The sequence below is a fragment of the Nuphar pumila genome, chromosome 3 (assembly GCF_984573655.1).
Source record: "Nuphar pumila chromosome 3, dmNupPumi1.hap1.1, whole genome shotgun sequence".
In the NCBI taxonomy this organism is placed as follows: Eukaryota; Viridiplantae; Streptophyta; class Magnoliopsida; order Nymphaeales; family Nymphaeaceae; genus Nuphar; species Nuphar pumila.
The window spans coordinates 37,313,758-37,457,936 of record NC_143251.1 but is presented as its reverse complement, the minus strand read 5'-3'; the positions used below and the strand labels follow the sequence as shown (position 1 = coordinate 37,457,936).

Here is a 144,179-nt window from a genome sequence, read left to right as displayed (position 1 = left end):
ACTTACGTCCGCTGAAAGTCATACATCATTGGATTTCAAGATGCACTACCATGCTGGAGTAACGATGATCACTGCGGAGACTTTTGGTCAAGTGAAAAGGTAAGTGAACAAACCTCTTGTCCAAGGTTTATGCCTAACATTCCTAACACGATTTGTCTATCAATTTCTAAGATATTGTATTGATTCACAGATATTGATTCCTACACTCTGGCAAATTGTTGAGCATTGGGTCTTATACGTGATGGATTTACAGAAAAAATAATTATGGTGCTACAACTCATTGGACTTTCACACTGGTGTACAACGTGACATTATGTATTTGGTAAGAGTTTGTCTATAAGTGTATTGTATCTTTCATGGTGGCCTGAATTTTACTTTATTCTGCATTAACCATAGGAGAAATTCCTAAAAGACGTTTTGGGTATCGACATTGGCGAGTGAAGCTTGCTTTGTACAGACCATGCTCCTTTACAAAATAATGACGTCGATTGTGACGTATTTGTAATAAAGTATATTGAAGCAATATACAATGGACGAGAACCTGATTTCGATGTTGTATGATCTTTATTATCCTCTGTTATTGGGGACTCGATTTATATATTGGTTTTACATTACATTTTTGTTGCGGGATGATATACCTGGATTCCACACAGAACTATGCCAAAAATTGACTGAGTTTCAAGTTACAGAAGAGAAAAAAACTCAACCGGAAAGAGTACTTACAAGGCAACAAATGACATGACCCCCCCCAGGATTAATATGATACACAGAGACTTCTAACAAATTTTGTATACAAATTTTGTAAGACTGTATACAAATTATGTAAATCCCTTTGGGTTGAAATAAAAATTCAATTTTACAAAACACACGAATAAGTTGGACTCTTATTTGTCACCTCTATAGAAGACTACTCTCTGTACATGTATCTTTACTTATAATTTGAAAAATCTGAAGTCTTTCAGGCCATTAGTGTGGTTTCTAAAAGAAGAAGGCATTATGCCTCAGTATACCATGCGTAGGTTGGCTCCGACATAGATGTCATTTTTTAAATAGTATTTGTCCTATCGCGATTTGCTTTTTGTGAAGTTTGTCTATATGAACAAATCGTTGTAATGTTCTCCTTTTGTAAATGAAAATCGCAAAAGAGATTAGTGATGTGCATGGTGAACAAATCGGTGCAATGTTCGTCATTCGTTAATGAAAATTGTAACAACGATTACCATTGTGTATTGTTAAGAAATCGTTGTAATGCTCACCCTTCGTAAATAAAAATCGTAAAGTGATTACCGTTGTTTACAGTGAACAAAGTCTTTTAATGTTCGCCTTCATAAATGAAAATCCTATAAGCGATTAGCGTTGTGTATAGTGGAAATGAGTTGTTTTTGTTAACATGACATTCTATAAGTGTAGCACACAAATGTCACTGAACAAATCATTGTAATGATCGGCCTTCATAAATTTAAATCGAACAAGCATTTATATAAGTCTGGAAAGATTTGCCTAAATAATCATAAATGGCTGAAATGATTTGCACAAACATTGATCGTGCACTTTTACAGCGTTTTATACTCATGCAAAAACATTCATAAGCAGTTTAGGGTTTAGGGTTTAGCTTTAGGGTTTAGGTTTTAGGATTTAGGGTTTAGGTAGTAGGGTTTAGGGTTTAGAGTTAGGGTGCAGGGTTTAGGGTTTAGGGTTTAGGGTTTAGGGTTTAGGGTTTTACGATTTAATAAGCTACCACGACAATGATATATCTTTGATTGTCTTTGTGAACGATAGCGATATATAATATCACGATTGACGAGCTTTGTGTTTTAGGTTTATGGGTTTTTGGTTTAGGGATTTGGGTTTAGGGTTTAGGGTGATGAGCTTTGTCTATGTGAACGATATATCCTATTACAATTACAACTTCATGTCGATTTAAGTCATAGTTGCAAATCGATTTTGCTGCAATGATTTGTCCTATAACAATTTGTTTTGACAAGCTTTGTCTAAGTTAACAATTTTTCTATCGCGATTTACACAATGACATATAAAAGATGAAAAAGAGGTTGAAAAACAAATCCATACGATGCGTGCTATCGTGATTTGATTGATATGTTCTATCGCGTTGATTAGTTTTGTAAAAGGTAGATGAAATGACATTTTTTAATTTAATTAATACGCAATGTAATTTATTTGCTTGCGCTTTTTGAAAACTGGCATTATTTTTTTGAAAATCGGTGATCTGTAAAATGACATTTCCTTTATATATGAATAACACATCGCACAAGTTTTGGATGGTGTGGCTTCACTTTGCTTCGTGAACAAGGAACAAACAAACCGACGGTTCTTTTATAAATGACGTGTTCATGAATCGAACATATATCCTGCTTCATCGCAAAGGGGGTATCGATATCGAGGAAAGAGAAAACGACAACTACACAACCAACGATGGCGAATCAAGTGTATATTGTCTAAACATCATGTCGATTTTCAACAAAATTTATCTCTTTTATGGCGTTTATGCAATTGTGTTGTGTACTGTTTAACAAAATTTGAATATTGTTTCTTAAATATTCTGCTAATGTTCGTGGAACATCCACAAAAGGTGATGCCCAAAAACTCAAGAAATCGCTCTAAGATAACAACAAACGGATGCAAAATGAATATGCAGAAGGAAACACTATCAGTAATTTTGTACGTATGAAACCACTATCAGTTATATATTTACGTATGCCAGGATTATGTATAATCACAAGTTCATATTTGTTGCAAACAAACTATATCCGATTTTGTCAAGTATATTCAAAGCAATGCAATAACCAATACTAGACGCATCACCATCCCTTATTTCATGGTATATCGGTTCTCTTTTATATTTATTTTGTTTTTTGATTTACTCTTGTTGTTTCGTGTTTTAACATTACTATTATCATTGTTTCGTTCAACAGAGTATCGTCCGTCGATTATCATACTCCATTGGATTTCAAGATGGACTACCATACTGGGGTAACAATGATCATTGCAGAGACTTTTGGTCATGTGAAAAGGTAAGTGAACAAACCTCTTGTGCAAGGTTTAGGCATAACAGTCCTAACACGATTTGTACTAGCGATTTACAAATATTGATTCCTACACTCTGGCAAACTAAAAAGCATTGTGTCTTATACGTGATGGATTTACATGAAAAACAACTATGGTGCTACAATTCATTGGACTTACACAATGGTGTACATCATGACATTTTGCATTTCGTAAGTTTCCATCTATAAGGGTATCATATCATGTATGGTGGCCAAGAATTTACTTTCTTCTGTATTAACCACAGGTGGTATTCGTCAAAGATGTTTTGGATGTCGACATTGGCGAGTGGATCTTTCGCTCAGCACACGATGCTCCTTTATAAAATAATGGCATCGATTATGGCATATTTGTAAGGAAGTATATCAAAGCAATATACAATGGATGAAAACCTGATTTTGATATTGTATGCTCTTTATTACCCTCTATTATTGGGGACTCAATGTATATATTGGTGTCACATTACATTTTTTTTGCCGGTTGATATGTCTGGATTCTGCACAGAACTATGCAAAAAATTGACGGAGTTTCTAATTGTGGAAGAGAAAAAAACTCAATCAACAAGAATACCTAGAAGGCAACGAACGACGCGACCCCCCAGGAGTAATATGATGTACAACGACTTCTAACAGATTTTATAGATTATACAACCAAATATTGTATAAAAATTGTGTAAGACTATGTATACAAATTATGTAAATATCGCTAGGTTGAAATAAATAAAATTTCAATTTCACTAAACACGCCAATAAGTTGGATTGTTATATAGTAAAAGCAAATTGTTGTTATGTTCGCCCTTCGTAATTGAAAATCGTAAAAGCGATTAACGTTGTGTAAAGTGGAAACGAGTTGTTTTCATTAACATGTCTTTTTATAAGTGTATAAATCTATTTTAATCAGTGTAGCACAGAAATGTCACTGAATAAATAGTTGTAATGATTGGTCTTCATAAGTTAAAATCGAACAAGTGTTTATATAACGCTGAAACGATTTGCATAAACATTCATAAACGGTGATCACGATTTGCACAAGCATTGACAATGCACTTTTACCACGATTTGTACTCATATAAAGAGCGATTTTCATCCAGTTGTGATCGACATAGATGTCATTGTGTAAATCGTTATACCTTCGCGATTTACACAATGACGTCTGTCTTTTAGCCAATGAGCTTTGTCTAAGTGAACGATACATACCATCGCGATTTACACAATGACGTATGAAGGCTACGTGCTATCACAATTTGCTTTTACAGACAATGTCTATGTCAACGATATTTCCTAATAGCTTTTACGGGGGATTGGGGTTGAAGGTTTAAGGATTTTGGGTTTTACTTCAATGATACAAAACGAGTTAAATTCTTAAATATAAATCAATTTTGTTCGCAAATACAAACAAAGACATATCATTCTCGCCGTAACTTCATAACTATAAATCCACATGATTTACATGATTTACAACCATATTCATATAGAAAAAATATTGGTATTTAGTTACAATATCTATGGGAGGACATTTCCGTCGAACACATATCTATCTTTTAGAGATTCCCATTTTTACAGAAGAGATCATCAAAACATATGTATTGTTCATCGTCGTGTCCTTCTATGCTGCAAAGCGATTCTATGTGCAGTTAAGGATACATCATCTCCAAAAAAATGAGCTCAATAGTAATGGTAGCCCACTGCACCATTTTCCTCAGGCTGAGGTCGATTCTTAGAGACTCTAGCATTGGTGCACTCTTGACAATAAGCTTCACAACTTAAGGTTAGAGATCGTCCCCTTGAAAGAGCCGAGGGGCTACATGATAAATCGCGAAGTATATCGAAGATTAGGCAGATATTTTTTCAACTGTGAAGTATGGTTTGCGAACAATAAAGGGTCCAGCAGTAGAAATAGATCAAATAGATGGACATCTGCATCACTCTGCCTGTCTATCATGCAGATAACCACCATAATCATCATCGAAGATTATACAAATATTTTTTTACGGTGTGAAACAACTACGTTATCAGTATTAAACCTCATCTATCAAGCATAGGTAGAAGGAACACAGAAGAACAAAGAAGAAAGAAAAATACAAGGAAGAAGAAGAAAGAGAAGAAGAAGAAGAAGAAGGCGAAAGAAAAGAAGAAGAAGAAGAAGAAGTTGCGCTGCCGCAGAAAAGAAAGAGGAAGAGAGGTTAAATAGATTAAGGTTTTAGACCTAGACAACGGGTCAGGTAGGGTAGAGTTTTATATCTAGATCTATATTAAGGTTTTACATTTTGTAGGGTTTTACACCCGTGTACAATAATTGACACGATGTTTAGACTTAGTAAAGTACAAATCCAATTAAGTAACAGTTGCAAAACGTTATGAGTAAATTGCTATATTATATATTGATATCGTTCACATAGACAAACAAAGACATCAATTTTTTTGATATAATTAGACATCCTGTTAATTACCTACTGGTGATGATATATGTTATTTTGATGATGATGGTCATGTATTTTATCTAAGCCAAACCATTGTGGTCAAGTAAAAAAGACTAGGTTTTTTTCGTAAATGATTGTGGTTGTAAATCACATCGATTTGTACTTTAGAAGTTACCGCGATAATAATATGTCTTTGTTAGTCTTTGTGAACGAAATCGATTTGTATTTATGAAGTTACCGCAATAACGATATGTCTTTATTAGTCTTTGTGAACGAAATCGATTTGCATTTATAAAGTTACATCGATTTGTATCGTTGAATTATTTTTGATTTGTTCTTTACTAAGTTTGTATATCATGTGGCTTTGTTTGTGAATGAATTATTCTCGGACAATACCGGATGTTGTAGAGGCCCTCCCATACAATATGGACGATATAGTTTATATATAACTATTTGTATATGTGAAGGCTAGATGAGACAATGATTTCTACTAATTGTATAAGCACTGAGTTCACATACAATACCCGATTTTCATACCCAATTTTCACGATTTTCACTAACTACGATTTATACATGTGAATGATACATATTACAAGGATTTATACATGTGAAAGATACATTATTAAACAGAGTTCACATGTGATTCCTTTGTTCCATAGCTTTTTGGATGAAGCCATTTTCATGAACGGTGATCCACAAAAATATTAACAATTCTATTTTTGTGGCTCACGATTCATGAAAATGGCTTCATCCAAAAACTCTTTCTTAATAAGACCATCCAATGTATAAGCATATTCACCTCATATTTTGTTAAACTCTTAACAAATCCAACAATATGGAATTTAGGTCATGCAAAGAGGCATAACAACTAACTTTATGGTAAGACTTAAACAGAATTCACATGTGATTCTTGTGTTTCATAGCTCGCTTTCGAATTGATCTGAGTCTGTCATGAAACAAAACAATATAAGACACTACATTAAGTTTCACAAGAAATGCAAACATCCTTCCAACATTGATTACCTACCAAAAGACTTGTAAAACTAAAGCTATCGTTCCAAGAAAACTGGTCGGGAGGATCGAAGGTTACAATGTTAAAAATTACGTCTGTAGGGTATTGTTGCATATTGAAAAATACACAAGTTAGATATTGATAAGTTTCACGTAATGCAATTTACATGGGAAGCAATATAATGTCTTACATACCTGTTTATGCAAAGGGTTTGGTTGTTTTTGCTTAGAGGTTGGTTGTTTCTTAGACATTTTCTTGCCAACCAATTCTAGTGCACCCTTTATCCTCCGACACCTACGATCAGAGACAGGTTTTCTTTTGATACCCTTCGCTTGGTGAATTTTTTCATCATAATCTACAATGTTAACTCCTGACTTGTTGAAGATGATGTTTACGCTTCGACGCAACTTCTCATGAGTGTCAAGAGAAGCATGATTTTCACCTCTGTTGTTCGCTCTCATTTTCTTGGACTGGACTTTATGAGCTGTAACGGACCGATGGTGAATTAATTGCACGTTTTCAAGTAACTCCCTTGACGTTTTTCTCATGCATACATAGGTTTCTTCACTTTTCGATGTCAAATCTGCAACATGCATAAATGACCTACACAGTTGTTGGTAACGAAAGGCTATGTGGCACTTCTCGTCAACACCAGATTGACTGACATTATATGTATCCAGCAGTTCAATCTTTGCTTGTCTCCTCCATCTTCGCATTAAATATGACTCAGGTATTGCTTGTATATTTTCTTGATTAAGTGCCTTTAATGCATGACGACATAAAATATATTTAAATTCATACATTTTGCACATACATTCAATTGTTCTTTTGTCAATATTGTACGTGACATGTGCTTCTTGCCTTTTCTGATGCCCTTCGCCCTCCCATAAAATATGGTATTTGTATATATTCTTGGTTTGCATGTGTCCTTCTATGTTGCAATTCATGACCTGTATAACCTCTTTCTTAATTCATTCAAATACAGTTAGTGTATACAAATTTGCAAGTCGCATCAATATTTTCATGCCCAAAGTTGTGGGGCATGTATTGAAGCATTTCACATCTTGTTCAAGCTCATTCTGTCTAAGATCGTTTACAAATAATTTATATTGTTTCATGAAGCGAAACAATGTTAAACATGAATACAAGGTTTTCTTTAGTGTGGCATGCATAGATTCAGCTCTTTGTGTGCTTATCATACATGCACAAAAGTATTGTCTTTCATATGTCAATGCCCACTTCTCTTTTTTCTACATATAAATTTTGTAACCACAGACAGTCTTCAATGTCGTATATCTGAATCATTTCCTCCCAATCAGACATAAAACTAACCTCGTCTACGCTCTCAAGTACACACCTTGTAAACTTTTTGTCAAACTCTGTCTTCTGATTAAATATGTGTCATATGTTCTTTGCTGCATTTTGAAAGATATGCTACAAACATAGGCGATGATTTACATCTGGCCACACATGAGACACTGCAGCCGAAATTGCGTGATCACCATCTGTAAGTACATCTTTAGGTTGCTTCTCATTCATTGTCTGTGTAAATACTCTGAACAACCACTCAAAACTTTCCTTGGTTTAGTCATACAAAAAAGTGTCGCCTAATATACAACTCTGTGAGTGATGGTTCACTCCGACAAACTGCGCAAATGGCTACTGTTCAGTATTAATCTTCATTGTCGTATAAAAAACAAGCATATCATTGAAGCATTCATAATCTACTATTGGCTTTGAATCTGCCCAAAACATATTCACAGCATATCCATATTCATCGAGTTGCATTGCACTAAAGAAATCAGGGTCAATGCTTGATTTCTTCTGTAAGTAATCAACCAAAGAACATATTTCTCCATTCTTTATGTTATCTGTCATCTTCCTTCTCAAGTGGTTTCTTAGATCTATAGGTATTCTCGCGATCACCATCTATGTGTGTGAACAAATTGTATATCTTCCTTGGTGCAATGTCGGTGCTATTAGCTATTTCAGCAACTACAATATGCGCTTCAGTTACTTTACGATGTGACCTTAACATAGGAGTCATAAATGAAACAGATAAATCATGGTTATGATCACTGATTAAAGTATGAACTACATATTTCTCATTCGGAAGTCTTCTTAACACCATTCTCGCTGGACATCCACATCTTGATTCTAGTATAATCCTTGTTGGATTTGCACTTGACTTCTTCCAACCTTCCTTAGAACAAATATGTCTTTCTTACCACGACACCCTGTGCATTTTTTGACCAAGGATATCGTCTAACACTGAAGCCAAATTTTAAGGCATAATCATTGTAACATTTATATGCAACATCCTCATTATTAAATTGCATTCCTTCTACGAGAACAAAGTCAGGTGTACTATCACGTACATTCTCAGTGCCTGCACCTTTATCAAGTGTACTGTCATGATCGTCTACCTCATTATCGAATTGCATTTTTTTTGCTGGAACATTCAAGTCAAGAGTGAATCCAATGCTTGCACCCTTGTTATCATGTGCACCATTAGTGCACATGTTCACTTCTTCAGGTGCGTCATTAGTACAGATATTCACTTCTCCATATCTTACAAATGATTGAGATAGATCATCTTCATTATAACCAGATGATAAGTTCACCATTGTTATAAGCAAGATATCAGTTTATGTTAGCAAGCGCATACATTTACTATGATTTATTCAAGATGCATATAACAACGGATACCAATAAGGTTAAATAAGTCAAAAAAATGATTGAATGAATCACAATATAAAAGTAACAACGATTTGTTATTTGTTTATACTATGCATCGAGTTGTTACCATGCCAATAAAAAGAATAACTTGTCGTATATGTGTGTTGACGATAGCGATTTAATTATAACTACGATGCTGTGAAGCGATTTTAATAGAAATCGCTAAATGAGCAGCGATTTGAATACGAAAATCGCCACCGCAAGCACGTAACAATGTATTTCTGCACGCACACATTTTAAAAGTCTTTCTACAAATATCTTACAAATCGATACTAGAAAACACATAATATCTTACAAATCGATATACATATCGCATAATATATTACAAATCGATACGACAATTCAGCATAATAGTTTACAAATCAACACTACAAAACACATAATATCTTACAAATCGATATACATATCGCAAAATATATTATAAATCGATACAAAAATTTAGCATAATAGCTTACAAATTGATATTAACAAACAAAACAATATCTCATAAATGGATAGTATGTTACTACAACCGCGATTTGCGATGCATTGCATATACTGAGTGAATGGAAGATACCAGATGGGGTAGAGGCCCTTCCTTGCATCTATAAACAAACATTCTTGTCAACAGGTCTCATCGTTTTACAAATATCATTAAGATTCCAACCATCGAAAGGACAAGATCCACCTGCAATAATAAAACAACATTTTAATGGCACTCACGATGACATACGTTTTTCAACGATAGAATGATGACATGGAAAGGTACTCACGAGGCCTTAATGGCACTTGTTGGAATGTTTGTGTGTCATTGTTTTTTTTTATAATGCCTAACGATAACGAAAAAAAAGAGAAGACTGTAAAAAGAGATGGCTAACAAATGCCCCTATGACGCCCACCAATGATTGAACCAGTCGATCGCGAACCCGAGAATATTTTTTAACACAAGACAGGAATGAGAAGGCGGCAATATGTTATAACACAAGCTAAAAACCAAGGCGGAAACCTCCACTCGAGACGACAACAAAGGCTGCTACTCCGGTGGCAACAGGCGATGGCAAAGTTTGCATCGTCAAAGGGAGGTCCTGTTACAGCAGATGGTGCAAAAGTTTACTGCTTAGGGCAAAAATGGAATGTTTGGACTTTGAAGAGTTATCATCATACTCGACTTTCTGGATGGAGGATATTTTTGTCCTTTCCTCAAACCGTTGTTTCTCTTTTTTTGAATGGAGGACATTTTTGTCATTTTCTCAAACCATCGTTTTATGGCGAGAATAACAAGAAAGGATACTTAAGTCTTTGCAACTGCACCGGACTCCGATGTTAAGTGATGTTGATAGACACAGGAATATGATCCCCACGTGCTTATATATGTGGCGCTCATTCGGACCCCCAAACATGCACTGTAGCAAACATTGCAGCTTCGGAGGAGAACACACAACACCCTCCCTGTGGAGCCTACATGAACTAATAATTTCAAAAATGTCAGACATGAAATCTGAGCCCGAATACCACCGTTGTGGGGTCACCCGTGTAGCCAATTGGTTATGAGGGTGCTAAGATGAAGGCACCAAATCAAACCCTGTTAGCGCACGGGTGTGTTCATAACTTTTAAAGGTGGGCCAAGTAAGGCAGGTTGGTTGTGGGTGCCACCCGGGGTTTTCTTCGCTTCTGGAAGGGTTCGTCGTCATAAAAAAAATCTAGGTCTGATTCTTTGCCTTTCTCAGAAGCACTTTATGTTTTGCTTGCTTTTTTTGTTGGTAAGAAATGAAAGGAAAAGAGATCCTATCAGTCTCATCTCCACTTGAGTTCTGGATTCTTCTACCATTTTTTTATCTCTTGCGTTTATTCTGAGCGTTTATAAGCTTGTAAAATTTGAAGGTCTGTTGTGGTATTCTATTATTATTATTTTATTTTTTCTAAAGCCAAGTTTAGAAGCGAGAAAATGGTGGAAAAAATGACAACTTTTCCAACTGTTCTAAATGAGAAAATCTTTGAAAGAAATTTTTTTCTAAAAAGTTTGATTTTTTATATGAAAAATTTCTCTACCTAAGAGTGAAGGAATTTTCCTATAAAAAATTGGATGAGCTTCTTCCATCTTTATCTTTCTCTTGCCCACCACCATTTTCAGATCTCTCTCTCTCTCTCTCTCTCTCTCTCTCTCTCTCTCTCTCTCTCTCTCTCTCTCTCTCTCTCTCTCTCTCTCTGAGTTTCATTCATGTCACCATCTTATACGAAGATTTCAAGGTGCTCTTCAGTGAATATTGTTGTCAGGTCTTCGTTGCTCAACCCAGCCCTAGCAGAAGATTTTCATACAAAATTGCAAATGAGTGAATGACACCTCATCATCTCTCTCTCTCTCTCAAATATCCTGTGATTTCTTCCTAATTTTGGTTTGGAAGCTCCTTTCGGTTTGCCATGGATTTGTAGAAGGTCATGCATGTTGTCTGATACGGTGGTTACGGCGGTGGTGCTTCCGCACTAAAGGTTTTCTATGGTCTGGGTGTCAACTCAAGGGTAAGCGTCACTTGATTGGTTGGCGTTCGGTGGTCTTACCTCGGCGTATGGCTGGTTTAGGCATTCCTGCGCCCAGACTAAGAAGCATTGTTCTTGTCGCCAAGCAATGTTGGTTGGCCCACCAATCGGATAACCCTTGTGCTAGTTTGTTTCTTGCTAAATATGGGGCTCCTACTCTTATCTCGGTTCGTCTGGGAACCCGGGGTTTGGCGCTCTCGCACTTGCATAAATCATGGTTGAGGGCTTTAGCCTGCTTTAGAAACCATTGTGAGGACTCCGAAAATCTTGGTCAGTGGTTGCAGTGGGCGCTGGCACCAAGCAGAGAGTACCTCACAAAAAAAGTCTATAGATCGTTGCTCCCCCCGGGGGCTGATTGGTTGCCCGAGGATGTGCTTTGGGTGAAGGGTCCTTCTCCCCGTTCTCGAATCCTAGCTTGGTTAATTTTGCATGATAGGATTCCGACCCACAGTAATTTAAAGAAGTGGGGCATCCAGCTCCCGAGTTGGTGTGTGCTTTGTCAAGCTGCAGAAGAATCTATGTTTCACTTGTTCTGGTCTTGCCCAATATTTGTGGATCTCTTTAGCAGGACCTGGAGGCATCCGGAAGTGTTTGTTAAGGAGGAGTCCTTTGCGCTAGATCTGATCTTGGGGCTGGCTTGTATTAGGCGCAACAAGAGGTAGATGTTCATCTGGCGGACGTGGTTGCTTACTTCTTGGTGGTTTGTTTGGATGGCGTGAAACGATGCTCATTTTCGTCAAATTCCGGTTAACATTCAAAACCTGGTGCATAAAATCTTGGTAGATGTTTATGCAATCTTGCGTATGCATCTTAGTGATCTTCCGCTCCCTCCTGCTGACGCTATCTCTCTTTTGCTGCAATCTGGGCAAGCGGCTCCGGCGTGAGCCCGTTTTATTTGTCTGGTGTTCTTTTCTCTTCTGCTTTCTTTATTTGTTTTGGCTTTTGCTCTTGTTCAGTTCATGGGTTCAATATTTTGTTGCTCTTCATGAGTGGTAATGTTGAATTACTTTCGGCTCTCTCTCTCTCTCTATGGGAGGAGGCTGATCGACTCTCTCTCTCTCTCTCTCTCTCTCTCTCTGAGAGGGGGCTGATCGACTCTCTCTCCCTCTCAGTTCAAACCACCTCTCTAAGAGCTGCCCAACACCATTTTCAGATCTCTCTCTCTCTCTCTCTCTCTCTCTCTCTCTCTGAGAGGGGTCTGGTCGACTCTCTCTCTCCCTGTGTGTGTTCGAACCACCTCTCTCTAAGAGATGCCCAACACCATTTTCAGATCTCTCTCTTTTTGTGGTTGAACCATTTCTCTCTGAGAGGGGGCTGATCGACCCTCTCTCTCCCTCTCATTTTTTAACATTTTTCCACTCTCTCATTCTACACAAACAAGTGAAAACTTTCTTGCTTCAAAACTTTTACGAGTCTAATGTTAAACCTCATATGTTTACCTGGAACATGTCACACCAATTAATAAAGTATTTGCAACAGAGTTGTTAATTGTATCTTTATGAAAATGGCAGGCGATTGGAGAAATTTCTAATTATTAACCAATGAATTAATATTAATATTAGATCATTTGATACTGTTGTTAAAATCAACTCAATCTTTGAATCAAATAAATTTTCTGAAAAAGATCCTTAATGGGTCTGAATCTAATCGAGTCCAAACAGTTTGAATCAGTTTTCTACTCTCATAGGTAAGGAACCCCTAGCAAAAAAGTTCGAATTTTTTTTTTCAGTTGTTTTTGCACATTGGACCCTTTATATATGACCTACATATTCAGTAGAAACTAGCATTTGGATCATGTTTTTCTGATGTATATATTAGATTTTTTGAGGGTTGAAAAATCAACAACTTACAATGTACAAAATTTTCAAACCTAAAGAAGACATATTCTTATGTAGAAAAACTATGATCCTAGGGTCGATTCCTACAATTTTGACCATATTGAACACATCCATGAAGTCATATTTGGTAAAAAAAAACTCCCCTTATGAGTTTCAACTAGGGGTTCTTTATTTATAAGGGTAGTAAATGCTATCATATATATAATGATAGGGTGCTCCTGGAGCACCTACTCCTACCTAATAGAAGCTTTAGATTTTCAAATTTCTTGAACTTTTTTTGTTGATCAGACCATATATATATATATATATATATATATATATATATATATATATATATATATATATATATATATATATATATATATATATATATATATATATAAGCATTATTTAGTAGAAATTCGACTCCCACTGAAGAATTTGAAAGTATTTGCTAAGTTGAGCCAGTTATATACATTGTTACGTGTGACAGATCTATCACCTACTGGATAATAACTTCAAAATGCTTGGCATGAGTAAGCATGATATCTGATAGCCATCAAACAAAACTCATTTCAGCATACACAAGAGTGCATAGAGATTTATAAGGGTGTTTGGTTATCTAAAATTCAGACTTGAGGTGATATTAGATTCCATGACCTAAGATCCACGATCTCAATGTAATGAAACAAGAGAAAATATAACAATGAAGCTTCTAAGGGCATACGAGTGAAAAAAAGTGCACAAACACAAGTCTAAGGGACAATAAAAAAGCCAATCAATGGCAAATGCAAAAGCACAAAGTGCATAAAAAAACCACAAAAGGGCTATCACAAGAAAGTACAAGATAAAAAAATATATAATATTTATTCATGACAATATGCTTAAGAAAAAACATTATACAAGAGGGGATAGGTGAAAAGATCAGGTGCAATGTGATTGCATAAATATTTGTGCATTAAGCACCTGATCACCCTCCATCTTGGGGACAGTGTGGGGGGCCAAGACCTGGTGATCGGGTGCTTAATGCACATTTTTTGTGCAATCATATTTCTCTCACAAATAATGTCAATTCATCTTTGTATGCTTGGTTAGTTCATGAAATGTTTAATGGTTAGCAATATAAATAATGCTTTTATTGTCACAACACATCTTTAAAGGACCAGAGATAATGACACCCATATCCTTAAGAATACTCCTCAGGTAGATAATCTCTGTCATGACTCGATATTCAACTTTCATTGATGATAAAGAGATATTTTATTGCTTCTTATACCTCAAAGATATAAGAGTCTCCTAGAAATACAAAAAAAAATAACGGTTGAGACTCTATCATTATGATTATCTTCTCAATCTTTATTAGTATAAGCAATTAATTTTAAAGAATATAAGAAAAGCCCTTTATATATAATATTTTTTATATATCTAACAATTATCAAAATGTCACTCATATGCATTGTATTTGGTGCATGCTGAAACTGATCAACTGAATGCATAACATGAGCAATATTTGGTCTTGTAATGAACAAGTCAGGGATCCAATCAGTTGCTAGTATAGAGTTGGATCTTCATAAAGGGTCCCATCTTCCAATCTTAGTTTTGTATTGACAACCTCCAGTGTATCAACTTTCTTGTTATCAGAGATTCTTGATTTGGCAATGGTATCTGCAACCAACTTCATTTGGGATAAAATATATCTTTTGGGTGAGTAAGCCACTTCTATACCTAAAAAATATCTTAAAAAACTAAGACATAATAAAAAATATTTTAATTTCATCAACTTCAGTTTTGTTACTTCTGATAATAATCATATAGTTTACATGTAACAAAAGAATAACAATGTTAACACATGTATCTTTGACAAAAAGAGTGATGTCAATATAGCAAGATTTATAACCTAAATTTAACATAGCACTGTTAAATCTATCGCACCAAGCTTTTGTGGCTTGCTTAATGTCATACAAAGTTTTTTTTTAAATGAAGAACTTTTTGTCTTTCGATCTCAAGACCGAAAGGGGATCCATGTACACTTCCTGATTTAGGTCATCATTCAAGAATGCATTTTTTACATCAAGTTAGTACATAAGAAACTTTCTAACGGATGTTAGGGTAATAAAAGTCTTCACACTAGTCATATAAGCTACGAGAGTGAGAGTATCTTCATAATCAATTACATATTCTTGAGAATAACCTTTGACCATAATCATTTTTTTGTCGCAACCACAAACTTTGGTGAAGCTCTTCACGATCCCAAGAGCCTATGACTCTGATACCATGTAATAAAGCAAGATAATACAATAATGAAGCCTCTAAGTCCATACATGAGTGAAAAACAAGTGCACAAACACAAGTCCACCAAAGAACAATACAAATTTCAATCAATGGCAAATACTAGCATAAAAAAAGCTACAAAGGGCTTTCGCAAGTGCAAGATAAAAAAATATAATATTTATTCACCACAATATTGCTTAAGAAAAAGCATTATACAAGAGGTGACTTCAACCCCTTTATATAGGCAATATGAGGTTCAATATAGTTGTTGGGATTGATGTTATATGCATTGTACTTTATTGTATGATACATATTGTTACTATGAGAAATATCATTAATACGAGAGTGTATCGTATCTGGATCATATGTATCGTATGATATAACATTAATGCACTATAAAAATGATTGAAACCTGTTTTTTATTTTTGAAAATTTTTCAAATAACCCCCAAACGTTTCAACCTAATTCATCTGCCCACCAACGTTTTAGACTTTGCAAGTGCCCACCAAAGTTTTTACTTAGGTTAATCAAATGACCCCAATTATAAACTAACGTTAGATTGTTCTTGGGTTAACTTAACCCATGCTATGAAGTTACTAATTTACCCATGTAACTAGGGAAATAAAATGTGTAGGACTTTCAACTAAATGTATTTATTAAAAAAATTATTGCCTACAATGATACTTAAACCATTGACCTCCTTAACATAAACCACACCACTAGCCACTACACCATGAAGCTTGTTGTTGATTATTTTTCAAAAAATAATTATATATTTAGATTGTAATAAGCCAATCAACCCAACAATTACTTGACCCACTATAATGCAATTCGATCTGTTTGGTTCCTCAATAGTTGATCTGATACACATCTGAACACAAACTAAATGCATTTTCATTTGACTCAAAAGCCGATATGGTTATATATAATTGACAAAAGTTTGACTAATTCAAGAATCAAGATCATTTACCTATTGTTAACTATGTTAGTTTTAAGGTTTTCATTTAGATATGACAACTTAATCCACTTAATTTTGAGCCTATATAGATTTGGGAAAAGTGGTAGCTGCCTAACACTTTTTTAGCCTATCGTGAGCCTATCACCTAAATAAGGGGTTTCAAGTTGTTTTTTGCAAACCTGACCTTGCAGAAGTGTTAGACATGGTTGATTTGCTAGAAAATGACACTTGGATTATGTTTTTTGATAAAAAAAATATGTTTTTTAAGCATTGCTTTTTTTTTTAAATTGTAGAAGATTGATTTTTAAATCTTATAAAAACATAACTACATGTCATAATCGAAAGATTCAAGAGTCTATTCCTATAAAATTATGCATGTAGATCACGTATGCATGATCAAATTTTAGTGGGCTGGGTAATTGTTTGGTTGATTGGCTTATTACAATCTAAATATATAATTTTTTTTTGAAAAATAATCAACTAGTTTTATTGTGTAGTGGTTAGAGTTGTGGTTTATGTTAAGGAGGTCAATGGTTTAAGTATCATTGTAGGCAATAAATTTTTTGATAAATACATTTAGTTAACAGCCTTACACATTTTATTTTCCTAGTTACAGGGGTAAATTAGTAACTTCACAGCATGGGTTAGGTTAACCCAAGAAAAACCCAACGTTAGTTTATGATTGGGGTCATTTGATTTAACCCAAGTAAAAGCTTTGGTAGACATTTGCAAAATCTAAAACTTTTGGTGTGCGGATGAATTAGGTCAAAACGTTTGGGGGTATTTGAAAATTTTTTCTTTATTTTTTAGGTTTTAAAGACCTCTTGTGGGCCAACTTCCTCATTTGTGTAGAGTCCATTAAAGGGGTATCCATTTTTTTAGAATTTTTGCAAACTTTTTCTATTTTTTCATGTTTTTCTAGAATTTTTGAGAAATTTGTATTAAAAACTTTTGTTTTTTTACGATACGATACATGTCTTATTTTGGGCCTGACCAATACGGGTAACGATATGATACTTACAACCATGGTTGGAATGCTCCCAACCCAGACTTTGGGGAGGTCCCAACTACTATATTGGTATTTGACTAATATGCCCTTATACAAGAATGAAAAGACAAAAAATAAAAAAATATATAAACAAAAACTAATTTGTCCCTAATGGGCAGTACCTATTACATATATGTAAAAACACAAAAATGTCCCCAAAACCTGCTATAATAAAAAAAAGTCAAATATATATAGGTATCCACGTATATATACCAATACATCTAAAAACTCAAATCTAATGATTTCAAATTGGATTTAGAATCTAGTGTTTGATGAGAGAAAGAAAGAGACAATTTCAAATTGGATCTCTGGCATGAACCCCCCCCCCCCCCCCCCCTTCGAGCTAGAGATAACATGAATTTGAGGATACTTTTGAATCTCAAATCCGAAGATATGAGATCCAATGTTCGCAAAGCATATGGATTAGGCATGCCCCATGAAAACAAGGATCTGAAATTAGTGGCACTCAAGTGCACCCTGATATTTCTGCTCTGAAATCAGAAATGAGCGGTGGCCTGGCAAACTCAACATCAATGTATACGTTGTCCCGTGCTTCAATTTCTTGACCCAATTGATCCCAAACAAACCCACTCATGTGAACACTAAGAACTGCTAAAATTCTAACGGAGATGCAAAATGGAGAGGTTCAATTGAGAATCTAATAAAAGCAAGTCTTCAAAGCCCAATGGTTCAGAATTGCTTTATGGAGTTGATTTGAGAGAGAACCTTTAATCAAAAGGGTGGGAATAGGATTAAAAGAACATCCGCATGATGGGAATGGGATTAAAAGAACATCCGCATGAACCTTGTAATCTGCAAAAGAACTTGGAGTTTCAAACTATGGTTGGGTAATGAACAGATCACACATGGCATACCCTTCTTTGGTTCCACTTATGTCCCACTGAACAACAAATTCATTGCAGCTCCAATATTAGCAATTACATGATATTATGCTAAAGATGATACTTTAAAAGTGAATACAGGTTTTGTTAAAAAATGGATAATATTTAGACAAGAAAAGTAAAACCAGAAAACTGCACCACTGGACTAAAGCAGGTTGCTTTTGGATCAAGCACCTTATATTTATGAGATAAATTAAAAAGATCCCATTGCAAGAATTAGTAAATTTAAAAGATCCTGTTGCAAGAAATAGCCACTTGAAACAAATGCACGCAGGTTTCTCCAAAGGACAAGGCACAGGGATGGCAATGAGAATCATCCAAACTTACCACAAAACAATGAGGTATACTATCAGAATTCTGCATTTCACTACACCAAAATAAGGGGGATACTGGAGTTGCATTTATTGTTATTCTCTACATACACCTTAAACTAGCTTTGTGTAATCAAGAAACTGCACACCTATTCTCTACTTATATTTCTTATTCTACAAATAAAGTAATGGTCATATTTCATGCCTTCTATTCCATTTCCCAGTGAATGCAGTATAGTGGGAAGTCCCATTTTCCTTCATAAGAAGAAACGGGTGGCCCCATTTCTCTTGTTGTGGTTGGCCAATAATGGGTCGATGATGCTCCTCCATCTGTTGTAGTCAATGGGTGAGCTAGAGTCAGACACCGGAAATCCATTGATAAAGAAGTAGGGTGTTCCTGTCACTGCCCTAGAACATCCATACTGCACCAACCATGAACCAGGACATATAACAGAATCTGAGTTGCCATCTAAGCATCTTAAGGAATCAAGATAAATAAAGCTCACCTTGAAGGAAACTCGTGTTGCTATGTCCGTTTTTATGTCATGGAAGCCAGTTTCAAGTGCAGACAGCGAGGAATGGCCCAATATCTTTGCTGTAAAGTTTGTCATTTTTTCAACAATTGAAGCTCTAGACATCTTAAAGGTCTGCTGGTTATAGAATTTCTCCTGTTCATATTCATCATCATCAGAGTAGACAGTGATGCTGCCAATAGCTAGGATAGCAGATGCTAAAATTTCAGGAAAATTCAATATAGTCCATCCTATGGAGAATTCACTCATACAAATCACATATTCAATTTCCAGAAAAGAACAATTGGAATTAAGTATATCAGTAGTTTGACTTGCTAGCCTAATGGAGACTGATAATTTTCTGCCACCTACTCTCACAAATTAAAGATCAATGCTCCTATCATGCTCATGCATTTCACCACAGATCTTCTAGACCATCATTAGATAACATTACAGGAATTGTCTTTTGCACTTGATAATACTGAGCAGTTCACCTTTCAAGAGCCAAGGTCACGTTCATTGACACTCGACATAAATCAACTGCTGGAAAGAGTCACCCATCAAATGTTGCCACTTTTAGAAGCTTGCTTTATTTTCGAACTTTGGCTTCATGCTATTGTAATTTAGAGGTACAATAAGCATCACTTACTATAAAAAATTTAAATATAACCTGGAACATCCTAAGGATCCTTGCTAACTTGACACCATTTATGCCAGATTGTTTCAACACCATTGATCATAGATATAGGAGTAACCAGTAATTCTCAAGATGTTTGTCTATGACTGCCTAAATGTGACCTGATTAAGATAACAGTGGTTCACTCTCACAGATCTTCAACTCATGCACGAACAGCACCAATAGTAGCAACAGAACAGGGCAATACTCTCTCTGGTACCTTTACAGTTTTCACAGAACTGATTAAAACTTTCTAGGCAACAAAGATAAAAAGGAAATAATTAAACTGACAAGTATACAGTAAGTTTCCGAAGGAAGTTAGACAATTTATCCCATATAAAAGATTTTCAATTTGTAGTGAATAGGATCATAAAAAAGGAAACCGATTTAGAAGACAACGCTTTTATAGCTTGCATGTTTCTTTTAAGAGCCAGCTGAACTGTAGAAGATAGAAATCGATGCATTATGAGTCCAACCGCTTTGGAATAACACATAGTATAACAGAAAGCATGTATAGTTGTATTCAAGAACTTTCTTTTCATTTTACTTCGTTTGTATGTACAATATATTGTATGATTATGGCACTTCCAAATATCATCAAGCCTATTCTGAAACATCATAGAATCTCACAATCCCAGGATATTCCATGAATTTACAAAGAGAAAATCCTTGTTTAGAAGGCTAAGAAAGCTTCTAATCTGAGGGGGTAGGCGTGCACAACATTGCCAGATCCAGATCATCTGCCCTGCTGCAGATTGTATGAAGAATTACCATTGGAAAATTTCTAAATCCAGGACATCAATACTAAGGGTCTTTCTCAAGGTGCCAGCAAAGGAAGGGCCATGGACTTGACAATAGATTGCCTTCAACCACAATTATGTGCTCAAGCTCTACTTAGTGGATAAGATAAATCTTTCTGCCATAAACACATTATGTATACTACAACAGAAAGAGAAAATCCCCTCCTTGTTCTTGGCTACAGCTCATCCTGACATAACAGTTTCCAGGTGATAAGACATAATAGGATATATCGGGCTAATGAAACCCTACTCTAAGCAGCATTTAAAAACTGGCTTATATCCAAGCCAATTCACTGTCATTTCTAATGTGAGGCATCTTTCCAAGACCACCTAAAGGCCAAAAGGACCTAAAGTTTTCAGTTGTGACAATGAAACAGACTAATTTCAGATGCTTCAGCCTGCAACACAAGGTGATGCCACCTAGGTGGCTCAAGGATGTGGCTGAAGATAAAGGCTCAAATTTGGGGATACACGGACTAAGCTTGGAAGGATTTTTCAAGGTTTATGCAAGAAAAGAGGTCAGTTTCAGAAGATTTCAATGCTCGAAAAAGCTACAGAAGGGGCACAGTTGAAATTATGTGTTTCAAATTAGTTTTGGTAATTGGTCATATAAAATGATTGTTCAAGTAATGTATATTTTAGATAGAACTTTGAAATTACTCAAAAAGGTACAGTTCTCTGGGATTATCTTTTGATAGATGTTTTTCAATCGATTTTGAAGAGATTTGAATAGCACATGCAGAGAAATTGGATGGTTGAATTAAATTTTCTGCAGTAGTTGATAAAGTGGTTTGGGTCTTTGAGATGTCAATGGATTGCAAATTTCTTATGCCTCTACGCAGTAGTTATTTGCTTGAATCCGGATCCAGTATTGGTTAAGAAGGTGATAGTGGGTATTGTCACATGGGAATCCATGGTGGAGTTGTAAAGTGGCTAACGTAGTCCCAAGGGAATGAGGATAAGATGCTCGGACTTGCGAACTTGCAAAGTAGTTAACATGGTCCCTAGGAATGAGGATAAGATGCTAGGATTTGTGGACTTGCAAAGTAGTTAACATGGTCCCTAAGGTTGAGGATAAGATGCTAGTACTTGGAGTCATTTAAGTACCATTCAAGGATTTCAAGTTTTCCAAAGTTGATAGGGATGGCTGTGGATCTTCAATTTACGTATCACAGAAACCCTTCTTTTGTTTTTAACCAGTCTTAGTTTCACATTGGGAGTGTTAGTTTCCAGCAAAGTAAAATGAAAATCGATAAAAGTAAAAATAAATAAATTTACCTGATGATTGAAAAAGTGCTCCAAAAGAGGGTAAGTTGCAGAAGTGTTCAACATATTTGTAATATGCAGTGCTCGGCAAGCCACAAATGAGTTGTCATGGTAACTGTGATTCAGAAATCACATTATCATCAAATTGAAGGGCAAGTAAAGTTGGAAACTTTGAACTGGCCATCAAGCAGTTCCTCAATTCCAAGGAAGAACAAAGAAAGAAGACACAGTACAAGATACCAATTTTTTCAATTCTTCATGGTAGAAAAAAAAATAGCAGAAAAAGGAATCGATACGTACATTTATGCATGCATATACATTTAGTATACGCAGGCATACATTTCAGCAACATCTAAACACAAAACTATAAGTTAATTGGATAAAAAAGTTAAAATATGAATAAAGATTACATTGCATTATCTGCAAGTGTTTCTATCAGGCAGTCAACATGATAGAATGTGAACAAGATTGTTGATGAATAAGGTCTCATGACCTTATAATATTCTAGAATATGGAAGTTCACTCCAATCACTGTTCATAAAGCCAGTAACCTACTCAATTCTTTTGTTTGAAGAGAATTTTAGCTGCACGTCTCAATTCATGACCTACAGTAGGTCTATGATTAGATCCCAGAGAGGGAGGAGCATCCTCTCAAACCAAAGGAATTCAAGAGAGAATTCCGTCAGCATCAAGCCTTATCCCAACCACAAGGGGTCGGCTTTATGAGTCATGTTTCTTCATTCCTTCATTCTCTAAGGAGCCATAGGACGTCACAAGAATTTCATGGTCGTTTACCACTGATGCCAACCCTCCTCATTTATCCAGTCTTGGGACTGGCACTATAGGGTCAAAAGCACCCTAATGGAAGAGTTTCAACATAGCGTTCTGCATCAACCAAATACGAAAGCAGTGTACTCTGTGAAACAAAAGAATGACAAATTTCAATAAAGAATTCTACATGATTCCGGGTCTAGAAAAGCCTCAACTTAAACCTTGCACTAAACAATGTGGAACTACACGTTCTCAGAATCTCAGGGAAGCCAACATATTGACAGCGTGCAATTCAGAAGATAAGGCCTATACTGTAATTGCTTATCTGATTTAAATATCTTGCTCGGTGATAAGGGGCCAAGAGGAAGAGGGCTCTTGAATTCTCGTAAATGTAGAGAATTATATGCCTATGTCATAATCAATAATCCATAATACTGTACCATATCCAGATATATTCTCAATAGAAAATTTAAAAAAACTAGCCTCTTCCATCCTATAGCATATCTCTGTGGCATATCTACTACTTTTGATATGATTTTAGCTTAGTCTGCTTCTACGTATAATGAGAATGAGACTTAACTTGAGGATTTGAATAAATTTTCAAAGTTTAATAAAGTGATCTCAGAGTGCTGACAGAACTTACCAACACAACCTCTGATTCTTCGATACAAGTTGCTCAATAACACATGATCTAGAGATGTACCAAATCACCCCAACTTGCTAAGAGGAAAGATGACCCAAAAAAAACACGAAAAAAATTATAAATCATGAAAAAAGATGTGGGTTCACTTTGAAGTACGGTTAAATGCTTAGATGAATTACTTAACAGACGCTGCTAATCTTTTTACAATGTTTCCTTAACATGGTATGACCATTCTCTCAATTTCCGGTGAGAAGAAAACTACACACGGTGTTTCTGATAATGGATATATAATTGAACGAAGGGTGTATGCATTTCCTTGTAAAAAAATCAATATTTTACGCATTCATATCAACCAACCATGAAAAAGATTATTAAAAAACCAACATGGTGCTCAAAATTTTCCACTAAGATGATTAAAAAAGCAGCATGGTGCTCATAATTTTCCACTAAATCGATCGATTGTCCATCAAAAGATGACGAGAGAGAGAGAGAGACTCACGGCAAGGCAAAGGGATGGACGATGAGAGAGACGCGATGGGGGGTGTAGTGATGGAGTGCCTCCTTCAGAGGAGGCCACGAGTCTCTGCTGTCAGGGCAAAGCGGGTCGAAGAAGGCCTCTATGAGTACGTTATCGGGGCTGATGCGGTGGCCCCTGTACATGAAACCATCGTACTTTGGAGGGATGATGAGCTGACAATTCACAGGCCACACCATAGTGAAAGAGAAGAAGAAGACGAAGAACAGAAGACGAGAATGCTCCTCTCTTTCCCTACCCATCCTCTCTCTCTCTCTCTCTCTCTCTCTCTCTCTCTCTCACACACACACACACACAGAGGAACCAACGACCAACGATGCCAGCCATCGTTTCGTTGATATATATAGGAAAAATCGTATGTTCGAAGGGGTTTTCCTTCGAACTCGGTCGAACGTGCGGCGTAATGCCTAGCTTTCTTTTTATTTTCGAGAAATTGAGAATTACCGGAGGTTTAATTCTCAATGTTTTCGCCCACTCATCAGCGCGGAGAGGGTGGTGTATGTTCGCCCCAGATGATTCACTGAATCCCACATCTGTGTTTGGGGCTTTGAATGACCACATGGGGCTCGTATTCCTGTGTATGTTGACATAACTTTGCATCGGACTCTGGTGTTGTTGCAAAGACTTAAGTACCCTTTCTTGATATTCTTCTCATAAAGTGATGGTTTGAGAAAATGACAAAAATGTCTTTCATTCAAAAAAGAAAAAACAAACAGTTCAAAAAAAGGACAAACATGTCCTCCATCCAGAAAGTCGAGGATAATGTTGACTCTTCAAAGTCTTCTTCTTTTTCTGTTCAAAAAAAGGACAAACATGTCTTCTTTTTCTTTCTCCGTAAAACACTGTAAAACCTTCTCTCTCTAGAGAAGAAATCAAGGGAAACAAAGAGTTCTTCCTGGAGAAGGTCATGAACATCAACCCTTTCACTCTCTCTCCCTTCTCTCTCTACTTCTGTGCACATCCAACAGACGATTCTACATTGCTCCATCGTCTTCTTCTTCTTCTTCTTCTTCATCCTTCTTCGTAAAACACTGTAAAACCCTCTCTCTCTCTCTAGAGAAGAAATCAAGGGAGGTAAAGGGTTCCTCCTAGAGAAGGCCATGAACACCAACCCTCTCACTCTCTCTCCATTCTCTCTCTACTTATGTGCCTGATTTAGAGTTTTTGCCCTTACAGGAGGGGAGTCCGAGAGTTCATCCCAGCGTGGGTAGCATCATTCAACTAAATGAGTTGTAGATCCTGATTCAGAGTTTTTACCCTTATAGGAGAGGGGTCTAGGGGCTCCTCCCAACATGGGTAACATCATTCAACTTGAAGAGTTGTGGAGTCTGATTCAAAGTTTTTACCCTTACAGAAAAGGGGGGTCTAAGGGCTCCTCCCAGCGTGGGTAGCATCATTCAACTTGATGAGTTGTGAAGTCTGATTCAAAGTTTTTACCCATTCATATTTTAAGGCATTACATCTCATGTTTGAACATCCACGCATGTGCAGTTTGCTTTCATCATGTTCAGTTGCTTTCTAGATTATACTTTGAATTCTGGTGCATTTTAGATCTATTGATTTGTATGTAACCAGAGCTCATTTTAATCTGAATTTTTTACTGCAACTTTATGCATATGTCTTCATGCTCTCCATCAAAAATCAGATCATTCTGAGTTTGTTTGACTCACTTTAAAAATCGAGATTCAAAACCTGTTATTTTGCACCGTCAGGATTTTAGCAGAATCAGGACCAACTTGCGAGAGTGATTTCTCCCTAACCAGAGATGATCTTTCCAATCCGTAAAAAGGGTTGTTTTCTAAATTGAATCTAGTTTGTTCATACTAAATTTCAATGATTTATATGGTGTTTTCATACCAGTTTCGGGTCAACAACCATAACCCTGTCACCCTGTGTTATTTTAACAGCTCAGATTTTGATCTATTTTGTTTGAATTTTATTTTCCTAATGGAAGATCATTTTTCAATTCCGTAAAATGGGTTCTTTTCTTTTATGTGTCTAGTTCATTCCTGTAAATTTTCAAAAATTTTCATGGTCAATTACTATTTTATTTTGATTAAATACCAGAACCTTGTATCCAGATTTTATAAATGTTCTGATTTTAGCCCCCATATCATGACTGTTGTAGCACTTCTTCAACAAATCGTTATTTGATTGACAATATTCTTCAGCAAATTATTGTTATGATTTTTTTGAGTCTCTAATGAGTCCCTACTATGAGTTGTAGTATTTTTTGGTCTCCAACGAGCCTCACAATGATTTACAGTGTTGTCTGATCTTTTAACTATGATTTATAGTGTTTTGGGATCTCCAACGAGCCCCACAACGATTTGTAGTGTTTTTCGGTCTTTTAACTATGATTTATAGTCTTTTCGGGTCTCTAACGAGACCTACAGCGATTTATAGTGTTGCTAGACCTCGCTATAGCGATTTGTAGTGTTTCTCGCTAAACACTACAGCGATTTGTGATACAAATCGCTATCCGAATCAGGACCAACTTGTCAGGGTCATATCTCCCTAACCAAAGATCGGATTTCAAATCCGTAAAAAGTGGTGTCTTTGTTATGAAGTCTAGTTTATTTTTGTAAATTTTCAGCAATTTCTATGGTCATTTGATACCCCATTTGGATCTAAAACCAGACCCCTATCAGTCTGCCTTATTTGAGTGACAGGTTTTTATTTCATTTTGTAAGAGTCATATCTCCCCAACGGAAGATCATTTTTCAAATCCGTAAAAAGGGTTTTCTTCCTCTATGTGTCTAGTTTATATATGAAAAGTTTTATAACTTTTTATACTCATTTGATATTTCAAACCTGTTAAAAACTGAGACATGTTATAAAATGTTATAAAACTTAAAAAGTTTGAAACTTCCTCTATGTGATTCAAAACCTGTTATTTTGCACCGTCAGGATTTTAGCAGAATCAGAACCAACTTGCGAGAGTGATTTCTCCCTAACCAAGGATAATCTTTCCAATCCGTAAAAAGGGTTGTTTTCTAAATTGAATCTAGTTTGTTCATACCAAATTTCAGTGATTTCTATGGTGTTTTCATACCAGTTTCGGGTCAAAAACCATAACCCTGTCACCCTGTGTCATTTTAACGGCTCAGATTTTGATCCATTTTGTTTGAATTTTATTTTCCTAATGGGATATCATTTTTTAATTCTGTAAAACGGGTTCTCTTCGTTTATGTGTTTAGTTCATCCCTGTAAATTTTTAGAATTTTTCATGGTCAATTACTATTTGATTTTGATTAAATACCAAAACTGGTATGAAAACACCATAGAAATCGCTGAAATTTGGTATGAACAAACTAGATTCAATTTAGAAAACAACCCTTTTTACGGATCGGAAAGATCATCTCTGGTTAGGGAGAAATCACTTAGGCAAGTTGGTCCTGATTCTGCTAAAATCCTGACGGTGCAAAATAACAGGTTTTGAATCTTGATTTTTAAAGTGGGTCAAACAAACTCAGAATGATCTGATTTTTGGTGGAGAGCATGAAGACATATGCATGAAGTTGCAGTAAAAAATTCAGATTAAAATGAGCTCTGGTTACATACAAATCGATAGATCTAAAATGCACAAGAATTCAAAGTATAATCTAGAAAGCAACTGAACATGATGAAAGCAAACTGCACATGCGTGGATGTTCAAAAATGAGATCTAATGCCTTAAAATATGAATGGATAAAAACTTTGAATCAGACTCCACAACTCTTCAAGTTGAATGATGTTACCCACGCTAGGAGGAGCCCCCAAACCCCCCTCCTGTAAGGGCAAAAACTCTAAGTGAGGCTCCACAACTCATCAAGTTGAACGATGCTACAGTTAGTGTGCAGGTCAGTCGGTGTTTGATGGAGAAATGTTGGATCGTTTGTTGGATGTGCACAGAAGTAGAGAGAGAAGGGAGAGAGAGTGAGATGAGGTTTTACCCCTCTCTTGTAAGGGTAAAAACTCTGAATCAGGATCTACAACTCATTTAGTTGAATGATGATACCCACGCTGGGAGGAGCCCCCAAACCCTCCTCCTGTAAGGGTAAAAACTCTGAATCAGGCTTCACAACAGTCAATGTACAGGTCAGTCGGTGCTTGATGGAGCAATGTATGATCTTCTAATGGATGTGCACAGAAGCAGAAATAGAAAGGAGAGAGAGAGTGAGAGGGTTGATGTTCATGGCTTCCTCCAGGGGAGATTTCTTTCTCGGATAATCCTGCAGTGTAGAGACTGAGTCTTAAATAATCATCTTTGGGGCACTTAAGTCTTTACAATCACTCCTTTTCAAGAACCGTCATTTTTTTTTGCACCAATTGAGGAGAGGGTACTTAAGTCTTTGCAATCTTATCAAACTCCAACGCTAATTAATGCTGACAAACATGGGGATATGAGACGCACATGCTTACATACGTGGTGCTCTTTGGGACCCCCGATCATGAGATGTAGCTAACTGCCCTGTTCGGGGGGGGAACATATAACCTGCTTTGATCAGCGCGCGATCAAGAACGACGCTTCGTCGGACGTCGCTCTCTCTCTCTCTCTCTCTCTCTCTCTCTCTCTATATATATATATATATATATATATATATATATATATATATATATATAATGAGTGGTAGGTGCTCAATCCGAACTCAAGCGATGATCGTCAGCACACAAAAAACATACAAAAACCCTTTACTATGCTTTTAAAGTGCCTAAAAGCAAAAACTAAAATGTCATGCATGTCCCTGTTGGGTTTTAGCAGCGTTTTGAAGCATTGCTAAAGGTCCCAGCTAAACTCGGATCTTCAGTGGTGCTTTGAAAACACACTAAAAGGTGTTTTTCGCAAAAAAAAAATACATTTTTGCACTTTTTTTGCATGTTTTTGTGCCCTGACCATCCATCACGTGCACGCGATGAACGATCAACACGATTGAGTGGGGGTTGAGCACCTATGGATTGAGCAGCTACTAATTTTTTTTCTCTCTATATATATAGGGTCACTAAAATATGTTTACCAACCAAATATGTTTACTCGTATGAATCAAGATTTCCATAGGTCATTTTTTTTTAAAATTTTACGGTACGAATGTGATCTAGACACTTGGTTTTATAAAAAGAGACTCTTGGATCATCCAATTATGATGTATAAGAAAGATCTTTTAAGGATTGAAAATCAATGGCTTTAAATTTTTATAAATATTCGAGCATAAAAAATTGCTTTTCTTGATCCAATTACAATGATCAAATAGTCGATTATTAGCAAATGGACAATGCCAAATGCATTTGCAAGGTTAGATTTGCAAAAAAACCTATGAAAATATGTTTTCATACCAACAATATTTGGTTGGTAAACATATTCTAGTTTCCCGATATATATAAGAGACCATCCTATTAAAGGAAAGTGATGATAATCGACAGTGTTCCTTTTCTAAAGATCAAGTTTTTCATTCATCGTATTTTACATATTGGTTTTTTATCATTCATTTAGTGAGCAACGTTTTTTGAATTATAAATTTTTAATGTTTAGATGTGTTTTTTAAAGCACTAAATATCAACGGCCCATAATACTTTATATTGTAAAGTTTTAAATGCATTGTGAGCCATCGATTTTTTACATTTCAAAAAATATGCTTATATGGTGTAAAATCTTTGTGTAAAGCATATTTTTTATTAAATAAATTATAAAAAGCAAATACATGAGGTCCGATTGATGCAATGCTCAAGCATTGAAGAAGGGGACGTCGTCGGTTATAAATTTTAGACCTTTTGGTTGGATGGTCTCTCTCTCTCTCTCTCTCTCTCTCTATATATATATATATATATATATATATATATATATATATACACACACACAAGATGGGTGTATCGTCAAACACCCCTCTCGTCCGACGCAATTCGGACACCTTTTGTGCGTGCAAAATAATGTGTGTCTTTTATGGTTTTTAGCAGGGGTCTTGACCGCCTGTAAAGACTTGGGCAGAAACTTAAGCCTTTAGCAGCAGTCAAGAACCATTTCTAAAACTCATTGTTTGAATTTTTTTTAACGCGTGGTGCTTGGTGGCGCCTTCTACAATACACTCTCTCATATGTGTGTGTATATATATATATATACATATATATATATATATATATATATATATATATATATATATATATATATATATATATATATATATATATATATATATATATATATATGTGTGGGTTTATATTTCCAAGTTCAAACAGGACATGGCTCTGGTAGGAAATTTCATGAACCATACTTAGTCCTTATGCTAACCAGACCCTATAGGTCCGATCTGAATTATTTAATCAGACGTCCGTCTTTATTACCAAACCTAAATCCTGTCAGATCTAATACGGATCAAGTTCAGGTCATACCCAATATGTTGGCAATCTTAGTTACAGTTGACCCCAACAAGATCTTTTTTACTATTTTGAAACCATCTTTATCTCGGTGAATTATGAGCCATTTTTACCAATAAAAAACCAAATCTTATGGTATATTAGACCTGATAAAAGCCCTTAACATAGTAAACAAACATGTTAAACACATATGCATAGTTAGATTTAACATTTTGGAGCCACCATATACTTATACCAAATTGCAAGAATTATGCACAAGACGTGCATGTTGAGCTCTATGCTTGGTGCTTGATTCAAAATGCAAGAGAAGAAGTCATAAAGTTTATTTTCTATTTATTTTTTGTTCTTGGCATATATAGATGCATGGAAGAAGATCTTGAGGTGAGAAAAGGGAGAAAAATGGCAGCTGAAATTTATTTCCCTAGAAGTTTTGCTCTGCATTTCAAAAGTAGTGCACTTTTGGCTTATCACAAGACTCGCTGGTCTTGGCGACTCCCTGGTCTTGGCGACTCCCTGGGGTCGAGGGGTAAGCCCTTGGAGTTTTACGCTGACATGAACAGAGACCGTAGTGCATCGGGCTGAGCCAGCGCGACTAGGTCTCTGCGCTTGGGGCTGTTTCTCCGAGTAAATCTCAAAAAAAAAAAGTTGCTGATCTTCTTAACAAAATCAGACAACGAAATCAGACAAGGGTGTTTTTCTCCTTTCAAGTGAACTGGAGGACAAAATGTCCTTGGACTTAAAAATGTGGTACTCTTGGGACATTTTCTCTTGTTAATTGAAAAATGTTGACTAAGAAAAGTCAATTAGAACTACCAATGTCATACTATTCCCTTAGTAGCATAGCCGAGACAGCAGATTCAATAATCGGACCGAATACTTAACAAAGTATTTGGTACTAAAATAGCTGCGTGAGACCAATGGGGCGGGGGCTCCGCTTGTCTGGTAGGAGCAGCTAGTGCATGTCACCTTGTGTTGGGACGTTGCAGGTTCAAAACCTAATGATATGCTTGTATAATTGGTAGGGGTCTGCCTAACCCCAGCTTACCTTTCAAAAAAAGGAAAAAAGAAAATAGCTGCGTGAGACAGTGAAAGCACAAAGCATGCATGCTGAAAGACAGGCTCATTAAGTGACCTGTGAAGGTTTCTTGTCATTCAGGGCACGTTTGACTTGCAGTACAAACCCATGCCAGGACAAAGCAGTCCCCACATGGGTTGCTATACTGTGTTTGAAACGCTGGACAAAACGATCCCGGCAGGTACTGCTTTGTCCCCGCTGATGTCTTTTATGTGTGGCAGCAGTATATGCCAGCCGCACACGTCCTAAACAAACGCCGCACGTTCTGTCCAGACTCCATACAGCATTTGTCCTGCACATTAAATGCGTCCTTAGAGAGACAAAAATAGGAAGAGTGAAAACAGTTAATTTTTTGTGTTGGGCATCACCCCCTGTACCCCCTTAGTAAGCCAAAGCTTGGCGACTTTCTGGGGTCAAGGGGTAAGCGCTCAAAGTTTTACGCTAACATGGACAGAGACCGTAGTAGGGTAGGCTGAGCCAGTGCTGCTAGGTCTCTATGCTCGGCGCGGTTTCTCCGAATAAAAATTAAAAAAAAATTTACTTTGTTAAATCTCAATTTGATCATTGGATCTGCTCAAACCCAAAAAATGACCACACTAGACTTTATGGTGGATGGTAATGAAAGGCTTAAAGAGTGTCTGCTGGTCCATGTACCTTCCATTATCAGCTCACACTGTTATATTGGCCTATAGCCCCGTAAACTTTCTTGGGTAATTTTCACTTTGGCATCTAAATTTTGAACATAATTGAAAGATACCCCTATCTTTCTGAAATCTTAAAAAAGGCACCTAAAATTAGTGAGGGTTAACCAAGAAAACCCCATGGGCAGCTTTGGCGTTAAATTTATAGAGTGACCTTTAAAAATTATTTTACAACTTTTTCTATTTTTTTTTACGAGGTGAAAAGATCTTTTGTGGCATATGGACGAAGATGATCTAAATATCAATATATTTTTAGGATGATTAGAAAACAATGAAACCAAAAACTTAGTGAGAAAATACCAAATCAAAGCCTCCATATTCATAAGCCTCATAACCCAGAATGGCATGGCATAGAAGACCATAAACATATTCTAATCGTTGGAGGATAAAATTGAAGTACTTTTTTTTACTAACCCAAGATAGGGTACTAGTAGCTATAGTTAATTTTAAAAAAAGACTGTTCTTATCTATATCAACAAAACTTTGTCGTCTTTTCAAAATTTTCAAAGCATTAGGTGAACTTGTGAATTAGGCCAAAAGTTAAGTGCTTTTATGAAAGTTTCTCCTTTGTTTTTGTTTTAAAGGCAATCTTGGAGTTAGGCAGACACCCACCAATTATTATTGGGTTTTGAACCTGCAACGTCCCACCCTAAGGAGAAGTGCACTGACAGCTCCTACCAACCACGCAGATCCCCTTTGTTTTATTAGAATACACAGGATCGATTCTCTTTGGAATCATAAGAGTTGTTTGCCTAGTGGCTGCCCCTTGCGGGTAAAAGCACTCACCCGGGGTTGGGGGTTGAGGATCAGGTGCAATGTGATTGTACACTTTTAGTGTGCTGCTGCACTTCAATCACCCACCAATCTTTGGAATATAGCTTGTCAAAATGTGTGGGGGCACAACAGACCAACTGTTTGGTAGGAGCAATTAGTCACCACTGCTATGGGGTGGTTGTTATAACTGCTTCGTTGTATAGCAACCAGTAGGGCTGGCCTTAATCTCTCAAGTTGATGACATAAAAAAAAAAAAGACTGTGGAGCCCCACTGCAGATGGTGGGTGATCAAGTAAAGCAGCACACTAAAAGTATGCAATCACATTGCACCTGATCCCGATTCCCAAGGTTTACTATCTAGAAGGGAACCCCTTAAGTGACCCATGTTCTTAGATAAGTTCTTTTTCTTTTTCTTTTTCTTTTTATGAGAAGCTACCCTCATCGAGAACCAGATCCCTTAATGGGCCCGCTCCGCTGCAAGGTAAACCCCGGGTGGAGACATGACCACCTTGGCTTAGGCGGGTTGTTAATAATTAAGGGAAAAACAAAAACAAAAAGTGCTAAAAGGGTGAAAGTTAAAATTCTTTTGTCTGGTGCCCACTTTTAGAAGCTTTAGAGGAGGGAAGGGGTGATGGTCCCATGTGAGAGGTGACATCACATGTTGTTCCATTCCATTAAGTGGAGTGCATATTCATGTGAATTAAGAGGTCAGTTGAACAAGTGGGATGCTGTTGAAGCAAGATGATGTATCACGTGTTGTTTGTGATACAACTTTCGGTGAGGGTAGTCCAGCAAGCAAGAAGAGTCAATTTGCTTCTTGGTAGCAAGAATTGTGAGTAATGTGGAGGACAGATCAGGTGATATGTGAAAAACACAAAATTTTTATGTTTTGAAATTACCACTGTCCATGGCCTTCATCACTGCCATTGATTGTATGAACAGTGGGGCCGTTGATGTCATGCTTACAGAAAGATCAAAGACTATAGAAGGTGGTGATTTCAAAATAGAAAACAATTGTGTCTTGACATATCACCTGATGTGACCTATGCAGTGCTTGCACATATGCATGCATGTGCACGTTGTTGCATATGTGTGCTCGAGGATGGATTGTATGCAAGTGTGCTTAAATGTATGCATGTGGATGTGAATGTGCATCACGTGCGCATCATGCTTGCTGCACGTGTGAAGAGAGAGAAAAAGGTGTTATTGAACTTTTGGACAGATCAGGTGATATGTGAAAACACAAAACTTTTGTGTTTTGAAATCACCATTGTCCATGACCTTCATCATTGCCATTGATTTTACTTACACAAAGATTAAGACCATGGAAAGTGCTGATGTCATGCTTACACAAAGATTAAGACCAGTGATGATTTCAAAACAGAAAAATTGTGTTTTGACATATCACCTGATTTGAACTCTGCAGTGCTTGCACATATGCATGTATGTGCACGTGAACATGAGTCATGTGCACGTGGTATGCACATCCTACATGTTGCATGTGTGTGTGCAAGAGCAGATCTAGGGAGGCAAGGAGAGGCTCGAGCCTCTCCTAAATTTTGAAAATTTTCATCTGAAGTGGGAAAATTTTCAATACAGCATAAATCTATGATTTCTTTTATGATTGAGGGTATTGATTTAAATATTTTTTCAGATTTCATGAACATTTAATTAGGGTTTTAAGGTTTTTTGTGCTATTTTTCTTTTCAGTTAGCATTAAGCACCCCTCCTAAAGTTTTGAAAATTTTAAGCTGAAGTGAAAAAAATTTCAATTAGCTAGATCTATGGTTTTTTGTATGATTGAGGTATTGATTTAGATTTTTTTCCTGATTTCATGAACATTTAATTAGGGTTTTAAGGTTTTGGTGCTATTTTTATTTTCAATTAATATTAAGCATGATTATATTAATGACTGTTTTATAATAAATAATTTTTTAAAATATATTGTTAGTATAATTTATTAGTAATTATTTTTAAAATTTTTACTATGCATTTTGTGCCCACCCTAGTTTACATTCTTGGCTCGACCACTGTGAGCGCACATATGGAGAGAGAGAGAGAGAGAGAGAGGTGTGCAAGTGTGCTTAAACATATGCATGCATGTAAATGTGAATGTGTATCACGTACCCATCTGCAAGAGAGAGAGAGAGAGAGAGAGAGGTGTTATTAAAGTTTTGGACAATTGTAACTACCTAAGATCTTGATAGGGTTGTTTGAAGTAGATCAGTTCTTGGTCTTTGGTAAGTTCAAATTAGGAAGGCAACACCAAAAGAATACTTTGACATGGTTGAGGCTAAGAAAACTCTAGGCTTTAAGGTTCCATCTTGAGCACGGGTAACCATATGATGAGTTGCACTTAAGACTTAAAAGAATGTGATCTAGGGCTATTACCAAATTAACTCTAATTGTCTTCAGAGATGCAAAATCTATAAACTCATAAGGGGACACATTGTTCCGAGACATTGGTTCTGCAGAGTAGAAGGTTCTACTTGAACAGGTGAAATATAAGGAAATGATATTGGAATGGTAAAGATTTGGGAGACATGTCAACTAGTCTAGACATTCTTCTGATTATCACGGATAGGGTAAAAAAAATCATCAAAGGTAACATCCCTTGACACAATGGTTTTGTTGATGGCAGGACCATGATGATTATTATTGTAACCCATAAACACATAATTTGGACCTAAAATTCAGTTTGTGGGAATGATACAGTCTAAGGTTAAGATAGCAAGCGCATCAAAAAAAATCTTAGAAGCTTGAAATCAGGTTGTTTCCTAAAAAGAATAGCCATAGGACACTTATGCTTTAGGTTAGGTGTAGAAAGCCAGGTTATCACATAAACAGCAAAAGAGAAGTTCAAAGGTTCAAAATATTTTAGGAATCCCAACATGAGCCATGAGAGTCAGATCCATATTAAACACAAAGAAAGGGAGATATAGGGCTCACAAAACCGACATCATGTAATGAAATATAAACATTTATGATGATGATGATGATGATGATGATTAGGACATCTGTCTAGTTCTAGTGACATTATGTCACTGCAGATCGCACAAGGTCATGCTTTTAGGACATTGTTTGTGGGTTTGTGTTATTAGTGAGAGGATCTGTGTCCCTGATTCAGATCCAGTCGGAGAACCTCATACACGTCAAGAAGTAAACATAGAGAGAAGAGAAAACTGTAGAAGATAAGAAGATTGGGTTTCCTCCTCCTAAGAAGCCTCACAAGGAAGGACTCTATGTTGAAGAGGAAACCAAGGGTGGCTGTAATTCAAGAGGAGATCCAATGGATCTCCTAACCTCTAAGTCTCCTTGTTGATAAAGTTACCAAGTTTAGGAGATAATTTAACAAGTCATGTCAATCTCCTAAACTACCTTGCCCTCTCTTGTATTTCTATAAATAGTGGAAGGCTCCACCACCTGAAATTGTTGAGAGGAGTTATCGCGGACGTAGGTGATCATTACACTGATCTAACTTAAAATCGTGTCCATGTGTGTGCATCATTTGTATCAAAGCAAACCGTTTTGGGTGTGAGAGAGATCCGGTGTACCATGACTTCATCCTTCAGTGATACCTTTGTCAAATTTTCCTACTCGTTTAACCTAAAGGTTATCAACTTTGTCATGATCAAGCTCAACCACTCCAATTTTCTCTTGTGGAAGACTCAACTTCTTGGCTTGATTGAAAGTCAAGACATGAGCTGGTACATTGATGGAGAGACTCTAACACCACCTCAAACTGTCAATTGAAACCAATCAAATCCTGATTTTATCTCCTAGAGGAAGTCATGTCGACTGTTGAGAGGGTAGATCACAGGTATGTACTGGGTTGTTGGCCTACAGACGTCTTCTAAGGTTTGGAATACCCTACTCAAGTCTTTTGATCATGTGTCCAAGGAACGTGAGTTCCTTCTAACGCAGAAACTTCAATCCTTTCAAAAAAGAAATCTTTCTGTTACTAAATATGTTCAAGGGTTCAAAAGGATCGAACTTGCTGTGATTAGCAAACCTGTTGAGGACCAAACTATGGTCTGTTGGACATTATGGGTTACGGGTCCAACCCACAGTGTGACCCAGTTTGACACCCTCTTAGTGGGTCACGTAAGTGGCTGAATAATGGAGATAGTGGGTGGGAGTTACGTGAATGTAGAGAGACCACATTCACGTAACTGCCAAATTTCTCCATTATATAAAGGGCTTAGGGGTTACGAAGATGATGAGAATTCGTAACATTTCTCTGCCAAAATACGGTTCCGCATTCAGATTTAGCGGAAAGGGTCCTGCTCACTGTCGACATAAGGCCTGGGCTCATTGTGGGCGTCGACCGGCTGAGGAGAACGCCGAACTACCTACACGGACAATGGCGAATCCAGGTACACTCCCTGTCATGTTGTTTTTACTAGGTTTCGCCCAACATTGGGTTATGGGCCCGCATACCACGCATTTCCGCTGCGCGTGGCCGTGTAGGCTATATCAGCGATTTGGGTGTCGGTAGAGTCGCCGTGGGGCGACAACCACCGATAACCAGCAGATGAAAACCCCGGATCGCCTGTGGCCATTGGGCTGCAGAGGGATTTATCCTCTGCCGGTGAGCCCTCGCCTGAAAATATGACCGACAGATGTCGAAAGGGGTTTAAAAACCCCCTTTCTCTCTGTTTTCCATTTCCGTCATCGGGCGAGGGGCTTTTGCCGAAAAACAGTAGAACTGTCAGTGGCAGTCTTGCCGGCGCCCAGGTTTTCCCACCCCATCGTCGTAGTTCCCAGTAAACCGGTGGCGACTATATAAAAAAAAATATTTAAACCCTTAACTGTCACCGGAGGGGTGGGTTCGTCGGGGTTCACCGTGGGGCGTCTTGCCGGCAAGGGCAGCCATTGGTCGGCGGCATCCTTGCTAATGTCGTCGGGACTGCCGCCGGACTGGCAGGCGCTGCCGTGCCCTTCAGCCATCGGACGGTGCAGCCACCATCGTCGTCGTGGGGCGACGTCGTCTGACGGGGAGGCTGGCGCCGGACCGGCATCACCGTGTGGTGACGCAGGTCGCCGGCCATCGGGCACGGTCGCCGTGATGGCGACGTGGGTCACCGTGGAACCGAAAAGGGCGGAAACCCTTTTCGGTTTCCCTGAAAATTCAAACAGAAACCCATCAGGTTTCTGTTTAATTTCTAACAGGGAACCAGATCGGGTCCCGAGTGAAGACCCGATATCAGGGCCCGATCCAAACCCTAAATGGATCGGGCCTGCTATTATTTTTGGATCTGACCTGGACCCATAATGGGACCGGGTATGAGTCTGATCTGAAAAGGATCGGGTCTCCATTTAGATCAGGTCCGATCCAGATCTATTTTGGAACGGGTCCGATCCGGACCCATTAAGAGCCGGGTCGAACCCGGGGTCCGTTTCGGACCGGGTCGAACCCGGGTCCATGAAGGACCGGGTCGTACCTGGGTCCGGTTTGGACCGGGTCGTACCCAGTCCGGTTTGGACCGGGTCGAACCCGATATCCGGTTTGGACCGGGTCATACCCGGATCCATGAGGGACCGAGTTCGACTCAGGTCTATTTTGGACCAGGTCCGACCCGGGCCTGTTTCGGACCGGGACTAACCCGGGTTTTAGTTCGGGTCAGGTCCGACCCATATTAAGTATGGGTCGGGTCAGACTCGGATCCCATTTAAAACTGGGTTGGATCCATAAAAGCAGGATCCAAACACTATTGAGACTGAATCGGATCAGGAACCTAATCCGACCCCTTCCGGAACCGGTTCGAAGCCATTTTTGACCGGTTCTTTCCAGTTTTTCGCCGGTTCCGAGATGCTGAGACCCTGTTTTCATAAATATGAAGAAATACAGGGATTTTGGCATACGGTTATAGGGTTTTATGAACTTTTGTTCATATTAAGTATCGGTTTATAAGGTTCTGAAGCGGTTTGGACCCTTAGATGACCGGTTCGGGGTGGTTTCAAACCGGTTTAGAGTGTTTTTAAACCGGTTCCTACTTAAGGACCTTGAGTTTTACCCATATGAGCATGCTTTTGTTATTTTTCATGCTTTATAAAGTATTTATTTTGAATAATGCATGACTTATGCATGTTAATTCATGTATTTAGTGTTGGTTAAGTTGTGCATGATAATTTTAAGCATGAATTGTAACTAAATTCATGAAAATTAGTTTATGCATATTTGTTGAAGTATGAATTGATATTAAGTCATGAATATACATGCATTAAAATGTGTGCATGGGCGTGCTCCATAATATGAATAGGTTTTTCGGTAAAAGATTTTGATTGATCGATTCATGTAATCACCAAAGTGATCTGAATCGTGTTAATTAAGGATTTTTTGGACCATATTAAGATTTGTAATTATGATTGTGTGTGAATTTATGAAACATCGATTCTACCCAAAGGTAGGTCGTTGTGTTCCAGATTTACACATGGTGTAATAGTAGATGTGTATTTCAGCCCATGAAGCATGATTGTACCCAAAGGTACAGTGCTGAATTGCCTCTGGATTCATGATCTACTAGTTTCACCAACTGAAGTCAATTCCTTGAGAATTGAAGAGACGGAGCAATTATGAGTATTGTCATTTTCACCAAAGTGAAACGATAATGGCTCAACTATGCTTGTCTCAGAAAAGGTGAAAATAAAGGGTCTCACTTTTACCTTTTCAACATGAGTCTCGTCTGAGCAATAATAGTAATGTCTTTCCGTTTTTCGTTCCTTTGATTTATCAGGTTCCTTCCATATCGATTGTTCAAGTAGTATCCCTATCTTAGACGGATCGAATTTTTCTGATTGGAAAGAAATCGTGTTATTCACTTTGGGCTATATGGATTTAGATCTGGCCATTAGAATTGACGAACCTCCCGCTTTTACAGAGTAGAGTACAACCGATCAGAAGGCTGCCTCTGAGAAGTGGGAGTGCTCGAACAGACTTAGCATGTTGCTTTTGCAATCTCGGGTGGCTAAGAACATTCGAGGCACAATTCCTCATTGTAGGACTGTGAAGGAATTTCTGGGAGCCATTGAGGCTAAATTCGTCACTTCTAATAAGGCAAGGGCCAATATCCTCATGTCCAAATTAGTGTCTATGAAATATGCTGGTGACAGTCACATCCGGCAGCACATTTTGGAAATGAGGAATATTGTGACTCAACTGAATGACATAAAGTTCGCCATCTCTGACTCCTTTTTAGTCCATCTGATCTTAACCTCGTTACCTACTGAGTATGGACCCTTTAAAATCTCCTACAACACACATAATGATGAGTGGTCTTTTAATGACCTCTTGAGTAAGTGTGTTGAGGAAGATGAGAGATTGAAGGGTGAGAGGGTGCCAAGTGCACATATGGCCTCTCATAAGGATAAACAGAGGTCGAGGCCAAAGAAAAGCTCCTTCAAAAAGAAGAATCAGAAGAGAGCCACTGAGGAGAGTTCATACTCTCAGGCGAAAGCTAAATCCCAGTCAGAAGGCCCTTCTATAAAGTGTTTCTTCTGCAAAAAGAAAGGGCATAAGAAGGTGGATTGTTTGAAGTTCAAGAAATGGCTCGAAAATAAAGGTAATAAGTCATTCGTTTCTCATGAGTGCAATCTAATTCATGTTCCATTGCATAATTGGTGGATTGATTCTGGTGCCACGGTGCACATTGCCAACTCTTTGCAGGCATTTCTGAACAAAAGGGAACCAACGGAGCATGAAAGAAGCATCTTCTCAGGAAATAAGATGCGTTCGCATGTCAAGAGCGTTGAGACCTGCAGAATTGTGTTGGAGTCGGGATTCATGTTGGATTTGGTCGATACATTTTATGTTTCATCTTATAGTCGGAGCCTAATTTCAATTTCAAGACTTGACAAGTTTGGTTTTGCTTTTAAATTTGAAAAATCTGAACTTATTGTTATGAAAAATTCAATGAATATAGGTTCTGCATATATGTGTGATTATTTGTATCGATTAAGAACCAAACTCCAAATTCAGGAATCTCACTCCATTGAGAACACAATGATTGGCAATAAACGTGGTCTAAAGGATGATCAATCCTATTTGCTTTGGCATCGAAGGTTAGAACATATCTCGAAAGAGAAAGTCCAAAGACTCGTGAAAGAGAGAATCCTTGGATCCCTTGATTTTACGAATATAGAGCCATGTGTTGACTGCATAAAAGCTAAGCAGTCTAACACATATAAGAAAGATGCCAAACGCAGCAATGGAAAGTTATAAATAGTGCATACGGATGTCTGCGGCCCTTTTTCACCGTGTTATACGGGTGAAAAGTATTTTGTCACCTTTATAGACGATTACTCACGGTATATGTATCTCTACTTATTATCTGAAAAATCTGAAGTCTTTGAGGTTTTTAAGGACTTCAAGAAAGAAGTAGAGAAACAAACCGATGAAGTTATTAAGGTTGTCAGGTCAGATAGAGGTGACGAATATTATGGTCGTTTCACTGAGATGGGACAAAAGGAAGGTCCATTAGCGCGGTTTTTAAAAGAGGAAGGCATTGTACCTCAGTATACCATGTCTGGTAGTGCTTACTAGAATGGTATAGCTGAAAGGAGAAACCGTACACTTAAAGAAATGGTCCGAGCGATGTTGAATCACTCAAACCTTCCTTTGACCTTGTGGGGTGAAGCTCTTAGGACTGCAGTGCATATTTTGAATAAGGTTCCTACGAAGGTTGTTCAAAAGACTCCTTACGAGTTATGGACAGGTAGAAAACCTTCTTTGTCATATATGCACATATGGGGATGTCCAGCAGAAGCTAAATTGTATAACCCACATATAAAAGCTTTTGATCCTAGGACAACTAGTGGTTTCTTCATTGGTTATCCAGAAAGATCGAAAGGCTTTAGGTTTTATTGTTCATCTCATACACCACAGATAGTGGAAACAGATAAAGCAAGATTTCTTGAAAATGGTTATGTTGGGATAGATGTATCTCAAAATATTAATTTTAAGGAAATGCAGGATTCAGGTTTCTCACCTGCTAAGGATAGTGACCCGATTTTCTCTATCATTGTTCTTTCGAGTAATATAAGAGAAAGTCCAGTCAATGAACATCAATCCCAACTAGATCTGGTTGTTGATGAGGATATACAACAATAACAGGATACAGAGGCTCATTTTGAACCACCTGTAGCACCTGTATGGAGGTTCACCAGAATTAGGAAATCTGCTATCCATCCGGACTATGTGGTGTATTTACAAGAGTCAAATGATTTCATAGACATTGATGAAGATCCCTTCACATTTGCAGAAGCCATTAAAAGTGAAAGATCAACACATTGGATCAATGTCATGAAAGAAGAGCTTGACTCTATGGCAAAGAACCAAGTGTGGGATCTTGTACCTCGACCTGATGGAGTTAGACCTGTTGGTTGTAAATAGGTTTATAAAACCAAAACAGACTCTAAAGGTCATGTGGAGAGGTACAAGGCTAGGCTCGTTGCAAAAGGTTTCACACAGATAGAGGGCATTGATTATAATGAGACTTTTTCTCCTGTCTCAACTAAAGAATCATTAAGGATAATCATGGCCCTCGTAGCTCATTTTGATTTAGAGATACATCAGATGGATGTGAAAACAACCTTCCTGAATGAGGATCTGGATGAGGAGGTATACATGCAACAACTTCCTGGTTTCAGTATAGATGACTCGAATAACTTAGTTTGCAAATTGAATAAGTCAATTTATGGACTTAAACAGGCCTCCCACCAGTGGTATAAGAAGTTTAATCAGGTAATTATGAACTTTGGATTCACTGAAAACATTGTTGATCAGTGTATTTACATTAAGACTAGTGGGAGTAAGTTCATAATTTTGGTTTTATATGTTGACGATATTCTTCTTGCAACTAATGATTTGAGTCTTTTACATGAAACAAAAGACTTTCTTTCCTTTCATTTCGATATGAAAGACATGGGTGAGGCCACTTATGTCCTTGGAATCGAGATCCGTCGTAACAGAACTAAGGGTGTCCTTGGCTTATCTCAGAAATCATATATCCTTAAGGTTCTTAAAAGATATGGGATAGAGAATTATTCTCCTAGTTCGGCACCTATAGTGAAAGGGGATAAATTGAGCTTGAAAGATTGTCCTCAGGATGATATTGCGAAGGCTCAGATGGATGTTGTCCCATATGCTTCAGCAGTTGGGAGTTTACAGTACGCGCAGACTTGCACTCGACCTGATATAGCATTTGCTGTGGGAATGCTTGGTAGATATCAGTCAAATCCAGGCATTGCGCACTGGAAGGCAGCGAAGAAGGTCATGCGCTATTTACAAGGAACGAAAGACTATATGTTGATCTATAGGAAAGTTGACCACCTAGAGATCGTTGGATACTCTGATGCGGACTTAGGAAGGTGTATTGACAGTAGAAAATTCACTACTGGATACATTTTCCTTCTAGCGGGTGGTGTTGTCTTATGGAGAAGTGGAAAGCAGTTTACCACTGCTGCTCATACCATGGAGGCAGAATTTATTGCTCTATACGAGACTACGTCATAGACCATTTGGATAAGAAACTTCATTATGGGTCTTGGTATAGTGGACTCTATTGAGAGACCACTAAAGATCTTTTGTGACAATAAAGCAGTCATGTCCTTTTCAAATAACAACAAGAGCTCAACATCGTGTTGACACATGGAGTTAAAATATTTTGTTGTTAAAGAAAGGACTGAGAATCATCTGGTATGTATTGATACAATTGGGACGAAGGAAATGACTGCGGATCCCCTTACTAAAGGGCTAGCACCGGGATTGTATTCTCAACATGTAAAGGGGATGGGTCTTTTTTATTCCTTCTTATGTATGACAATACATTATGTAATCACATTTGTGTTTATGTTTTGTGTTATTGTTGATTTTGCATAAAGGATCTCTCATATGGGTTAGAGAGAATAGCAGAATAACAATATTAAAGGACCAATAGAATAGGTGAGAGACCAACCTATTCATAAAGGTAATTTCTTTACATGCCTAAGCACTGAAGGTGAATTGTAATGTAGTACAAGGAAATATGACATCTCATAAAGGGGTGTTCATATCCTTGACTCATACGATTCATCCTTGTGATAAAGGGTGGCATGTGAACCCACATGAAGAATTAAATCGAGATAACGGTATACACATCGATTTAGTACACTTTTGGTATCAATGGGTCAAGTGGGAGAATGTTGGACATTATGGGTTACGAGTCTAATCCACAGTCTGACCCGGTTTGACACCCTCTTAGTGGGTCACGTAAGTGGCTGAATAATGGAGATAGTGGGTGGGAGTTATGTGAATGTGGAGAGACCACATTCACGTAACTGCCAAATTCCTCCATTATATAAAGGGCTTAGGGGTTACGAAGATGATGAGAATTCGTAACATTTCCCTGCCAAAATACTGTTCCGCATTCAGATTCAGCGGAAAGGGTCCTGCTCACCGTCGACATAAGGCCTGGGCTCATTGTGGGCGTCGACCGGCTGAGGAGAACACCGAACTACCTACACGGACAATGGCGAATCCAGGTACACTCCCTGTCATGTTGTTTTTACAGGGTTTCGCCCAACATTGTCTTCTGGTTGCTGAACGGTCTTGGTAATGAGCATGATTCATTTGTTACCACGATGCTAAAGTTTCCACTTTTTATCATATGATGACATTGTTGGCCTGATATAGCTAAGGGCGTGAGACTATGCGCTCCATGCATGATTAAGGTATGTATCAAAACTCTGCCTTTGCTGGTCAGAGAGTGAATAACCAATGAAAAAATTGCTCTAATGGGAAACAACAGTTCAATTCCAAATGACATGGGTTTATGCAAGTCGTTAAGGTGGTAGCCAGTCAAATCAGAATAAGGATGAACATAAATCTATTTAGAATCAAACTGTGCTTAGAATCGGTCAAGGAAAGAAGAAAGGTGTCGTATGTCAGATATGTCATAAGATGAACCATAGTATTCTTAACTGTTGGCACTGATTCAATCATGCATATCAAGGAGAAGATGCCCCTCGGGCTCTTGCCGCCATGAAGCTAACTGATAGTCAGGATCAAGTATGGTTCCCAGATATTGGTACTATATCGCATATCATAACGGGTTCAGGTAATCTTGAAACTTATTACAAATACTATGGCCTTAAAAAAATCATGGTATGTAATGGTGCCAAACTGGATATTACTCACGTTGGGTTGACTAAGGTTCAAAACGGTCATCAGTCTTTCACATTTGAGCAATGTTCTTGTTGGTCATGAGATAAAAAAGAACTTGATCTTTGTGAATCAATTAACTTCTGACATGTCGTGCTTATTTGAATTTTTTGTGATGATTTTGTTATTAAGGACAAGAGGATGGACAAATGGTGACAACCAAGAGTAGAGTAGACAGTCTCTATGGCTTTGACAGTTCGTTGAATAAGGACGTGTGTGTCAATAAGGTGTTCTTCTCTTCGAGGTTTAGAGACACCAGTTGGGATGTGTGGCACCAACGACTTGGGCATGTTCACGTAATCAAAAATAATTTTATTTCAATAAAAGCGAAACTTGTTAAAAGTTTTATATGTTCAAGTTGTCAAATGGGTAAAATGAGTCGTCTTTCGTTTTCACCTATTGATGATTATTTCAAAGAAAACATTGGTAAAATCCTTTGTGATTTATGGGGCCTTGTGCACCTGTTATGTCTCACCAAAAATTCAGATTTTATGTTGTGTTTGTTGATGAATACTCAAGATATACATAGGTGTTTCGTTTAGGCATAAATTTGAGTTTAAAATATTTGTTGAACTTCATAAAAGTATTCGTACTCAATTTAGAAAAGAGGTAAAAAAATTTCAAACCGATGAAGGTGGCGAATTTCGCAGTATTGAGCCAACGACTTATCTAAAGTCTAATGGGATTTTACTTTATAAAAGTTGCCCTAAAACTCCCGTGGGGCTAACTATATATGTTTTTGCATGCCCAAACCCCAGTTTGGTTATGGGTTGAAGACTTTTTTTTATTGTTGCTTGGCTCATTAATAGGCTCTTAACTCCAAATTTGTCTATGAAATCCCCATATGAGATGCTATTTGAGAAAATGCCTAATTACACTAGCTTGTGTGTCTTTGGATGTTGGTGTTTTTCTTACCTTAGAGATTATGCTATAAATAAATTTGATCTCAAAACTCTACCATGTGTTTTCCTGGGCTATAGCGAGCAACATAAGGGATATCGTTGTCTCTTTCCTCCTATCGGATGTATATATACATCGAGACATGTGGTGTTTGATGAACTCGTATTCCAAGCCTAACACATTGTTCTCTTTAAGTGATCAAGCTAAGGAGTTGACATGTTTCAGGGAGTGGAATGGTCAGTTGTAAGATGACGTCCGTAGAGATCATACAAAGGTTCCCACTAAGTTTGTCTTGAGAACCGATCCAAGTGGGTATGCTAAGCTATTCTATGATCCACGACATGAAGATCTTGTGTATGATGGCCATGAGTCTAGTCAAACTACAGTCCCACCTATTGGATCTCCTAGTGAAGAAGGTATCATAGAGGGTACTTTCACATAAAACTTTTCAAGCGAGGAAGGTACCATGGAGGATACTTCTGATTAGGGTGATCATGTTATCTCTCTTGAACATAATGTTGGAACTCATTATATAGTTACTCTATAAAAGTTGGCATTGTAAAACCCAATCCTAAATACTTCATTGCCTTAATTGTTTCGCTTGAGCCTCGAAAGCTGCCCTTGCACATAAGGGTTGGTGTGGTGCTATGCAGGAAGAGATGGGTGCCTTGCACATTAATGACACCTAGGAGCTTGTCCCTAAAGAACCTGAGATGGATGTTATCATAAGTAAGTAGGTCTATAAGATGAAGCTAAAGAGTGATGACACTTTGGAAAGGCTTAAGACTCGTCTTGTGGCCAAAGGATTCGACCAAATCCTGGGGATTGATTTTATGAAAACTTTTTCCCCAGTCATTAAATCTGTAACTATTCGTGTTGCCCTCACCATTGCTCTTATTCATAATTTGGACATATGCCAGTTGGACGTTAAGAACATCTTTCTACATGATCACCTAAATGAGATTGTCTTCCTTGAATAACCACCTAGGCTTCAAGATCCTCACCGGCCTAACTTTGTTTACAAGCTTAAGCGGGCATTATATGGGCTAAAACAAGCTCTCCGAGCATGGTATGATTGGTTTGGTACCTTTCTTCTCTCTCTTAGGTTCTCTTTCGGTATAGTCCATTATAATCATATTGTTACTATATATTGATGATATTATCCTCACAGACAATGATTCTACATTTCTATCAAAGTTTATCAAACAATTGGGTCAGGAATTTACCATGAAAGACCTTGGGTTTTTGCACTTCTTTTTGGGAATCGAGGTTTAATGTTTTTCTGGGGGACTGTTCCTAAATCAGAAGAGATATGGTTATGACCCCCTTAATAAGGCACATATGTTTGGTGTAAAGCTTGTTTCTACGCCTATGGTGACTCATGTCACGAGTTTCAAGGGCAAGAACCTCTCGTTTTATGATTGCACATTTTACAAGAGTCTTGTTGGTGGGCTCCAATACCTCACTATGACTCGCCCTAACCTTTCCTATAGTGTCAACTTTGTGAGTCATTTTATGCACTGTCCTACTAACTCCCACTTTCAGATGGTAAAACGAATCTTCTGCTATGTGTATGGTACTATTGATTATGGGATAAGATTGCTTTCTCAGACATCTCTGTCCTTGAACACATTTTCTAATGTTGATTGAGCAAGTTTTTCCCTCACCAGGTGTTCTACATAAGATTTTGTACATTCCTTAAATCTAATTACGTCTTTTGAAGTGCCAAAAAGCAACCCACGGTTGATCGATCAAGTTCTTAAGCTGAATATCGCTCCATGAACTCCACTACCACAAAACTCATGTGTCGCCAACCACCTACTCTATTTTGTGACAACATCAATGCACTTCATACCACCATTAAACCATCCTTTCATTCAAGCATGAAGCATGTTGAGATTGACTACCATTTTGTGCGTGAGAAAGTCGCTTTGGGTACGCTCTTCATCAAGTATATAAACTCCTCCAATCAGGTGGTTGATATCTTAATGAAGACTCTCCCTCGTTCTCAGTTTCTGGATCTCAAAATCAAATTGAGTCTCTCAGTTCCACCCCAGCCTAGTTTGAGGGAGACTATTAGTGAGCGGATTTGTGTCCCTGGTCCGGATCCAGTCATAGGGCCTCGTACACATCAAGAAGGAAAGAGGAAGAAAGAAACATGGAGAGAAGAGGAAATTTTAGAACATAAGAAGATTGGGTTTTCTCCTCCTAAGAAGCCTCACAAGGAAGGACTCCGTGTTGAAGAGGAAACCAAGGGTGACGTCAATTCAAGAGGAGATCCAATGGATCTCCTAACCACTAAGTCTCCATATTGATAGTTACCAATTTTGGGAGATAATTTAACAAGTCTTGTAAATCTCTTAAACTACCTCTCCCTCTCTTGTATTTCTATAAATAGTGGAAGGCTCGATCACCTGAAATCGTTGAGTGGAGTTATCATGGAGTAGGTGATCATTACACCGAACCATGTTAAAATTGTATCCCTTTGTGTGAATCATTTGTTTTTAGGTGGTACTCGGTTACCCCAATGTAGAGCTGGTTAATGAGCCAATCAAGTATTCAATCTTGGTCTATTCTTGTGGTAAGTGGAGCCTAGCTGTAGCTTATAGTAAACCAATTAAGCTAAATAAATTGAGCTTGAACTAGCTTGTTTATAGAAATATGCATTGTTTTGCAGCTGGAAGTAATAGGATTACAAAAAGTTAAATTCTACAGAACTGCATGCAATAAGATCTCAATTTTCACCCTACTGCAATTGCAAACCAAATGCTTCAATTATTTCTTCTATATTATATAATGTAAAATGTTACAATGCACTGTTTGGGAGCCTTGAATTGGAGGGTTGTTGCAATTTCCCCAGTATTCTCATGTTCATTATTGTGTGGGAACAATGATATTGCCAAAACACTGCATTGGTAATGGAGACAACAACCCCAACACCACATTTCAACACCATTCACAAGCAGATGTTTTTTTGGCAACTCTAGACTTCAACACGACATTTTGGAAAACCAGATTTTGGCAACACTTGAAAATGGTGTTTTCATCTCCTATGAGGCTTCCAAAATGGAGCCTAAGATATATTTATTACTACTACTTAACAAGGTTATATGAGCTGAGCTAAGCCAAAAACACCCAATGGTGTCAGAATCGAATTGGATCCTAAATCAATTTTCAAAATCATGGAGTAGGTGATCATTACAAGGCAGTCAAAAAACTTTCATAATGATGAAATCATGCTTATATGTGTTCTAAGGTTGTCAAAAAACTTTCATAGTGATTCAATCATGCTCATATGTGTTCTAAGGCAGTAAAAAAACTTTCATATCGATTCAATCATGCATATATGTGTTCTAAGAAAATTTTTATAGAAATTCAATCATGCATATGTGTGTTCTAAGGTAGTAAAACAATTTCATAGTGATGAAAGCATGCTTGTATGTGTTCTAAGGTTGTCAAAAAACTTTCATAGTGATTCAATCATGCATATATGTGTTCTAAGGTTGTCAAAAAACTTTCATATTGATTCAATCATGCATATATATGTTCTAAGGTTGTCAAAAAAACTTTCATATTGATTCAATCATGCATATATGTGTTATAAGGAAGTCAAAAAACTTTCATATATGTTAATATCATGCTCATATGTGTTATAAGGCAGTCAAAAAACTTTCATAGTGATTCAATCATGCTCATATGTGTTCTAAGGCAGTCAAAAAATTTTATATGTGATTCAATCATGCATATTATATTCTAAGGCAGTCAAAAAAAATTATAGTGATTCAATCATGCATATATGTGTTATAAGGCACTAAGAAAATTTTATAGTTATGAAATCATGCATATATGTGTTGTAAGGTTATAAAAAAACTTTTATAGTGATTCAATCATGCACATATGTGTTATAAGGGTGTCATAAAAATTGTATAGTGAATCAATCATGCATATATGTGTTCTAAAGGTGTCAAAAAAATTCATAGTGAGGCAATCATGCATATACTAGCTTGAAATCTAACGACATGAAACAAATCACATGAATCTTTATACCTGATGGGCACCAGAGCTCATGTTGAATGCAGACGAAGTTCTCATATCCCAAAAAAAATTGCATAACTCATTATGGACAATATTGAGAATGAATTCATTTAAAAAGTACTACATTTTGTCCTCAAGACGCTGACATACACCATCTCAAGACATAGCAGGGTCAATCGGACGTTGGGAGTTGATGTTGGCAGGAGAACTCTGAGAGCTATAGCTGCAGGAGGTAACGACTGCTGTGGTGTTCATCTTACTCCCAAACCCGAACACATGACCTTTTTTGGGTTCACCAGTTGCAGTCACCCATGCTGCACGATCAAAAGGTGGATGCTGAGTGGAGTCATCGCCATATCACTCTACCATTTGCTGCTCATATGACTCCTATAAAGTAATGATTACATTATAAATTAATAATTAAGAATTACAATGTTTATGATGACATAATTCATAGTAACTTGTATATTACAATGTTTATTAATACAATAAATACATATCAATGTCGCTCTCGCCTTCTTTGATACAAAATCTCTTGTGCTTTTACGTTTATGTATTTCAACAAACACATCCTTGTAAGGCACAAAGTCTCATTTTTTTGCTTCCTGCAATGTTAAATAATGAAAAAATCAATTAATAAGTATGCAGAAATACTTACAAATTTGATAATATATATATATATATATATATATATATATATATATATATATATTGATGAGTTATTATTTTCTTCTGGTGGCTCCCAAAAGTCCTAGATCCACCTGTGTGTAGATGGGCATCTTCGCTCGATTTTGTGCAGCCTTTGCTGAGTGGTTTCAAAATTCATTGCCCGCCCACTTATCGCACATGCCCTCCTAATAATCTCTCATAATAGTAGAAGGCTCATGGCCCTTCCACTGCAGTGGATCATCTATCCCACCAGCTGCTTTTTTTGTTGCAGTCTTCATATTGTGCAGCATGTCAGCAAATCGATTGGCAACCACCTTCTACCATACTACCCTCGCATCTTTCTCCTCGTTCGCAGTCGCGAAGCAATGAGAAGCCTACAAATACTTTCAGAAAGTTAGCACACATGAGTATAACAAAAAATAAATATCAAACGCATTGGTTATGATAAACGATTGCATACCATGAATGAGAACATTAATCTGTCCAACACCTTTGTCGGGTACTCTTTCCATTACACGACCGGTCCTAGAAGATGTTGCAATATTGACTTCCTAATTTCTCGTATTACTTCTTCTGCTCGAACCTCGCACTGCACATAAATTGATACACATTAACATATATTTCTTTGTCCAATTGTGATCCTTCTCAAATCCAAGGAAGGGCCTTGCACTACAGGCATCTATCAGTCCATATGAAAAGTATCACAATCATCTTAAAATCTCTATGCTAGGGGTGGCAAAATTTGACATGACTCGCCAACCCGACCTGCCAACCCGCTTCTTAGGTGGGTTCAGGTTTGGCTTAAACGGGTTCATGTCGTAAACAGGTCGACCCGCCTAACCTGTTTATTAAACGGGTCGGATTCGTGTTACGGGTATGCCAACCCGGCTGACCCGTTTAATAAATGGGTTAGGCGGGCAGGTCAACCCATTTACCCAAACCCGACCTGCCAACCCGTTTACCCGACTCTGACCCGCTCGCTAACCCGCCAAACCGCCCGCTAACATGAACCTGATCCACCAACCTGTTTACCCGACCCGACCCGTTTATTAAATGGGTTAATCGTGTCGTGTCGGGTTACCCGTTTAATAAATGGGTCTGTTTGTGTTTTCCACAGCCGACCCGTTTAATAAACGGGTCGAGTTCGTGTTGAGGTATGCTGACCCGCCAACCCGACCCGATTGCCACCCCTACTCTATGCCCGCCAACCGTGCAGGTGGACCTTCTATTTCGACTGTGCATGTTCAGAACACATTCCTTTGTCATTGGAACGCATGATCTCTGAGTAAAAATCGACTGCGACAATCAAACCAACACGGTTTTCTTCCATGCGTCAATATAAAAGATTTTGTATCTTTCATGCAGTACGAACATGCCAACCTCTCATGTGTGCTTCAACCAGATAACATACCATATGCAGAGAAGTCATTAATTGTCCATAGAACAACAACCTTCATATTGAAGTTTTGTTTTCTGTGGGCATCGTACGTGAGAACACCGTCATCCTACAATATTTTCAGTTCATCAATCAATGACCTTAAATATACATCAAGATTTTGGCCCTGAGAAGTCGGATCAGGGATCAATAGAGACAAGAAAAGATTTTAACGCTTCATACACAAGCTTGAAGGAAAGTTGTATGAGGTGACAAATACCGACCAACATGAGTATGTGGTTGATCTACCCCCAAATGGATTAAATCCATCTGTACATAAACTGAGCCTAACATCCATTCACGGTTTGCAGCTATTTTGTCCTATAATGTTACAGATATTATCATCACCAGTTAAAAGAGAATCATAATAATGCTATGATGAAAAAAATATCTAGTTAATCTATTAATTTTTGTTTGGTGATTGTTTGTGAGCAATTTTTTTGTTTCAGTTAATGCGTAATTTTTTTTCCCTCTATACCACAAACACGCTTAACATAAAATGCAATTTCATAAACTATTATGCATGCATTGATAATTTAATATTTTTGTGTATAACACCATCACATCATATTTATACACATCACAAAGATATTTAGAAATATGAAATCACATTCCATAAAATGATACATTCATTTGAAGCATGTTTTCATGATACAATTTCACATGAACAGGATAATCAAATGGAAATTAACTTCATGCAAGCATGGATACAAACACATCAAACATTGCAATACATTCAAATCATTCATATCAAAACAATGTCAAACATGTACCTGCAGCAAACACACTCTAATATCTCGCTAACTACTACCATGCCTAACATGGAATCCGAACTCAAAAAATAAGAGCACTTCTATTTTTATACATTAAAATCATGCTCGGCATGATCTCCAAACTCCATCAAAGCAATCCTAGATATTCACAACTAAGTGAGTGTGTGAACAGAAAAGTGTTGCATCCAAGAAATTAAATAACATGTGATGCGCTTGCATCACTTACTTATCACAGGTATTTACCCGACTTGCATTTCTTTTGCCTTTGCATTTTTTCTTATTTCTTTTTGCATTGCATTTTTTGCCGCATGCGATGCTTAGCACTAAGCATCGCATTATTAGCTTAACAATGTACCTGCGAAGTACAAATATACAAAACAATATAAGAAGGAGGCTTGACCCCTCCTTGGAGAAAAAGGAAACAGGGAGGGGTCGAAGTCCCTCCCTCGCATCCCGTAAGACAGAGAGGGGTCTCAGCCTGTCCCTGACGAAAAGAAAATAGGGAGGGGGCTTTGCCCCTTGCCGAAAAAAACAAAAGGAGCAGGAGGAGCTTCGCCCCCTGCCAGAAGACACATGAAGGCAGGGCCCAGAAGACAAAACCGAAGGCAGGGGGACTCGCCCCCTGCCGGGAAAAACATAAGGAGACAGGGGGGCGACATGGCTTGACCCCTGCCCACATGTCGAGAAAAAGAAGGGGAGGCGGCAAGGACTTTGCCTCCGCCGGCCTACTAACCAGAGGCAGGCAGAGGGGGCCCTACCAACCAAAACACAAGGGCCCCTCTGGAGCCCTTCCCTAAGCCGAACGAAGAAAATGGAGGCAGGGGTCGAGGCCCCTGCCGGCCATTCGACCCAACGCAGGCGACAACCCTGCTGCCTGTCGGAGGAAGAAGGTCAAAGAAGACAAAGGATAAGAAGGTTGAAGAAAAAAGGGGGAAGGAGTTACTTGAGGAGAGGAACAAAATGAGAGGTGTGGTGATGCTCGCCAGAGCAACGATGACGATGGTTGGCGGTCGGATGGGGCTCCGGGTTATATCGACGACAACCAGGAGGGTTTGAGGGAGGTGTCATCGGGGAAAAGAGGTCATCAGCCAAGGGAGGCTCCCGGAGAGGGAGGTCAGAGAGAGACGGCGACGGGGAGATCATCGGTGCAGTCACCGACGACTCTAGTCGCCGGTGGCCGCTGAGAAAACGAGAGGAGACATGGAGAGAAGGGGGGGGGGGGTTCTCGGGGTCATCGGGGTGTCTGCCAGACACAGGGAGGAGGAGGTAGCCGGGGCAAGCAACGCATGTGTGTGTGAGAGAGAGAGTAGAGTTAATTTTGTGCCTTAGATAGGCATTTTACAACGAAACTTAGCGACAAAACAATTCTGTCGCCAACACCGACACTATTGAGCGACAAATTCGCGATGAAAACATTCTGTCGCAAATACCGTCGCTAATTAGCGACAGAGTAGCGATCGGAAAAAGCCATCGCTAATTCGTCGCTAAGTTGCGACAGATGTAATTCCGTCGTTAATTAGCGACGAATTTGGTGACAGAATTATTCTATCATAAATTCCGCAACTAAATCAAATTTTAGGGACAACTCATTTTCTCTCACTAATCCATCACAAAATTATGACGAATTGTTTTTGTCACAATTTTCGTCGCTAATTGACATTTTTCTTGTAGTGTTAGTTTTCTTTTTGTTGTCATATTTTTATTTATGTATATAAATATACATTGCGAAATACCTAAGATATAAATAGAATACATAGAATGCATAGAATATCGAAGCAATTCATTAAAAAATAATAGATACATACAAAAAAACAATTCATTAACAACTCTTAATAAATAAAAAATATAAAATATTAGAGCAATTCATTAAAAAATAATAGATAAGTACAAAAAAATAATTTCCATAAGACACTTGAACAGTTAATTAAAAAATAATAGATAAATACAAAAAAACAATTCATTATACAACTCTTAATAAATATACATTTTGCAAAGCATAAATACTCATGAGTATTGATCTTTGTCACAAATATCGCCAACTTTTGAAAATATTATGATAAAATTGAGATATTTTCAAAGGGTGATTTTCAAAGTATTGATTGTTTTGAAAATATCATGTTTTTAACTCATTATTTTTTGTTTATTTTTATATCATATATATATATATATATATATATATATATATATATATATATTTTATTTATATATATTTTTGTATACTTATACTTACTGATATTTTTTAAAATTCTCTTGAAAAAATGCTTCTTTCAAAATATCACGAGATTTTCCCACAACTGTAGTTATTTTCTGTGAGAACAACATTTGTGCTGTTTAATATTCCGTTTACCTTCTCCTCCTGCTTACTTTTGCTTAGTGCGTGCACTGTTTCAACATTTTTGGAGATGAACAAGATGGACGGCTGCCAGGCAGGTAGCTACACGCTGTCGCTGTATAGTACCAGAAAGATTACGTCTACCAGCCGCAAACCTGGACCGCCCATTCTCCAAATCCAACAGCTCAAAATCCGCAAACATTTTCTGACCCCACCCAACAACATCCGAACTCCACCACCCGCCCTCAGGTCCAAATAAAAGGACACGTGGACTAATGAACGAGCTTCACGTTTCGAGCTACACACCACACCTATTTATCTTCCACCGCACGCCCCTCCCCCATCTCTCGGCGCCATGGCTCCTCCCTCCTTCCTCTTCCCCCTCTTCGTCGTCTTTCTCTGCGTCTCCGTCGCCGCCTCGTCGGAGATCGGAGACGCCGCAGTCGACGGCGAGGATCCCCTCATCCATCAGGTGACGGAAGACCACCTCCTGAACGCCGAGCACCACTTCTCCGCCTTCGTCCGCCGCTTCGGCAAGACCTACTCCGGCCCCGAGGACCACGCCTACCGCTTCTCCGTCTTCAAGTCGAACCTCCGTCGGGCTCGCCGACACCAGATGCTCGATCCCACCGCCGTCCATGGCGTGACTCAGTTCTCTGACCTCACGGAGGAGGAGTTCCAGCAGAGGTACCTAGGGCTCCGATCGCTGAACCTGTTCGGGGCGTCGAGCGACGGGAAAAAGGCGCCGATCCTCCCAACTAACGACCTCCCAGAGAATTTAGATTGGAGGGAACATGGCGCCGTCACTCCCGTTAAGAACCAGGTTCGTCCTTCGATCTTCCTGCTCTGTTTATTCTTTATTATTTTCTTTCCCCCAAGAGTCTTTGCTTTAGATTCTGGGGTTTTCTCTGAAAAAAATTGAATCTTTCGATTTTTAGGGCTCTTGCGGGTCTTGCTGGTCCTTTAGTGCAACTGGAGCGTTGGAAGGAGCTAACTTTCTGGCTACCGGGAAGCTCCTTAGCCTCAGTGAGCAACAGCTCGTCGACTGTGATCACGAGGTCCTTTTCACCTCTAATTTGAATTTATCACTGTTTTCGCAGTTTTTATTTTCATCGAATTGCATCTTGTTTGGGAAAGGTAATCTTTATGCGTGCACCTTCTGCTGAAAGTATGAGATTTCTTGCTTTTTGAAAAGAAGGGGGAGTATCGGTTGTTGTTTGGTGACGTTTGTGTTCTGATTAAAGAAGACCCCGGTGGGAACTATGGAAGTAAATTAGTATGATGTTGACTTGCTTTTATTAGAATTCCCTTGCCATTATTAAGCATTTGTTCTTTTTCCATCTATATTTCTGCTTGCTTGTGTGAGTGTACTGTGTACCCTTATGCGTGGTGTGAGTTGTCCTGGTGAGAATATGGTTTATCTCTGTTTTTTGATACGTTCTTGTGTAGGTAATTGTTTTTGTTTAGTTCTTTAGCATTGATCATCATGATTCAAGGCCTCGTGTTCGGTTGGGATTAGTCAGTTTGTTTGCTTATCTTTATTTTGTTTTATTGTTTATATTTGTTTTTATCATCTCTATTTGTTGACCTTCAATATGGATTTGATGTCGATTGCACTGCTATCTGCTAAAGCTTTGTCTAGAACCCAGATTATTTAGATTTTTGATTGATCTAACATGGAAGATTTGTCTTTGTTTGCAGTTCTTCCTGGTACACCAATTTCTAACATAATTTTTTGCTCTAATCTGAAATACACCACCTCCTTTGGAAGCCCAAATCCACCTAGTTTTTCACAATTGCTTCAAAAAAGCCACTACGTCTACATGCATCAAGGTGGCAAAGTTTGAGGGAAGCATAGTCGATGATTCAGCTCAGTTCTTGTACCACTAGGGCTAGGAGTGAGGTCTTATGGGGATGCAGAATGGTGATTGCTATGGTCAGTTTTTGTAGTCTTACCAATGGTTACAAACTTACAATATCAACAGGTTGGAGGGTGGTCTTGAAAGATCATATTACAACAGGCAAAGTTCCATTTTCATGACTATTCGATAATGAACAAATTTGGACACACAAAGCACATAGGCAACGTGATGCCTGCAAATCAGTGTCACCTATATCGGCGATATTTTGAAAATATCGCTTTAATATAGGCTATTTCAAGCTAGCCTATATTTTCAAAATATTGCCAGGAACAAAAATATCACGATATTATAGCAATATTTTTTAAAAAAGCAGGTCATCTTCTAGTATCTTGGCAGGTATAAATTGAAGAAAACAGATAATTCTACCGACATTTTAAAATTCAAGTCAGAGCCACTGCATGCTTCAGCATAAGTTGATCACCAAAAGATTCCCACTTTGTTTGATAGGCAAGCTGGGGGATAACCCCCATGTGATTCAAACACAATACCCCTCAGTTATGATAGTGCGACCTAACCATCCAGCTCTCTCTAAAATAGAAATTGATCAATCGGTGGCTTGGCCCTAGTGGCACTAGTTGGTCACTTTGGTGTTGGATACTAGGCGGTCGTTCATGCTAGTATCAGTCATGAAAATGGACTTAATCTAAACTTTATTCATTAATGACAAACTAAACGTCTCCCCCAACTCCTCGCATCACTTGTGGATACTAGGCGGTCGTTCATGCTAGTAGATGACTCACTACTTATATAACTCGTATAGGTTTTCCTATGGTCCTAATTTTTTGTAAAAAGTGCTAGGTGATATTTCAAACACAAAGCTAGAAACTTACAGCATGCAGTTTCGTAACATGTATATGCTAGTAAATTTGTTGACAAACTCCAAAGAGTACATGAATGCGCATAATCCTAGGATGATGACATCCTATTTAGAGATCCATCATCGTTGAATGGTGAGAACGTGGCAAATAAAAATGTGCTCTACGGGTCTAACTTTTCATGCTTTTGTGCAAGACTTGCATAAATAAGGAAGATAATAGTGATTAAAAGCTAAATTTAGCATTTCCCTTCTTTCACTTTGATCATGAAATATTAGTCCACTCATTCTGATGAATGAAGCAACAATGGCTAAAACAGAAATTGTCTAGAAGGTATGCTTATGGCTTTGTTCCCTTAGTTTTAGCTTAGCTATAATGTGACTGGAAATCCTGAAAGTCACTTTTCCCACACCCAAAAGGAGGGAACTGGCATGTCTTACTGGAATGATAAATACCTAATGCACCCTAGGAACTTGGTTGATTGGTTTCCATAAAACAAGGTAACAAGGTGCGGCCTTATAGAGTTGTTTGCCTTGGTCCACCAAGTTCATGAGTCATAAAACCTTTCTCTTCTATCTGCCAAAGATGGATAGGGGCAAGCAAGCGGAATATTCTCTCTCTCATCAGTTACCACCTACTTTTCTGTCAACAAATTATAAACAGCCTGACCTTTAATTACACTGTTCATTATAGGTATGGTCTGGTAATCTATTTAAATGTGCTGACTGTTGTCTAAAGATTTCATTGTGAATTCCATTTTTTATGGTTTTGGAGAGACAAACATGATATGTAGCGTCTTTGAAGACTCATGAAGTGCTCTTACTTTCATTCACAATCCTAAGAATCAAGTAGTAAGCATGCTATTTGTTTGATTATAATTGGGCCTTAAAATAATAACAAATGAATTGTTAATATAAGATACAGATGTTGTGGAAGAGTTGTCCTTATTTTAGACTTCTTTGAAGGGAATATGATGCTCATTTTGGTAACTTGGCTTTCTGGAATAGTGCTTGACAAAGAGTTGACTTCTAACCATTAAGAAGATTCTCATAGGGTAAAGAACATGTTTCTTACTATAAATGTTAAAAGAGAATAATGGGTCAGAAGACAGAAGCACAGAAGGAAAAAGAAGAATTGGAGTTTTCAATTTAAGAATGGCGTTGAATACGTCTAATATGGAAAATGGAATAACTTTTATGCTTGATATATTAAATCATGATTAATGCAAAGTTAGTCACCAATCAACAAAATATTACAATTCTCATGTGACATGTATCTTTAGTCCATTCAAGGTTTACATTTTCCATGAGCAGGTATCAGGTTCACAAGTTTTTCTGGACCTGCCAGCAAAATACAAACTAGTTCCCTTGAACTAGATTAGAGGTTATAGTTTGCTGAAACTAATCAATCCAATTTTCTGTGGTTGATTATGTAGAGGGGAATATATATAGGTTAATATTTGGTGCCTTTGAAGGCACCAAATTATATGGAACTATTGAGCTGAAAATCATACATTTTAGTTTTTTTTTGTAAATATGGATGTGATCTACAATGTTTTTTAGTGGGAAATTAGTTTTGAATCATATGATTGTGACACATAAGCAAGTTTTTTAAGAGATTAACAAATGAACGTTCTACAATGCATTGAAATTTCATGACTCAAAAAATCATATTTTTGGATCGAAATAGCATGATCCAAGGCTTGATCCTCAGCAAACAAACCTTCCTGAACACATCTATGTGGTCAGATTGAGTTGATAAAGCTTGAACCTATGATTTTTAGCTCAATAGTTCCATATAATTGGGTGCCTTCAAAGGCACCATATATATATATATTAGTAACGCTACAGTGCTCCCGGAGCACATACTCCCACCTAATAGAAACCATACATGTAAGATATATCTTCTCAATCAGATTTCATAAATGCTTTCAACACAGTTTATTTGATAGGAATCATGCTTTGGATCATTCTTTTTGGACACAAAAATAAGGCTTTTTAGGTCTTGAAATTTTGGTACATTGTGGACCATCAATTTTTACCTACATATATGTCACATTCACATGATTCAAAACTTGTTTTCTACTAAAAAAGGCATGTAAATCATATTTATACGGTCTGATCAACAAAAAGCCTCAAGAATTTTGAAAAATTAAAGCTTTCTTTAGGTGGGAGTAGGTGCTCCCGGAGCACCTTAGCATATACACACACATGGATTTGTATATTGTATATTATATCTATTTATATATTGGGATCAGTGGACACCTTGTGATATGTGGCTGACAACCTAATGAGTAATGACTGGCGACTATGGTGACCATGTCTTGGGTAACTTGACTTGTGGGATCCTTGTTGTCCCTTATCTTGTCTGTTGTAGAGATGCCTTTACCTGTTTGCTTGTCCTAACGGATTTGGTTGGAATGTGTTCGTTTATTTATTAATCTTTCTTTGAGAAAGAATTGTTTCTATTGATATTCTTGTATTGCCTATGAAAATTTGGTTTCATTTTTAGTGTACTTGTTGGATGGTGGATTGGTTTTGTCCATTACATTCCAGGTGTTCAATCTACACTCGAATGGGCTATATTGATAGCATTACTAGGCTTATACCAAACATGTCGATCTACTCTCTTTTTTTGATGAAGAAATATGATGATGTACTTGAGCATGCCAAAATATGCATTGCTATTTGTGCATTGAAAATGACAGTTGTGATATCCTGTGCGAACTCCATCTATTTTCTGCTGGCTATAGAGAAATAAAAAGTCAGATGATTTGTACCTAGATACGTTTTTAGCCATCATAACTGGAGCCAAATCTTTGTATGGGTTTATTTTTTTATTTTTCCTCATTGAATTGTGCCACCTGTATAAGTTGCTTCAGCAGTTTCACGGTGTGATGTTTCTTGATTTAGTTTGTTGACAGATCCACCGTTCATCCACAGTTGATTTCTAAGCATTGCTTTGCTTTTAAAATTTACTGAGGTCTGATTAATCATTTTTTTACACAAAATCTTGGGTCTTGAATCATTGTTTTTCTATTTTCCCTTTGTTTGTGGTGTATGAGTTGCTTAAGCTTTATTTTGGAGGCTTGAATATACCATTTCCACAAATTCTTGGGATGATAACTTCTTGTCTTTAGTGTTTCAAATTCACATAGTTTGTGGCTAGCATTGAGAGCTCAGTTTCATAAAAACCTTCACACTAACTAGTGCATAAATTTTTGCAGTGCGATCCTTCAGAACCAAGATCATGTGACTCAGGGTGCAATGGAGGACTAATGACTAGTGCCTTCCAATATGCAATCAAGGCTGGTGGACTAGAGAGAGAGGAAGACTACCCATACACTGGAACTGATCGGGGCACTTGTAAATTTGACAAGAACAAGATTGCTGCAGCAGTCTCTAATTTCAGTGTTGTCTCAATTGATGAAGATCAAATTGCTGCAAATCTCATTAAAAATGGCCCACTTGCTAGTAAGTAATCAAAAGCGCTTTATGAGATCCAAAGCAAATGTTCCAATCCTACCCACAACCCCTGCGCCCACCATCACACCCCATTTTTTGTTTTCTTTTTCTTTCTTTCAATGAAGATTATTATCTTAACAGTGCCATTGTTGGATTCCCCAACATGGCAGTTGGTATCAATGCTGTTTTCATGCAGACCTACATTGGAGGTGTCTCCTGCCCGTACATCTGCGGCAGACGGTTGGATCATGGAGTTCTGCTTGTGGGGTATGGATCTGAAGGGTACGCTCCTATCCGGTTTAAACCGAAGCCTTATTGGATCATTAAGAACTCCTGGGGAGAAGGGTGGGGAGAGAAGGGATACTACAAGATTTGTAGGGGCCGCAATGTCTGTGGGGTAGACTCCATGGTCTCGACTGTGGCAGCTATTCGCTCCCATTAGAAATACAGGTTATTCTGTTTTGCTGAACTCCATTATCTCCCTTATGTAAATAGTAAATGTAACTTAATATCTGCATTCCAGACTGTTAGTAGACAAAGGGAGCCTGTCATTGGCTTGATGCTCCATCTATAAGTATAAACTACTTTTTAGCTATTATTATTGTTATGTTTTCTGGTGACTTTAGACAAGCCTTGAGATTGGTAACCTTACTTTAGGGATATCTAGAACATGATTAAGTGCAGTTTGATCATCGGCATTTTGGTTTTTGTTTGGTTGCATCAGGACATATCATGTGTGTGAAGTGCTGTTCAAGACTTCAATTGGATATACTGATTGGTGCTTTTTGATGTTCTTGCTGGCATTTGCATTGGTGGGGATCATCAAAATCTGAATTGGGTCCTTGCTCTGAGACTGCAGAATTAGGTTTTGTATTATCAAGAAAACCTCACATGATATTATCAATTTTGGTGGTGGATCTCGGAATTAAAACAATGATATTATCAATATGGTGAGCTGTTATGAATGTATAGTAAGGAAAGTCCTAGCTGACTAACCTGAAAATATTTAGAGGCTCATAAGGGTCCCCAATTAAATCCTGAGAGAGATATATTGAAGTCTAAATAATTGGATGCATGCTTTGTGCGAATGATGGTGATATGATGGATGACTGGAATGTAGAGAATGTAACCTCGGTTGCTACAAGGTGCAGGGTGTTATATAACTTAAGGCCAAGGTTGGTTTTATTTTAGAGGCTGCGTTTGTCTTGAGGTTGCCAGGAAGGCAAACCTAGACAGCAAACGTTTTGAGCAAGGAAAATGTGAAACGAGGTTTCTTAGGTGCATGTGAAATGGAAAACGAGAAGCAACAAAAAACTTATCGTGTAACGAACTGAGAAACAAATATGAAATGTTTTAAGAAAAAGAAAAGCCTTAATAACTGAATAAAACTAAACATGAGAAACCTATATATGTTTCCCAAATGTGGGATTATGGGACGGGAAACAAATAAATACAGAAGACGTGTTTCTCAAATATGAGAAACATGTTTCCCTTAAGGTGGGAAACACACTTCTTATTATGGCAAACAACTTTTCCATAAGTTTTATGGTGTTCCCCAAACATTTTGGAAATGGTTTTTTGAGAAACTTTCCCATCTCCTTGTAGCGTTTTTGGTAACCTTGATTTATCTCACAGTTTGCCTCTTGTGCGTTTCAAAATCTTCTAATGATATTGATGCTACTTATAAGCATGGTCACAAATCTCGTGCTCAGGATTTTTCCCCATTGGAATTTCCAACGGTAGGTTGGGATCTCAGTATGTTGAAAGTAGCGAACAAAAAAATAAATTGCAAAAATATTATAAAACCTATAAAGATTTCGATATTGTTCTGATATATTAAAAATGAGTAAGATTTTGAATATATTTTGATGTTTTTGGGAGCTTCATGGTTTGCAAAAATCTGGAGAGGTTTTGTATAATTCTGCTTTATGCTGGGGTTGGACGAACTTGAAGTTTTGTTTTTCTTTCTTTTCCTTTGAGAAAAATTTATTTAAATTTGGATTTGAAAATGGAGCTGATGAGAGGTAGCTGGATGGTAATATCATAGTTACCAGTGTCATTTTAATGACCCATCGCTAGGTAGCCGTCAGTATTCAAGGGAGTCTCTCCAGTGGCGGAGCCAGAAGTTTTTCGTTGGGTGGGCAGACTTCGGGTCTCGGGGACAATGCTATGGTCTTGAAGGACGATTCATTTATTCGGACCAATGGCGGAGCTAGAATTTTTTCACCCACCCATCGTCAGAAGAAATTTTGGTTGTGCGTGTTAGATCTGACATGCTCTTCTAGAAGCGGCCTCACAAGCCAGAGAAGGAGATGGCCATCAAGTTGATGGTACCATCTGGTTTCATCATTCTGAGGGCCTTCATGGCATCAGCCTGCCCGTGGCCAGGCTATAACAACACACCTTCAATCCCTCTTTTCCTCCGTTTAGTGAAGCAAACATAGTGTTTTGCGCGGCACTGATAACCACATTTAGGTTCCAGTCATCCATATCACCATTCCTGTCATTAGGACCTCACTGATGCAAGTTGTTTTCATCAAATTGGACCCTGTGTATGTGATCTACATCATCCATTTAGTGAAGATAGGCATTTGAATAGACAAAATCCGACTTATGTGCAGGACTTTTTGCTGATTCAAAAATCAATAACCATTAATAAAAACATGATTTTTTTTGGTTAAATAACACTGTCAAAATAAATTGAAAATCATATTTTTTTTTTGTTAAAGAACACTACCAAAAGATTGATTTCTATTAAATCAACCGTGCTGAACCCATCGATAGGGCCAGATTGATCAAAACAACTTAGTACCAATGAGATCCCAAAGGGAGTTATGACCACAGAGGATCATATAGGGATGAGTGGAGCTAGTTTTCCCGTAAATGTAGGTTACACGGTTTCACAAAGAACAAATGACAAAAGAAGAAGCTGGGGAAAAACACACAGATCTTCGCTGAATATTCACAAGAGAGAACTCCAACTCCCACAAACTAATAACCCGTCTCTTCTGCGGTTTTTACACAATTCAATAAGGTGAAAAAATTTAAGGGAAAAGATTAGCACTACCATCGTCAGAAGAAAACACACATGGACGCATATTATTTCTTTAACATCGTCAGAAGAAATTATTTTTTTTCCGGTTTCTAATTCTGGGGTGGGCGACCGCCCACCCATGCCCACCCCTGGCTCCGCCAGTGAGTCTCTCCTTTAGTCTTGGAAGCACTTCCCTAATGGTAAGGAGCATATTTTCAAAGCGACAAATGTTAATTAGGGAAAACTTGCTTCTGATTAGTGAGAAAATTGATTCCCATGTAATGGGAAACATGCTTTCCACACTTTTCAAATCACTTTTCAGGCATTTCTTTACTTTATATGTTTTCTTTTATTTCCAATTGTTTTTCAGTCTCCTCCTCCGTTTTTACAATTATTTTTTATTGTCAAGTCTTATGTTTGCTTGTTTATTTTACATAAACTGCCTGTCTGTTTTCATGTCATTTTACATTTGTTTTCACTTTCAATTCCTATCACTTCTTACGTCTTTTCCTTTTTGTTTTTCATACGTTTCCAAAATGTATCTCAACTTCATGCTTTATGCCACTTTTTAACATTCACTTTCTTGCATTCACTTCATACATCCTTTGTTTAGGTAACTATGAAAGTATGAATTATATTATAATAGATCACACGTTCAAATCCATGTTATCCTCCAAGCCTCAATGGAAAGAAGAAAAAAAGAATAGAAAATTGATTGAAGTCACAGTGAACCGGCGGTGCGCTTGTGCATATGTACAAGCTCATTGACAACTCACACGCAAGTCGTCCACAAAGATCCAAGTCTAGGAATAGACTTTTGAGGTCCCTGCTTGACAGATTTATGCTGTCAAACTTGATGATCAATCAACCGACAAGGACACTATAATTCGCAAAATAGCTTGGAGTTACGTGTGGGATTTTCCAACCATGCATGCACACACGTATATATATATATATATATATATATATATATATATATATATATATATATATATATATAGAGAGAGAGAGAGAGAGAGAGAGAGAGAGAGAGAGAGAGAGATATGCGCTGGTTCTGCACCCACTTTCTCGTTCTGCCCCCATTACCATTCTAAAATTGTAGTTTTTTGTATTTTTCTCACATCTAACATCATAGATGTGATCTATAGGTTTTGTTTAGTTAGAACTGGCTTTTGGATCACCAGAATTTGACCAGTATGCAGGTTTTTGGCTCATAAAAAAAAAATTGTCAAAAAAACATGATCCAATAATCGATTCTCACTAAATAGAGCATGTTAAACACATCTAACGGTTCAAATCTATCATAGAATACTTCAAACCATGGGGCCTAATGGGGCACAACAAGAAAAGTGGGCCTAATATGTTCAGTTCTTTAACATATATATATATATATATATATATATCAATCTCTTTAGAAGAAGGCTGCCTGCCTGCTAACTAATTCCTGCCCCTATATTTAACAGGGTTGCTTGTACGAACAATCCAGTTGGAATCTCACAATGTAAGTAGTTTTGACTCAATCTAACCTTATAGATGTGTTCAACATGCTCGATTTAGTGAAAAGCGTTCATGCATCTCTACCAAATAAACCTTTGGAAGACTGAATTTTTTTTATATTTATCATAGAAGCCTGAAAACTAAATTCATAAAACCTGACTTTTATTCTGAAATCCTAGAAAAGCTTACACTTTATCTCCTTGGCCCATAACCCTGCAAACAGGAAAGAGACCTTTTGGCCAACAACCAATCAGATCTTGCCATATCATTTGTGGGGGTAGATTTGTATATTCGAGTTTCGGATTCACAAGATCACTGATACCCTGCTTCATTCACTACTCACCCTAGCTTTCTAGAGCCCATTACCTTAACTCTGCTTAGATAGGTTATGCTAGTTGAACCCACTTAGCCCAGTTTAGGATCTATATCTCTTGTCTCACTTAGCCTACACCCAACCAGAGTACTGCCAGAGTCTCTGTAACGACCCAAATTCACACCCCTTGAAAATGCAGTTTTTTTTTTTTAAAACCATTGCGAAAATATTCCCAGAGACCCGAGCTTTTACAATTTCACTTCCAATTAGATAAAACAACCAACCACAATAGAGCTTATACTTATCATCTATACCAAACCTTTATTGAAATAATAAGTGATAAGTCTTGAGACAATCACATAAATAAAATTCAGAGTGCAATAACAACTAAAATGAAACGAAAATGATAAAAGAAAACTGAGTCACGTTGTCCATCTGTGATCTGTCTAACAAGTGCATGACACCTATAACTTTTTCAGAAGCCAGTCGCTTCACTGATCACCTGTGGCTGCAAAAAACCACAGAAAGAGAGTGTCAGAAATTTGAAGAATTTTGCGTACGAATCTCTCTAATGAAATAAATGAGTATAAAGAACACAAACAAGATTTCATGCAATAATTCAGAGGAATGCAATTATGACAATTACATAATTTATGTAAGCATTCATGCAATAGAGAGTATTTATTAAGCATGGAAGAACATTAATCAATAACGGGAATCACAATTTAAGTAAGCAGGATATTTAACATGCATTAGAAATTAAACATCATGCATCCACCAACATGTAACAATTAAGGAAATAGGTAAAATATGCATGTTCTAATGCATAGTAGAAATGTGCATGATTTATGTGCAATGCATAAACACTTTATTTTCTTTCATTAAAATTGTCATTTTTATACACATGCCCTATTAAATGTATATAATTTAAGTTTCTCTTTTTAATTATCGTTGCCCGCGGATACATCAACCAGGTAAAATCTCCGAGGTCAAGTTATGTTCTCAGGATAGCTTAATATATAAGTTGTATTTTATTACTAGGTTTTAAACTTAGGCCTCGACTGAATCACCTTTGGAACCTTAGACCTCCACATCTAATGTCGGGAACACTAGGGACCCTCTACGCCCACAAGTGCAACTTTCTTGGTATACCAAAATAATAGTTGTGTCGAATACACCACCCCTAGGTAAAGTGGCGAACTCTCCCTAAAACCGTGGTCAGGAGAAAGAACCTCAATATCGGGTTCAGGGGTCAAAGTAAAGCACACGAAGTTTTTGTATCCTCGTGGTCCTCCAAAATTGAATCTCTAAGATTCATATTCTTTCGATGAAAGATCTCAGAACGTATATTACACTATTCTTATTCATTATCTTTTTATTAAAAACCAATTATTGAGTTTTGCAATTCAGCATGCAAAAGCAAAGGCAAAAGCTTGTATCTACCCCTACGAGAACCATCACGGGACTCCCGCCCGTGAAAGCATATAGAACAATGCAATACAGTACAATAACATTAATGTAATTTTCTTGATGCATTTGAAATAATTAAAGAAAGAGCAAACTCAAGTTCAAGGCTCTCCAGGCCTGTGATGATTCATTTATACCACCGCTACATCATATGCAAAAACTATAACAACATACCACCATGCATTACTTTTGAATGCTTCACAATGCACATTCATATATGTCATTTAAAGATGTGCATAAAACAATAATATGCATATACATGTGCATTGATTCACCGCTTCATATTCATTGCATGTTTTCATTTGATCTGCTTACTCTTGTCAAATGCATGATTTCATTACATGTACATGTTCATTGCATGCTCTCACTCAATAACCAAAATCATGTCAATGCATACGTCCATTCACGATTCACACATGTGAATATTCATACAACTGCACACATACAAACCCACATAAACTTCATATATGCTCATGCATAGAAACAAGCTTGAAATAACACTTTGCGTAGGCATGTCAAAATCAGTCGAAGCATATAAACAAATTCCGATCTTAACATGTATCAAATTACATTCACCACATATTCTAGAAATTCACCTGCATGCACTGAATGCCGTGTTCATTTTTTTTTTTAAGTATTCCCACCTACCCAACCGATTGGCAGTCCGTTGGGGTTTGGGAAACCCCTGCACTGGCCGGACCTGTGCAGGTCTGCCCAGGGCCTGGTAGGCCAACCGAGTATGGCTCGTAACAAGATCTGGAAACCTGTACACATTTTCAAGTCAATCCCTCCTCCCGGTTCAAACCTCATCCCGGGTTAATAACATACACATATATATATTTTATAACACCAGTTTAACTATCTAGATAAAGATAATCAGATTTTATTAAACCATAAAGCTAGTTGTAATCAAATCGGGAAACTCAGGTTTTATTAGATCATAGAACCAATTTAAATCATACAGATAAAATAATCAAATCGAATTTTATTAACCATACTCGAGAAAGATAATTTCACACGCATGGGCTGAACAGGGCTCGTTAATATTATTATTATTACTTTTTTTCAGTCTAAATCTTTCAAAAAGAAGAATCTGTAAACCCAATTTTTTGTTATGAGTCAGTCCATACCCAACGTGGACTGGGTTTGGACTGATCAAGGGTTCAGTCCATACCCTTTGGACTGATCAAGGGTTCAGTCCATACCCACCAAGGAAATTCGGACCCGATTTCCTGTGGTGGTCCAACCCGAACCCTCCAAGGCCACCCAATTTTCTGTGGTGGTTCAGTCCAAACCTCACATGCAACTGGTTTCGGAATCCGACCCTTGAGTTTGGTACACAAACCCAAACTCAAGCAGTCCAAAGGATGCGATCTTGGACCCTCATAAACAACTCAATGCAGGATTCAATAGAATTGCACATACATAAATCAATAAATGTAAATTCAATAACAATCACCTCTATTAAAATCTCACAAGCATAAATAATTTAAGCTATTAAAATTCTAACAAGCAAAAATCAGTTTAAGCTATTAAAGTCTAACAAAAAAAAATCAGTTTAAACTATTCCAAATTACGAAATGCAACCATTCAAGGTAATAAAAACTCCTACACGCCTAAACAAATCACGTGATTAAAAATCCCACACACATATGCGGTTCATGCTAACAATTTAATTCTAAAAGCATACCCAGATTAGGTTATTAAAAACCCAAATGCATGGCTGACATGGTCAGATCAATACAAAATTTGGACAGACTATTAGGTTCAAAGAAAAATGCATAGATCTATGTAATCAGATTAATGAAAATTCTGGACAGGCTATTTAATCCAAAACGAAACACAGTTCTATTCCCGTTTTAGCATAAATGAAACATATACAGAAAATTTCCTTTGACAAAGTGAATAAAATCCATAAACTAACCTATGGAAGAGGATTCATAAAACATTTTTCATATATGTTAGAGTAAACATATCGATCTACTCTTTTTCCAATAAATTTCCATCAAAATCATGCATGGAAACTCATCCACATTCAGTTTCTCACTCGATTCAAAAGAGGAGACCCGTACCTTGATGTGAAAAACAAAGAAAACACGGTGAAAAGAGCGGATGGGCTGGAGAAAAAGGCTTCTCCTTCTTCCTCTCTTTCTCTTTTCTTTCTTTCCTCTCTTTCTTCTTTTCTTTCTTTCCTCTTTTTTTTCCCCTTCTCTCTCTTTTTTTTTTATAAAGTGAGGGAGAGGGGGTGATGTTCCCCCCTTCTCCAGAGTCTCCCATAGTTTCCTAATTTTTTGAAACTCTAAAAAAAAAAGTTAACTTTTCCAAGTTTTATGTTTTTATAAGTCTTTCTTAAAATCACTAAGCCTAGACATGGCTCTATAAAGAGTCCTAATCAGCTATCAAAAATAAAATTTTGGAATTGAATTAAATTAATTAATTAATTAATATTAAATTATAAATAATTTTTATTTTTTTTAAAAAATTACCAAATTAATAGGGGAGGCTTTTTAACACAAATAAACCCCAAATTAAGGCTTTAAATTGAATTTAAAGCTGGAAAAATGTTGGACTTAGATTTGGATTCAGATTCGGATCCAAGATCCACACTCATACCCAAAACAAAAATGGATCAAGACCTGGATCAAATCTAGATTTAAGTAGGACTTAAGTAAAACCCAAATCCATAAAAATTCAGATCCTAGGCCTTGGATCCAATCCGATCCAACTCCAAATCTATATCGATAAACTGCTCAATTTTCAGAAAAATGCAATTTTGGGGCAAACCAAAACTCTAATTTAGGAAAACAAAATATCGTTGTGCTCAGAATTCTGAGATGCATCCAACAATATATTATATGACTACCAAATTCTGAATTTTGCTAAAATTTTGCTTGAATTTAAAGGTAAAAAATAAAACTCTTTATCTCGCTTCGATTGGCTCGTTACGACCTTATCGATGGAACCTGGGCCAAGCCTGGACTCAAAAACATCAGTCTAAAAATCGAGCCTCAAACAAATTTTCTCTCAGACTTAGACAAATTTTTGTCAAAATTATAAAATGACTAAGTATTAAAATACGTGATATTACACTCTCCCCATGCTTGTTTATGTCATAAGAAAGGGCTACCTAAGCTCGATGTGATATTCATTTATTTTATCTTCACTTATTTCATTTATTTAAAAGAATAAATTTTTTTCCTGACATTGGTATACTTGTTGTCTTCATGTTTTTTTTAGCCTTAATGGTAGTTCACACCATCAAGCTCACCTTTTTTAAAGAATTGCATTCAAGGTATGATCAATTGTAAGCCAAAGCTTAGTTGTTGAAGATTTTGAGGCTCTAGTGTGGTTGATTACTGCTCGATAGAGGAAAAAAACACACAACTTGAAGAGTGGACCCCACTCTCTCATCTCAAATTCAGATTAATTTTTGAATCCAAACTTCTTTCTTGGATAACCCTCTTTTGGCTTTCAAAATTTAGGGATCCACATAATGTTGATCATGGTGGGATTGCTCATCTAGATGTTAGAATCAAAGATTTCCAGGATTTTAGTATTACAAGGTCAGTTTTATCATTTTTTAGTATTTTTGAATATTGGATCTACCCCAGATCTAAAATCTATTTCTGTTTTATTTGTTCTGTCTAACCCTACCCTATTGACATTGTATCATTGTGTTTTAAGAGTTGTTGGAAAATAGACGATCGAGATTACACTTCGCATTTTGTTGAATTCTACCTCTAGGTCCCTTGAAAATGCATGAAAATTGAGAAAACAATTAGTTTTCTGTAGACCCACTTATGTTTTTTGGGTCATATCTCAATACTTTGATCTTAAAAATCAACGTTTTCACAGCTATTGGAAATATGAGATCCAGATCTAAAACTTCTCTTTTTTTTTCTTTCCTCGATTTCCACTGTTGGTGATTGAAAAATAGCTAGATTGGTTGGAACAAGTACCCATGTGTCTATTTTTTTCCATCATAGGCATGTTGTTGGGGTTATATTTCAACACCCTTTTGTCATTTTTGAGCAAGGTGTCGTTGGAAAGGTATCAGAGTCCTTTGTTTATGCTATTTTGGAAGTTTGGGGATTTTCGTATCTTTTTAACTCCAAAACCAGTGTCAAAGTCTAGTATAAATCTTGGACTGTAGAGATTTTCTGATAGCTCCCTAGCTTTTGGATTAAATCTCCCTTTTTGGGTACCAGAATCTAATGATTCCACTACTCTTGAAATTTTTTTATATATTTGATCTTATTATTTGGGCGCTCTTGTTTTGGACCCATTTTTAGATCTCGCGATCCATATTCTCATTACTGGATCCTATAAGAAAGCCATTTTTCCATAAAAGTAGATTTTTTTTAAAACTTTTTAATTTGAAATAATTTTTTTAAGTGTTTATTTCATGTTTTCTTAGGTATAAACCATAGGTATTGCTTTCTTGTTTTTTAGCTAGGAATTTGACTAGAAACACTTGTTAGAGAAAATCCGATCACATAGATTTTTTAGAAAAGATTACAACCTCCAACAAGGTAGTCATTCACTTTGTGTGAGACATTGCATGCATCTCTTCTAGTTTATCCTCTTTTCTTAGTACTATGATTATAGAGCCTTAATTTTCTTGCTTGAATTTTTAATACCCCCACCTGCACCAATAGTATTAGGTCGGGTATATTGGTTGTGAACCTTGAAAGCTAGATACCTTGATCGTACATACCAGGAGTGTTAGCTTGAGTATATTTATGAAAGATCCGAAAGAAGCAGCCCTTACCCATTAAAACTCATGGAAGTGACCTCCCAGATTCGTGGATCATACGAGGAGATCTAGGAAAGCTAGCTTTTGAAAATCTAATATGTGTGTTGTGTGATTTGTTGGGACTCTTGCTTGTGCATAGAACCCATACCAATTGTTCCCAAGAAGGATTCTCAATTGAAACTCCTAAGAACCAATTAAACCATGGGTAGGGTTCTGAGAATCTTGACCCAAGCTTATAGTCTGATTCCATAGCCTAGGACTCACCTTGACAACTTGATAGGAAGGGTAGAGGTACCAGGGAGTTGCACAATTTATTAAGTGACAATTCTAATCTAGGAATGGTGGTGACACTTTCACATGAAGCAGATCCTTTTTAACAATTGGACGAAAAAAAAATTGATCTAGAGGCTGAGGAAGATGGAGATCAATACACTCATCGAGTATTGGATAAGGGAAAAGGGATTGTCTAAAACGTCCCAGACAAGTCTGCACTAAAAAAACTAGAGAGTTTCAATGTCACTTTGAGACTAATGATGAGAGAAATTCAACAGAAGTTCTTAGAAAATGAGGCTAATATCTGAAGTTTCAAGAAGATACAACAACAATAGAGAAGTCAGAGTGTCTTAGTCAGGTTAGTTCAGTTCAGTTCAACATACCTACCTACTATAAGTTATGATGCATGTAACCTAGACTCCATCTCCACAGCCCAACGAATATGAGGAAAGGTTCTGAAACCTAAAGGAAGAGCAACGAAACATGAACCACCAGATGAGACATGTTAAAGGCCAAAGGATACTATTATGAAATTCATGATTTTATTTTGGGTCAGAACAATGAGAGTTTGGGAACTACTTCCTAAAAGTTTGTCAAATTCAATGAGATGGGGAACCCAAAGACCCATGTGGCCTTGTTTTTTGATGCTTGCTGTTATTGCCTGAAGAATGATCGTGCCTTGATTTGATGGTTCCCAAGAAGTTTGAAAGGGAAGACTTATCTTGGTTCTCCACCTTGGACATCCACCAAATCTGGGAATACAAAACCTTAATGAACTTGTTCATCAAGTATTTTCGATATAAGATTGATGCTTTTCCAACGATCAACCAACTCTATGATCTCTGACAGAAGAAAGATAAGGATGCTTATGATTTTATCAATCAATGAAGATCAATATGCCATCATATAAAGGACCTTATTCGGGAGTCCCGTGCTATCACTTTCATCATAAACAACTTCAATCATCTATTAAAGGAACTCTTGCCACTCAAAAGTTTGAGACTTTTACAGAGCTCATCGAGGTTGCCAGTTTGATGGAGGCCAACCACAAGAGAAGCATATATGATGATTTGTTGACCAATGCAGGAAACAACAAAGATTATGGATCAAAGAAATTGGATTCCAAGAATTAAGTCAATATTATCAACCCTGGGAAGATATAAAACCAACCCAGATCCTCAGCAAACCAGAATCAACAAAAGTCTCAGGGATAGTACAAACTCCAAACAAGGGCTTCCCAGCTCCAATTAGAACCCTAACTAGATGTGAGACTGTAACTTTACCCGATTCTAGTTGTCCTAAACAAAAGTCATGGAATCACTGTTGCAAGGAAAGATGATCAAGTTGCTAGAGTTTCCCAACCATCTTCCAATCAAGGGAAAGGATCCTACAAAGTTCTGCATGTTTCACTATACTGTGGGGTATGATAACGAGCATTGTATCACCCTCCAACATATCATCCAAGATTTTTAAAACAAAGGAGAGTTCAAACTCACTTAGAGAGATAGAGCAACCAGCTGAAAATAAGAACTTGGGCATATACACCAATTTGTTCCTTGATCACGAGTAAGCAAACATTATAAAGGCAGTAAAACAAACAGGCAGACAACTTGAAGCATCAAGGGCAAGCTTAACGTTGTACGCAATCTAGTTAGTGGTGATTTCTCATGTCGATGTCAGCCAAGAGAACAATAACCAATTCCAAGTCACCCCAAACGAACCACCATACCAGTTGTCAAGTGGGCTAGAAGATGGGAGAAGAGCAGTCTAGCGAAAAGGAAGTTAACATTGTGTACTTAGACCAATTCACAGGGAAGATTTTCAAGTTGTCCAAACCATAGTTTAAAAACTCACCGGGTTGACCTGGTGACTCAACCCGGATCAGCCAGTCACCAGGTTAAAAATCAGGTTGAACTTGGCTTTAACAAGACTCAGTCGGGCTGACTTGGTCGAGTCATATATAATATATTTTATATATAATTACATATATTATATGAAATATAATATAATTATTATGTATATTATATATAAAAATATGATTATATATGTAAATATATTATAAAAATATCATATAATGTATTGGTAAAATACTATAACATATAGATAATAATAATAAAATATACATATATTTATATATTTTATATAAAATATAAAGTTAGCATGACCCAACCGAGTCACCGAGTTGACCCGACCGAGTCACGAGTCACTCAAGGATGAGCCGAGTGATGAGTCACCGAGTTTTAAAACCTTGGTCCAAACCATGTAATAGTCAGTCAAATGAGTCAAAGGCAGTAGTACCCTCTATCACTATCTCTTGAGACTATGGCCCAACCAAAGGGGTCGGCCAAATCATGCATTCCAACAATATTTACCAACCTAAGCACCTGCGAAGAGGTGTTCCTCTCTTCCCCCATCAAATGGGATTCTGTATATAGCGAATGCCAAAAATGTAAGTCTTGTCAGCCCCTATAAAGAAATGGCAGTACGACATCATAAGTCATCTATCCATGCTCACAACTCTCATTTCTATCCTAGAACTAATTAGAGTGTCAGTTGAACATCGCCAAACACTGGAAGACATTTTGAACAAGGTCAGAGTTCCTCTAGTAATAAAACCTGATAGTTTAGCAATGTTGGTGTCTCAAGTTATGACTTAGATGCCAATCACCTTTTCAAAAGATGACTCACCCAAACCACTATTTTCTCATATTGCGTCCCTCCATATCATAGTGCATATCAAAGGGTTTTCAATTCCTAATTATTTGGTGGATGGAGGTGGGTGCTTGAATATCTATTCCTATATAATCACTTAGAAGCTTGACATCACCAGGTCAGAATTCGAAGACCATTGAATCCAGCTTAGCGGATATGATGGTAATGTTACCATGATAAGGACTATAATCATAGATGTGTGAATTGACTCAATTTCCACAAAACTTTATTCCATGTGGTTGATATCCCGCCTTCTTATAACTTCCTCTTGGGTCAACTATAGATTCACGAGTTCAAGGTGGTCCTATCCACCTACCATCAATGTGTAAATTTCCAAGGAGGGACCAAATCATTGTTATATTCGTAGATGATCCAACCATCAGGGTGGCACAACCTATGCTCCCTAGGTTGGACTGACTAACATACATTCCCTCTATCTAAGAAAGGGAAGAGACCTCATCTTTGGTATAGTGCCAGCACCAGAAAGTCCTAAGGTGACCATAATTGATAGTTCAAAGCGACCCAAGATCACTAAGCTCTCAGGCATAATCGATGACTCAACTTTCAGAGAGTGCAAAAGAAATCCCAACTTCGTCAAGTTCATAAAAGGCTAGCTTATGCTCTTAAGAATAGGATACAAACCCTTCAAAGTCTTGGGAAAGGACAATCAAGGTAGGTAGACTCTAATCTTGGTTTTTAAAACCAATTCAAGTAAAGGTCTAAGTTATAAAGGGAAAAGTAAAGGGAAGGTGACCGTCAAAGGCACTCTAGGGCCACCTCTTAAGTTTATCTAAGGTGAAACCATCCACCATAAAGTTGTCCTAGATCCTATCTAGGAAGAAGAAAATGGCTTAGAGAATGAAGAAGTTGTCAAAGATCTACTAGTACCACTAGTAAGTCCAGGCTTGGAAGGCTTGACAACCCTTTTCAAGAAGCCAATCTTAGTGACACCACTATAGTTGTTCTAAGTTAAGAAGATATAGGTGATGTAGAAGATCTCTGCAACCTAGACATGAACACACACTAAGTGCACCTTGAGCCAAGTGAAGAATTTCAAAGCTTATTGCCACTATATCAGGAAGTTACACTCTTTTCTAAAAGGGTAGTATATGGTGTTTGAGGATAGGATCCTTGTAGGAAAGCATAAAATTGAGTCAACTTTCCATGAGTGGATGACCTTTGTCTAGAATTATTTCAAAAGAGATGCACCTCATGAGTGGTGGGTGCACTATTACCAAAGGAGGTTGCAATTATTCATCCTGGCATAATTTCAAGGGACGACATGACCACCAAAAGTGGCCAGACAATATTCCGAAGTAGCAATTGGGATCTACGCTAATTGGCAAAGATATTCCAAGTGGCTAGGAGATCTTGATAAAAAGTGCTTGATAGAATTTGAGTATTGGTACTAAGAAAGTCAATTGAAGAACCAATACATGTCCGAACCAGCCAAAAGTTGTTGGGAATATCATCAATGCAATGCCATATTTGAAATAAAGATTGAAGTTGATGGCCCTGCTACTGGTTCACAATCTTAACCCATTCAATCACCATACTTTGTCTATGGAAGGGATCATGTCATAGCCTTGTTTTTACTACTTGGTAGTGATGGATTCTATGACCATGAGGCACCCGATGATTCAAATTCAAATATAGACTCCCTAGAATAATATGATGGTCCTAATTATTCCATATCATCAACACCTTATGAAATCTGCTTCAGAAATAGAGTTGGGTACCACGATTGGATAAAGCAGTATGACTTAGAATGTGACGTGAAATTGAAATTCTATAAATGGATGAAAATAGTCTAAGAGGAATTCCAATAGAATCCCTCGAGTGAAACCTAAGAAGAATATCTCCAAGGATGTCTAGACTAGCTAACTTTGAAGGAATACCAAGGTGAGAAAAAATATGCAGAGGAAGACCCAGTGAAGAAATGTCAAGGACTAAACCAAAGGTTAAAGTGTATGCAAACCTATGTGACTACACCCACTAGAATGGTTACCTTGGTCAGGAAGCTTAGGTAGAAGTAGGTTACGACAAATGGGAAGAGGGAATTAGAGTCCAGTTTTAAGCTAGTTCTGGCGCATAGGATTGAGAGTCATTCTTGTGTAAGGCACTTAATGGTCTAAGGTCAAAAGAAGACCTTGAATATGAGCAATACCTATCCGGCCAGCTTGTAACAACCAATCCCTAGGAAGGGTGTGAAGATGATGAGATATACCCTGAGTACTAGACTCTCAAATTAGGATGAAACAATCCAATGATGCTAGAAGAATTCATACCTACATAAGTGAAAACCTGAACATGACAAGGCCAAGCATCAGGCCAGAGGTTCAGATGTTTGCAAACCACCTCAGCTATGCTCATTGGAAAAGTGACTCCAAACAAGTGGTCATAGTCAATAATGATTATGAGAATGAAAAAACCAGTAGCAAGCATGCTGGCCACAAAACACAATAAGAGAATCTTGGAAGAACTTCCTCTACAAAGCCCTAAGTGGACTAAAATATGAGTTGCAATGGTATGAATCACTTGAGCTCTTTCAACAAGAACAATATTGATAGAAAAGACATACATAATCTTATAAAGAAGACTCATATCTTAACAACGGGCTAAGATTCTAATTAGAGAAACAATATCTTTGGAGTAAAGGAATCCCAAGGAGGATAGTGAGGAAGAGTCACATAAAAAATGGTTGAAAGAGGAAGAGTTAGAGGAAGAATTTTAGGGCATTACTTTTGAGTCTCATCCTCTCTCTAACTAAGCTAGTGTTAGGGGCATTAACAAGTATCAAACTTATGGGATGACCTGCTATTGCGATTAAACAACCTAGATTTAGGCTGAGTATGAAGAATGGGTTAAGGAAAAAAGGCACAATTTTCCACTAAAGAAGAAGCCTTGCGATATATTTAAAGAAAAGTAGACCATATATGTGAAGAAAACAAGATCTCTCTATCTGCTTCTGATCTAGATGATTCTTGGTTGAAGTGAAAGCTTCCAAAACCTAAGGATAATTCTTTCATACTTGAAAACTAGGGATAGTGCTAGCAACACATGTTTAAAATGGTCCTGAACCCAACAGAGGATCTCCAAAGGCCAATGGAAGCACATGGGTGGTGTTAAAGAGAATGTATTGACTATAACTAGAAAGAATGGTACATGTATATGCCTTTTGAAGAACCTCTGTTTGGTAGGTTTGTGCATCATAACTCCTGTAAGAGGCAATGGAGGAACCAACCTGAACCCTTTAACTCGAAATGGTTTGTTTTTGAATTATGGGAACTCTTCCAAATTGATAAGGATCTGATTCAAGCCCCCTAAAAAAAAAGGTTAAGAAGGATTCACTGAGGAACCAAACCTGTCACCAACCCTCCAAGATCCCTTAATAGCAAGCCCTTGGTAACCGACAAGTCTTTTGAACCTAATGTCTTAGATGATGTCATTGCTATGACCTCAGACTATGAAACCCTAGATTTGGATATTTTGTTGTTTGGCATGTTTGTTGATGTAGTCGAAGAAGCATCCTCCACCAAGAAGATCAATTATGAGTATGATCAAGAATTGGGTAGCGATACTCAAGCCCCAAGTATGTGATCCTAACTTGGACTTCATACATTATCATCCAAAAAAACCAACAAAAATAAAAAATTGAAAAACCAAAAATATTTTTATTTTTTTTTAAGAGATGATACAACTTTCCTTCCATTCCAAAACTTTCTCATGCCTGAGGATGGGAATTTGGGAGTCCATGTCCACTTCCTCTTTTTGTCAATGTCTTATCTCTTATTCAAAAAATCAAAAAGTTAAAAAAATTGACACTATTGTTTCTAAAGAGCTTTTTGTAAATAAGCATGAGGGTAGCCTATAGCATATACATTGCATGGACAACAAAAAGTCAGAAGAGAACATCATTATGTTTTCAGAGTTAAAAAAGATTTTCAAAAGGCAAGAAAACCCTTCTCTAATGGTTAGGAAAGATAGTGTAGAGGTCAATCTAGGCACCCAAAAAAACCATCAAGTGGTCAAGATAGGAACTTTTGAGAGTCTAGAGGAAAGAAAAATCCCAGTTGAGTTTCTAACGCAGTATAATGGCATGTTCATATGGTCATAACAGACGATGCCAAGTTTGGATCAAAAACTTTTTGAACACCACCTTATTTTGCATCCTAACGTCAAGTCAGTCAAGCAAAAGCTTAGGAAGATTGACCAAAGAATAGAACTCCAAGTCAAAGTCAATCTAGATGGTATGCTTAATATGGAATTCATTAAACCTATAGTTTATTCTAAATGGTTAACTAATATTTTTGCCCTCCTTAAACCCAATATGATAGAATTGATCCCTAGAAGATCAATTTTATCAGTTCTGGCCTTGCAGAGTGCATATTAGAACTAAAAAAGAAACCCCACTGGCACAACTAGGGTTGGGCTAGTCCCAAGGTCGTCACTGGGTTGCTGCAACAACAACCAAAGGGTGCAACAACGATGACAGAATCGCAACAACAACAACAACTGCAATGAAGGACGTGGCGGCATGTCCAGGTAAGTGTCAAACACATTGTTGTGTGTTGGGCATGTCGCCGGGCAGAGAGACAACTAGGTGGGAAGTGAGAGAAGCATGTCCCAGGGAGGGGACATGACTAGAGATATGTGGGAGGAGAGGGGAGTAGCTAGGGCATGTCCTAAGGCAGGGGCACAACCAAGGAAAATCAGTAGGGGCAAAAAGAAGATCTCACCTGGCGGCTACAAAAATTAAGGTAAAAAGCAAAGGCATTATTGAAAGGGAGAAATATGTTCTCGACTGAACAAATGAGTGATGGAGCAGAATCTTTTCCTCGAAGAGCAACCACACACACAAAGAACAAAATTTAGATGTTGAACTCAATAAATCTCATTAAGAAAATAAGGAACTATACATGCCTATTTATAGAAATAAAGAGGGATAAATAAGTAAAATACACATCTATAATCCACCCTAGAGAGGACTCTAAGGAGGAATCCCACTAGAATCTCAGCTTGGGCAGGACTCCAAGTTGGGTGGGTCTCTTCGAGAATGAAAACTCTCTCTCCTATGTAATCCCAGTTGGGCGGGTCTGGCAAGAATCTGACTATGTCGGACCTAGGACAAAAAAGGGGGACAAAAAAAAGGGTTTGTAACAATCCACCCCTCTCAAACACGCCTTGTCTTCAAGGTGATAGCTCTCAAGAAACTACTGTAGCAATTGATCCTTGTTACCTTCGGGGTCAAACACTAGGTGCACAGTTTTTCCATGTGTATTGATGATCCCATCCGAGAGTACCTCCTTCACTAACCACTCAATCTTCAACTTCTACACATGTGCGCGGGCTTAGTCTCCAGCTTAATGGGGATCACATGATCGTGGGACTGAGAGGGTGGTAGGCCCTTGGGCTTATCAAATTCTATACCCAACTCCTAATGCCAGGTCTCTAGGTTAGGTTGGGTCCTTGTAAGGGTCATGGGTACCCAATTAGCCGGCACTATAAAGAACACTTGAGAGACATCCTCCTGAATGACCTTGGCAAGTTGTTAAGACTCAGTCAGAAGAAAAGGTGTCTTAGGAGGAGCTTGAATTGAAACCTGGTGACCTCCATACCCAAACTCCATCATCATGTCCATGAAGTTCCAACGGACACAACTCAATGACTGGAGCCACTATATTCCTAAAACCATATTTGCACCCTTAATTGGCCTGGATCTTCAAACAGACTCTAGGACATAGAACGATGCATCTGAGTTTACTACCATTCTTGACTACTACCTCAAAGGGCTATTAAGGGGTAGTCGTGCACTTGGCTCATTTATTCGTCTGAGTACACACAGAGTTGTGCGTCAAACCAATGTCTGTCATCACTAAAATAATCAACACATTGATTCTACCAGGTACCCTTATTTTCTGAGGCACCTCAATGCTAGTTAGCGTGTGGTATAATATCTCTGGAACCTCCTCTAGAGCATAATCACTCGTATCAGTCAACTCAGGATCATTGGGATCATCGTCTTTCGCCTCACTATCAATAAGGTACAAATTTAGGACCTTACACTTGTGGTCCTTGGTCTATACCTCGTCGGAATGATAACAAAGGCCCTTCTTGCGATGCTCCTCCATGTGTTCGCAAGAGAGTCGCTTGCATCTTGGGCCATGGTTTAGACACTCGACTAGGCAGCTTGGAGTGATCTATGGCACGCCTAGTAGACCTAGGAGAGGGCAACCTCCTGTGTGGGGTGGGAGGTGGTTCTGCTAGAGGTCGGGTTCCTTTGGGACGTGTTCCTCTAATTGAACGTCCCTCTTGGTTGGGTCCAACACGAGTTCATCCATGACAACTTTTCCTCAGCCATGAGTGCCAATTCGAAACCTTGCATCAGAGATATTGGTTTTGCGTCCTGAACCTCAATCTGTAGGTACAGTTCCAGGCCTGGAATAAAGGTCTCAATCAATTGTTCTTGGGACCAACCAATGGCAAGGTTACTTAACCTCTTAAACTCTCTCTGGTAATTGATTATGTTGCTCTATTGGCGAATCTTAGACAGTGAGACATGGTGATTGGCGTAGGCAGAGGGGCCAAATTGTATCATTAGGACTCTGGAAAAGCCCTCCCAAGTAGGCATCCTCAGTTGGGATACCAACTAGTGACACCAGTAGATGACATCTTCCTTGAGGTATATCAAGGCAAATGCTACCCAATCCTCCTCGGGCATCATGGCAATACTGAAATATTGGTCGGCCTGAAATAGCCAACTCATAGGGTCAACCCTTATAAATTTGAGAAATTCCAATCGGGGTTGGTGGGCTTGATATGGTTCGTTGGTGGACCCCGAGGTCTGGCCGCCCAAGCCAATTTTTTTGTTGTGGTCATCCATACACATGAGAAGTTGTTGGAATCACTCATCCAACTTTTGATTGAGTGTATCCATGTCATTAACCAATTTAACTAGGTGATCGTCAACCTAAGAAAATCTCGCTTCGAACGTGGTGTGGAGTTCATCGTACATCTCATGTGCTAGGGATATATCAAGAGTTTTAGGGTTAAGAAAACAAGAAGAGATGGGCCCTTATTGACTAGACTTGTGATACAGTAAAAGAGTTACGATAACGGTATTGGGAGCGCTGTGTGCGTAAAGGGTGGGGTAGGCGTGGGCTCTCATACATAAGAAAAACACGTCCCAGAACAACAATCGAGCACCTGGGTTGGTCAGACCCTCCCAAAAGTGCTTAGATTACACCAATATATGTATTCGGCTTGGTGCAAGTTGAGAAAAAAAATCAGCCACATGTCTACAAAGCCACCAAGACTATTGTTCGGCTCTTTGGATAACCAAAAATTGTTACAGGCATAGAAAACAAAATTGAATCCTCCATATTTGAGTTAGATTTGTGTTCGATCTGATCTAACACTCCACACAATAAAATTCCAATGCAACAGAATTGAAAATTATAACTAAAAAATTTAACACACATGTCAAATCATACCTGAACAAAAGTGAAAAGGGCATGGGCTCTTGCTGCGTCAATTGGGGCAGTTTTCTAATCGGAGTAGCTCGTAGGAACAATTGCTCTGATACCAAATTATAGAACTTGATTCTCAACGGATCGGTTCTATCAGTTTTGGCCTTACTGAGTATGAATTAGAACTCAAAAAGAATCCCCGTTGGCATAATCCTGGGCTGGTCCCTAGGTCATCATTAGGTTGCAACAACAACAAAGGGTGCAAGAGTAGAGGCACGAGCATGACAACAATAGCTGTGGTGGAGGATATATGTCTGAGTAAGTATCGAACACACTAATGCATGCTAGGTGTATCATCGGGCGGGGATACAACTAGGCAAGAAGTGAGAGAAGTGTGTCCTAGGGAGGGGACACAACTAGAGATGGGTGGGAGGGGAAATGAGTATCTAGGGCATGTCCCAGGTTAGTGGGCACAACCAAGAGAATCTGACAGGGGGGCGAAAGAAGGAGATCTCACCTGGTGGGCATAAAAATGGAGGTAGAAGGCGAAGGCACTGTTGGAAGGAAGAAATATGTTTTCGACTAGCCGGTAGTGAGAATGGATGGATGAACAAGTGAGAGCAGAGTCTTTCCCTTGATAAGCAATCACACACACCAAGAATAAAAATTTAGAGGTTGAACTCAATAAATCTCATTAAAAAATAAGAAACTATGCATGCCTATTTATATAAACAAGAAGGGATAAATAAGTAAAATACACATCTATAATCCACCCTAAAGAAGACTTTAAAGGGCATCCCACCATAGTCCCAGCCTAGGCAGGACTCCAGGCTGGGTGGGTCTCTCCGAAAATCTTGGGAGAAGGGAACTCTCTCCTATATAATCCTAGCTGGGTGGGTCTCCAAGTGAGCGGGTCTGTGGTAGATATGGCTAAGATAGACTTGGGGTAGAAAAAGGGTTTGTAACATAATGGTATGATCAGACTCTACATATATTTTAGGGACCTCAACAAGGTTATACCCAATGATCAACTTTTCTTTACCCAACATTAACCTTATAGTGGATAGCACTATTGAACATCAGGTGTTCTCATTTATGGATGCATTTTCAAGATACAACCAAATCAAGTTATCCGTGTTTGACCTGCCCAAGACTACATTCACCATGCTTGGGGGCACCTTTTGGCATACTATCATTTCATTTTGAGCCAAGATAATAAACCTTTGGGTCTTACCTCCAGAAAGTTTGTCAAGTTCAATGAAACAAGAAATCCTAAGACCCATGTTACTCTGTTCCTAGATGCTTGTTTGGATTGTTTGAAAAATAATCGTGCCCTAATTCAGTGGTTTCTAAGAAGTCTTGAGAAAGGTTAAAATGACTATGCTTCAAAGTCCATTCGAACAAGAGTGCATCAAATTAAGATGATTGAGGGCATAAAGAAAGTTTTTTTTTTCAAAAAAACCTGGGGTCTGACGAGTTTTGAAAGATCACTCGTCTTAATTTGAAGTGTAGCTCATTAATTCCCCATATGGTGCTCTATTTATGTTTACTCTCATTAGCATTCTCACTCTCATGTCACAAACTCATAAAAATTCATACATACATTCACAAGAAAGATGGTTAAAAGTATAGCATATCGTACCAAAATCATGAATGTACATCATCATAAAAAATTATATCATATCATGTCTAAGTATATACACCATGGAGGAAAAAACAAAGCTCAAGATCTAGGGGTAATTGTGTTGCTGAGACTCCCCTTGGCCCTCTCTGACTCCCTCTTCAGGCTCGTGATATGTGTAATTGTCTCGACCATCCATGTTCATGGTGCAACAAGCATGTCATCGAGCCCATGTGCCCTTGGTAGATAATGAGAGTTCCAACTGATCCACCCCGCTCCTCGTTGGTAGTGGTGGTTTCTCTCAGAATGTGTTGGCTTCCGACGTACCAATCTGGATACCGAAGGATTCCAACTTCTTCTTCTACAAGTCCATCACGATCTTGACCTAGGTGTACAACTTCTCAGTGAGCCTTAACTCCTTGACCGCCACCTTGAGCTTGTCACAGTACTCATGCTTCTTTCTATGCAAAAGAATTTCAAAACAAGTATCAAACCTTAAAAAAAAAGTTTTCAATCTTTTCAAAAATTTATATATAAATAAAATTGGTCTATAAACTAGAAGGAAGTGGTCTCTATATCATTTTCCTAAAAGCCAACGACCTATATTCCAAATGAACACAAGGAAAGCAAATGTTGTTATCTCATGAGCTACCTTGGCCTTCAACTGATACACTTGGACTCGATAGGTTGCCTCTATTTTCTCAAGGGCTGTCCTCTTTGAATTTTGAGCCTCTACAATAGCTGCTCGAAGGTCCCTTAAGACCTAGTCTCGCTCAGTGCTCGACCTCATCTGTTCACCAATATTAATGGCTGATACCTGCTCATGCAGGAAAGCTGCAAGTGCCTGAGCCGCAAATAACTCCCTCTCTTGTCAAACCACCGACTCTTTCAGAATTTGTATTCTTGCCAGTAAAATATGTCGCTCCTCATTTTGTTAGAAAAATCATAGGCAAGTTGGTCAGGAAGCATGATAAGTGAATATCAACAATACAAATAAAGAGAAGGATATAAATTAAAAAAATACCTTAAGACCAGTCGTAGGCTGCTCTGTACAAAAGCTCTGGGAGACCGATTCACCCTCTATATGATCCATAGTCATTAGAAACATACTCTGACTACATTAATAGGTTGACTTGTTTCATAGATATCTCTTTATCTAGATGTCAGGTTAAGGTGATTTTTGATGCATTGGAAAGCTAACATTCAAGTTAAATTTAATCATTTTAAGAGAAAATTATACTTAAAAAGATAGATTTTGACAAGACACGTCACATTATTTTTTTTATCTCTCTACTCCAATATTGCATTGACCTGATTTTTGGCTTGTTTAAAAACTAAAATCTTTTAATTTAATTCATCTTTGGACAAAATTCTTGAAGATGTCATTTCAGGGGCAAAAAATTCACTTAAGACTTGCCTTATAAAAGACTTGAAACACCTTGCTTTCAAAAGGAGACTTTTGCCAAAAAAACTATTCTGGTCAAATTGAGGTGTCTACACAAGTTTATGAATATTTGGCTCAAGCAAGGTGGGTTGGTCCAAAGTTACAAGAATCTTATATTTATGTTTTTCTTTTTCTTCGTTATTAAACACTCATTATATATTTTTTCTATAAGCAAACTGGGGTTACAAATCCCTACTATTATATTGAAAAAATGTTGAAATATGTGCAAAAAGAAACAAAGAACTCCTCGAACTGAGAAGGGCATAAGGGGGGCTCTCCTTTCATGATGACTTGTTCACCCCTGATGTAGCTGGTTTAGCTAGATGTCTGGCCAAAAATTGGATTGACAATATCCTCTGAAGATCTGTATACTATTGAAACAATACAACATAGAAGTAAAGTTCAAAGCTTGGCTAAACGTGCTTGGTGTTGCGAGTTAGATTGCTCGAGCCCTAGGGAAAGGGGGGCGTTGATTGAGCTTAGGTTCAAGCCAAAGTGAACAATGATGAGATATGTGACTTGAAGGGTTTTTTTGAGTGAGACCCAGTTGTCACATATTGCTAACTTATGGTAATAGGTTTGTAAAGAAAAAATATGTGAATTCTTTGGGTGTATATTAAAAAAGAAAGACAGTGGGTTGCTCTCTTTTGAAGCATTAAATGAATTAAAAAAATGAGAGAAAGAGAATCTTTCTTAAAAGAGATGTGAGTCTTGAGAGAAGAAAGTGTCTCTTCGGTTTTGGAGTTCACTTGGGAAACGTGAGGTTAGGGATGGCAGCGGGGCAGGGCAGGGGACAAGGTCTCCACCCCCGCCCCCCTCAAGATTAGAATCTCCATCCCCGCCCGGGATGGATTTTAACCTCCACCCCCGTTTCATGTCCTCCATCCCCGGTTCAAACGGGGATGAAGCGGGGAAAAGTGGCAGGGACTGGGATAAGGTAGGGATCGTGGCGGGGAAAAGGGTCCATCCCCGCCTCCATCCCCAAACGGGGATGGATTTTAACCTTCGTCCCCGCCTCCATTCCCGTTTCATACCCTTCATCCCCGGTCCAAACGGGGCGAGGCAGGGCCCCGCTTTCCCCCGGTCCACTGCCATCCCTACGTGAGGTGCCTCTTAGACTTAAGTGATAGGGAGAAAAGAAAGGGTGGTTGTTTTCTAGTGTTTGGTTGGAGTTTTAAGAAGAGTTTGAGACTTGAGAAAGCTGTTGCTTCTTCTTCTGTCTTCTTTTTTTTATATTTACACAAAGAATGACCTAGCCGCGTTGACTCTGTCTGTAGTACTTAATGGTCACTGTCCTGGCAATGTAAAATTCGATGGGCCCCATAGAGTCACCACGTTTCGGATTGCCCAAGGGGTGACAACCCATGAGATGTGGCTTCTTCTTGAAGATTGATAATTAAGGCCTTGGTTGCATGCATCGATCCCTTGGGAGGACCAAACAATATGTCTGATTGTTAAATATCGGTGATTGATTATTAAATCATGTAAAATCGTTGTTCTTGTGTATAATTTATTTTTTTTGTTGGTTATCTTGTTTTTATGTCTCTCTCTAGTTGTATCGATATTGGATCGGATCCTAAGCACGAACCTCAAAATCATGATAGGCTTTTTTTAGCTTAAGTAAAGCCTAATTATTTCAATAAACAACATCACCTCTTGTGGAGTTTGGGGAATGTCTTCCCTTGGAAGGAAGGGGGGTTGGGGGGAAGGGGAATGAGTCCGTTTTCATAGGAAATAACTTGTTTTCTACAAAAACATGGGTTCCACATCTCATGTGCTACAGGTGTTTATTTTACCATGATGAGAAATGACCCATTAGGGGCGTTTGACAAACACCCCCTTAGAATATGATATCCAGCATCTGGATCCAGATTCTGTGATATAATCTGGAACCGGATGCACCAGGATCCAAACAAAACTACCCCAACTAGAAAAACTTAAAAAATTAACACAAATATTTCTTTAGTAATCAGTATATCTAACTAGCCATACGGATAAGTAAGGGAATAAATAAAAAAAGGAAAAAATCTAAGAGAAGAGAAGAGAAGAGAAGAGAAGAGAAGCAACTCTTTCCAGAAGATAACATTAACGTTTTGTCCTTCATCGTTGAGAGGAAGAGGAGAGATGAATGAGGTGAGCGTCGGCGCCGCCTTCTCCGCCGGAGCGGTCCGGCTGGTGAGCCAGGAGAGATGGCTCTGGGCCCGAGCCAACCGCCACCATGCGACGAGGTTGGGGAGGAGCCGCCGGTGGACCGTCGTTCGGACCCGACGCAGCCGGTTCCTCCCTCATCTGAGCTCGGGGAGTTCGAACTCCCGGGCGGACGACCCCGTCCCTCCCTTCGAGATGTCGGTGGAGAGCGCGCTCAAGCTGCTCGGCGTCTCCGAGGGCGCGTCCTTCGACGACATCCTAAGGGCCAAGAATTCGGTTCTCGCTTCCTGCAAGGATGACCATCAACTCATATCTCAGGTACCCATCTCGGATTTAGTTGTTTTTGTGTACGTTTTTTTTCTTTTTTCTCGTTTTGGTGTCGGTTTTGGAGGTGATTTAGGAGCACCCATTTCGTTTCTTTAATTAAAAAGATGGCGCAGGCTATGAAAAAGAGAGGAAATGATGGTGGTTTTGAGTTACGAGTGAAGTTTTGGTTGGATTGCGTTGATAGGTTGGTGTTTTATGGAGGGAATTGTTGCAATTCTCGGGTTTTTTTTCATGTTTTTAAGCATTTTTGGTGGTGGTTTGAAGGTGATGTGGATCGTCCATTTCGTTTTTTTGATTGAAATGATGGTGAGGATGATCAAAGGGAGGAAATTATGGCGGCTGTCCAGTTTTAGTGAGGCTCTGAATGGGTTGTGTTGGTTGGTGTTTTATGGAGGGATTTGTGGTCATAGTACTGGGGATTGTGCGTATACCGTTGGGCTTTTGTTGAATTTGCATTCGTTTTAGTAAGAGTTGTAGGATGCTGCTGAATTTTTTAAAGTATGAGTTCTGTTGGACAATTAGCAATTTTTCTTTTTGAGTTTTATGAGTTTGTGCAGATGTTGCAAGTTTCTTCTTCGGCATTTTCTTTTCAGGTGGATTTTGGTGCTTTAGTGTGTTAATTTTACAATTAGCAGGGCCTTGTTTTAGGCTGTCTTCTGTAGATGTTGCATCCTTCTTCTTCTCCCTGTTAGATATAAGATGCCAAAAATACGTTTGCAGGAATACGTTAGTTGCATAAGCTTTTGCACACTATATGCGTGCATGAGAAGCAAAATGGAATCCACAGGAAACAAACATTGTGTTCATTTTAACCTTTCTTTCCTTCTTCTTGACGTTCTCATACCCCATTTTTCTAATCTCTGTGTGATATGAGCCTTTGGAAGCACTTTCGTCAGTTTCTTGGTGGAACTTGAGGTTGGTGATCTTCTTGGAGATATGCACTAGTACATGGTTCTGCAAATGGGAGATGTTGGGAACATGGATAACCTCCTCGCTTCTACACGTGAACCATGGATAGCAATGTCATATACAGTAAAGCTAAGGAAATAAACATTCAAACAGCACAAAGAGAACAAGATTCAGTGTGGAAAACTTTCAATGCCAAGGGCTAAAGTGGAGCTTATGGACAATCTTCGAAGCTGCCAAATCCGCAAGCCTTTATCAAGGGGACATACGACATTTTGGCTAATGAAACAACACATTCATGCTAGGAGAAGGGAAAATTTTATGTTAAAGGTGTCTCTGAGAAAGTTTTCAACTTCGTCAACAAAGAGTTTTTACTCAAGGTAATTTCTCGACGAGGGTATTTCTCGAAGATATTTTCAAAAGTTGATAAATAAATCTCGATAATATCTTGGGAGTTTAAAAATTGAAAAAAATATAAATAACAACAGAAAAGCTAAGAAGATAATAAGTTTTGCATTATTTTTCTTTCAAAAATATAAAGAAACATGTTTTAAAGGTTTTAAAATATAAAATAAACAAAAAAAAGGAAATGAAAACTTAAATATAAAAATATTTTTTCTCAAAAAATATCGCGATATTTTGTTTTTGGCGATATTTTGAAAATATTGCAATATATTCCCGATATTACATGTTTCAAAGGTTTTAAAATATAAAATAAACAAAAAAAATAGGAAATGAAAACTCGAATGAAAAAAGATTTTTCTCAAAAAATATCGCGATATTTTCAAAATATCGGTGACAGTGATATATATAGACGCACACACACACAATGTGTATGGATATGTATATATGTATGAGGAATGCATTCATTAGGACCCTGTTCAGTCCCATCGAAAAATTATAATAGTTGCAGGTGGTTTTTTCTCAATCTGAACCTAGATGTGTTTATCATAGTTTACTTAGTAGAAAACATTTATTAGATTGGGTATTTTCATGCTCAGATGTATTTCTTAGAGGGATAAAAAATCAATGGCCTATATCGCACTAAGCTTGATAAAAGATTCAAGTTTTTTCATCAAATCAAATCGATACAATTCAGTTTTTTTAGTACATAAAAAATGCTGAACACATTTGCAGGTTCTAATTAAGCAAAAAACTCCTAAACATGTATCAGTTTAGGCATTTTTCATGCTTAGATGTGTTTTTGGAGAGAAAAAATTAATGGCTCTTATTCCACCAAAACTTGATGATAAAAGATTCAAAAAAAATTCATTAAACCTATTCGATCCAAATCATGTTCTTTAGCAATCACAAACACATCCACAGGTTTAGATTAAGCAAAAAAATACCTGTAACAGTGCTTTTTGAAGGGACCTAACAGACTTCTACCAGGAAGGTAGGGCTGGTAAACGAAACCAGCAGCTTGTGACTTGGCTCGGTTCGGCTTGTCACGAACTTGTTTGTGATCGGATCGTATATTTGGCAAGCTGAGCCAGGAGCAGCTCATGTAGCTTAAACGAGTCGATCCCGAACACATGGTGTTCGACTTGACTCGGCTGGGGAGAGCTCGTATAGATAAAAATATGTATATTTTTATGTATACTATATATTTTAAGTGTAATATATAAAGAAAAGAATGCATAGAATATATATACAAACTTTACAAAGAGAAGGATGCATGGAAAATATATAAAAAAATATGGACTATTTAAATATAATATATAAAATATATATACTTTTAGTGTAATATATAAAAAAATATATATTCCATATATAAATAATATGAATGTTCTTACATGAGCCAGCTCGTGTTCGGCTCATCTCATTCAGGGAGCTCGGCTTGCCTAAACACGAGCACCAGCCGAGCGTCAAGCTCCATTCATTGGTAAACAAGCTGAGCCTGAACATGCCTTGTTCGGTTTGTTCAGTTCGTTTACCAGCCCTGCGGGAATGGATCCTAACAAACACATTACACTATATATATATGTGTGTGTGTGTGTGTGTGTGTGTGTGTGTGTGTGTGTGTGTGCGCTCTACTATTTTACTACATGTACAATCTAGTTAAAAATCATAGGTGCAAGTTGTATCTACTCAATCTGACCTCATAGATGTGTTCAACATGGTTTGTTTGCTAGGGATCACATATCGGATCATCCTTTTTCAACATAAAGATATGATTTCTTAAGTCAAGAATTTTGGTACACAGTGGGCTGTTGATTTTTGAAGCCCTTGGAAAACCAACTCAGGTTGCAAAAACATGATCTAGATCATATTTTCTACTTAAGAAACTATCAGCCTTTCTACGTCCTTCATAATTGGAATAAGCAGCCTAGTAGTCTTTCTTACTTTCAACCAACAAGGTTTGATATTGATTGGCAGTAGGTACTTCACTTGTTGCCTATGTTTTGCAAGCAGTCAAGGAATTTGACACTTGTCTCATGCTCATAATCTTCTTAACCTTGAATAGGAGAGCTTATTTTTCAATTTAGACATTTGCAGAGAGAGAGAGAGAGAGAGTGCTTCATTAAATGGTTCAATTCATTGATACATGAACAAGTATGCACAAGTACAAAAGCTTATTGGTTCCTACATTAGTAGTTTCAAGATTCATGATCCAAAACATTATTTGCATTCCAGCTGCTTTGATCAACTACCCACAATAGAAACAAAAGGTGTTGTGTTACTACATAAAAAATCAAGATAAACTTTAATTACCAGCAAAATAGAAAAGCATTAGTTATGACATCCATGTATGTGTCATTATGCATTGAAGATCAAGGATTGAAGGGTCATCACTTCTCTGCCTCAATGACTTCAGAGATTCAACAAAAGAAGAAAACTTTGTGAAACATCAATGAGCAACATACAACAGGTGAAGGGAAATCTACATGTCTAAATTCCCATGGTTGCAGAACCCAAACCCCAAGCCCTATCTTCCAAACCTCAAACAATAAAATTAAACGGTTTTCTTCCAGTTAAAAAATGTAAAAATCAACAAAAGACCTTTAATGGAAGGTTCAATAGCCAAATTCAACTAAATGATGAGCTTCACTATAATATCTGTTTAGAATCCCACTTCTGCTCAAGTATTTCCATAGAGTTTCAAAATTAGGGAGGAAGAAAATGTCAACATCCATGAATCAAACACCAGTTCTACAACTCTTTTCCCTCTTATGATACAACTATAAGAATGCAACCATAAGAACAATGTGCACAGAAAAATCCACTTTCTTTCTTTCTTTTGTTTTTGTTGGGTCAAGTGGTTGAGGGAAAGGGGTCTAGTGCCTACATACCTTAACAAGGGTCAGAATTGAGGAAATGAACAAGTACTTAATGGGTTCAGAGCTATGTCACAGGGACACTCCATTTTTTCCCACTGTACCCGTATCGACACCTGGACACACCGTTTTATCCTCCGTACATACAGTGTGTTGACACAGGGACACACCATTTTACCCTCCGTACATACAAGTTCGTATTCAATTTATAATTATATTTTCAGTTTATAACTTTATATTTTCAGTATATCACATCTTTCGTTAACAATCACACTTGATTTAATCTCTTAAGAACATCCTCTCCGCACTTTGTAATTCCATCTCCAAACAAGCTTGATTCAACCATTCTCTTCACCTAGCCCGATCTGGAATTTAGAATTCAGTGTATTTTTTTCCTTTCGTCTTTCGTGATGTTAGGGTTTTGTTTTTGGATGATGATTCTAAGGTCTGGTGAATTTAGCCAGATTGTGCATTTTCTGTTTTACACTGCACACACACACACACACACACACACACACACACACACACACACACACACACAGAGACTGAGAGCCCTGGCTTTTTCTTTTCAATTTTTAAGTTTGGCCCCATATGAGTAGCACCCATTTGAAATTTTTGGCCATTAAATGACCCTCAACATATCTCTAGGCGACTTTTTATCCAACAACTCAGACCTTCAAAGGTTCTACATATTTGGAACCTTTGATCGTAGCATATATATATATATATATAATAGTTACCAATATCGTGATATTATTTCCCTTTTAAGGTGACCAATAATATCGGCATAATATCATGATATTTTCAAAATATTGCTAAAATGAAAATATCACAATATTATCATGATATTATCACAATATTGTTGTGAATTAAAAAAATCTTATTTTTATATATTTTAAGCTCAGTTTTTCTATTTTTTGTTTCTTTTGTATTTTAAAAACTTTAAAAAATGGTTTCTTTATATTTTTGCAAGAAACATAATACAAAACTTATTATTTTCTTATCTTTCATAGTATTATTTATATTTTTCAATTTTTAAATCTTTGGAGATTCTCCCGAGAAAACCACTTTTGAAAATATCTCCAAGAAAAATCTTCAGTGAGAAATTACCTTGAAAAATACAGGTATATATATATAGATATGACTTAATTGGTGGAATAGTATCTTTCCCCAAAACAACATGATGTTTTTACCAGATGCATATCTTGTTGCTGATGAATGAGGTATGGAGTAATGTCCATATATAAGATCATAATTATTGATACGGGTCTTTTCTGCATAAAAAGGGAATCCTTTGTTAGAATAGAAACTGAAGTAATATAGATTATTCAAGAATCAAAGTATATTTGCTTTATAAGATGTCAACGAACTTCTATGAAATGGTTTCACGGGATTCAGCCTATTGTCTTGATTGTGGGATATCATTGAGAAATAGGAATCAGTGTTATGAAAGAATTTCCTGTCATTATTCCTAGTATAGAGTGAATTAATCATTCACTTTGGCATCTTATATATATGGCCTATCTGGAGGCATAAAATCTTTTCGGAAGTCATGAGATGAAAGTGCAACTGAAATTTTAATTTTATTTTATTCATCTTAGGATATCTGAAGTTCAGTTTGACATTCTGGATGTATTTGGTTATCATATTTTTTCTACAACTTTCTATGCTTCAAGTTTTGTCCGTATTGATTGAGTTGGATTTCTTCTCTCAGGTAGAGGCTGCATATGACATGCTGCTTATGCAAAGTTTGTCACAGCGTAGGTCTGGAAAGGTTGTGAACAGCAGCATTCGTTATGCTGATGTCAAATCTGTCAACAGATCAGCGTTTGATACAATGCCTGGATGGTTTAAGAATGTGCCGGTTACAGTTGAAGTCCCTCCTACCACTAGCCTGGGGATACAAGCAGGGATCTATGGTGCTTTGATTGCTTCTACATTTGTCAGTGGAGCATCTTCCCCCACTGGAGGACCATATACTGGAGCTGATGTTCCTGGTTTGATATTGGCTACTGGATTTGGAGTTTCTTTATACTTTTTAACAAAGAAGAATATGAACTTTGGTGAGAAATTCAACGATGTCATGGTCCTTTGATTAACTTACTATTTTCATTAAGTACTTGAGAAGAAAGCTTGCAAATGAAGTAAAGGTTTTCACTGAGGTTGTATGTTTCAATGTGAAATCATTTAATATTTTTGTGGTTGATGGAAAATTGTTGCCTTCCTTTTTAAAGTTAATTATTTGACATGGTAGTTCTATACTACTCTCTTCTTCTGATGCTACTCTCCCATCTCCATCGTTTGTTTCTTCTTCTTGAGTAGGATCTTGTCACTTTGTAACTTCTCTATCCATTTAATGGAATATACCAATTTTTCTCCTCTTAAAATAAATGATTCCTTATATATGTTTATGGAGAATTTCTTCTCTATAGTTTGTTGAAATATATGGTTATCATATATATATATATATATATATATATATATATATATATATATATATATATATATATATATATATATATATATGTGTGTGTGTGTGTGTATGTATGTATTTTTACTTGTCTTTTGTAATGCCCACTAGAGGCAATTTAATCTTTTTGTTCCTATGTAAATAGACATGTCCACTAGGGACATTTTTTCAATAACTTATTTTTTATGCTGATTTTTCTTTTCTTTTTTGATCAAGGGCATTAGAGACAACTCCTTTGGAGTCATTGGGACCCTCTCCAATGGTCACAAGGGAGCTCCCAACAACTCTATGGGAGCTCCCCTTGGTCCCATAGATGTATAAATAGGGGTCAAAGACCCCCTCATTCTCTATGCTTTTTCAAGCATTTTCAATACATTGATTCCTTATATTTTTTAGTTCTCTCTTCTCACTTTGTGTGTGTTTGGTGTTTGCTCTTTGTGGGTTATTGTATCTTGCCTATTAGTGGCATCTTGTTTAGGTGTTTGTGCCTTCTTTGTAGACACTTTGTGGCATTGTTCTTGGCACTTGTATTTCATTATATGGTATAAGAGCCCCTAGGTGTTTGAACACTCTTGGGACTCATTTTTGTATTGTTGTTAAGTGTGATTTAATTTCACACACTTGTTCTTCTTCATCTCTTCCGCAATGGCCAATAAATATGCAAAGTATTGATCTCTCATTCAAATTGAATGGGACAAACTGTAGAATGTGGGCGGACGCTATGAAAAACAACCTGAAAGGCATGAAACTTTGGGGATACGTATGTAGGACTATTCCGGAATCTCAATTGAAGCTCACCAAGATAGAAGGAAATGAAGAAAAAGCCTTGAATGATGAAGAAAAAGCTAAGGTCATTCGAGAATACCAATCCAAGATTGGGAAAGTGAGCATGCCAAAATATTGGCATGGTTCATGAACAATCTGGATCTCAAAATTTATGCTAACCTAGTCAAATTTAAAAAGGCAAATGAAGCAGTGTTCTTCATGAAAGGTATGTATACTCAAAAGGACCTTGTTAAACATTTTTTTTTGCAAGAAAAAGTAAGAGGAACCAAGTAGGGGGATATGAGTATTAGAGATTATTATAGTACTTTATCCTCTTTATGGGATGAGCTTGCTCTCCTTGAACCTCAATGAGATGGTCTCCTTGAACCTCAATGGTAAGGAAGTGCTATTTGAAAGTTTTCCTCTGCGCTGCACCTGTGTTGAGAAAGAGAAGAGAGAGAGAGCAGTTACGGCTGTCACGATTTCAGTAATGAAATCGTGACCTAACTTGGGTATTTAAGTTACATTACAGTATGGGTCCAGGTCTGGTGTATCCAGACCCGATAAATGAAAAAGGTTACATGGTTACGTTACATGTTACATGGATTGGGTACATGGATCGGGTCAGATCCTATGCACATTTTTCACTATTGCCATGAGGCCAGAGCAGAGAGAGAGAGAGAGAGAGAAATTTAATTTATTCATGAGTTTCAACCCGAATTTGAGCAACTAAAAGGATCCCTACTTCATAGGGCTTCAACTCCTCTTATTAAAGTCCTTTCCGATCTTTGCTAAGAAGAAACTCATTTGGCTCTTAGAAAAGATATTGATAAAGTTCATGCGGTATCTAAACTGGGAAATGACATGAAGACATATAAACCTTCTCATTTTTTAAAAAATAACTATAACAACAATAGTAGAGGAAAAAAATGTCATTTTTATAATGAATCGGGACATCTTAGACCCGATTGTCCTAGCTTAAAAGAAAGGTGGCTTCTGTTGGAGATAACCCAAGCAATTTAAATGAAGAACCAAAAAGGGATGGAGACACCAAGGATTCTATTTCTCAACTTACGGAAGCACTTCAACAATTTATGAGAAACAACTCTTCCACACCTACTTTCGGTGTCGCGGTTTCATTAACTCTTGGTATATCTTCTTAGTGATTTGGGTGCTTCATTCCATATGACACCAAATGCATCTCTTTTATCCAAACCAAGCATCAACTCATTTAAATCATTTGTTTCCACGGTCGATGGTACATCCTTAGATGTTGAAGGAATAGGAAACCTTAAAAAGGTTTTAAGCAAAGACAATGAATTTTATGTTCCAAAAATTATAATTATTTGAAAACCCAATTTAAATCTTTTTTCAGTTTCTCAAATATCTGATCTTTGTTGTAGTGTCTCTTTTTCAACTATAAATTGCTATGTGCAGGATCTCCGGTCCAAAAAGCGGAGTGGGCAAGGCCATAAAAGGGGAGACTTATATTATATGGATTTTTTGTCTTTGTGATATAAATCTTTTTATAATCATGTTCAATCTAAAGATGTCATCACTTGTCACAAAGAGCTTGGTCATCCTAGTGTCTATAAGTTATATATTTTTCCTTAGAAAAATTTTATAACGAAAAGGAATTTACATGCAATGATTGTATTCTTGGAAAAATACATTCTCTTCCCTTTATAAATAACAACTTCATTTCTAAAAGACCTTTTGAGCTTGTGCATTCGGATGTATGGGGACCGATACCCATCATGTCTAAAGGAGGATATTCATATTATATTGTTTTCATTTGATGATTTCACTAGATACATTTGAGTTTACTTAAGTTCAAATCCGATGTTTTTTCTATCTTTAAAGAATTGCATATCCTTATTCAAAATTAATTTCAAAATAATATAGCTATTTTTAGATCCGATTCCAGAGGAGAATATATGTCAAATGAATTATGAAATTATCTCAAATAAAATGACATTGTTCATCAAAGATCTTGCTAAAAAACTCTTCAACAAAATGGTTTTGCCGAAAGAAAGCATATACATCTTATTGAAACCACAAGAACTCTTTTCATTTCTAAGAATGTTTCAAAGATTTTTTGGACCGAAGCCACTCTTTTTACAATTTATCTTATAAATAGGATGACATCTTTATCTTTAAAAAATGTCTCCTTTTGAAAGACTGTTCAAAATGTCTCTGGATTTCAAAAGATTAAGAATTTTTGGTTTCAAATGTTTTGTTCTCTTTCAAGGACAAGTCAAACTTTCACCAAAAGCTCTTGAATGTGCTTTTATTGGCTATGGTGAAAATAAAAAAGGATATAGGTGTTATGATACTAAAAATAACAAACTTTATATTTCAAGAAATGTAACTTTTCTTGAGAACCAAAATGAATTTGAACATCAAAAGCCTAAAGAAGATGTTGGTTATCCCTTTTTATTTGATTTAGTACCTAGAAATGATTTCTAAAAATTCTAATGATGTAATTTGTGATGATGAAATTGTTTGTGATAACAATTCCTTTCAAAGGGATGATTTTCCTAATGAGAATCCTAATGATATTCATGTGTATTCTCGGCGCAAGGGAAATGGGCATCAAAATGCTTTTGATATATATTCACAAGATCCCTCTTTAGATGACCAAGTAGAGGAACCCCTACCTAGACGATCCTCTAAAAGTATTAGACCTCCATAAAAATTTGTATCATATTATTCCTTCTCCCCAAATTATAGAGCTTGTCTAATGATGATCCATTCTCATCAGAAGCCTTCAAACTTTAAAAAAGTTAACATTTACATTGGGTAGATGTTATGAAACTAGAATTAAAGGCACTTAACAAAGCTAACACTTGAAAAATAGTAACTCTGCCCTTGTAAAAAAAGATTATTGAGTGGAGATGAAATGGATCACTAGAAAGATTTAAGGCTAGGTTAGTTGCTAAGGGGTATTTCAATAATATGGAATTGATTATGAAGAAACTTTTGCTTCGGTTGATAAGATAATTAGTGTAAAAACTTTAATAGCCTTAGCATCTATCAAACAATGGCCTATCTATCAATTGGATGTCAAAAATGCATTTTTGAATGATCTTTGTGAAAAGGTCTATATGGATTCCCCGCAGGGTTTTGAGATAGAAAAAGAAAAAACTCTTAAGCTTAATAAAGCTTTTTATGGTCTTAAACATGACTATCTACCAATTGAATGTCAAAAACGGTTTTTTGATCGAAGATCTTTGTGAAGAGGTCTATATGGATCCCCCGCCGGGTCTTGAGATAGAAAAAGGGAAAACCCTTAAGCTTAATAAAACTCTTTATAGTCTTAAACAAACTTCAAAAGCTTGTTATGACCACTTTAGTAAAGTTGTTCTTGATAGTGGCTTTACTTCTTGTTATACTGATACTGCTCTTTTTGTTAAGAATACAGGGAAGCAAAATTATTTTTTTATTATATGTTGATGATATAATCATCATTGATAATGATAAAAGGGGTATTGAGTCTATTAAAAATGTTCTTAAAAATAATTTTAATGTCTTGTCTTGGATTTCTAAGGTATTTTCTATGAATTGAAGTTGCATATTCTCCTAGAGGATATGTTCTTTCTCAAATGAAGGTTGCATCAGATATTATTGTCAAGTTTGGATTAACTGACGAAAAGAAGGTGGAGACCCAGAAGTAATCAATGCTAAGATGAGAGCCAATGATGAAACTCCTTTAGATGATCCCACTCCTTACCTTTAGAAGATCTCACTCCCTATTATCAATTGATTGGATCACTAACATATTTATCTATTATCAGGCCAGATATTGCTCATGTCGTTCACAATGTAAGTTAATTTCAAAAATTTTCTACTACTATTCACATGGCTGCTGTCATGCGAATTATCAGATATCTAAAGAAAACAATAACAAACTGACTATTCTTATCTTTTTCTTCATCTCTAAATTTAATTGCTTATACTGACTCTGATTGTGGTGATAACCCCAATTATCGTATTTCTACCACAGGTTATTGTGTCTTTCTTGGAGAATCATTAATTTCTTGGAGATATAAGAAACAACAAAAGGTATCTCTGTCTTCCATGAAAATCGAGTATAGGGCGATTACCACAACTACAACTAAACTTGTTTGGTTTAAAAGTCTGCTCAAAGATATGGGAGTCATCATCTCTATTTTTTCGAAGATGTGCTGCGACAACAAGAGTGTTATCTACATTGCCAGCAACCATACTTTCTATGAACGAGCAAATCACATCGAGATGGACTGTTATTATGTTTGGGACGAATTTTTTGCTGGGCACCATTTAATTGCCATATGTTACTTTAGAGTATCAACTTACAGATCTTTTTACCAAAGCTTTGCCATTCCCTGGTTTTCCTTTCTCCTAACTAAACTTTCAGTGATCTCACCGTCAGTTCAAGGGAGGGTGTTAAAATATATCGTTATCATATATATATATATATATATATGTATATGTATATATATATGTCTTTTGTAATGCCCACTAGAGGCAATTTAATCTTTTTGTTCTTATATAAATAGACATGTCCACTAGGGACATTTTTGTAATAACTTATTTTGTATGCTTCTTTTTCTTTTCTTTTTTGATCAAGGGCATTTGAGACAACTCCCTTGGAGTCGTTGAGACCCTCCCCAACTGTCATAAATATGACCGTTGGGGAGCTCCCAACGACTCTATGGGAGCTCCCCTTGGTCCCAGATGTATAAATAGGGATCAAAGACCCCCTCATTCTTTATGCTTTTTCAAGCATTTTCAATACATAGATTGCTTATATTTTTTAGTTCTCTCTTCTCATTTTGTGTGTGTTTGGTGTTTGCCCTTTGTGTCTTATTGTATTTTGTCAATTAGTGGCATCTTGTTTGTGTTTGTGGCTTCTTTGTAGTCACTTTGTGGCATTGTTCTTGGCACTTGTATTTCATTACATAGTTAACAAACCTTCTCTTTGGTTTGATAATATCATTTTCTCCAATGAATTTCCAACAACCACAACCAGATTTTTGCATTTATTTTCGTGAGTAAACTGTTTTTTCTTGTTGATAATTATGGTAACAGTCATCTCTTGGTTTTCAAGATCTTTACTTGGGAATTGTGCAAAATTCTCCCATATTGTTGTCATTTATAATGAGCACTTGGCATTTGCACTTTCTTATGATCCATGCTTAAGTTACATCAGAAGGAATGCACGGACTAAAAATCACAAAGAAAACTCCAGGTTTTCAGTTTGGAAATTTATTGTAGGCATGAATTATTCCGATGATGTACTTTCAGGACAGCAAATTTGTGACTAAGATCAACTCTGAGCATTAGAAGTCATTTATTCACATCAGAATCTTGAGATCACTGGGATGTCAAAGAACTTTTGTTTTGATGCTATGCGAATATTAGAGAGTTATAATATTGATATATTTTATCTGTGTGTGTGCTTCTATGGTAGTTCTGAACCACCATAACTTATGGCGGTACACCCTTGATGTACCTAGAACTAATCTCTAAAAGCAAAATCTAAACTTTGGATCATGTTAGTATTCTCTATTTACTAATTCATATGTTAAAATTGACTTTGACATGATGGTTTGTTTCATTTTGAAACCATCTTGTCTTCATGAATTGTGAGCTTTTCATTTTTCACTATCTTGAAAGTTGGATCTTATGATATATCAGATATGTTTAAGCCTACTAATATAGAAAATAGATCATGTTAAACACATCTCAAATGTCAGATCTAACATTTGGTATCTAAATCCATGCAAACAAGAGTGTCTACTGCCACAAGGTATCATGGTTTAGAACCACAATATTTTTCTTCATCTATATAAATGTGTGTGTGTGTGTGTGTGTGTGTGTGTGTGTGTGTGTGTGTGCGTGGGTGTGTTTTATGTATGTATGTATGTATGTATGTGCGCCCCATCATCCTATCAATGTCAGCTTCAGAAGTCCTATCTCTTATTCAGTGTCGTGTTCAAACTTTTGATTGGTTTCCCTGTTCTCCTTAACCCTTCAACCTTTGTCATTTTTTCCCTAAGAAGCCCAAAGATCTCTGGTGAGACTTTCTTTTTTGATAGGCATTTTTGCTTTTATTGGTACTATCCTTAAGCTACCCTATTTATCCTTTTTAGGGCTGCTAAACGAGCCGAACAAACTGAACAGAGGGTGTTCAAACATGGTTCATTCTTTTGGCCAGCTAAGCTGAGCTTGAGTTCATTCAAAGCCCAAGTTGAACTGGCAGAGCTCGAGCTGGTTCATTTAAAAAAAATACATTTTTTAAAATTAAAAGTAATAGATTTAGACTCTAAACCTACTGAGCTAAGTTCAAACTGGCTCATTTACAAAATAAATACATTGTTTTGAAACTGTAATCAATAGGATTTGAACTCTAAACTTATTAATTGCAAGTCCAACAATTTAACCATCTATATTCTATTATAAAAATATATATGTAAAAAATGTTTCATACTAGGTAATGAGCCTATATGAACTGCTGAGCCGAATACTTACTCTTCATGTTTGTTTTTTCAAGCCTATTTCACGAATTCAAATGAACTCTTTACAAATCGGGCCACAAGCAGTTTGTCTTGTTTTGCACCCCTAATTTTTTGTATCCTACCTTGTTGGTCCATACATTGTATGATGTATCATATAAGGATGGAGGACTTGCCATACCTTATAGAAACACTCCCTTAATAGGAGGGAAGCTTGCTCATCATGTAAGTCTTCAATAGCTTGTTTTATCCATCCAATACCAACTCCGTTAATGGCGTTTTCATTAAGCTACTATCTTGTATAATCGTGCCTACAATCTGTAGATTTGTTACAGTGAAAAGCAGTATCCAAATTTGCCCTATGACATTGTTATTTACTGCTTTCCTTGTCAAACTTGAAGTGTGTGATAAGGGATGAAGTCCATCACAGGAACTCCTGTATAAATGAGATCATTACTGTAACAAATGTAAGCAAAATGGATGTTGGATATTGATCAATCATATCTATAGACACCATCCTCCCCTCACATAATTCCAACCACTTGTTTCAATTTTCGCATATGCATGACTGAGTCACTGTTATGCTATCTTTAGGAAAATATTTTCTTTCATCTATTAGTGCATAAACCTGATTGAACACTTGAATGCCACTTTGAACTTAGAAGTTTCAATGAGTAGAATTCAAGAAAAAGCTTGGATAATTGAAATTTACAAGGCTTAACAAAGCATGTAAGCCTTTAGGTCCTTGGGTAATAAGAAAAATTTTTAATAGACGTGGTACAGTAACAAGCATGATCTAAACAATTGGTGCATGCCCCTAAATGTGACATTGCGCGTAGATACAGTAGACATGGTTGTACTTCCTATTAAACTAGAAAGTTGAGGAACTGATTCATAAACACAATCATGGTGCTAAAATTGGATAGTTTGATTGGATGTACAATATGACGATTGAAAGGAAATACCAGCACAGATGAAAAAAAACTAAGGAAATTTTCATGGATGGACTTTGTTTTCACTTAAAATGGAGGTGAGCAAAAATTTTGATGCTGGCAGGGGTCTCTTTCTATGTGAGAAGATGCTCCCACATTTTTGCTGGACAAGGCATAAATATGCGGGCCTCACAGTGGCAGACAAATGAACCCTTAACATCTCATATTCTCGTCATATTGACCTAATATTTGCTCCTTTCCAGATTGATTCATTGGTATCATGAAGATTTATAAATTATTATGAGCTGAGACATCTCTCAGAATAGGAAAAGAAAAGTTGCTGGCTGTCTGCTAACTTTGTTTGGCGCATAAAGAAACAAATGACAGGAGTGGCTTATGTATCTCTTTGTTGCAGGGAAGGCAGCTGCATTGACTGTCGGGGGCCTTGTTGTTGGGGCAGCAGTGGGGTCAGCTGTTGAGAAGTGGTTGCAGGTTGAAATCGTGCCCTTCTTGGGCATACACTCACCTGCTGTGCTCATCAGTGAATTCATTCTCCTCTCACAATTCTTGGTCTCTGTATACTTGAGGTAGATCCCAATACATTGTGGTTCTTCCTACTCGATGACATTTCATTAGAAGTTATCTGTACTGCTAATATGATTCGATTAGTTATGCTTCTGGAGTATTAAATTGTGTAAATGTAATGTCCACGAGCCTGTATCATCTTAGAAATTGCAAAAAAGAAAAGTTATGTACAGGTTTAGCTCACTTTTCTTCAATAATTCCTTTCAATTGTTTTGCGAGCACAAAATTATTGTTTCTGACACATTGAGGACCAAGATCCAAGGTGCTTTTTGCAAGTTTTCCTGTCTCTCTTTGCCAGCATTTGTTCGGTTTGTCAGTTGGTGGTTGAAATAATAAACAATGCTAAACTGTAGACTGAGTTGCTGGTAAATGAATGCCTGTTGGCTCTTCCTCCTGATCCATCATCATCACAATCATCTCTGAAGTGGGCTGGTTGCCAAATATAAGTTACAGCTGTAGGCAACTCATTCAGAAGTTCCCTCATTGCTCAGTATCTTTTTTGAGGTAAAATGACAGCGATACTCACAATGAGGTCCAAATGCAAAGTTGCAAATCATGCTATGGTCATTATATGGTTTCTGCAGTTTATGCTGCCATTATAACTGTATCATTCAAAAAGCACACGAAAAGGGCAAACCAAATGGCTATTGTAGTGGGCGCGCACACAGACATTATGAACCACAATAATTGATCATTTTAATACGATTCTGAAAGCCAGACTGGTGGCATGCTGCCACTGAATCACACCATTATACATGTCAGTTGACCATTATGGGAGCTTGTCTTCAAAACATAACATAGTTGCAGAACCGTATAAGAAGAATAATCTAGGGGTAACATATGCTAACCAGTGGGCTAATTTGAAATCAAGTCATCGTTTCTGTGCGGCAATTGCATGCCAATGAAACCATCAATGATTTTCAGGTAAAACAAGATATCATTTCCTGAAACAGGTAAAAATTGTACACGCGAAGAAATGCTTCGTTATTCGCTTGCTTAGGGAATGGTATGAAGCCCCAGTTCTCAACCACCATTGGCTTTGGGATCAATAGTACAAATCCAGGTTGGTATATGGACCTGTATCTAAAGATTCTGCACACTGCTGGAAAGAGGATCCCTCGTGAAGAACACAACTTATCAATTATAGACCACATCACCACCATTATCATCAAGCCTTATCCCAACTACAGAAGTTAATTTTAGCAAGAAATCAAGAGGATGAATTGTGTACCTACTCATGGGCTTAGCTGAAAGTAAAGCAACTCATTCAAGGCCAAGATATAGACCACAGCAAGTCTCCACTGTGGCCCTTGTGTTCAGTTAGTCCGTTGTACCCTTGTCTGTCGACTGCCTATCAAGTTAGAGAGAGAGAGAGAGAGACGTTTGTTATAAACCAGCAAGATGAATTTGTTAGTTCAGTTAATAGGTCAGAAAGCAACCACCATGTACCTTCTGGATATACATAATCCACATCCAACAAATTACCAAAAGAGAAACTGCTCCACCCACAAGACAAAAACTGAAGTTAGCTTCCAGCACAATGTTGAAATAGAAGGTACACACTATTTTACCGTCCCTTGGATTTTTGCTTTCCGAATGCAATATCATACATTTAATTACAACATAGAAACCCACCTAAAATCTCTTCACTACCTACCTACATTTTGCTCACGTATTATAACAGTGAAAGAGTGGAACCCAAATGGTGGGGAAACCATTCACATTTCCTGTAAAGCCACTCCAATATTGCAGCGATGATTCTCCCTCTTGGCCTGGTATAGTCGAGAAGAGATAGGTCTATGAGAAACTGTTCACCGTCATCTAAAATGCAGATTGGTCTAGGAGAAACTTTTCATCTAAAATACAGACAAACAACTGCAGATAACAAGCCAGAAGTTGGTCAGTCAATGGAGCCAGAACTATACAGACTTGGTTCCTCTAAACCATGCACAACTTTAACTTATCCACTGTTTACGTCAACCTTCGGCCCTTCTATGCATGGATTGCTGCTCTCCTGTGATATGTTCTTATAATACAGAACGAGTTCTTCATACATTTTTGACAAAGCTTTAGAAAACTCTGTTAATGATTCAAATATTGATGTCAACCCTGTCTGAAATCCATTAAGTGTAATATGCTTTGTTTCCTGCATACACTTGTGATGCTTCTCTTTTTCAACATCTAGGCGATTTCTGTACATGTCTATCGAATCTTTTCTAACAATCAAGTAGTCAATTCTGTATCCTACATCTCCTTGTTTCGTGTCAGATAATTTAGACTCCAACATCCTCTTCTCTACTTTCTGCAGTGCAAGAACCCTTCTATCAAGTTCTTTAGCAAGGCTTTCGACCCTGCGTTTCTGTTTTTGCTCCTCTCCCTGCTGAGCCCACAGAGCTTTGACATCTCTACAGAAACTTCTGATGGAATAAGAGACAGCCTTGTGTGGAAGATTGTCAAATGATGATAACCATTTACGGCAAATGATGCTTAGTGCAGGAGCACCAACTCTATATGGAGGGAAAGATGTTCCCTTGGAGCAGAATTCGACTTCTGGGATGATAAATTTAGACAGCCATCCATTGAGAGCTTCAACATATGTCCTCTGGGCAGCAATCCACCCATTAAAGCACGCATGCCAATTTTGAAGTTCACTCTGAAGCTTAACAGTTGCAATGCGACGTGAATCATTGCAAAACTTCCCAGCAGCAGAGCTTGTAAAAGATTTCACTTCAAACATTATCTGATTCTGAATCTCATGTGATTCAAGCATTATATTCCAGCAGTTCATCAGCCTGCAAAAAGAAAATAAACAATTTGCACCATCATAGTCACACCAACAAATGGCCTGGGGTGTGGCAAGAACAACACGTGCTTACCCTTCTAGCAGCTCAGCGATCTGGGGTTGCAATTCCTCCTCTCTTAGTTTATGAATCCTTATTGATATTGACTCAGCAGCACGCATTGCAACCCAGATTCTTGTATAAAGATCTTTTACAGCAGCCCTAGTTTTGTCCACAGAATGCACATCATCTCCCCTGGCTTCCTGATTACTCAGTTGCAAACACTTGTGCTCATAAATCCTCCTTGTGTGATCACTAGCCTAGAATGGAAGGAACAAGCCATCAAAATTGTGTAGAATAAAATTGTCTTGAGGTGAACGGGCACTTATATCCAAAGAGACCACTAGGTACTTGGGTTTGCAATAAGAGAAGATAAGAAGGCAATGACCACCAACTTTTGATAGGAGATTACAGTGCTAATATCACCAACTTTTGATAGGAGATAAGAAGGCAATGACCAAAACATTACCTTCACTTCATCATGTAACTTCTTTTCCCAAGCAAACAACCTGTCTAGTGTTAGCGAATGGCTCCCTGATACCATGCCACACTCCTCAAAAAGATCATTGCTGAAATTTTTCCAGGTGGTATCAAAATCACTGGATGACATTAAACTTCGCCGTGATGATGAACATTGGGATGAGGAAGTGGATCGATGCCATGTGATTGCATGGATGATTTTTGATGAGCTCTCTGCATTTAGAAGGGACAGAATAAACATAAACTGAATAGAACATGATCTAGTATGCATCTAAGCCAAGATGAGGTTTTACAACTGCAATTTCTTTTCTTTTCTCTTTTTATTTTTTTTGGAAAATAAGACATAAAACTTTCATAGATAAATATGAAAAATCCAAAATGTTGGGAAGTCCAAAGGTACTGCTAACCAATCAAGAAGTAGAATTATATGATGAAAGCAAAAGATGACTGTGATATTCTTTATTTTGCCAACCCTGGTAACAAATCAAATAGGCTGTCAACAGCTTGGACTCATCCTGGACCAAGTTGGATCCAGACCAAATCTGACTGAGCTACGTATGCTGACAGCCCTATCATCAAATGTTGGTTAGCCAATACATTTGTTTCCAAATATCGCTAAGCAAATGGGACTGTATTCTGTTGCTTGCTGTTTTATGCTTCTCTCTTGGTATTTTCAATTGGTGTCATATGGGCAATTCAGGTCAGCTATCATTTGATGCTTAAAAGTTAAAACAAAATATAATTTGCAAACAAGACAAGAACATATCCATAATCTCCTAAAGTATATGTCAAGCTCAAAAGGAGCATCCAGAACAATAAAAATATTGGAAAACAACAAATTTCTAAGAGTTCCAGATGCCCAAAAAATAAAAAGAATTTCGAAGAACTCCATCAGTAGGCATTTTTTGTAGCAAAACATGGGAAATAGGTTTAGGCCTCTCAGGATTAAATGCACATAAACAGATAAAGTGAAATGCAAAAGTATCCATGTAATGCACAATAGAAAACGCTAAAAATGAATAAAAAGCAGTCATAACTCCTAATTGACAAGATCCAGTCCATCAAAAGTTACCCTTGTAATGGTAAACTGGGTGTGTCAATGTACCCATAAACCTTGATACATAACATGCATGTTTTGCATGCAGTATTAATTTTTGTGTGCAGACGTTGACCTTTAGTTATCACCTAAGCATAACTAAACTCAAGTGATTTCCTGCCTTACCTGGCGTTGGAGTGATGGCATAACTACACCTAAGCACATACCTTCAGCCATGCTTGCTAGTTAACAGAATATGTTAATGTATAAACTGGATTAGTTCATAACCCAAGCTGATAGCAGATAGCTTCTTGGCTTTGCCAGCCACAACTAGACATAGTCTACACCTGTGGTAGCTATACTAAATTTATCTGCCACAACGATCGCCTGAAAACCGACAATGCCAAAACAACACCTGAAAAAGATATAAAACCGTGAAACAGATGATTTTGTCTCTCAGTCTACAGCAGTGTTAGATATCTGAATTGGCCGATTGAGATTGAATCGCTCCTTTTCCGATATGATATGGGGGTTGATTCGCCACCTTAGAAAATCGGCTGATTTTCAGTTGAATCGGCCTGATTCTGCACTGAATCAATTCGCCAACATATTTAAAAAAATAATAAGAACAAAATAAAAAATCGTTTCCCTCATTTCGGCGAGGTTCCTTCTCATAAAAAAAAGATCACCTTTGAAATGGACTGATTCAAAAGCTATATGATTCGATTCGATTTGGTTCTATTTTATTGTTTTCTTTTGAAAACCGATTCACTTAGTGAACCTATTTTTAACAAAATTTCTACTTCAAAGTTCATAAAAGCAATTTGGTGCCACACAAAGGCACCCACTAAATCAATTAATTTTTTTGGGTTAGCCCCACTAAACCAAACCAGCTTTAATTAGTGGGTCCCACTTAAAATATCAAATTATGAGAACAGTTTTACTGAGATAAAACATGGACTAATGTTTCCTCCATGAGCAGCAAAATCATCACGCCAACAAATTCTCTCAACTAAATACAACAGAATGAAAGAGGACAAAGAAAAGAGAAAGCCAAAGGTTTGAGTAATAAAAAGCAAAAAAATAGCTTGCTTACCTTTGATTTCGTCCAAACCAGAGCAAAGGTGGAACCTGTTTGCCTCCAGCATTCTGCACACCTCCTTCCCTGAATCATATGCTCTAATGAAATGGTCCTCGATATCCTTCAATGCATCAAGAAGGTCCCTCTCCCTCGCTGGTGTATCAATCACAGTTAGCCCTCTCTGCTGCTCCTCCTCCTCCTTCTCCCCCTCACACTTGCCAATCACCACCATCTTCAGCACACTCTCATCATCACTCATTCCCTCTCTACCACCACCACCACCACCACCGCCAGCACCAGCAGAAGCAAGAGCAGCAGCAGGATCACCGCTATCGCCATCGTCGTAGACTTCTTCGAGATCCGGAATACCTTCTTCCTCCCTCACCATTCTCAAGTCCTCATCCGAGCTCCTGCTCACCCTCGCCCCCTTGGCTCCGAAATCATCAAATGTGTTGAAGAAGAAATCCCAACCAAAATCCGATGGTGGGGCTTGAAACCCTGCTCTCACCTCCTCTGTGACCAACACCGGAGCACTTATCTCCGGCGAAGACGACGACGACGACGACGGCGATGACAAGGAAGAGGAGGAAGAAGAGGAGCGGCGAAGAGAAAGGGGAAGTGGAGGAGGAGGAGGACTAGAATGAGGTGGGGATGAAGGAGGTTGGGGAAGCGCTATGAGCAAAGGAGAGGGGGAGGTGTGCGTGGAGGCGAAGAGCCTTAACGCGTCCGCCATTGCTCTAAGGGAGAGCATGTATCTGTAGTGGGCATCAGAAAGGGCGTAGCGGCGCTCGATGGTGGCCTTCATCAGCCGCTTCCTTTCTCTGCAGAGTGCTACCACGTCTCCTTCTTCCCCCTCCCCTAACTTGCCCAGTCCGGAACTCAAACATGCACCCATCCCCTCTCTCTCTCTAGAAACGCACTCTTTTTCTCTCTAGAAACGGTCCTCTGGAGCAGCTGCTACTGAGAGCAGAAGCGGAGAGAAGAAGAGAGAGGTTTGAATCAGAGGTGGCCCAGGTGGGTAACCTCTCTCTATCAAACAACTCTTTCTCACTCTAGAAACAGAACACTGGAACAGGTGGTAGTGAGAATGGAAGTGGAGGGCGGGAACATGAGATGGTACTTTTTCCTCTCTATAGAAATCCTTTTCTCTCTCTCTAGGAAGTACCTCCCATTCTCTCTCTGGAAACGCAGCTCTGAAGCAGCTGATAGCTCTAAATGAAGAGAGATGGAGATGGGAGGTTGGGTATTTTCTTCTCTCCAGAAACCCTTCACTTTCCCTCTCTAGAAAGGCTCTGGGTCCTGAAGCAGCTGCTGGAGTGAGTGGAACTGGAAGTGCAGAGAAGACTAGAGGGGTGTGGGTCAAAACCGGGATTTTGGGATTTGATTGATTGTTTGTATTCTGGGACAGAGTGAATTATGGTTCCTGTCGTTATTGGTATTAAATTGTCATGTTGTTTAATAGGGATAGTTATTGGTGAAAACACAATCTATTAAATAGATCCTCTTTAATTAAAATGTGATGGTGTTGATAGCTGATACTTGATAGTGGAGCACATAGATGTCTGTAGACTGTGAAAAATGCCAAATCTGTCCTACAAAGTTAATTATTAGGACCCACTGTTGAAAACGCAGTGAGTGGGTTTTTGAATGCACATGCTAATGTGCAGTGGAATACAGTGGAGACTGGAGAGTCCATGAGCCATGTGCCCATTGATCTTGATCTTGGGTGAGCTCATATTGGTCGTCACCCTTGAGAACAGATGACCTAGATCAATGATATGGGTTTCAACTCATGTTTTAGAAGTCAGGTTAAGAAACTACAATAGGGATTAGATGATTCTCTCTCTCTCTCTCTCTCTCTCTGTTTTGACAAAACTTCAATGCCTTTAATGATACATGAAAGGAGCAATCAAGTGATTCATGAGTGGCATTTCTCATGTCAAGCATTGCTCATAACAAAAAAAATTGTTAATCTGCACTATCATATTCTCATGATCAACGGTAGATATCATGGTCATGATAGATTTCTTATGATCAAGACTCTCTCTCTCTCTCTCATCCTTTATATATAAAGAGGGATAGAGGTTTATAAGAAAAAAAAGAGGAATGTTGAAAGGAATAAAAGTTATCTTTATCAATGGGACTGAGAATCATGCGAGATTGTTCTTAAAAGAATTTTTTTTATCCATCCGCTTTCTATGTTTGTGTGAAGGGCCGTACTAGTAACTTTATTTGTTTCCTTTTTCTCCCCTCGAATAATGTGGCTGTTTTTTCTTTTTCCTTTTTTATCTGTCCACTGCATTGCAAGGGCCTTGTTGAAGACCAACTCTACTCGTATCCAAGGGGCCAAGGCAATGTTGCCAGTATCGGTACCGGCTCGGTATCGTTTGGCCATACAAATACTCAAATGAATCGTTCTGAATCGACCAAAAAATAAATAAAAAATATTACTTGTCAATCAGAATGTTTAAATCTATTAAAATAATATTAAAAAATTAATTTTAAGTAACTTTTTTATATTTATTAAAAATAACTGATTCAGGAGTGAAGCATAAGATTTTCCGCCAATACGATACGTATCGGCCGATATGCAACGTTGGGTCAAGGGAGTTGACTACCAAACGATTCATGCTTTTGGCCGTTATTTAATCCCGCAAAATTTTCCATCCAGTGTGATGACTGACCATGTCACAAGGACACCCCAGGGTCCATGTTTAGAGACATGCCATGACACGTTATGACACAAACTGACACATGTGGCCATTATTTTATTTTTAATAATTTTAATATTTTAATATATTATATACTTTTTTATTGATTAAAATTAAAAGTTTTGTGTCCTCATGTCCTATTTTTCAAAAAATTTGTGAACTCACTTCTCGAACCATTGTTGAGTGTGTTGGGTTGCACCCGTATCTTTCTTACATGGCTGACCAACAGCATCTAATCGAGAAAAAGTTGATTGCACCACCTGACTTTGGTTGGCTCATAAGGATGTTAATGAATGGATTTTATCATATATCTAACCCCATATAGTCACAATTGGTAAGCCAAAACCGTATAAGATTATAATCGTATGCGGATATGGTTTTAATTTTTTTTTGTTACAGAACTTGATTGCATGTAAAAAATGGGATTTGATATTTAGTTTTTGATCATCCAGATCCAAATCTGAATTTGTTTAACCAACATTCCGATTAGTTGGATCTGGTATAGCCACATCCCAGCTGAACGGATCTGTTTTACATCCCTATTGTGGCTTGTAAGGAACCATATTCTAATTGCACATGCAATATTTAAACCACTGATATTGGTAGTGTAATACCCCCGGAATGTTGCGATTGTTTGAGGTGATCATATAGGCTAAAAAGGACTCGAGCAACATTTGAATGGTTTGGGTAATTAAGAATGAATCACGATTATCCTAGAGGGGTATTAGGGTTATAAAATCCTGAATTGCCTAATGATATGAGGCACATGAAATGATAAAGTCTTATAACAAAAATTTTGTCGCCCATTCACATTTGTGGACTACTTGAAGAAGTAAATGGTACAAACCTCAAGTGACAATATTATTTTATGCTAGCAAGGCGTCACAATGATCTTCAATCGCTCGAAGAATAAAAGACTGAGGCTATCAATGTGTCATATGTGATAAATTCTCAACTACCACAGCTAGTCCAAGATGCATCCTATTTCTTGTATATGTCATAGCAGGCTTCTTTCGGTTATAGACCACATGCTTTGGGTCATATTCAATTCGACACTCAAGTAAAATATAATTTATGAATAATATACCCCCAAAATATTGTGACTTTTTAAGATGTTCGTTCTCTTATATACACAAGATACTGCAATAAAAAAAAATAAAGACCTTCTTACTCACGTAGTTTTGAAATGAAAATATGTCCTAATACTGCAGAGTTATATTTTGAACAAAGTTGCATGTTTCTTTATAGTTGATAACTCTGAAACATGTCATATCGTTCCTATTAAACTATTTCCTAAATTGTATCATACATTGAGAAACTATACTAGAATTATATCATGCCTTGATGAACTATGATATTTCATAGTGAAATGTATCATTCTTTGATGAACTCTGACATCTCATATTGAAATGTATCATGCCTTGATGGACTATGACAAATCATATTAAAATATACCATGCCTTGATGAATTGTGTCATATCATATTCAAATGTACTATGTCTTGATGAACTATGACATCTCATCTTAAAATATACCATGCCTTGATGAACTGTGATATCTTATATTGAAATGTATCATGCTTTGGTGAATTGCACTGATAATGTGTCAAATGTGCATGAGTGAAATATGTTATCATTAAATGTGTCATTGGGGTCTCATGTACTTATCAACTATGGACATTGGTATGAGATCATGATTGAATATGTTATACATGTTAGTAAATGATACATCGCACATACTTAGTTACTTTGCGAATGGATGCACTCTCCTGATAAATAGATATCACATATATGTACTATGATTGAAGTATATCATAGATATCTGATTGGTGCTATCACTAATGTGCCACTTGTATTAGCTTTGTATATTCAACATATGTTATGGTTTAGACTTACCAGGCTTTCACGAGTTTGACCCATTTTATGGGTATACAAGTGATTACAGGTTTAGCTGTAGAGTGGATGCGCGATGTTGCGACGACATCGACGAACCAATCATTTTTCTTTCTTGGGCAATGAATTCAGATACATGTTACTATTGTTTTGACTTTTGTAATACTCTTGAAATTAAAATATTTTAAATGAATCATGTTATTCATATTTGAATTCAATATAATCATTTTTGGGTAAAACATAACCCACCTGAGGTTTTGAACCAAAGTTTAAAAAGGTTTTCGTTGATGGTTATTCAATAAAAGAAAAAGTTTTAATTTTTACATGTTTTTTTAAAGGATAAAAATCTTGGAGCGTTATAGTTAGTATCAAAGCGTGATGAAAATAGTGGCTCATGATATGTCTAGCAGACCGACATCGCTATGTAAGTAATTTTTCATTGAACTGGTCATTGTTTTATAATATACTTATGTGACATTGAGAACCTATAAATATAGCTAGGTGCACCGCCTTGGATTAAACCTAAAGGGTTTTGTCTTTTGTCATTCAAAAGTTTTTCGATAATCATAGTATTGGAGTACGTACCTATCTCAGTTTATTCAAATAGTCCTTGAGGAAATTTCGAAGATGAAATTATTTTAAGATGGGTAGGATATAATAATTGCAATTTTTTGGGAATTTTAATAGGAATTATTTAGGTATTTCCTGGATAATTAATTATCAATAATATCTTAGTATTTAATTAAGATTATTTGATAATTGATTTTATGAAAATCAGTGAATTTTAAGTATTTGGAAATTATGTAGATTTAAATATTTAATTAGAAAATTCAAGAGGTTTTGAATAAAGTATTGGGATCTGGATCTTAAGAAAGATCCAAATTGATCAATCCAAGTGTTCGGATTTGAATCTAGTTGGTGGACTCAATCCAAAATTAAATTATTAAGTTTGGACATGAGAGAAAATCCAAACTCAAACAAATCCTTTATGAGTTTGGAGATTCTAGATCCACTTTGTATAGATCTCTATGTGATTTAGATCAACCCAAATAAGTCTGGGTATGGTTGAGACTCATATCAGAGTTTAAATCAGACAATGAAGGATTTGAATCCATTTAAAACTCAAATGAATCCCACAGAGCATAATAAGATCTGGATTCATTTGAAAAACTCAAATGGATCTTATTAGGATTTTGGATCCTCCACTAAAGTAAAAAGTATTTTGGATCCATTTGGAGACCCAAATGAATCTTATTAAGTCGAATGAGTTTTGGATCTATTTGGAAGACCCGAGTAGATCCCACTAAGGAAAAGGCATTTTAGATCCATTTTGAAGACTCAAATGAAACTCTGTAAGTAACATGGGATTGTTGGGTCGATTTGGAGACCCAATTGGATTCCATTGAGAAAATAAAATTTTGGATACACTTGGAAACCCAAATGGATCTCACCAAAGTAAAAATGTTATGGATCCATTTGAGACCCAAATGAATCCTTTTCAAAGTAAATGAGATTATGAATCTATTTAAGATCTAAATGAATCTTACTGAAGTCGAATAAGGATTTAGATCTATTTGAAACCCAAATGAATCTCGATAAGATGATTTGGATCCACTAAAGACCCAAATAAATCATATTAAACATATTAAAAATCCAAAACCAAGACCTATAACCCCAAATAAGTAGGGGTTGGATCCAATCCACAACTCCACCATCACTCACCTTTGATCCACGTGGGAAGAACCCATCTCAAATGGGTTGTGCACACAAAGTGAGCAGTGGATATAGCTTTGGATCCACTGATCCAAACCACACTAAACACACTCGCGCACTTCCCTTCTTTCACACACACTCATAAAGGAAGTGGGGCACACCTCATTTAAGGCCTGTCCCACCAGCCACCATGCTACCACCCTACTCCCCCGCATACACCCTCATGTCAATCTCTCAAATCCCACACTTTCATGCTTGAAATCCGCCCCCCCCCCCCCCCCATCTCTCTCACTCCCATTAGTCTCTCCCTCTCTGGTTTTAATGTGGTGAGAATCGGTGCTGCCAAGCCTAGTTACCATACCAGGCGCGGCAGCAGCGCCTGCCTCCCTGGTTTTTAGCCAACACCCACCACCCGACTGCACCTAGCACTACCATCTTTTCATCTTCTTCTTCTTCTCTTTTCTCTGGTTTTTCTGCAGACCCACCATCACCCTTTTTTTTCTGCAGAGGCTCAGCTGCACCACCGTGGTTTAGCTGAGTGTCTGGACCGCTCTGCACCTGCTACAACCAGAGGCCACCCATTGCCACCGCCAGCCCTGTTCACCACCTCCACCGTCGGCACCACTACGGGTGCCTCTCCTTGCCGTACACCAGCGTCCTGCATGACACTGCTACCATCAAGACACCCGATCAGGGTGCCGCCTCGCCTTCTCGTGCTCTCTTGGCCACGGGGCCACCGCCTCCGGGTGTCCGGACATCTGCCTACGCCACCGTCGGCTTATCCTTCAGCGTCGCCCTTGCCATGCACCGGTATCCTCCTCGACGCTGCCGCTACTGGATGACCCACATTGCTGCAGCATCCCCATCCCTTCTCCCTGTTCCCTGAGTTGTTCCCGGCAGATCGAGCTACCCGCACCCAGTCCCTCTCTGTTCCAGTGATCAGACTCACCAGCTGCCTGCCCTTACTCCCTTCCTCTCTGCTGATTTTCCGTCTGAGGCAGCAGAGCCCCAACAGCTCTTTCTCCTGTTTCTGCTCACAGCAGACCACCGCCGCCACTACCTGCAGCTCGGCAGGTGGCCAGCAGTTCGGCACCCACCACTGCCTTTCTCCTTCCGAGTGGCGCTGGGAACCGCCACTCACCTGCTGGCTCTCTGTTGGTTTTCCGAAGAACAGACCTCTCGGTGGCAGCACCATAGCTGGTGCCACCACTAGCAGTCCAGCCATGGCTGCCTACAGTGAAAGGAAGAAAGAAAAAAGAGAAAAAGAAAGAATAATAGAGGAAAAGATGTGTGGCACTGTGGCCTGCGAACTGCCACCATCGTTGCCAAGTTAGGTGGGCCCCACTATCATGACCACCGTGTTGCCACCATCGGCGTAGCCCCTCAGTATGGATTATCTCAGGGGATCCGTGAACCTCAGGATGTGTGCACTTCGAAATTCATATACCTTGAGAATCATATGCTACTTGGAACATTATGCACCACTTCGGGAACCACACCATCATGTGTTTTCATATCAGACATGAAGCTCGAGACATATGCTTCCAAACCGTCAGCAAGCGCTTTATATTGCGAAGCTTAGTGCATTTATGGTATTTTTTTGTTTTTAATGCATGCGAGTTTAGGATAATATTTAATTATATATATATATATATATATATATATATATATATATATATATATATATATATATATATATATATATATATTATGCAAAAAATATAAAAAATAAAATATTTATGAGTTTTTTGGCTTCACGAGCTTTTGAAATAATTACAAGCCTTTGAAATGTTTACGAGCTCAGGCATAAATAAATATGAGCTTTTACAAGTTTTAAAAATATTTATGAACTTTTGCTTGTTTAGAAGAAATGTTTACAAACTTTTTACATAAATTACAAGCTTTCTAAATGAGCCCAGGCCAAAAATGGGACTACCCGATGCCCACCCCTACTGTCACCTCCGGCCAGCACAAGCCAACACCCAACATAGGGTCGGGGGGTGGGGTTGAGGCTTCTCGCCATGGAGTTTCCCTCTCCTGAGGGTCGATCTATGATCCACCTGTTCCAGGTCTTGTGTTTCTTTGTGTAACTAAATAAAAAAAAAGTCTTGAATGGCCATGTAAGAAATATAGGAAACTCACACTTAGGTCCATAGTGTGTCAAAACTTCTAGTAGTCTAACAAATGTAGAAAAGGGCAAGTTGTTTCCTAATCACAAAGAACATAAATGGCTAAACTCATTATCAGAAATATTGGCTATTTTTTTTTTGAAAAATTGTAAGATTTAAAAAAACCTATAGAATCTCAAAGAAAACATGATATTTGCAAAATATCAGGTTTTTACCATGATATTATCACATTGTTAACATGATATTTATAGTTTATTTTTTTATATTTTCTAATATTTTTTATACTTTTTTTATATTTTTAAATTAAATATATCAATATTTCTTTAAGATTATTTGAGAAAAATAGATTTTTTTAATTTATTGCAAGATTTTCCTTTTCCAAGAAAATCTTGATAAACGCGTTTACTCTCAAACCTGTGCATGTTATTTTATACCAAATTATATTGTTCTTGGAAGGATGCCTTTCTTAATAAGAAAATGATTGTTTTATATGACAAAAACGTTGCATTTCTTGAAATGCTCCACAAATTTTGAAAGTCGCCTAATGTCCAAATTCATAATTTTTTTACTTTAAAATAATATTTTTTCTACCTTTCGCGCAAACAAAGTTCTTTCATGCGATATATAGGTACGCTTCATAGGTATCACAAACTCTCACTAAAAGGTAGATGCACACATTTTTTTTGGAGACCTCATGATATTCGCATGACCAAACTTGTGAACTTCTTGTAATTAAAACTTATTGTATCTTAATAAATATTTCACTAAATTTGCATATATTGTACGAAGTTCATATAATGAAATTTATTACGACCCAATTTTCAGGAGACACTCCAGGATCTCTCCTCCAAATCTTAGACGCCATCTCATGTCCATAGGTGGTGATTTCTGCTTGTGTGTGAGGTCCATTATGTTGATGTGGAAGCTTATGTAGATGAATATAGTGTAGAAAAATCAATGGATACATGTTTATACCTGAAGGAATGAGAGTCTGACACATGTCCACATCAGAACTAAGAAGAGCCACTTGTTAGGGCCCACATGGAGGGGGGCATCTAATTGGAGGAACAAGGTGAGATATTCTCTCATCTACATGTTTCTCAAGTTAATTACATAGAGTCTAATTATATTTTTTTTTTCATTAATTAGGATTTTTAATTAGAGTATTTGTCATGACATAGGTAGGATTATAGAATCTTCTCTCTAGTTTAGTTATTGTTTATAGGATTCTTTTATAGTTAATTTAATTGTATTGTTGGGTTAGGACTCTATTTGAGCCCACATGCTATATATAAAGGTTTGGATAAACCCTTTTGAATTAATGAACAAAACTGATAGATTTCTAATATCTCTCTTTAGCCATCCTCTCGTCTCTCTCTCCTTGGACCTCTCTCAATCCCCTATCACCAACTCTTGCCTTCTCTAAAGTCGTCCAAGCCTCCTAGGCCAAGACTGCACCCAAAGTGTAGTCTAGTCCTATTTTACGAACTGTTTTGCCTTTTTTAATCTTCTACACATACCATGACCATACCTGAACATGTAAACCCCCTTAAGACTTTTTTAAACCTACTACACAATCTTTGAAACTGATCCTAGTTTAGAATCAAAACACACACACACACACACACACACACATATATATATATATATATATATATATACATATATATATATATATAGTGTGTGTGTGTGTGTGTCCACAAGAACTGAACCATCTTTGTTGCTATGACCTCTTCTTCAGAGTATGCATTTACTCCTTCTCCTTCAAGGACTTATCTTTTACTTTCATAGGCTCCTCAACATCCTCCCGTGTACTCTCTACAATCAAGGCCTCCTCCTTTTGTTGAAGTATTTCCTCTGCAGAGGAACCCTCACTCTCTTTTTCCTTCGGTTGAGGATCATCAACATTATTCATCATCTCAACATCTCTCACTTATATTTTCTCTAAAATCTTCTCTACCTCAATCATGGCATTGTTACCACTGTCACCGCAGTTGGCAATGTCTTCTACTTTATCTAATGAGGCATTGAGGTAACAACCTCAAACTCAATCATTGGCTCTTTTCAACTTTTTCACCACTGACTTTACACACGAATCTCCCTCCTTATATGCTTCTGGGATGTGAGACATAGTTTGGGTTATAGGCTTCTCAACCTTTTCTTTTGCAATATTTTTGACCACTAAAGGTGTTGATTGCTTATTTGTGCCAAACTTGCTCATACAATCATTCATTCATTCATAAAAGAATTAATATACTTATACAATCTTTTCATTTTGATGTGTAAATATTGTCAAGAATGATTCAGAAAATCCTATATTTGCTTTATATAAACTTTCTCATCAAGGTCCTCTAGTGTCTCTTCCTTTGGATCCTTTTGTTTGTCCTTTGGACATTTTGAGGTATAAGGCTTTGCTTTTCTTGCGGGAGATTTTTTTTGTTAGTCTCTTTTGCTTTATTGCCTCATCCGTTGTCTTCTTTTGGGTTGCCTTTTTTCATTCTTCTTTTTCAATTTTTTATAGTAATTGATCATACACTTTCTACAGATTATTGCATCAGCTTGAAAAAAGGTTATTAACAAACAACTCATTAACTTACATTGCAAAAATACAACAAAACAAGCAATATAAACACATATCAATTTTAGTATGTACATCAGGACAAATATACTACAATCTTTGTTGTAATAATTGTATGAAACATCAACAACATGTATAAGTATATATTGAGTTTAGACTAATGTGCAAAATAATTACTCTTTCTCTTGTTGTGAAATATTATCCATGGGATAGGTCATCCAACATGAGTAAGTGTTGTAGCCAAAGCACTCTGCAAAAAATTTAACTTGCAACCCAACATTAATCATACCTAATATGAAAGAAAAATAAAGATATTATTGAATAAATAATGAGTTCGTACTAGTTTTTTGATGTTCTTATCTATATTATATACGGACCTCATGAAATTGTAGAGCATGAATTCCTTTTCTTTCATGGACATATTTCACAAAACCTTGTATTCATTGCCCTAGTTGAGAGAAATTAAGATCTGCAACATATATCGAGTTCAAGATATAAGTAATTTATCTATATGTAAATGTAAGTATGTAATGTTGTTCAATATATACTTTGTTACATTTTTTAAAAGGATACAACACATTTTGATTCTTTAAGAAAGTATGAGCCCCTTCTTTTGTATTAAGACATTTGACCATTTGTTGTAAACAATGTTAAGTAGTTAATTTCTCTAAGTCGGTAGAAAAATATGTTAACTATTACTTTGAGGACTTACCGAGAAATAGAAGGTAAGGTAAATGGTCTTTGTTTGTTCTTTCCTAGTGCCAAATCCAGATTGTGATTATGAATAAGTATTTATATGAATCTATATAGATGTTGCATAATTTCCATATGTGATACGTTCATATTAGATTCAAATGATTCTACACACATGCGTAACAAATATGCAAACCTAACATTTACATTATTGGTCAACAAAGTGTCCTTATAGAAATGATGCCCGAGTAACTCTATAATCGGACACTTTTAATACGACTAGTTTTCATCAACCTTTTTTTTCCTTCCTATTACGATGTTTTCCTTTAGGTGTCATATTGTGAAAGGCTTAAGATACACAGAAAACATAAGACATTGAACAAACAAACAAAGATAAATATGTTACGATATAAACAAATATATATTTATAAAAAAACTTTAAATCCATATAGTGTGCTAGTTGGAGTGATTCTAATCCTACCAATTGAGCTGAAAAGGAAAAGAAAACAAAACACACACACACACACACACACACACACACACACACACACACACACATATATATATATATATATATATATATATATATATATATATATATATATATATATATATATATATATATATATATATATATATATATATATATATATAGTGAGTGGTAGTTGTGCACCTAAGAGCAACTACCAGGGAACGACGATTGATTTTTTGTTCTTTTTTCAAAAATTTGACCATACAACATCATTGATTTACTAGAATCGATTGGATCATGAATTTTGGATAGAAAAAATGGTATTTGGAGCCTAAAAAAATTATGAAAATTGTGCGTTGCTGATTTTTAAAACTTATAAAAGCCTATCCATGCATCGGAATCAAATGCTCCAAGAACTGATTCTTCTAAAAACAAACATATAGACCACATATGTATGGTCAAAATTTTGAAAAAAATACAAAACATCTATTTGGGTGGTTTGAGAGGTTTTCAAAATCTTATATATATATATATATATATATATATATATATATATATATATATATATATATATATATATATATATATATATATATATATATATATATATAGAGAGAGAGAGAGAGAGAGAGAGAACTGAACATATTATGCCCCATTTCTGGTTCTGCCCCATAGTTTTGAAGTGTCTTATGATAGATCTAAACCATTAGATGTGTTTAGCATGCTTGATTTAGTGAGAATCAACTCTTGGATCACGTTTTTCTGTTGAAAAAACATGTTTTTATGTGCCGGAAAAAATGGATACCTTCATAGCCGTTGATTTTTGATCACTGTATACAGGTAAGATTCTAGTGATCCAAAAGCTGGTTCCCACTAAACAAAACCTATAGATCACAACTATTGTGTTAGATGTGAGAAAAAACACCAAAAAACTACGATTTTGATGGGGCAAAATGGGCTAGAACGAGAAAGTGGGCAGAACCAACTTATTACTATATATATATATTATATATATATATATATATAGAGAGAGAGAGAGTTGAACATATTAGGCCTCATTTTTTGTTCTGCCCCATAGTTTTAAAGTGTCTTATGATAGATCTGAACCGTTAGATGTGTTTAGCATGCTCGATTTAGTGGGAATCGACTCTTGGATCAAGGGTTTTTCAACGAAAAAACATGTTTTTATGAGTAAAAAAATTGATACTTTCGTAGCCATTGATTTTGGATTACCAGAAAAACCAGTATACAGGTCAGATTGTGGTGATCAAAAAGCCGGTTCCCACTAAACAAAACATATAGATCACATCTATGGTGCTAGATGAAAAAACAAACAAACAAAAATGTCAATTTGTGAGAGGGCAGAAGGAACCTTTATATATATATATATATATATATATGAGTAATTAGAATATGAGAACTAGTGTGTGAACCACAGTTTTTATGATTTTTTTATTCTTTTCTCTTGAATCTAACCATACGGATGTGATCTATTTCATAAGAACACACTCTTGAATCATCCTATTTTGATGCATAAATGAGATTTTTTTAAGTCTTTATAATCAATGGCTCATATTCTTCATAAATATTCAAGCATTCAAAAATCATATTTTTTTCATCAAAAATACACGATCCAATGGTTGATTCCTAGCAAATTCATCATGCCAAGCACATCCACTTGGTTGGATTTGCAAAAAACAGTATTGGAAATGCCCATATTTTCAGTTTTCATATTTTGGTTCTCATACTCTAGTGATTATATATATATATATATATATATATATATATATATATATATATATATATATATACTAGAAAAACGGCCCTTCCTTACAAATTTCTGATAATTCTCTTTTTTGTATGTCCTTGACACTGAGCTTGAGTGCGCAAGTACATGTCCTTTCCATTATAAATCAACAATAGTAACGATGTTTCCCAATCAAGACAATGTGCCTTTAAATCATGCCACCATTTATGGGTGTATCAAACGGTCAGCTCCTCAAAAAATGGCTGATTTACTATGAAGAGACAGAAACAGTTGTGTTCCCAATGCCTGCCAGGAAGGAAGGAAATTCTTGCCTCAAGGCAACAACTAAAGATCATTCAATACAAGTACAGTTGATTGAGAGGAGAGGACGTAAACACTAAACCTGCATCATTTATCACAGAAGAATTTATCCTCAGCATTCAATGTCTCAGTAGAACTGAATTTTTTAAGACAACTGGCTATAAAACTGCTCTGTTCAATGACAATGCGCAAATCTAAAAATGTCTCATCCCTTGCTATTATTGTTTCACACTGTAGGCACCTTGTTTCATTGGGGAGGATACCCTGATGAGAGAAATGGAAAAACACCTCAATACAACTAGTACATCTGGAATGACTCGTATGTTGTAGATTACTCAATAAGGTGCTAGATTGACAGACAATGGTGAGTACCTTGAAAATTTTAGGAACCCGTATAGTCACAGGCTTTTTTCGGGTGTCATTCACTTGAAAATCTCATTTTGTTTCTTCACTCTCTGCACAAAACGTTTTTGAGCAATAACACCCGTTTTCTTCTGAGAGCTTGCCTGCATCAAATTAAACCATATTTTTTACAGTAAAGGAAATGCGTGCAGCAGAGAAATATAGAATAACGAAAGTCCAATTCTACATATTTATGAAGTGGAAAACACATAGAAGTCCCATTTTAAAGCCAAAGTGAAACTAAAATGCACAGGAAGAGCTTGAACATGTCTCAAATGTAACTAAGGAAGCAGAAGATCAAAGCAATATCAGGAAGCACTTTGAGTGCATCCTGTTGCAATCCATTTCCTTGTTTATGTTTTCTTCAAGTTAGCGAGTCATTAAATAGTAACAGTGCTATAACTGCTGCCTAATTAGTATGGAAAACCTGCATCACCTTTGCACATCCACTCGGAGATCATCAAGCTCATTTTGCAGAACATAAACACAAATCAATTTTGAAGCTACAATAGCTCCTCTATGGAGCAATACAGTACAAAAATGAAATGTTCTTATCCAGATACCACGAATATTCTCCAATGTGCAAATAGAAAATCCCCATCATTAACAAGCACTGGTTGGATTTGAATGCCAGCATTCATATACCACAAACAAATGGAGACGACCTGCAGCATTTGCATGCACCTAGACCCTGTCCTTGCACTAAAACTTGGTGCAGAATGAATTGCCTAAGCGTTTTGCAGAAAAGAATTCATGGAAGGGGATTTATAGATAAATTAGTCTGTGTAAATGAGGTCAAGCATTTTGGGCTGGTAAACTAGATCGCATGTTGGCCAATGCTAAATGGATTACCAATTTCCCAAGTTTGAAATAAGCCTAATTCTTAGACTTGTTTTTGTGACGACCCCAACTCATACCTTTGAAAAATGCAAAAAAAAAAATTTCTAAGAGTTGCGGAAAACTTCTCAGAGACCTGGGGTCCCTACAGTTCCAATTTCAGTTGGATAACCACACACCACAAACCAACTTACATTTATCATTCATAACCAACCAACTGAACTCTTTTATTAATGAATCAATAAAAGTCATATGTTCAATGTCAACAGTGAAATAATAACTTGCAGTAATTAAGAAGACTAAAAGTAAATAACAGTAGAGCCACTCTGTCCGCAAATGAAGCCGTCTGAAACAAATGTGACCCTCGTATCCCCTCAGAAGCGAGTCGTCTTCACTGATCACCTGTGTCTGAGAAAAACCAATAAAATGAGAGGGTCAGAAATCCGAGGAATTCTGCGTACAGGTTTCCCTAATGAATCAAATAAGAAAAAGAGCATAAATAAGATCCATGTAATATTTTAGGATGATACAATTATAACCAAATTATAAGGCACTCAACCAGTTATGCAATAATAAAATAAACATTAAGCATGAGGGAACACTAAGTGAGTAACAGTGATTATAATTTAATCAATAAAGGCATTTGAATGCAAGAGAGATCAACATCATGCAATGATCAATGTATAACAACCAAGTGAACAGGTAAACATGCATGAACTAATGCAGAGCAAGAATATGCATGCTTTATGTATAATGCATGAACCCATATTATCTTTCATTTAAGCTCCCCTCTTTCCATATGCATGTTTTATTAAATGCACACAATCTTTAAGTTTCCCTTTTTAATTTATTATTGCCCATGGATACACCAAACGAGTACAATCCCCGAGGTCAAGTAGGGTTCCCGGGGTAACTTCACACACAATTTGTATTTTATTACCGGGTTCCAAACTTAGCCCTCGATCGATATCAGGAAACAACACCATCCATCGGAACCTTGGAAAACAACATCTAAAGTCGGGGACACCAGGGAAAACAACATCCACTGGCGCCACTTTCTTGGTATACCAAAACAAACTCACAGCTGTGACTAACACACCACTTCCGGGTAAAGTGACGGATTCTCCCTAAAACCGTGGCCAGGAGAAGAACCTCAATATCAGGTTCAGGGGCAACAAAACGCACACGAAGTTTTTGTATCCTCACGGTTTCCCCTAAACCGCAATATCTAAGATTCCCACGCTAAAGTAGGGACATCAAGGAGAAAGTGAATTATACTGTTCTTTACTTTCTTTTATCTGGTTATTAATTCATCTCTTTTACATTTGCAAATTTACATGCAGAATTAATAACATAAGCTTGCACATCAGCATGCTAAGCTTTTCACGGGACCACAGCCCGTGACAACATAGAACAGTACGGTAAAACAATAATATCACATTTAATTTGTTGCAATGCATCAAAATAACTAAACAGAGAACAACTGGTTCTCGAGGCTCATCCGACCCCTGATGATCCAATTTGATCATCACTGCATTCATAAGCAAAAATCCTCAATCACATGCCACTATGCATTCTTTTCACATGCTTTCCAATGTGCATTCATGTATGCAAGTTGTGCATGAATCAATAATTTCATAAGCATAAGCATAAATTCACACCCCCACATTAAATGCATGTTTTCATGACATGCACATACTCATGTCAAAAGCAAGAGTTCATTCATGAATTGTTCCAATTAAAACATACGAGTACTTATGCCAATACACATAAGCATAGCAATAAAAATTCAAGATTTGCACATGCCCACAAGATGTGTAACATTGCATTTGAAATTTGATCACGCATAGTTATTCAAGGCGAATTCCAATTCTAACGTGCACATAACCGAAGCATTCATAACAGGAAAAATCTGGGAATTTAGTGCACTAAACTGAACTTTCATCAACATATGACAACATATTTAATGTATACAAATCTTAAGATTAGATCCACATAATTCAGTACATTATCCACATCAAAAATTCCTTTGAAATGTGTAACAAGTATGAATCTATATTCAACACATGCAAAAAGAATTCCGATTTTCTAATTCGCCAAAAAACCCCAAGTGACTCATTACTTAACATTTTTTTTTTCAAATCTGTCCAAACCGATCCCAGCCGACCGAGTAGGCTGGGCTCTACCAACATATGGCTGCCCAATCAAACACCAACAGTCCCCATTTGTTTATTTATTATTTATTATTTATTATTTATTATTTATTATTTATTATTATTATTATTTTTTTTTAAAACCTGCAACGTCCTTACACAAGGTAACAGTGCACTAGCTGGTCTTACCAAACAATAAAACAAGAGGTTAAATTTCCAGTTTTTACACTATGATCAAATCATGCTTAACCACAATAAAGTATGGCAACAAAACAAACTTTGGTACATAAATTTCTAATTCGACATAAACCCAGAAAGAATTATATTTGTTCAGTTAGGTAAAATTTTTCAAGGCGATATACACTCTATATATTCAAATCAATGGTACACACCGATCTAGGATGTGCCAAATAAATCGAATCCTACTCAACAGGTTCTGATTTTAGCCCAGCGTGAGACCTAGTTCAAGAACAGTAATGTGGCCCAACATATGTGTATGCCCAGTTTATATCCTAATCAAAATCGATCTCAGCAAAAGAAAAATGATTCTTGTAGATTCACAAACACTAGACTAAGTCCCTTGCCTATAGAACCTCATGAGAAAAATCATACAACATGCCCATTATGAAAATAATATAAATATATAATAAGACTCATCTTACAGCAAATTCTAGCGTACACAAATGAGAAACTCAGTTCTTGAATCAAATACATATTTGTATCAGATTAAGCATGCTTTTGCCAGGAGAAAAGGAGTTTAAAATCTGAAATACACATGTCCTGCATATATCAATATTACATAGGTTGATTTTGGGGAACCTAAATCAAATTCATTGTTTCCTTCTAACATATCATATAAATCAGATTTAGGCACTTTTCAACATTTGAATCAAAAGAAAGAAAAACTCGTACGAGCTAAAATTCCCCTAGCTTACTGAACCCAAATCTCCCTCAAGGAACAATGTGAAGATATGAGCATGGAAAAAAACTCACCATTTAAGCCCCCTGTGATTCGACCCACTTAAAGCCCAAAAGAGAAAAGAGCAGGAATTTCAAGATGGTATTTCCCCCAAAAGATTACATTGAAATCCAATCCATACCCCTTTTTCTCACCCGATTTCAAGAGAGGAAGAGCCCGTACCTTATTTCGCTAGTTTTCCGGTGATCTTTTCGGCGATCGGAGGCGGCAATCGCAAAAACAGGGTCGCGGCTTACGCTCCTCACTGCTGCCGTGACAGGCTGCTTGATGTGGCCTTCAATGGCAGCCGGCAGTCCCCCCGCTATCTGGCGTAACTCACACCAAGAGAGAGAGAGAGAGAGAGAGAGAGAGAGAGAGAGAGAGAGAGAGAGAGAGAGAGAGAGAGAGAGAGAGAGAGAGAGAGAGAAGGGAGACGAGGGATGAGAGAGAGACGAGTGAAGAGGGGCCCCTCTCCACTCCCTTTTATCGGCCAAGACCCCTCCTTTCTCCATGCCGAGATGGGGGGAATCGGTTACGCCCTGCGTAACCCCCCCTTCTTGCCCCCCCCCCTTTTCTGATTTTTGCTAGGGTTTTATCGGGCAACCCTTATCGGGTTACCTCTTGTCTTTTAAAAAGAGCTTACAGGGGCGCGGCTCGGGTCCGGACCCGAGACCCGTAACCCGACCCCAAGCTAAATGGATCCACAAGTTGGATCCAAATGGATCCAACTGTGGACCCTCGGATAAATAAGAAAAAATTTTAAAATTTTATTTATTTCTTATTATTATTCTTATTATTATTAGTTTTATTTAAAATTAACCCTATTTATACCATGTAACCCCCATCAATATGGATCCGCAAGTCGGATCCATGTGGGTCCAACTGTGGATCCTCGAGTTTGCTATATATATATATATATATATATATATATACATATATACTTATGTATATTTCTCTTTTATTACTAATATTAATATTATTTTAGTATAACGCAAATATTTAGGCATAATTATCCCTTTATGGGCCCCGGATCTGTGACTTGGATCCCGGGCCCAAATCACATTGTTATGAAATATATATCATAATATATTTAAATAAAAACCTAAAAATTAAGGTTATTACATCCCTACCCCTTAAAAGAATTTCGTCCGCAAAATTAGAACATACTAAATGTGAGTAGTACCAAAATTAAATATATCATAGGCCTAATGGTCGATAACCAAGAGGATACCTTCGATCAATACAGTCCCATCCTTCTGCGTAGAGGTCGTAACAGCATAAACTCTCCCGTTAGTCTTTCTTTGGCCTTGTTGTTGCTGAGGTCTCTGTTGTTGTAGTTGCTGCTGCTGATGTCCTCCCTGAGCTACGGGCGGGTTTGGACAGTAGAGAGCGATGTGCCCTGGCTGCTGGCACCGGTAGCAAACTCCCTTGAACATCGGACAAAAACCCTGAGGATGACTTTCATTACTTCTACGACACATTGATTGGGCTTTCCCCTGTTGTTGCCTCTGCTGAGGTTGTCCCTGATGTGCACCCTGCTGATGTCCCTTCTGGTTTCGCTGCCTCTTGCCAACCTGAGTCTTTTCGCCTATCGGCGGGTCCTTCCTCTTTCCGCCCGAAGCATTCCCTCCATTCGTGCCTCCCTTTTGTGATACATTCCTAGACCTCTCCCAGTCCTTGGTCAGAACCGTGGCTGACTCGATCGCATCGGCCAAGGTAGGAGAGGTCTAGGAATGTATCACAAAAGGGAGGCACAAATGGAGGGAATGCTTCGGGCGGAAAGAGGAAGGACCCGCCGATAGGCGAAAAGACTCAGGTTGGAAAGAGGCAGCGAAACCAGGAGAGACGTCAGCAGGGTGCACATCAGGGACAACCTCAGCAGAGGCAACAACAGGGGAAAGCCCAATCAATGTGTCGTAGATGTAATGAAAGTCATCCTCAGGGTTTTTGTCCGATGTTCAAGGGAGTTTGCTAGCGGTGCCAGCAGCCAGGGCACATCGCTTCCTACTGTCCAAACCCGCTAGTATCTCAGGGAGGACATCAGCAGTAGCAGCTACAACAACAACAACAACAGAGACCTCAGCAACAACAAGGCCAAAGAAAGACCAACGGGAGAGTTTATGCTGTTACGACCTCTACGCAGAATGATGGGATTGTTTTGATCGAAGGTATCCTCTTGGTTATCGACCATTAGGCCTATGATATATTTAATTTTGGTACTACTCACATTTAGTATGTCCTAATTTCGCGGACGAAATTCTTTTAAGGGGTAGGGATGTAATAACCTTAATTTTTAGGTTTTTATTTAAATATATTATGATATATATTTCATAACAATGTGATTTGGGCCCGGCATCCAAGTCGCGGATCCGGGGCCCATAAAGGGATAATTATGCCTAAATATTTGCGTTATACTAAAATAATATTAATATTAGTAATAAAAGAGAAATATACATAAGTACATATATATATAGCAAACTCGAGGATCCACAGTTGGACCCACATGGATCCGACTTGCGGATCCATATTGATGGGGGTTACATGGTATGAATAGGGTTAATTTTGGGGAACCTAAATCAAATTCATTGTTTCCTTCTAACATATCATATAAATCAGATTTAGGCACTTTTCAACATTTGAATCAAAAGAAAGAAAAACTCGTACGAGTTGAAATTCCCCTAGCTTACTGAACCCAAATCCCCCCCAAGGAACAATGTGAAGATATGAGCATGGAAAAAAACTCACCATTTAACCCCCCTGTGATTCGACCCACTTAAATCCTAAAAGAGAAAAGAGCATGAATTTCAAGATGGTATTTCCCCCAAAAGATTACATTGAAATCCAATCAATACCCCTTTTTCTCACCCGCTTTCAAGAGTGGAAGAGCCCGTACCTTATTTCGCTAGTTTTCCGGCGATCGGAGGCGGCAATCGCGAAAACAGGGTCGCGGCTTACGCTCCTCACTGCTGCCGTGACAGGCTGCTTGATGTGGCCTTCAATGGCAGCCGACAGTCCCCCCGCTATCCGGCGTAACTCACACCGAGAGAGAGAGAGAGAGACAAGGGAGACGAGGGACGAGAGAGAGACGAGTGAAGAGGGCCCCCTCTCCACTCCCTTTTATCGGCCAAGACCCCTCCTTTCTCCATGCCGAGATGGAGGGGAATCGGTTACGCCCTGCGTAACCCCCCCTTCTTGCCCCCCCCCCCCTCCCCTTTCCTAATTTTTGCTAGGGTTTTATAGGGCAACCCTTATCAGGTTGCCCCTTGTCTTTTAAAAAGAGCTTACAGGGGCGCGGCTCGGGTCCTGACCCGAGACCCGTAACCCGACCCCAAGCTAAATGGATCCACAAGTTGGATCCGAATGGATCCAACTGTGGACCCTCGGATAAATAAGAAAAAAAATTAAAATTTTATTTATTTCTTATTATTATTAGTTTTATTTAAAATCAACCCTATTCATACCATGTAACCCCCATCAATATGGATCCGCAAGTCGGATCCATGTGGGTCCAACTGTGGATCCTCGAGTTTGCTATATATATATACATATGTATTTATGTATATTTCTCTTTTATTACTAATATTAATATTATTTTAGTATAACGCAAATATTTAGGCATAATTATCCCTTTATGGGTCCCGGATCCGCGACTTGGATCCCAGGCCCAAATCACATTGTTATGAAATATATATCATAATATATTTAAATAAAAACCTAAAAATTAAGGTTATTACAGTTTTAGACAATAACATTCTAATTAATTCTATGCCAAGTTTGTGAGTTGCCCCATTTTAAGTTTTTTAAGTGTTGGGCAAATCACAGTCTGAAGAAAACGTGGAATACTAGAGTCAATGTATCAAATGTTGTGCAATGTATAGATTCATTGTTAGTACTTGGCTAAAAAATTATACCATTTAAAACCAGTCTTTGGCAAAATATCTCCTTTGCCTAGTTTTTTCATAAAGCTGTTTTTTTTTTTGGGAAAAAGCCCACTTTATGAAAATGTTTAGTCCCACATTTATCCTCCTTGAAACACTTAGTTTAAATTGTGGAGAGTTGTCTCAGGGCAAGGCCATCGAGGGGCTTGGATTTTGGGATTATAAAATTAAACTTTAAACATTGGACTTGGATTCAGTTTCAGCTTTGGATTTGAATCCGATTCGGTCTGTTCTAGTCATGGTTTGACTTTGATTTAACTTTATGGTTGACCAAGGCGGTCGACTTGGATTTGGATTCGATCTGGTTTGGTCTGGTGTAGTCATGATTTGACTTTGACTAAACTTTATGGTTGGCCAAGGTTGTCAAAGGTCATTTGCAACCTTAATGGAGGGTGACACCTAGCCTTAAGGACTAGCCCCAATGTGTCCAAGAATATTGGGATGTTAGTGGGCACAGACTGTCCATTGGTGGATGCAAGCAGCCTGTTAAAGGTGATCATTTGGGCCATTATGGATACATGCTACCCATTTGAATCTTAACGGGTGCATGAAACCTGTTTGGGCCTTAATGGGCATTTATGGACCCATGCATACTTGGTCTATATAAACCCCAACCACCACAAGTCAAGCTATTTGTGAACTTCCTTTTCCTGTGCTCTCTCTCTATTTTTTTTCTCTTACGAAGTTGTTCAAGGGTCGCTGTGTTATGGTGGTTTGTCTACTTTGTGCAAGGAGTGATCGACAATACGTGAGGTGTAGGCTTTGTTGTATCACAGAAGCGAGGTTGGCACTATCTCTCTGCACTTGGGTTTAACCTTGGTGGCACAACTGTCTCTTTTAAGAAAATGCCTTTGTTACACGCCTCCAAGTATTAGCCCCATTTTGATTTATGCAAAAAAAGTCACAAAATTCCAATAATTTAAAAGCAACATTTTAGCTCCATGGTGTCCATTGTGAAGGTCGGGAACCAGGAAATCCAAAAGTTGTCTCAATTTGATGGGACCAACTTCAAGGGTTGGCAGAACAAAGTCATGATTTTTCTGACCATTTTCAAAGTGGTGCATGTGCTGATTGACCCCGCCCTCTAGTTAGAGAAGAATAAACCATTGCTGAAAACAAGAATTATTGCAAGTGGAAGGAAGATGGCTATATCTGACGAGGGAACATTTTAAAGGCCTTGTCTGACCCACCGTTTGATCTCTACTTTGAAGTACACTGCGCAAAAGCTCCGATAAGCTTTTCAGAATAAACATAACACAAGATGCATAAAACCATAAGTTCTTTGTTAAAAAATATATAAATTTCAAAATTTTTTATGACAAACCTCATCTACCTCAAGTTGATCAAATGCAATTATTGGCTCATCAACTTAAGGTAGAAGACATGAACCTTGATGAGTCTTTTCAAGTGACTGCGATAATTGAAAAATTACTAAGCTCATATAAAGACTATCGAAATATGTTAAAACATAAAAATAAAGATTTTTCTTTGAAACTTCTCATCTTCAGATAGAAGAAGAAGCTCGTCATAGAGATAAAAAAGAAGAAGTTAAAGATGTAAGTACCAAAGTAAATATGGTGGATCGTAAGCCAAGGTTCAAGCCTGATTTAAAGTAAAAAGATCAGAAACCCAAAATTTTTAAGAAATCTAAATAAAAAATTGTTTTCTGCTATGTGTGTGGCAAACCAGAGCATTATGCGAGAGAGTGCCATCATCACAAAAGGCAGGTTACCAAGGCACAAGCTCTCAAAGAGAACCTAGTGGATGTAGTAAGTTTGATATTTATGGTCTAAATAGACAAATGATAGTATGTGGATTTAGAGTCTATAATTCACACTTGTAATAACTGAAGTATGTTTAAAACATACGATGTCATGGGGAAAGACAATCGAGTCTACATGAGAGACTCACATCCTGTGGAAGTTAAATGAAAAGGGATTGTGGAACTCAAATTCACATCCTAGAAAAGTCTTACCTTATAAATGTGTATCATGTATCTACCATGACTAAAAACCTCGTATTTGCCTTCCTACTGACAAGATATGGTTTTAAGCTTGTGCTTGAATCTGACAATTTAATACCATCAAAAACTTGTGTATTTACTAGAAAAAACTTTGTTTATAATGGCCTATTCAAATTGAACGTGATCAATAATAATGCCTCTATTTCTGTACTTGCTTGACTCACTTGAAGTATGACATGCTAGACTTGGTCATGTGCATTTTGGGTCTATTAAGAAAATGAGTAAACTAGGATTAATTTTGGTTTGTAAGCATGATCATTATAATAAATGTGATGTTTGAATTCAAGCAAAGTTTTCATAAAAAACTCTTCATGGAGTGTAAAGAAGTTCAAAAATTTTTGAAGTCATACATAGTATTTTTGTGATTTAAAAAACACTCCAACTCATGGGGGTAATTTATATTTTATAACTTTTATTGATGATTTCTCAAAATTTACTTATATTTATCTTATGAAAAGCAAAGATGAATCATTCAAAATTTTTAAGATATTTAAAGCTCAAGTTGAGAATTTTCACAACTACAAAATTACTTCTTTTAGATCAGATAGAGGTGAAGAATATTTATCTCATGATTTTATTAAATTTTGTAAAGAACATGGCATACACAGACAAAACACTACACCTTACACTCCTGAGCATAATGATGTTGTAGAACAAAAAAATAAAACCTTAATTGATATGGTAAATGAAATGCTTATTAGTTCTGGTCTTAATTTTAATTTATGAAAAAAAGTTTTACTTAGTGCATGTTATGTCCTAAATTGTGTACCTTACTCAAAATTAAAAGTTACTTTTTATGAATTATAGAAAAATAAAAATCCAAATATAAGTTACTTTAAAGTTTAGGGTTGTGTTGATTATGTCAGATTGAATGAACCTAAATAAACTAAGTTATGACTTAAAACTAACACATGTGTATTTATTCGTTACTCTCAAAACAACAAAGCATATAGATTTATGAATTTAGAGACTAAAGTAAATTGTGAATATGTAAAAGCTTAATTTAGAGAAGATCTAACTTTTAAAGATTTGCAAAATCTTTTTTCTCCAAATAATTTGTGAACCTGTATTCAAAAAACGTGGTTTAGAACATGAAAATCTAAAAATTAAACAGAGTAAGAGAGCAAAAAAACTAAAGGATTTTGGAATAGATTTTCATCTCTACATGATAGATAGAGATCTATTATTTTTTTTAAGTTATGCCCTCACTGCATTTGTAAAGAAGCTATCCAAAGTAAAATTGGTTATATTCTTGAAAATAAAACATGGTTTATAACTAGCATACCATCTAGTTTTAAACCACTAAGTTGTGTATGGATTTTCAAAAAAAAATTAGAGAAGATGGATAAATTGATAATTTTAAAGTAAAGTTTTAGCAAAAGGCTTTAAACAAAAATATGAGATTTATTATTTTGGCACATATGCTCCAGTCTCTAGAATGACTTCAATAAGAGTACTTATAGCCTTAGCTTCAATTTTCAAGCCTGAAATTAATCAAATAGATGTTAAAACTGCATTTCTAAATGACAATTTAGAAGAAAAAAATTACATGAAAGAATAATCTGAAGGTTTTATAGTTCCTAGTAAAGAAAAAAAGTTTCCAAATTGCTTAAGTCCTTTTACGGATTAAAACAAGCTCCAAAACAGTGGCATGAAAATTTTTACAAAGTGATTTTTAGCTATGGATTTAATACTCTTGAATCTGAAAAATGCATTCATACTAAGGTTAATCATGAAAACATAGTCATAATTTGCTTATATGTAGATGACATATTGATACATAACAATAGTATATAATGCATAAATAATACTAAGAATTTCTTGTCATTTAATTTTGATATGAAAGATATGGGTCATGCTGATATTATTCTTGGAATCAAACTCATTAGACATGAACATTGATACAGTTTAACTCAATCACATTACATTGAAAAATTGCTTAAAAAATTTAATTGTTTTGATAACAAGGTTGTTGACACTTTGTTTGATCCCAATGTTAAATTATTTAAATATACTAGAAAAGGTATTTCTCAACTTGCATATGCTAGTATTATTGGTAGTCTTATGTATGCTATGAATGAAACTAGACTTGATATAATATTTTGCATGAGAAAACTAAGTAGATGTACTAGCAATCCAGTACCTGAGATTGTGATGCAATCTTAAAGATCCCGAAGTCTCTTAAGGGGATATTGGATTATGGGTTATTCTATACGAGAAAATTCGCTAACTTGAAGGATATAGCGATGCAAATTAAAATTCGGATAGGGATGATTCCACATCTGCAAGCGATGGGTCTTTACCCTTGGATCTAGGGCAATATCCTGAGCATTCAAGAAGCAAACCATTATAACCCAATCAACTATAGATGTTGAGCTTATAACACTAGCATATGCTAGTATGAAAGCTGAATGGCTGAGAAATCACTTGATTGAGATTTCATTGGATAGCAAACCCTTGCCTCCCGTAGCAATTCATTGTGATAGCCAAGCTTCTATATATAAAGCAGAGAACAATATATACAATAAAAAATCTAGACATATCAGTCTAAAGCATAATATTGTAAATAATTTACTCAAACAAGGAGTAATTTCAATAAAACATGTGAAATCTTGCCAAAATATGGTAGATCCATTTATGAAACACTTTTCATGAAAAATACATCTGAGTGAATGAGATTAAAACCTACTAAATAAATTACCCGTGATGGAAACCCAATCAAGTGACTCGGGTCAATTGAATTCTTAGTTTAATAAAAAAAATCAGTCACTGGAGTAATTGGGTGAACACTAAAGTGTATATAAAGATAAAGAATATCTTCAAGTCCTAAAGTAAGTGCTCAAAAACCTACGATATGAGGATGAGTCTTATAACTCTTAATGAGATCTGTAGGTCAGATTAGCTAAAGTGGTCTAAATAGGTTTTCACTTTTGGCAGACTCACTTATATGAGTGTGAAGATGTGGGTCACCTTCTATGAGATTAAAGTTGTCTCTAGAGCACTTATGAAGTGGGATATTGCATAAGACCTTAAATATATACATACTTTATATACTGATGACATATATGGTTATCTGAAAAGAATATGTGTGTGAATAGGCTTAAGAAGTCCACAATAGGAACTAAGTTCAAAGATTATCTACTTAGCCTTTGAGACTGTCTGAATCTTGCTCACACTAAGTGAAGGTTCAAACTCAAAAAGTACATTCACTTATGCATATGACTTTCATGAACAACTTTGTGTTTTTCTCATTTATATAATTTTTGACCCACATGGAAGATTGTTAGTATTTGGCTCAAAAGTTATACCATTTTAAACTAAAGTCTAACAAAATATCTCCTTCTTGCCTAGTTTTTTGAGAAAGCTTTTTGGAAAAAAACAACCTACTTTATGAAAACTGTTTAGTCTCACATTGATCATCCTTGAAAAACACTTTGAGTTTAAAATGTTGAGAGTTGGCTTAGAGGGAAAGGCCCTCAAGGGGCTTAGATTTTGTGCTTGTAAAATTAAACTTTAAACTTTGGAATTGGACTTGGACTTGGATTTGGATTCAAATTTATATTCGATTTCGATTTTGGCTTTGGATTCAGTTTTGGTTTCGATTTCTGCTTTGTCTTTGGATTTGGATTTAGATTTGGGTTCGGATTTGGATTTGGTTTCGGCTTCGGCTATGTGTTTAGGCTTGGACTTGGATTTGATCCAATCTGGTCTGGTCATGGTTTGACTTTGACTTAACTTTTTAGTCAATTAATTTTTTGGTCAATTTTGTACCTCATAAAAACCATATAAAAAAGATTTATGTTATTTTAAACCTTTTGATGGTTGACCAAGGTGGTCAAAGGTCATTTGCGACCTTATTGGAGGGCAACACCATGCCTTTATGGCTAGCCCCAATGTGTCAAAGAATGTTGGGACGTTAGTGGATGTCGACTGTCCATTGGTGGGCGTAGGCAGCTGGTTAAAGGTAACCACTTGGGCCATTATGGGTGCAAGTTACTTGTTTGGATCTTAATGAGTGCATACAACCTTTTGGACTTTAATGGGCCTTTATGGTTCCATGCATAATGGGTCTATATAAATCCCAACCACCACAAGTCAAGAAATCTGCGAACTTTCTCTTCATGTTCTCTCCCTCTCTTTATTTTTCTCTTGTGAAGTTGTTCAAGGGTTGTTGTGTCATGGTGGTTTGTCTACTCAGTGCAATGAGTGACTGGCAGTGCATGTGAGGTGCATGCTTGGTTATATCTCTGAAGTGAGGTTGACACTACCACTTTGCACCCGGGTTTAACCCCAGTGAGGCAACTATTGTTTTAAAAAAGCACCTTTGTTTTGCACCTCCAAGTATCAGTCCCATCAATTCCTATAAAAAGAGTCCCAAAATTCTAATATAACCCAATCTTTGGATTAAAATTTTAAAGCAAGAGTATAATATCCATCATGAACCTGATTTGGGAACATCCAACCACTGAGAAGCGAGCATAGTAAAGGAGGTAAGTCAATGGCAATGCACAAAATGGCAGAACTTACTAAATCAGATATAGAAGGACCATAGAGGTTGAAAAGATAACTATCTATGCCCATCACAAGCCTTTTTCTTGGCTTCCATCAAAAGTGATATTTCAATAAACATGTTTTGGAGGTTTATGCGATCAACTTGGCAGAAACTTTGCATGCTTATAATACTTTTAGCAACATCAGAGACCAACCCTTGCATTGTGAGAGAATACTCATAAGCCTGGCTCCGAAGTTCAGTTGAACTGTAAGAAAGATATCATGCACCCAAGGTAATTTAGAACATGCATCTAAAAAACTAAAATATAAACAAATGCATAAATTACTTGCAATTGATAATCTAAAATGAAAAAAAAATACAATAAGAAACACCACCAACAATCACACCCTTCAAAAAGTTAGATTGAAGTCAACTAAGCAACATAAAAGAATGACTTTTATCATAATTTTACACATGAGAAACCCATAAATCATAGACCAACTGCCAAAAACATAAATTTGGAGATGTAATTCAATGACAACTATCAAAATAAATTCATAAAAAACCCAATTTTTTTGTAAAATTTTTCTTCACAACAGATGAAAACTAAAGCTTAGAGGCACACAACTATGATGCTTTCTTAAAAGTGACAGTTTCATCTAGGGTTGGATACCTCGCTTATGTGATACAACCAAGCCTACACCTTAGCATGCAATACCAACCACTCCTAACACAAAGTAGGCTGGCCACCATGACACAGTCACTCTGAACAACTTCAAGAAAATCAGAGAGAGAGAGAGTTTGTGATAGAATGACCTGGGGCAACTAGGGTTTATATAAACCCTAGTAGAACGGTCTAGAGGACCATTTAAATGGGCTTATAAAGGTCAAATAGGTGATATACACCCATTTAAGGTTCAAACAAGTAGCATGCACTCATTTAAGGCCTATACAACCACCCACAATGGGCTACATGTAAATGGATTTAAGGATGTCAATAAGAGAGATAGAGAGAGAGCAAGAAATTTATATGGTCACAAGAAGATAGGTTGATTTCTTATGTTACTCTTAGGCTTGGGCCTTTACAATTTATAGAACTCATTTCAGAGAGGAGTTTACAATTTGAGAGAGGATTGGAATCAACTTCTTCCCTTTTCACAATCCTTCTTTCTTCTATGCTTATCTTTCCATTTGCTTTAGTTTCCTTCCCAATTCTCTTGCCTTATGAATCATTAGGTAGGTTACCATCTCGATTAGAATTGCCATATTACTGAAATACCAGCTTAGGTAAGTTACCAAACTACTAGGCATGAGATATGTTGCGTCCTTGGGACTGTGCTTGGGTCAGTTGGTTTGGGTCCGTGCTATCAGATCTAGAGTTGGTACCGATAATAACATGCACATACTCGCTATCCCAACATGACAAAGACATTGAGGATAATCGTTGAGGATAGATGTTGCTCTTTAAAAAAAGTAAAAAATGACCTTTAACTACCCTTGTCAACAACCAAAATGATTAGGTAAAAATAAAAGCTTTTAAGAGATTTATGATGTACAAAATTATCTAAAAAGAATGATAAAATGATTAGTCAAAGTCAAACTAAGGTTAAGATTAGACTAGATTGAACCGAGCCAAGTTGAGATAGGGTCGATCGAATCTAAATCCAAATCTAAGTCCAAAGACAAAGTGATGCATTCCAATGAGCCTAGGTTAGGTTTTAGGGCATAGGTGGGCTAGGTGAGGTTCAAGGTTAAGTCAAAAAGTCAATTCGGGTAACATGGTAAGTTGGTTCTGGTAGGCTTCGATAAAAAATCAGGTATGCCTAAATGGTGTGATAATTTTTTTTTTTAAATTAGATGATGATTCTAAACAACTTAATGAATGAAAGTGCTAAATTTTAGGGTTAGAGAATTTGTATTTTAGTAATTTAAAATCAAACAAGTTTCAGTGCGGGATTGAATTTGGGTAAAATAGATCCAGTTTGCAAAATCAATATCTTCGTATAGATATATGGTAAAATTTTGATTTTTGGTGGGTCTAATATAGGTATCCTAAGGGAGGTTGGATAAAAGTTTAAGACCCAAATAACTAATAGTTTAGGCTGGGCAACTTTTGCAAGTCTAACAAAATTTTAGTTATGTAAGAAAATTGATTCTAGACCGGTTGGGTCTTAGGAGGGGTTAAGGCTTAAGTGAGGGCTTAGGAGAAGGGTTCCAACGACTTACATATTTTAGGATAATGTTTTAATGTTGAAGGAAGGTCTAGTCTATTCGAGGATGGTCAAGGTTTTATGTATAAGGCTAGGTTGGGTCTAGTCCTTCACGATGTTGATGCATTCCATACAAATTTAATGTAGAAGCAGTCCTACTTTGTACTTAGGTAATTCCCGACCTAAGAAAGGTCTAAACCACCTTCAGTTGATAAAGAGAAGAGCTCTTAGAGAAGGGTGAATGAGTCATGTGGTAGGAACTCACAAGGGTAAGGAAAGAGAAAGAGAGATGTCTACTTGAGAGAGAGGGGGACGTTAACTTTAAAGAGAGGAGAGGAAAAAGTGACGATTTTGAAAGAGAAGAGTCTATTTCATTTTATATATCACATGCATCAAAATGAGCCACTTTTATCGACTAAGGGAGCTCTCACAAAAACATTATAAATAACAAAGCATAATTAATACAATAACACCTACTTAGGTATTACCTCCCCTAATTCACTTAATGAGGGCTCAACTTCATAAGAGTTACTTGGGCTTCCAAGGTCCATTAAGGAGGGAACCCTAAAGCGTCGCAAAAGTTTAATGAAGAGACTTAATGGCCTTGGAGGCACCTAGAAGGTGTGGCTCACATGTAGTCCTTGGAGCCTCCTAGAGGGGATGTCCTTTGTGGGTCCCACTTGCATTCAATGTCTTCAATAAAGAGGGCACCCGAGGGTGGGTCCCACACTGCTAATGTGACTTCTAGTTGAGGTCATATGTATAGTTGGCATGAGTCTCATGTGGCTGAGGTGACTTACATCATATGAAGCTTGGGTAACATATCCATATCAGTTACACTTGAATCCGTTTGCAAGATTTAGACACTTGGAGATGGATCAGATTCACCGAGCCTTGATCTGCATCATAGAGCTAAAGTCAAATCCAAATAAAAGCTTTTAAGAGATTTCATAAGATACAAAAATATCTAAAAAGAATGATCGATATAAAGATTGGTCAACAAATCTAAATTTAAAGTGCAAAGTTCAAAGTTTAAATGACAAGCACTTGAAGGCCTTGTTAACTCTACACATTGTAAACCAATGTGTTTTTAAAAAATGTTCAATGTCAAACTAAACACATTTCATAAAATATATTTTTCTTTAAAATTTATTTCCCAAAAAACAAGTCAAAGAAAGAGTTATTTGGCCAAAGTGCTTGGTTCAAACAACTATAAATTTTGGGCCACACAACAACATTTTTTACCATGAAAAGGGTTGAAAACCCAATTAAGGCACCATTTACTCTCAAACTTCAATATGCATCTACATTGAATTGCAGGCAAGGAGGCAAAGGGTGATGGACAGGTTGTGCGAATTAGGGCAGCAATCGAGCGGCCATAAGGAATTGGCTCATCATTCAAATAAGTGTGTTATTGTTATCTTTTTTTCCTCACCAATGACTTGAACATGTAGAACCCAAGAATGCACCCAGCCCTCTCACGAACCCGTAGACTCAAGAGACCAAGCTGCCGCGGACCCACTTGCACCAGGTCTCCCTCAACCTGGCCTCCACGATGTCGTGGATGAGGTGCATCATGACGGGGAAAGTGAAGGCCAGCACAATGCACAAGCCCAGCTTGACGGTGCTGGTGGACCAGCCATCAGCCAGCTAAGATCCTTTGCTTTAATTATCTTTTAAGTGCAAAACCAAATTAAATCATTTTGGTGGTAAATAATGCACTCAAAGTTGGCCCTACCTGAAAAACATGATTTTTATTGAACAAATCACCTTTTTTTTGTTATAACTTTTGACTTTGATGTTAGATTGACATGATTTTTAGTTTGTTTGAAAGCTAAGAATCTCTAGTTTAATTGATATTTTAGACAAAAATCTTGAAAATGCTAATTTGAGGCAAAAAATAAAGTGAAAGTTAGCATAACTTTGAAATGGTAGAAAACACTGGATTTTGACATATACTCTTGACATTAAATGATTCAATCAAACTTGGGGTGTCTACAAATGCCCCTCTTCATTGTCGAACATGTAAAGGTCGATCAATAACAAAGAAGTAGACACACTAATTTTGAAAGGCAAAAGGATTATCTCTAACACTGCTTTTTAAAAAAGTCTCGTGAAAAGACAATGACATGACGATGGACCGTGTTCTGTAACTAAAGGATGTACATAGCTCAATACAAGAGTCTCTCTATGATGTATGCCCATATAAGCAGAGAGGTCTTACCAAGCAAGGTTGGGCTAAAGACTAAGCTAGTACCTTATTTTGAGCGAGGACTTTTCCCTAAACTTAGTATGACGAGGCGAAAGTCTTTGTTGAGCGATGTTAGACGAAAGACAAAACAAGTGTCTTGTCGCGTAAGGTTGCACATAAGACAACTGACAAGTTTTTTAAAAGACATAGACTTCTTGAAAAAATAAAAACAGAGAAACTTTTGTGACAAAGGCATCAGGATAAGGCAGAGACATTTTCAAATATAATAGATACGCATTTGGTTCAGACATACTTGGAGATAAAGATAGTTAATACGCTTATCAAATAAGTATCAAATTGCTCCATCAATCCGTGAGAAAACCTATCAGCAAAATATTCATCCATCTATAAGATAATCCTAAGATAGAACTAGGCAGACTTTTTCTAATTGGGTTCCTAAAATCTATGTCAACTACAAGAAAACTGTTTGGTAACATGCAAAAAAATGTATATGACATTACATGGTAACGCATGATGAAATGCTTTGATTTAACCTATTTTGATCAAGGTGATCAAGAAACAAGTTATTAAAATAAATTTTTTGACTCATGAAAGATCAACTTTTTGGGAGTACAATTTGAATGATACTTGACCTTAGCTTGTTTGAAGTCGATATTATCATCGTTGACAAAAAATAATTATGTTGATAAAATGCATTTTCAAACATTCATCACTCCCTAGCTTAATGATCAACCATTCAAGGAGGAAGGGTCTTCATGATGACCATCAATTTCATAAAGATTGAGACTCTAAAAACTTCTAGATGAGCAAGACTCCTTGGCCACCTAGGCCTGAAATGAGAGCTTCAATCGCATAAAAGCTTAAGACTTTTCATTTCGGTGCACTTTAACCTCCTCACTCCAAGGCTTGCATTAAACTTATTCATATTGAGTATTTTCAAGTGACCAATCATTTTTCAAAGACTTTGAAAGAAACGATAGGATAAAGGTTATTGAACTTAGAATAATGAGGATAAATTATAATAATAATAGCAATGGATGAAATGATAATTTTAAAGTAAATAGG

General features: G+C 37.2%; 5 protein-coding genes across 6 annotated transcripts; 2 read left to right on the top strand and 3 right to left on the bottom strand.

Moving 5' to 3' along the window:
• Positions 1–19,084: 19,084 nt before the first annotated feature.
• LOC149842616 (uncharacterized) lies at positions 19,085–24,577 on the bottom strand. 2 transcript variants are annotated; one of them, XM_090001514.1, is made up of 4 exons: positions 24,222–24,577; positions 22,321–22,423; positions 19,561–19,722; positions 19,085–19,476 (listed from the first exon to the last, which is right to left on the bottom strand). In XM_090001514.1, the coding sequence occupies exons 1-4, from the start codon at positions 24,497–24,499 to the stop codon at positions 19,312–19,314; spliced, it is 708 nt and encodes a 235-aa protein (XP_089857640.1). In that variant the 5' UTR covers positions 24,500–24,577; the 3' UTR covers positions 19,085–19,311. The 2 variants fall into 2 exon arrangements, with proteins under 2 accessions (XP_089857640.1, XP_089857641.1); XM_090001515.1 differs by having other exon boundaries at positions 19,085–19,384; positions 24,222–24,549.
• Positions 24,578–55,822: 31,245 nt separating this feature from the next.
• LOC149842615 (cysteine protease RD19A-like) lies at positions 55,823–62,355 on the top strand. The gene is made up of 4 exons (XM_089999309.1): positions 55,823–56,321; positions 56,437–56,556; positions 61,462–61,708; positions 61,870–62,355. Exons 1-4 carry the CDS (start codon positions 55,854–55,856, stop codon positions 62,139–62,141), a joined length of 1,107 nt encoding a protein of 368 aa, XP_089855435.1. The 5' UTR covers positions 55,823–55,853; the 3' UTR covers positions 62,142–62,355.
• A 25,979-nt stretch (positions 62,356–88,334) lies between these two features.
• On the top strand, positions 88,335–104,358 carry LOC149842614 (protein CHAPERONE-LIKE PROTEIN OF POR1, chloroplastic-like). Its single transcript, XM_089999308.1, has 3 exons — positions 88,335–88,751; positions 94,659–95,007; positions 104,027–104,358. Exons 1-3 carry the CDS (start codon positions 88,410–88,412, stop codon positions 104,200–104,202), a joined length of 867 nt encoding a protein of 288 aa, XP_089855434.1. The 5' UTR covers positions 88,335–88,409; the 3' UTR covers positions 104,203–104,358.
• Positions 104,359–106,156: 1,798 nt separating this feature from the next.
• On the bottom strand, positions 106,157–108,789 carry LOC149842613 (protein ALTERED PHOSPHATE STARVATION RESPONSE 1-like). Its single transcript, XM_090000704.1, has 4 exons — positions 108,780–108,789; positions 107,506–107,570; positions 107,073–107,296; positions 106,157–106,988 (listed from the first exon to the last, which is right to left on the bottom strand). Exons 1-4 carry the CDS (start codon positions 108,787–108,789, stop codon positions 106,157–106,159), a joined length of 1,131 nt encoding a protein of 376 aa, XP_089856830.1.
• Positions 108,790–108,882: 93 nt separating this feature from the next.
• On the bottom strand, positions 108,883–110,528 carry LOC149842612 (uncharacterized). Its single transcript, XM_090000703.1, has 3 exons — positions 109,649–110,528; positions 109,497–109,564; positions 108,883–108,939 (listed from the first exon to the last, which is right to left on the bottom strand). The coding sequence occupies exons 1-3, from the start codon at positions 110,526–110,528 to the stop codon at positions 108,883–108,885; spliced, it is 1,005 nt and encodes a 334-aa protein (XP_089856829.1).
• Between the last annotated feature and the right edge of the window lie 33,651 nt (positions 110,529–144,179).

Coding starts and splice junctions, on each gene's coding strand:
- LOC149842616 (XM_090001514.1), bottom strand. CDS start 24,499: ATGGGTAGGGAAAGAGAGGAGCATTCTCGTCTTCTGTTCTTCGTCTTC. Junction 22,424..24,221: donor GTCCATCCCTTTGCCTTGCC/GTGAGTCTCTCT, acceptor TCTGAATCACAG/TTACCATGACAACTCATTTG. Junction 19,723..22,320: donor AGCACTTTTTCAATCATCAG/GTAAATTTATTT, acceptor GAATATGAACAG/GAGAAATTCTATAACCAGCA.
- LOC149842612 (XM_090000703.1), bottom strand. CDS start 110,528: ATGGGTGCATGTTTGAGTTCCGGACTGGGCAAGTTAGGGGAGGGGGAA. Junction 109,565..109,648: donor TGGTTTGGACGAAATCAAAG/GTAAGCAAGCTA, acceptor TGTTGTATTTAG/TTGAGAGAATTTGTTGGCGT. Junction 108,940..109,496: donor TTAGTCCATGTTTTATCTCA/GTAAAACTGTTC, acceptor GTCGGTTTTCAG/GCGATCGTTGTGGCAGATAA.
- LOC149842614 (XM_089999308.1), top strand. CDS start 88,410: ATGAATGAGGTGAGCGTCGGCGCCGCCTTCTCCGCCGGAGCGGTCCGG. Junction 88,752..94,658: donor ACCATCAACTCATATCTCAG/GTACCCATCTCG, acceptor TTCTTCTCTCAG/GTAGAGGCTGCATATGACAT. Junction 95,008..104,026: donor AAAGAAGAATATGAACTTTG/GTGAGAAATTCA, acceptor TCTTTGTTGCAG/GGAAGGCAGCTGCATTGACT.
- LOC149842613 (XM_090000704.1), bottom strand. Junction 107,297..107,505: donor AGTTACATGATGAAGTGAAG/GTAATGTTTTGG, acceptor CTTCCATTCTAG/GCTAGTGATCACACAAGGAG. Junction 106,989..107,072: donor ATCGCTGAGCTGCTAGAAGG/GTAAGCACGTGT, acceptor TTCTTTTTGCAG/GCTGATGAACTGCTGGAATA.
- LOC149842615 (XM_089999309.1), top strand. CDS start 55,854: ATGGCTCCTCCCTCCTTCCTCTTCCCCCTCTTCGTCGTCTTTCTCTGC. Junction 56,557..61,461: donor TCGTCGACTGTGATCACGAG/GTCCTTTTCACC, acceptor AAATTTTTGCAG/TGCGATCCTTCAGAACCAAG. Junction 61,709..61,869: donor TAAAAATGGCCCACTTGCTA/GTAAGTAATCAA, acceptor CCAACATGGCAG/TTGGTATCAATGCTGTTTTC.